The sequence below is a fragment of the Lygodium microphyllum genome, chromosome 2 (genome assembly GCF_053477565.2).
Source record: "Lygodium microphyllum isolate KBCC chromosome 2, Lygodium_microphyllum_v1.1.10, whole genome shotgun sequence".
Classification (NCBI taxonomy): Eukaryota; Viridiplantae; Streptophyta; class Polypodiopsida; order Schizaeales; family Lygodiaceae; genus Lygodium; species Lygodium microphyllum.
In genome coordinates, this window is record NC_141136.1 from 156362794 (window position 1) to 156506972 (window position 144179).

Here is a 144179-nt window from a genome sequence, read left to right on the forward strand (position 1 = left end):
ACAGGCTTCCTTGAGGTTTGATCCAAATTTATTTGAAGAGCACCGGGCTCTCACCTGTGCAAATTGTAAAGATAGATGGGCGGTAGGAAGGAAGCTATGAAGATAGGAGGACAATGGGAAAAAGGGCCTAGGCCGTGGCCACCGATGTAAAAAAGGGAATGACCGCCCAAAAGGGATTTAGGATTTTGTATATAAAGTTGAAAAGTGAATGAGAAGCTCATTCTTGTGTGGGGCCAAAAGTAGCTCTCCTCTTCTTCTTCTTTTGCTTATTCTTGCTTGCTTGAGAGAGGCAGTGTGAGAGTGTGAGGGAGTGAGTGTGTGGGAGTGAGTTTCTCATTACCGTGAGAGTGTGAGGGAGTTTGTTGATCCTGGTTATAAGCCACTATGCGGTGCAAAGCCTTGCATGCTAGCTTTCTCTCATCTTCGAGATCTACTATGACAGCCTCCATAAGTCTGCCATGGTGGTCTAGCTGAGTTTGAGCTTTATATTCGTTGACCATTTGCTGGATCTTCTCTAGGAAACCTCCCAGATGAAGCTCCTCGTTGCATCTGCAATTTGAGCTGGTCTCTGCCATATCCGTGGTCTCGTGCTCCACCAAGTTGTCATGAGATTGATTAGGTTGGGTAGATCCACTCCTCCGATGGAGACTATCCTTGTTGTGCCTAGCTTCTCTATCGCATCATCAGGTTGGTCCTATGCTTGGGGTTTCAATCACCCAACTATATCTCAAGGTCTTCTCCTAATGGTGGGTTTCTTCAAGTTATAACGTCTGAGTGAGTTCCTTGTTAAATTCTCAATTTACAGTCACTTAGTGCATCTGCGTGTGTACTCTTTTCCATGCATTACGCGCAATTAGGCTTTCAGCTTTTATTTAAGTGTACTTCAAGTGTTGAAAAACAGTACAAGTGCGAAGACAAGATGACTATTTAGCTTCCATGCTCCCGCTTGTGTTCATGGCCTAATGGGACTCTAAGCTCGGTTCCAGGCCTTTCTTACTACTTTGCTAGGATTTGCGTTGTGTCATTCAATTTGTTCAGGGTCAAGTTGGGATGTGTTGGTCAGCCTACGACTCTAAGCATGTTGAATTTGCTGATAAGTGCGTTAGCACTATTCTCGACCGTTTGGCTACAATTTCTACGTCTGGAACTACCTTTAAGGTGTTCGGTGAATTCTCTTGGTGCGGCTTGCGCTCTACGTCGTCCAAGATGTGTCAAATTCCCAAATTTGTCTATCAAGGTGTGTCCAATTGTGCAAGGTCCGATTTATTAGTGGTTTGATTTGGTCTAGTTCGATTCAGGTATGTTCGATTGTCACAATCGGATAGGGTGGCTAGTCCGATTTGGATATGTTCAATTTCTGGGATTGGACGGGTTGATGGCCAGGCAGTGGGTTCGATTCTCACTTGGATGAGGTGGTCCGAGTGGTGACGTGGCAAATTTTCGATTCTAGTAGTCCAATTTTCAAAATCGGACAAGGCCTTTGGTTCGCGGAGTGTTTGATTCTGCGAAATTGGACATCCGATTCTAGGAACTGGACACTAGTAAACCTGTCCGATTTTGACAGCCAAAATGCACTTTCCACTACGATTTGATCAAAATCTAGAGGTTCAAGCTATGATAGCTAGCAATGCTTTCCAAAAATCAAATATGGGTGTAGGGCAAGGGTCTCATATATCTGAATCTTGCAAAAAATTCTGGCATGCTCCGATCAATCCGACATAAGCTTGTGGCCTCCAAGCTCTCTCTCTCTCTCTCTCTCTCTCTCTCTCTCTCTCTCTCTCTCTCTCTCTCTCTCTCTCTCTCTCTCTCTCTCTCTCTCTCTCTCTCTCTCAAAGCTAGGATTGCAAACGAGGCTTTCCCTTGCCTCTCGGGGTCTTAATGGCATAACCTTAATCTTTCTGATCACTCCCCTTGAGATTCCAACATACCTAAGCACTCATTTTTTCCATTTTTTTCCTTGTTTATGCCCTATTTGGGCCTGCTTTATAGCAGCAAACCCTAAGCTTTCCACTCTGATTTCTCAATCTTAACCTACTCCAAATGCAACAAAAATCAAAAGCAAAGTACTGAAATGATTTCTCCTACTCAACTAAACTTCAAAAACCAAAAATACTTACTTGAAGCATGGATTAAAAACCCAAAACCTCCTATTTAACTCGAGCTCTGGTTTGAGGATGAAACCCTTACTTTGATGCTTGATTTGAGGCGCGCAAGCGCTCAAGCTTAAATCTGTTGGTCCGAGCAATGGAACCAAAATGTAAAGGGAGCTCTCGCTCAACCGCCAAGATCCACAGACTGCTTATTCCTTCAAGCGTTTCAAGTGAGCACCTATGGCTATCTCTCACCTAGCCGACGCGCGTTTGATCCTATGGGGGTGTACTGAGCTTACCTTGATGTCCAAATGAGTTGCCTCCTCCCTCAAGCACTTCGGTAGCTCCACGATTCGTGATACAAGCTCAATCATCCTCAAGCCTCCTCCTCCAAGCTCCATCCTCCATAGCCATGTGCGAAATTAGAGAAGAGAAGAGAAGAGAAGAGGAAGAGAAGAGGAAGAGAGGAGATGATGGAGAGCTTCACCTCCAAGTTCCCTCGCCCTCACACATTCCTTCAGCGCATATTTGACGATCCATCGCATAATATTGTGCATCCATATTTCACCCATGTCTCCTTCAAGGGCTCCAATTAAGCCTCTATGGATGCTTTCTCCTTTCGAAGCTCCCGTGTGCGTAATGCATTCATGGATGGGCATTCCCACTCACACCCTATGCGGCTCACTCCCTTGATTGTCTTCTTTCATTTATGTGTAGTGGCCACATTGAAAGGGATAGCACATCGAATAAATAAGCGTGTGAGTTCCCTAGTTGCCTCCACAATTGCTTGCCTATGAAGTCCTACATGGACACTTGCACCATGTAAGGAGCCCTTTTGCCCACCACCGCTAGAAGATGGCAATGGGGTCCTTTTTACACTTAGACCAATATGGATATGGATGCAGTTCTTTTTTATGGGCCACGTACCAAAGAATGAGCTCTCCTTCACTTTCTGGAGTTTATATACATGCCCTAAAATCCCTTGGGCACCCATCCCTTTTTTACATGACCAGTCATTGTGGCAAGGTCCTCTTTTCCATTTCCATTCTACTTGCCCTATTCTTTAGCCTATGCCCGCCTATCTTTTACATTTTGCATAGGAGGGAGCTTGGCGCTCTTTTACAATAGTTTTTAGGGCGCCTTGCATTTTAAAAGTGCACTTTTTACCTTTGACTTGATTTTTGGGACCGCCCTTGCGCCTTGCTTGTTCTCCGTCTTGCTTCTTCCATTGTATTTGTACTTTACTTCTTTTTCTTTCATCTCGAGCTAAGGTTAACAATGTTCTTTCATAGATACATCATGTGTATCCATACCTTCATATAGGAAATTCCTCATATAAATGAAATAGTCTTTATACTGTCTAGGGTCACATTGAACAATCTCATGCCTCACAGTCTTACACGTGGCACCACGGGAACACAGTTTATGAGTATGCAACCTCATGTCGTTGACGGCCTATGAGCAGCTTACACAAGGATAAGGCTTTGATACCACACATATAGAGATGCAACGAAGAAGCAAAATGGATCTTGAACGTGACATTCAAAATTGAATGTGCAAAGATGGAGGGCAACAAGTCAAAGAGCCAAAGAGGAGCAAATATAGAGTAAGCTGTATTGCTAGAATACCCGTGTCTTTCTCCTCAATGAGGAAGCACATCTATAGGGTTACAAAGTGAATCACAAGTATGATCTGAGCTGGCTTCCATTTCTTAATGGGAATAAAACTTTTATATAGTGCTAAAGTGCATGCACACCGAATGAAGGTGTTAGTACAAAGTTTGTTGCTATAGTGTATACAGTGCTAAGTGGCTTTAGTACAAAAGTGTCAAGGTGGTTGTCTAGACAATAAGTCTAGAATATGTATTGCGTGTGGTTTGTGGCAACTTTAGTGATCTTGCATGGTGGTCTAGCTCGATACATCCTTCCTTTCTACCTATGGTTGGTTTCTCATCGTTTCATGCACATAGGTTGTCAATGGGCAAGGTGTCACTAGCTTAGTAGCATTGTCATGGTTCACTCTAGCAGGATGCTCATCCACTTAACAATAGATGTCACTACCCCTGCAGTAGTCTCTAGCTAGTTCAAGTTACTTATGCCAATGTATTGTGATGGGAGTTGTGTGGCTATAGAGCTTGCAAAATCAAGTTTTCTATCAAGAAAATCGAGAGACATGCAAGCTTTACATGATACTCCTACTTGTTTAGATGGTGACTGTCTAATTACGACATGCCATTAAAAGATCTATGTACATGTATTTTGCCCACCCCAACTAGGTGCTTTCCAAAGCAAGTACAATGTAAGAGTTAAAGAGTTAACATGCATGTCTTGTCCCAACCATAATTGGGTGTTTTTGACGATACACTCTGTGATTGAGTTATTGAGCCATAGATTTGTTTAGTATGGTTTTCAGGGAAAGCATGTGCCATTATAATTCAAATCATGTAAATCACTTCATAGAACAAAAGGGTTATCGTATTGCCTTTCATGTGATTTAATTGAAATCATTTGCTTGATGAACTTACTATCTTTCAGGCTTGTTGTGCCATGTTTGAATGACTAGAAATGTTGCACTTGGGTGGTGCACATAGATGTCTCCAAAACGTCGTTTGCATTGCCTAAAGATGGTTCGCATGTCCTCCTTACCCAACATATTTCTTGCATTAGAAATGCATTTAGCACCTAGGTGCACATAAGTATCTCCAAAATGTTGTTTGCATTGCCAAAAGATGGTTGGCATGTCCCCGTCACCCAACATATTTCTTACACTAGAAATGCATTGAGGAGGCTTGACCTTGTACCTTACAAATTGATTTAGTGCTACCTATTGGTGGGTGTTATTTTTGTAAGTGTTTTGCACATAGATGTATAGAGGACACATTCAATGCATAAAGGTGTTTAGGCACACACACGTGCGCACATGCACACACATGTTTGCACAAACTCTGTGTGTGTGTGTGTTTTTTTTTCTCTCTCTCTCTCTCTCTCTTAACTCTTTTATTCATTCAAAAGGGCAAAAGGCTAGTGACTATCCTACAACTATAGCAAAGGCAAACAAATAAGCAAATCCACGCACACCCAAAAAGAATAAAAGTGCAATGGTCCACTGTGCACCCTAATGCATACTTGTTTCTTCCCTTATCAAATGTTAAATCCATCTTGATTCGTTAGGTGCACACTCTTTGAAGAATGTGCTCGTCCTCACGGAAATATATATAAGACCTCTCAAACTTTTGACCTGTTTTTAGTAAGTCATATATGAAACTAGATGCCCAACAAAAATCTAGGAAAAAACATATTTGGCAATAATTTTCAATTCCCATGTTGTCGAAGCTGTTTTTTGTACAGGATGAAACTATTCAAACTAGCATGAAACTTTGAAAAAATGAAAAGTTTTATGCAGGTTTGAATACTTTCATCCCTCACACCTTTGATAGGTTGACAACCTTTAGAGTAATATCTTGGTTATTACTACACTAAAAATAGGTCATGCCACATGGAATGGAGAGGGTGAAATCAAAAGGCAATGTTTTTGGAAGTTTATTGCATTAGCTCCGAGCTCATGGGTATCCAAGCTAAGGTGTACAAGTGCTAGTCCCTTGTGCTTGGGCTTGAACCCAATGGCTTCACTCGTACATGTAGTTGTGTTAGTAGTTTGCCCTTCAAACGAGGAAGGCCCAAGAGGTCGTTAAAAGGGCAAATGTGGTAGGGGTTTCTAAAAACAATGCTCTAGAGTTTGTAGCCGTAAATTTAAGGGTGATCCAATGACATAGCCAAGGATCGTAACGAAATGTTATGACACTAACAAAACTAATACAATTTTGAATTTCAAAATTAAACGACAAAATAATTGTAGCAAATAATTTTGATTTTCAGCAAGGACAAAACCGAGTTATGTGAGCACTCATTTGTGTTGAGATGTGCTGGGAATAGGCCAAGGCGAAGCCCTCGGCTGGTGCAATGAGAAAAGGCCACGTGGAAAATTTAGCTGATACAAAACCGAGCAAGGCAGAACTTGACTTTACTCTCTCTCTCTCTCTCTCTCTCTCTCTGTGTCTGTCCGTCCGTCTGCGTCTCACGTACATCCATAAACAGAACAGCAATGGCTACTTACAGTATGTGCGTGCACGCAGATTTTACTTGAGCAGAAACAACCTCCGCAGCTACCTGTCTGGAGATCTTACAGTTTGCGGCCCAAATTTGTGCCTCGCTGGTTCATTGTTCAGTTTGCCGTCTCCGCTCTACTGCGAATTTCGTGTCCATGGCGGTCAGTTTTTCCCTCTGTCTCCATCTGATCATTGCATTGTGCTCATCAATTGCTCAGATGTTGTACTGTTCTTTTTTTTTTTTTCGATAAAATGAACCATCCGACCCGAATTTGTTAGAAATATGCAAGTCAGAGGATTAGAATTTTAGGTGTCTATGCTGTCTCTTATCAGTCAGGCATTCCAATCCTGTGTTACTCGACCAATGTCTGTGCAGTCAGTCTGCTGTCAGCTGTTCAACCTATCTCACCGTTTGAATCGTATCCAAGTGGTGAAGGCCATTTCGATCCCAAAACAACGACACCCCCGCCCCTCTTGCCTGGGCCGCAAAGATATACCTTGCAGGAAAATTGGCTTTATAGGTTGCCTTGTGGTGGGTATCTTGCTTTTCTGAATATTCTGCATGCCATAGCATCTCCACACAGCACACTGCTCTACCAACTAGCATGCTGTAGCAACCCCTAAATGCTGTGTTTGGGCCTACTCCATTCCCACCAGCAATCTCAGAAACTAAACACCAGACAACAGAGTAAAAGCCCTCATGAGTGCCTTTTTGTTCAACTCTGTTGGAGAAGTCATGGCACCTGTTTTAATAAATTGACTGGTTTGTTCCTTTTCTTCATTGTGGAGACCCTCACTTTTTGCACTGTCAGATAAGACAAGTCTGGAGTTGTAAGGTACGGTTCTAAGTGCACAACTCAAGAGAAAGATGAGAGAATGAAGAGATCCTCGTGTTTACAGCAGTTGATATGAGATTGTACAAGGTATGGCTCCAACAGCCCAAGCATGAACCAGCACTTCACCCCGAATCCACGAAATTGTCTCACTGTCCTATCTGGGATAGCTCTTCTTCCCGAGACTCGTCCTTACTGCTCTGCAACTCTGCATGATCTCAGATTGTAGAAGATTTTGCTTGGTGGTCTTGTCCTTCACGATCCCTTGTTGCGATTTCCACACAATCACTTCCACCACCTTGATGCCTTTTGCAGGTTGTTTTGCAATCATTCTTATGTTACTTATTTGATTGTGCAGCTGACATCCTCTGTAATAAAGCAGGCTGTTTTTTTCCAATTGCTGGTTGCACACGTGATCCTGCTGCTTGCCTTGCCATCACCATCCTCGTGGCTCTGTTGCTACATCATCTGGCCTTTTTGATGATCATTCAAACAAGGGCACTGTCTAGGTGCATTATGTTCTAACCCATTAGAACTGCGGCTGCCCCTAGCTGCTAGCCTCTTGGTAGATCCAAAGCATGCCAAATGGAGTCTCATCCCAACTGGAGACTGACCCAACCACATTGCTTCATGCATGGGGTAACCCTCAAACTTGAGCAGGTATTGAACATCCTTCTCTCGCATATCCTTCTTGTACATGTGAAACAACACTTATTTTAGCACCAAGAATTCTTGAAGTTCATAAGGATTCACTTTTTGGTTGTCCCATTTTGAGGTTTGGCATGCTTGGCATCCCCTCACATACTGTGAATGTTGTTGTTTGAAAGCTTCTCAAGAGTGGGACCTGCACGTATTGTTCTATAGTAGGGCAATGTGCATCATGCACCTCTTGTAGAACAATAGCCATGTAAGTTCCTATAGCAACAAGAAATTTTTTTCATGAAAATAAGTCCACCTATTGTTCAACACAAACTCCTAATAAAGGCCTTATTATACTTTTGCGTCTCTCAACCAAAATTCGGATTCTCATAGAGCTCATTTGTACAAGTGAAGAAATATTACTTTATAGAAAGTGACACTATCATTGCATGTGATTGTTAGCTCAATCCATTTGTTACACCATTCTCCTTCCGAGGTACATACTCAATTTTGAAGCTAGATTGAGAAAAAACTTGTCACAGCCACAACTAACGAGGAGTCATATCCTACTGTGATGACTAAGTATGGGAAGGTAGCATAATGCTTGCTAATCAAGCTTGATGCAAAAAACTGCCCCAATCAAACAATATATCCATTTCTTGGAGGCACGAACAATGGTCAATAGTCTTGACCTTCTTAGGATCCATAGAAATCACCCTCGTGGAAATGATGCGGCCTAAATGAGAGACTGAAGTCTGACACCATGTAGAATTCACACTTCTTTTGGTTCAAGAAAAGCTGATTCTCTTGCAACAAGAGCTAGACCTTACAAGACTTACTATGAACTAATATATAATCTAGAATTCAATAATACACATCCTAAGGAGAGGTTATAACACTCGAGACACGTGCCTAGAAAAGTAAGCAAGGGCATTGGTTTTTAGTAGTTGTGTCATTCCATGTCTCTCTTTGTGCCCATCTCTTGGTTATGAGTCTTTGTTTGAGTTAGATGAAGATATTAGCCTTTAGGAGCTTTGGCTTTTTCCGCATCTCCATTGAACTTTTTAGTCTGGATATGTTAGATGTAGTCTTTTCTTTTGGGCACCTAGTTGTTGTTTGATCTATTTGCCTAGTTTTGTCTTGCCATGGGGCATTCCCATCTCCAATTGGCAGCATTTTTCATGCCTAGTAGGTTGGATAGTACTTGCCCTTAGCTATTCAGGCATTTGCTTAGCATTGCGTCTAAACTTTAAAGGGTGGTTGGACAATTTCTATGGTCGAGTCACCTTGATTGGTTATCTTTTTCTATGTAAAGGTGTCCTCCATTTCAATCATTTGCACCACATTCAAATGGTGGTCACTCCACTAGCCGTTGTTGCATTCATCTTCTATCCAGCCATTGTGTCTCCTCTCGTCTCTCTCCTCTCTTCTCACAAACTCATTGTTAGATCTTCCTCTCGTGGCTTGTTTGGTGTCCTCATTGCCTTGCTTTACTTAATCGTCACATTAGTCTTGTATTTTCTGGTTTGTTTTTAGCATTATTCAGGTTTTGTCTTTTGATTTTGTGTTTACATCCTCTCTCTCTCTCTCTCTCTCTCTCTCTCTCACTGTTTCACAGTTGCGTTTTTCATCTTATGTTGCAAACGGAAGGTGTACAATTGAGATTCTTTGATTTTCTCTGCTAGTTCAAGTGCCTCTTATTGTCAAAACTGACCAACAAGTCTCCAAACCAATTTTCCCCTTGATTTGCTTGGGAATTGGTCTTCACCTTGCTCCTTGAAAAACAAATTCAGCTCGAAATTTGATATCGGTTGGCTGGCCTCTTGAATCTTCTTGAAATTCCTCAATTTCATTGGTTGGAATTTAAGTCCTAGGCCCTCAATTTTGAGCATGTATTTCAAGGTGGTTATCAAAATCCTAATTTTTGTTATAAATTAGGGTTTACAGTAGAGATTGATTGAAATCTCTTTCTATGATGTCTCAAAATACTGAAAAATGCCGAGATAACTTGAGTGATGGCTAGGGGATGAGAGTGAATGCTATAGACAAAGAAATTCATTGCAAGAAATATCGAAAAACTTTTGCTACCTTGCTCAAACAGCCGTGAAAGTTGTCATCTATAGCTTAGGACCACTTGAAAGAGCCCCCTCTTGTATGCTATCACTTGTACTAGAAGGATGTTGGGTTGTTGTCATCTTCTCTTGGAGGGCTTCAAATCTCTGGTGGTTGCAAATCACATCAACAACGTTTCGTTGCTCTCTAACAATCTTCTTCTCTCTCCAATGGTTGGAAGTTTCCATCAATCCCTAAAAATGGTTTTTCCACTTGATGGGTAAGTTTTGTGATGTGACAGCCTTCTAATCCATTTTTCAGCATTATTCGGCTTATTAAATTAATTTTCAGAATAATTATTCTAGCGCTAAAAAAGTAATTTCACCAACTAATAATTAAATTGGCTAGGCCAATTTGTCTTCCAAGTATACTTGAGCAGTTATTGACCCTTAGACCGGCATTAATTAATTAATGCCTATTCTCTCATATGACCATCGATATTAGTGGCCGATAAATTGGTCTAGACCAAAATCTGACACCGTGTACCACTTAGGACCTGTTAGGTATAAATTATTATAACTTTTACTTTTAACATCCACTGCATCCTTGGGGTCCTTGACCTGTTACCATGAAATAATTGCCATGTGCATCACGTGTGCTAAACAACCTTGTACATTTGATTGTAGCATTGTGCCAAAGGAAAAACATATTGCATTGAAATTTCCATAAGGCATCAGAGTCACAAGATTGGCCATTGTTGTCTTAACCATGCAACATGCCCAAACTTGCTGAAAATTTTGAGCCAGCATAAAACTAACATAAATTTGAAAAACATCTAGAATTGTTGCTAGAAATCCATTGGATACATCCATAACTCATGTTGAGAAAACTCATGTTTCTCAACTATTTTGACTTCAGAACCAGAGTAAAGCATATTTTTAGCATAAAAGGATAGTTGAAACTCTCAATGGCATTTACTCACATGTTGCTATCCATGGAGCCAGCTGTAAACCATTGAAAACTAAGCATAATCAGATCATAAACTGATCACTTGCTGATTTGAGAATTGATCATAAACTGCTGCAAATGTGATCCCAAATTGATTGCAAAAATTGGTCAACAATTGATGCAAAAAAATCATATAAAATTGATTCCAAAAGTGATTATAAATGGCTCTCAACTTGATAAAAAACTGAGCTGATTCATGTTGAAATGCATGCCCTACTTGCTTTCCAAATCGACATGCTTCACATACTTTATGCATCCCATCAACTTTAAACTTAGGTAGACCATCCACAATCTATTTTGACTACATGTCTTTTAGTTGTTGTACATTCACATGACTAATTCTCTTATGCCAAATTTCAATATCAACCACAACACTTGAACCTTGTGCAAATACAACATTCATTTTAGGAAGACTTACATCAAGAGTAAAAAAAATTGCTAGCATGTTTTTCTTTTGTAGTCAACCTACAATCATTCTTAAGATATTCTACATAACTGATAAAAAATTGATATCAAAAGTGAGGTAAAAGCTCATGTCCAAATGATCGTGAATTGATCCGAAAGTGATGTAAAAGTATAGTTTTAGAGCCACGGTGACAACCATACTTATCTTTATATATCTCATAGTGACTTGTACACTAAGCGCTGATGCCATGGCAGATATATTGTTAGCACAATACCTTGGATGTATGCTAAATACATTCGAGATCCACTACATATGCGAGTTGTTCATAACTGGAGGAGTGGAAGTGCTACCTCCCATTTGAGTATCGGGCAATTCTTCGGACCTGTGCTCTGCTGAACCTAATTGAGTCCAAAGTGAAGTCGACTCTAATTGAAAGGCATCTAGGTAAAGCTGGCAGAACTGAGGATGGTTTGCCAAGTCATCCCCTTTCATCCATTTTGCATCTATTGGTGAAACAATATTGAAGCTTGACCAAGAAGCATATGGAAACCTTACCTCCTTTACTTGCCTTGAAACCTCCACTAGGTTGTAGGCTTTTCTTCCCCTTAAGCATTGGAATGCCCCCTCGCATGTGTTTGACATGCTAGGAGCATCGGATACATAAGGAAACATTCTTGTTTGCATACTTTTGATCATTGCAATGTGACTATGCATGGCAATTTGTATATTACCAACCATACCAAGATACATTTTCCCATACATTGCATGCATTACTAGCTGCATTTTTCCTCATGACCAATGCTATATGGAGCATTTGCATCACCAGCATTAATATCATGAGTCCCAAGCATAGTGGGCTGTATATATGCGTTGCCAAACTTGCCACTTTGTGCCCCAGCATCATGCCAACATTGCTATACATGGGGTTATGTATATTACTATCCATACCTAGATACATTGGGCCTTGCACACCACGCATTGGTTGTTGCATATCATAAGGAGTTGTGCCATACATCTCTGTATGCGGTCCTTGACCCACCATAGAATGCAAATTAGTGTCACCACCAAAGTAACCTGGCTGCCCCATAATTGCATGCATGTCATGTTGTCCAAAAAGCATTGAATTGGCACTTCTAGGTTGGCCTTGCTATGCATCAATTGCCCCATGAGCATCATTTGCTTATTCCCATGTTTGGAATATCATGCTGCTGTATCGGCTTTTCCTTTGGTGCATCTTGCTGTCTCGAACCTCTTGAAGATGATTTTCTCTTCTTGTCTTTGCTACCCTCTTTTAAGGGAATAAAAAATTTGCAAATTACATAAACATTTTAGCTATTTTCATGAGTTGATCTTTAAAATGGTCATCAAATTCCTCTTGCTCTTGCTGGTCATCAGCTTCTGAAGGCCTAGAAGGACCCACATTTTGGTCTCAACCAACAATATCAACTTGCTATCCATGTTACCTGCCTTGTCCAAGATCAAGCATTGCATTTTTGCCAACACTTTGTGAATTTCCAGATCGAAAGGCATCATCACTACTTGATTCCATCTCACTTTCTGAAGACATTCTTGCTGTAATACTCAGCTGAATATAATTTCAGCACTAGAGCAATGCCTCTAACCTTCAATCAAGTGCCTTGGGCCCACCAAGTCAAGGAAATCGATGGTATCTTGACGATAGAACCTTGAATGCTGTCATATTCTCTTGGAGGGCTTCAAATTGCTGTCACTTGTTGTAGGACTGATCCGTGGTGTTTGCAAATCACATAAACAGCGTCTCCTTGCTCTCTAACAACCTCCTTCTCTCTCATAGTGATTGGAATAGACTTTCATCAGCCCCTGAAAAAGTTTTTTCCACTTGCATGGGCAAGTTTTGCCATGTGGCAACCTTTTAGTAATTTTGAAAATTGATTTAATAATTATTTAGTGCTTAGAAAATTAATTTCACAACCAATAATTAAAATTTTTAGGCCAATTTGTCTTCAAAGTATTCCCGAGTAGTTATTGACCCTTGTACTGACATTAATTAATTAATAAATTCCTAATCTCTAATGTCACTACCGATATTAGTGGCCAATAAATTGGTCTAGGCCAAAATCTAACATCGGGTACCACCTAGTACTTGTCAGGCATAACTTTGTACAACTTTGCCTTTGATATCCACTGCATCCTCAAGGTCATTGGGCTATTACCACATGAAGTAACTGCCATGTGTATCACATGTGCTAAACAACCTTGCACATTTGATTAATGCCTTAATCAAATGTTATCGGCAAGATTAGAGCATCTCAAAATGTCACATCTACATGACAATTCCACTTTTTGGGGCATATTGTATTGGTTGATGCTGTTTATATGGACCTTGCAAAGGTTGAGGCAATATAATCATGGCCACCTTTAAAAAATGTGTATGAGATCCGTAGCTTCTTGGGTTTATGTTTTTACTACAGAAAGTTATGTATGAGAGTGCGTGATGGAAGAAGAAACATAAGCGCGTGCGCACACACACATAGAGAGGGGGAAACAAAAGATGAAAAAAAAATGTTGTACTGATTGAAGAAGAATGCTGAATACAAACACCCTCCCGAATCTGGCTGAGTGTTGTAGGAGGTCCTTAATTTGGCCCACTCCAATAAATGCCCAAAAATGATTGCATTTAATGCAATTGGATTGCTGAAGAAAAATGGGGAAAATAATGATAGAAACCATCAGCAGTCATGGAGCAGTCTGACCTTGACATGAGGTGGAAACTTTCTGACAGACTAGAAAAATGCATAAGAAATGTGCCTAAAATGGGAGAAATGCACACTAAACTGTTAGAGCTTCCATGTCTCTGTCAATCTGATAGGAGCTCACAACCAAGGGATGACAGACTGACATGACTAAAGGAAAGGATGGGAGACATAATTCTCCTCCTTGAGGACGCCGTTCAAGAAAGTAGACTTAGCATCCATGTAACGTGTCCCATAGTATCATCCAGGACACGTCTTAGCAGTCCATCGGAAAGGATGTCTAGAAAGCTCCGCCCGGCACTCCCATGGAATGTTACGGGTTTTGCGATCTAGTTCTTCCCGCGTTTGCCACGTAGCGGAAGTATCCTGGCCGTTCCCACTTAGGATCGACCGGAATTAGGGTTTTCCTAATGGGTCATTAGCTAACAGCAACTAGCGTAAGACCCGAGCGAACTACTTTATGCAGAAACGCCAGGTCCGAAGCGGATTCACGCTGTACTTGGTTCAAGGAGAATGGGAAACGAGAGGGATGCAAAGCTCAACCTCTCTGCCATAAGGCATAGTCCCATTCCGTTCCCCTAAAACAGCGTAAATCGGGTAAGACGTAACTCTAGGTCATCGTTCTCGTTATTCTTTTTGATGATGATGATCATTCCGCTGTTCTTCGAGATTTTTGAGAAAAGCTCCCGGCTAACCGGGACCACCCAACCGTAGGACGGACCCATGGCCCATCCTCTGCACTTTCCTCGTTTTGTTTTAGTTATGTAATTATCTAACACATTAATTTGACATATAACAATCAGCTTCTTTAATTAATCTTGTTAAGCACTGGTTCCTTCACGTAATCTTATCACGTGACATAGAAAAACAACATCAAGCAAGTTCTTTTAACATTTCATCATTTTATCTTTGAAATACAAGGAGTTCCGCCCGTAGGCTTGTCCATAATCTGCCCGAAGGCTAACCAGTAATCTCCAGGGATCACTATTCCAAGCTTCCGCCCGTCAACTAGTATGCGGGCCTCGAGATCCAATCCCGAGTCACGTTAGCCTCTTGTGCAGGACTCGGAAGGCGAGGGATTTACGGCCAGAGCCCCCCCTGGCACCCAAGCGTCCTCCTGCTCCAAGTAGAACTCAACGGAGAGACCTCTCGCGGCGGGTTCGGTCCACGTTCCTGGCGCGGTCAAACAACCCCCTTGGTTAGGGTCAGGCAGGCAGTCGGGGGTAACTGAAGTTGCCTCTCCCTTCAGGCCTTCAACCTGACGTATAGGTACTTATTTAATTTGTAATTCATAATTCAAACAGAGCCCTAAAATCTCTAGCAAGCACAGACATTTCCATTAATCAACCCAGTTGTATGGCAAACTGCTAAGGAAGTGTTCTTTCCTTTTTGAGTGTATCAGCACTCGTTCCCAAGGTGTCTTGTAACTTGGCAAGATCTCTTATATTTCGGTGTAGGGCATACCCAACTTGGTTAACCCTAAGGTACCTTAGATATGCTAGTTTCTATTTTACAACTTTCCTTATTTAGAAGGATATCCAAAAATACGTCTTTTTGCAAGATAACTTGCGTAAGGATCTGCCGTCCTTGATGATGGTTTTTTTCCTTTTCTCCTTGTGAATCAATCACAAAATGATTTCATACATGTTGCGCAAGTCCTGCGATGGAATAATCTGTTTAGATTCTTTAAGCTGACGTATGTCAGGCCTAGGGTTTCTTCATTTAAGAAGCTTAGGGACAAATCCTAGTTTCTTATCTTTATGAATTTATTGTCCCTACGGTAAGGAAAGTAATCAAGTGTTTAGGGTATGAATGTTTCTATGTTTAGATTGGTTCGGTTATCTTTTGGAAGGTAATCTTAATCGTCTTGTCACGGTTTTACTATCCTTGTGACAATTAACTTTCCCAATCAATACAGTTTAATTTGGCATATAGCATAATGCCAAGGTGATACAAAGAGCGACAATACTCCTTGGGACAAAAAGGCCTAGCTGAGAAATTGGTGTATACACACTTTATTAGTCCCAAGTCCTCAAATAGCAGGGGAAAAGTGTTAATAGAGTGTCATCCAGCAGTCCCCTTTTACATTTTCTTTCCAAATAAATTCGTATATCTAATTTTTATACTTGTTAATTCCTAACATTTAACTTCCGCCTCCTTTAAAGTTGAACTCATGCCAAATAACAACAATTTCCTTGCTAAGATGTGCAACTAGCAAAGATAACTCCCTAGTAATTTGAGCATTGAAGAAACCTTTCTTGGATTTAGCTATTTACCATGAATCGTTGCGAAAGGGAATAAGACTAATGATGCAAGATATAATTTCTACACTTCAGGAATATATTACTATAGTAAATGGTTAGTCTTGCTTGTAATTTTATAATGCTTGATGCGATTTGAAGAAGACGAAGTTGTATACATTGTCATTCATAAGCTAACTCCTTCGTTTAAAAATAACTCGAACAAATATATCCTATCCTTAACAATTTTTCTTTGCATGATCGACTTAAAACCGAATTAACACCAAGAAGAAAAAAAACCTGGCTTTGAGGTGAGATATCCACATGGATACCGGGAGATGACCCTCCCGCAGCTACACCTTGGACTTTCTTCGGCGGCATCGTAGTTTGAATGTGAGATAGCCTTTTCCTTTTTCTTCTTGGAATTCCACTGTCTTCTCCTTCCTTTTCTTTTACCTTTTTCCCACTCTTCCTCCTTTACTCCCTCTTTTCACTTCCTCTACTTCCCTCCCTGTCTTTTATCTCACGGCTATTTCTTCCTTACGGGATACCATACGAGGCCATGATGATGAATTGGATTTTTAGGACATGGGAGTGTGTGGACACCGGCTTGTTTTATAAAACTAAGAACACAAAGCTCAACTAAGAGAGCACTTGTACAAAAAGATCTAAAAAGTGAGTGAAGGAATTAATGCAAGAGAATGGAAGTCCGCAAGGTAGCCTAAGGACAAAGTAGGCCTATGGGTGTGACTTGAATAGTTTAAAGAGCTAAGAGGGGGGGAAAAAGAACAAGGGCTTAGGGGGGAAATAAAAACCGGGAGGGGAAACAAGGGGGCTTATGGGGATTAAAAACCAGGGAGAAAAGGGGCTTAAGGACCACTTAAAGGTTCTTAAATGGCAAATCGGGGGGGGGGGGGGAAATAGGGGCCTAAAAGCCTTTAGGAGGGAATTAGTGGGGTAGCCTTGAGAAGCTATAGGAAGGGGCCTAAGGGGTCCATGGGGGGTTTTACAAAAAAAACACGGGGATAACAGGGACCTTTAAGGTCAATTTTTTTTTTGGAGGGGGAAAAGGGGGCTTATGAAGCCCCTTAGAAGCTTCTAGAAGCTTCAGTGCTTCTACACGTGGAGGTTGGAGGCCATCGGCAGACAACGGCGGAAATCAGGCTGCTGGGGTGGTAGATGGAAGATAGCGTCCCTTGTAGCGCCTCCTCTGTAATCCTCCTATCCCAATCGTGGCAGCGGCAGCGCGTTGTCAATCTCCCTCTTCCTCAGGATGCTCCAGATTCTCCCCTTATGCATTAATGGCAGCGCCTCTCTCTCTTCACACATGGCTCAGCCTCCCTCTGTACAGTTGCCCCCCCCCTTGGTTAAATAGTGGAAGGGAGGGGGATCTTTCCTCGTGGCGTGTCAACACGCATGGTCCCCCTCCCTCCTAAGGCTCCACCAAGGAGCTTACACAGCTCCTTCTATTCTCCTCCCCCTCCAGCTCGTCAGTCAGCTGGAGGGATAAGGGGGGGAATTAAAAAAATTTCCATAAGTCCCATTTATTTTCTCAATGCGGAATATTACATTCTCTCCCCCTTGGAGGAATCGAGATGTCCTCATCTCGAGATAAACTGGGGATATTGATGGTTGAGAGTGCCTTCATCTATCCAAGTGGCATCCTCTTTGGGATAATCTTTCCACTGGACAAGGCATTCTTTCAAGGTTCTAGATCTTAACTGTCTTTCCCTAACATCTAAGATCCTTTCTGGCCGTAGTTCAAGGACTCCTTGACTAGGCATTAGAATTTGTTGGTCATCAAGTACATGATTAGGATTGGGTACATATTTTTTCAATAGGCTGATATGGAATACATTGTGAACCTTTAGGTTCTTAGGGAGTTGCAATCTATAAGCATTGGGTCCTAGGCATTTGAGGATTTTATACGGCCCACAATACCTTGGACTTAGCTTCTTGCATTCTCCTAGGGATAGAGAACTCTTTTTAGGGCGTACCCGAATCAAGACCATGTCTCCTTCTTTGAAGACTCTTTCTTGACGTTTCAAATCTGCATATGCCTTTTGTCTATCCTTGGCTGCTTGTATGTCTTGTCTTATTGACCTTATTTGATCATCCATGTCCTCCAACATTTGTCTTGAAGCTTCAACTCTTAGGGTTGGATCAGAAAAGTTTAGGGGACTTCGACAATCATGACCATACAATGCCTGGAAAGGGGTCATTTGAATGCTCTGCTGGTAATAAGCATTGTAGGCAAATTCAACTAATGGCAAGTATTGAATCCGCCTCTTTGGCTCTCGACAGCAGTATGCCCTAAGCATATCCTCAATGATTTGATTTACTCGCTCTGTTTGGCCATCTGTTTGGGGATGGTAGGCGGTGCTAAAACAGAGTTGAGTCCCAATAGCTTAAAAAATAGCTCTCCAAAAGTGTGATGTGAAGAGAGAATCTCGATCACTAATGATTCTCTTAGGTAACCCATGTAGCTTGAATATCTCCTTGATAAACAATCTTGCAATGTCGGAGGCTTTATAGTTTGTCTTTACTGGAATCAGGTGTGCAACCTTCGTAAGCATGTCAACCACAACCAAAATGGAATTGTATCCTCCTTGGACTTGGGGTAAGCCCATAACAAAATCCATATTGATGAATTCCCATTTCATTTGGGGAATGTCAAGCGGTTGCAGTTTCCCTGGCATCATGACATGTTCGGCCTTGATACGTTGGCAAGACAAACATTCAGTGATATACTTGAGAACGTCACCTTTAAGCCTCTCCCAATGGTAGCTCTTCCTAACTGCATTAAAAGTTTTTGCATAGCCAGGATGTCCTGCGAAAGGAGAATCATGAGCTTCCCATAATATCTTCTGCTTAAGTGACTGGCTTGCTGGTATACACAGCCTTGTTCTGTAGTAGACAAGTCCATTATCAATGGAAAATTCCTGATACTTAGCTTGCAATTTCTGATTTTGCTCCTTGGTAGATATTTCCTTTATCATTGTGTGGTAGGCCAAATCATGGTATGCTTCCTCTCTAGCTAGTTCAAGTATAGGGTTGTTTGGCATAGATACCTTTGTAGCCAGAGATCTGGCCGTTGATGGATTCTGTAAGATTAGGGAATTTAGGAATGCCTTGCGACTGAGTGGATCGGCAACTACATTCTCTTTCCCTGGTCGGTACTTGATTTCAAAATCATATTCCTCCAATACTTCAATCCACCGACGTTGTCTCATGTTGAGCTCGTTCTGGGTAAAAATCCATTTGAGACTCTTATGATCGGTTACTAGAGTAAACTTGTTACCCAACAGGTAGTGTCTCCAAAGCTTTAGAGCATGGATGACAGCTAGTAATTCCAGATCATGCGTGGTATAATTCTTTTCATGACTCTTCAATTTCTTTGAAGAGTATGCTACTGGATGACCTTCCTGCATAAGTACACACCTCTCTAGCTAGTTCAAGTATAGGGTTGTTTGGCATAGATACCTTTGTAGCCAGAGATCTGGCCGTTGATGGATTCTGTAAGATTAGGGAATTTAGGAATGCCTTGCGACTGAGTGCATCGGCAACTACATTCTCTTTCCCTGGTCGGTACTTGATTTCAAAATCATATTCCTCCAATACTTCAATCCACCGACGTTGTCTCATGTTGAGCTCGTTCTGGGTAAAAATCCATTTGAGACTCTTATGATCGGTTACTAGAGTAAACTTGTTACCCAACAGGTAGTGTCTCCAAAGCTTTAGAGCATGGATGACAGCTAGTAATTCCAGATCATGCGTGGCATAATTCTTTTCATGACTCTTCAATTTCCTTGAAGAGTATGCTACTGGATGACCTTCCTGCATAAGTACACACCCCAAGGCAAGAATGCTGGCATCAGTTACTACCTCGAACTCCTTATTGAGGTCAGGAAGTTTTAGAATAGGTGCTGATACCAAACTTTGCTTCAATTTGTCGAAGCTATTTTGTTCGGAAGTTGACTATGTAATAGAAGTTTGCTTCTTTAGTAAGTCTGTAAGAGGTGCTGCAATCAAAGCATAGTTTTTGATAAAGACCCTATACTATCCTGTCAAGCCAAGAAAGCTACGTATTTCTTTGACGGATACTGTTATTGGCCATTCAAGCACATCTCTGACTTTGGCTGGGTCTACTGATATTCCTTCTGATGACACTATGAATCCCATATATTCAATTTGACGCTTGAAGAATGCACACTTCTTCATTTTTGCATACAGCTTATGGGCCCTCATTGTCTTAAGGACAATCCGAAGTTGAGGTTCATGATCTTCTTCCTGTTTAGAATAGATTAAAGTGTCATCGAAGAAGAGAAGCACGAAATCATCAAGATATGGTCTAAAAATATCCTGCATTAATCTATTGAAGGTGGCAGGTGCATTTGTAAGCCCGAATGACATAACCAAGAACTCAAAGTGCCCATATCTTGTATTGAAGGCCGTCTTAGGAATATCTTCTTCCTTGATTCTTATCTGATAATAATCTGACCTGAGATCAATCTTGGAGAAGATCTTTGCACCTTGAAGACGATCGAGAAGCTCATCAATTCTAGGAATAGGATACTTGTTCTTGACTGTTGATTGATTCAACCCTCGGTAATCAATACATAGTCGAAGTGTCCCATCTTTCTTTTTCTGGAATAGTACTGGAGCTCCCCACGGTGAGTTTCTAGGCCGGATGTAACCCTGATCCAACAGTTGCTTGAGCTGTTCCTTCAACTCAATTGCTTTTGGTATGGACATTCTATAAGGTCTCTTTGCAATTGGTGCAGCTCCAGGTACTAGCCTAATCTCATGATCTACTTCTCTTGGAGGCGGAAGTTCAATCAATTCCTCAGGGAATACGTCAGCGTATTCCTTTAGCCAAGAAGGTCCTTCATGAGACTCTTGCTTTTGATCTAACTTGTTGAGTTTGATCAGGTAAACGGGTAATCCTTTTCTGACTCCTTTTATGATCCGAGATACTTTGGCTAATTGGATTCTTGGCACTCCTGCCTCACCTTGAGTTGTGACAAATTCCCTTTCAGAGTTTCGAAAGGAAACTTGACCCTTTCCACAATGAATGTGGGCGTCATTAGGCTTAAGCCAATCCATCTCGAGTAGACACTCATGGATACCTAAATTCATGACTCTGGATTTGACTAAAGTCTTCTTTCCTCCCAGAAAGAATTCCACCTTAGTAGTTTGCCTAGTACAAGTTACCTCATGACCGTTTGCCAATTCCACAAGCAGGGTACGTGCTTCTACTGTGGCTATTTCTAATCTTTTTGCACATGCTGGTGAGATAAAGGAATGTGTACTGCCACAATCAATCAAGGTTTTGAAACCTTTACCTTGATAGTCCGACGGTGTTTGAATCACCGAGAACTGGCGATTCGGCCTTTTCTTGTGTAAAGCGGCATGGATTGTCGCTCTTTCGAATTCTGCTTCCATATTCGGATCTTCCTCTTTTTCTTCTTCGCATCTTTGCCTATTGGCAATGCAGATAGTTCTTCCTCTTCCACGGGTGGCGGCTCCTTGACCGCGGCCTACACCTTGGAAAGGCGTTTGACGATGTCCCCCGCTGAGTTTGGGACATTGCCTCTTGAAGTGACCGGGTTCGTTGCAGTGGAAACATCGGAGGTTTCGGCCGTTACTTTGAGTAGGAACAAAGTTGTTGACGTTATTTGTCCTTGCTTTCTTTCTTTGTCCCTGATTGTGACCTTGAACTCTCTTCACTTGAGGTCTGAATGCTTCTCTGTTCGGGTCACTATAGGACCAAGTTTTGTTACCCCTTGGTCTAGCTTGCACCTCCTGAATTATAGGCACCGCTCGAATGAGTGCATCCTGAAGATCTGATGGACGCATAGATTCGAGACGGGTATTTACGGGTGGATTTAAGCCCGCGCAAAATTTGGACACCTGCTGCGTCATGTCTATCTGTGGCGCATACTTTAAGAGTGAGACAAATTTAGAGTAGTATGCGTCAAGGGTGAGTCCTAGCTGTTTTAGCTCGTAGAACTCATTCATTTTCTGTGTACGATATGCAGGTGGCAAATATCTCCCCTGCACGGCTTTCTTCAACTTCTCCCAGGTAACGGACCCTTCTGAAGTCCCTTGATCCCTGCACCATTGTTTCCACCAAAGTCTGGCTTCGCCGGTGAGTTTTAACTTGGCGAGCATGGCCTGATTGGTAGGTGCAGTACCAGCTGCTTCAAAGTAATCCTCCATAGATTCAATCCATATTTCAGCATCAGACTGGACGAATCTGCCTCTCCCGTCAAACTCGGGTGGCTTTATCTGCTTGAGGAGGAACTTTTTCTCCTGGGTCATAGCAGTACTTGATGTAGGGGGCGAATTTGGAACCTGTACCTGGGGTTGTGCCTGGATAAAAGTTTTCTTAACGTTATTATATGATAATTGACGTTAGCTTATCTTTAGTTCAGCTATCTCGTAAATCATGAAGCTACTTAACTTTTTAACAACTCTGATGCACAGCCAGATATTGATAAAAGAAGTCTTTATTTATATTTACATGGGTGTAGCCTTATACAACGTCTCGTGTGATGATAATTCAATCATTACATTCAGTTTGGAGAGAACAACGTTGTATTGCATTTGTCTATAGGGACTGTGTAATAGTAGGGTTTTGGGTCATGGATCTTTAGGAATCGATAATTCATTGGAAGTTCGGGATACCCTTTTCGTTGGAATCCATACTTCTCATGGCGGCCCAACACTTTAATCCTGTCGGCCGGGATTATACGGGTTCCTTCCTTATATACATATGAGTTCATTTCAACCCTCCGACCTTGAATATGTAAAGTCGAATTTACGTGAGCTTCCACAAAAATGAACAGCTTCACGACTTTCAAGTCTTCCAACCATTTGATTCTCTTTAGGTTGGTCTGTAGATAAGCGAACCGGTGGGCAGCTATGTAGTAGATTCCTGAAGACCCTGTCCATCTTCGTTCAATGTATAAAGCTGATGGATTATAAATCTGCTCCAGGATGTTCATCATCCCAATTCTTTGTCTATAAAGCGGAGAATGCATTGCAGTCATAAACATGATCCGAAACACCAAAAACTTGTTCCACGCTTCATAGTTCTGCAAGACAGTATTGAAGATGAGGAAATATTTGGATAGCAACAATTTCTTTACTTCATTTTATTGAGATCTCATAAAAACAATTCCGTTGTTGGTTGGCTCTGATACCAACTGTAACTTGTCCCATAGTATCATCGAGGACACGTCTTAGCAGTCCATCGGAAAGGATGTCTAGAAAGCTCCGCCCGGCACTCCCATGGAATGTTACGGGTTTTGCGATCTAGTTCTTCCCGCGTCTGCCACGTAGCGGAAGTATCCTGGCCGTTCCCACTTAGGATCGACCGGAATTAGGGTTTTTCTAATGGGTCATTAGCTAACAGCAACTAGCGTCAGACCCGAGCGAACTACTTTATGCAGAAACGCCAGGTCCGAAGCGGATTCACGCTGCACTTGGTTCAAGGAGAATGGGAAACGAGAGGGATGCAAAGCTCAACCTCTCTGCCATAAGGCATAGTCCCATTCCGTTCCCCTAAAACAGCGTAAGTCGGGTAAGACGTAACTCTAGGTCATCGTTCTCGTTATTCTTTTTTATGATGATGATCATTCCGCTGTTCTTCGAGATTTTTGAGAAAAGTTCCCGGCTAACCGGGACCACCCAACCGTAGGACGGACCCATGGCCCATTCTCTGCACTTTCCTCGTTTTGTTTTAGTTATGTAATTATCTAACACATTAATTTGACATATAACAATCAGCTTCTTTAATTAATCTTGTTAAGCACTGGTTCCTTCACGTAATCTTATTACGTGACATAGAAAAACAACATCAAGCAAGTTCTTTTAACATTTCATCATTTTATCTTTGAAATACAAGGAGTTCCGCTCGTAGGCTTGTCCATAATCTGCTCGAAGGCTAACCAGTAATCTCCAGGGATCACTATTCCAAGCTTCCGCCCGTCAACTAGTATGCGGGCCTCGAGATCCAATCCCGAGTCACGTTAGCCTCTTGTGCAGGACCCGGAAGGCGAGGGATTTACGGCCAGAGCCCCCCCTGGCACCCAAGCGTCCTCCTGCTCCAAGTAGAACTCAACGGAGAGACCTCTCGCGGCGGGTTCGGTCCACGTTCCTGGCGCGGTCAAACAACCCCCTTGGTTAGGGTCAGGCAGGCAGTCGGGGGTAACTGAAGCTGCCTCTCCCTTCAGGCCTTCAACCTGAAGTATAGGTACTTATTTAATTTGTAATTCATAATTCAAACAGAGCCCTAAAATCTCTAGCAAGCACAGACATTTCCATTAATCAACCCAGTTGTATGGCAAACTGCTAAGGAAGTGTTCTTTCCTTTTTGAGTGTATCAGCACTCGTTCCCAGGGTGTCTTGTAACTTGGCAAGATCTCTTATATTCCGGTGTAGGGCATACCCAACTTGGTTAATCCTAAGGTACCTTAGATATGCTAGTTTCTGTTTTACAACTTTCCTTATTTAGAAGAATATCCAAAAATACGTCTTTTTGCAAGATAACTTGCGTAAGGATTTGCCGTCCTTGATGATGGTTTTTTCCCTTTTCTCCTTGTGAATCAATCACAAAATGATTTCATACATGTTGCGCAAGTCTTGCGATGGAATAATCTGTTTAGATTCTTTAAGTTGACGTATGTCAGGCCTAGGGTTTCTTCATTTAAGAAGCTTAGGGACAAACCCTAGTTTCTTATCTTTATGAATTTATTGTCCCTACGGTAAGGAAAGTAATCAAGTGTTTAGGGTATGAATGTTTCTATGTTTAGATTGGTTCGGTTATCTTTTGGAAGGTAATCTTAATCGTCTTGTCACGGTTTTACTATCCTTGTGACAATTAACTTTCCCAATCAATAAAGTTTAATTTGGCATATAGCATAATGCCAAGGTGATACAAAGAGCGACAATACTCCTTGGGACAAAAAGGCCTAGCTGAGAAATTGGTGTATACACACTTTATTAGTCCCAAGTCCTCAAATAGCAGGGGAAAAGTGTTAATAGAGTGTCATCCAGCAGTCCCCTTTTACATTTTCTTTCCAAATGAATTCGTATATCTAATTTTTATACTTGTTAATTCCTAACATTTAACTTCCGCCTCCTTTAAAGTTGAACTCATGCCAAATAACAACAATTTCCTTGCTAAGATGTGCAACTAGCAAAGATAACTCCCTAGTAATTTGAGCATTGAAGAAACCTTTCTTGGATTTAGCTATTTACCATGAATCGTTGCGAAAGGGAATAAGACTAATGATGCAAGATATAATTTCTACACTTCAGGAATATATTACTATAGTAAATGGTTAGTCTTGCTTGTAATTTTATAATGCTTGATGCGATTTGAAGAAAACGAAGTTGTATACATTGTCATTCATAAGCTAACTCCTTCGTCTAAAAATAACTCGAACAAATATATCCTATCCTTAACAATTTTTCTTTGCATGATCGACTTAAAACCGAATTAATACCAAGAAGAAAAAAAACCTGGCTTTGAGGTGAGATATCCACATGGATACTGGGAGATGACCCTCCCGCAGCTACACCTTGGACTTTCTTCGGCGGCATCGTAGTTTGAATGTGAGATAGCCTTTTCCTTTTTCTTCTTGGAATTCCACCGTCTTCTCCTTCCTTTTCTTTTACCTTTTTCCCACTCTTCCTCCTTCACTCCCTCTTTTCACTTCCTCTACTTCCCTCCCTATCTTTTATCTCACGGCTATTTCTTCCTTACGGGATACCATACGAGGCCATGATGATGAATTGGATTTTTAGGACATGGGAGTGTGTGGACACCGGCTTGTTTGATAAAACTAAGAACACAAAGCTCAACTAAGAGAGCACTTGCACAAAAAGATCTAAAAAGTGAGTGAAGGAATTAATGCAAGAGAATGGAAGTCCGCAAGGTAGCCTAAGGACAAAGTAGGCCTATGGGTGTGACTTGAATAGTTTAAAGAGCTAAGAGGGGGGGAAAAAGAACAAGAGCTTAGGGGGGAAATAAAAACCGGGAGGGGAAACAAGGGGGCTTAGGGGGGGGATTTAAACCCGGGGGGGGGGGGGGGGGGGAAATAAGGGGGCTTATGGGGATTAAAAACCAGGGGGGAAAAGGGGCTTAAGGACCACTTAAAGGTCCTTCAATGGCAAATCGGGGGGGGGGGGGGGGGGAAATAGGGGCCTAAAAGCCTTTAGGAGGGAATTAGTGGGGTAGCCTTAAGAAGCTATAGGAAGGGGCCTAAGGGGTCCATGGGGGGTTTTACAAAAAAAACACGGGGATAACAGGGACCTTTAAGGTCAATTTTTCTTTTTGGAGGGGGAAAAGGGGGCTTATGAAGCCCCTTAGAAGCTTCAGTGCTTCTACACGTGGAGGTTGGAGGCTGTCGGCAGACAACGGCGGAAATCAGGCTGTTGGGGCGGTAGATGGAAGATAGCGGCCCTTGTAGCGCCTCCTCTCCAATCCTCCTCTCCCAATCGTGGCAGCGACAGTGCGTCGTCAATCTTCCTCTTTCTCAGGATGCTCCAGATTCTCCGCTTATGCATTAATGGCAGCGCCTCTCTCTCTTCACACACGGCTCAGCCTCCCTCTATACAGCGGCCCCCCCCCCTTGGTTAAATAGTGGAAGGGAGGGGGATCTTTCCTCATGGCGTGTCAACACGCATGGTCCCCCTCCCTCCTAAGGCTCCACCAAGGAGCTTACAACTCCTTCTATTCCCCTCCCCCTCCAGCTCGTCAGTTGGCTCCAGCTCGTCAGTTGGCTGGAGGGATAAGGGGGGGGAATTAAAAAAATTTCCATAAGTCCCATTTATTTTCTCAATGCGGAATATTACAATCCATTTGGTAAATAGGCCAATGATTATGGGCAGCGATAGCCAAGATAGCCCGAATAGTAAACATCCGAGACATAGGGGTGAAAGTCTCAAAATAGTCCAATCCTGCACGATGTGCAAAATCCTTGGCAACAAATCTGACTTTGTGCTTGTCCAAGGAACCATCTGCAAGATATTTGGTTTTAAAGACCCACTTAACACCAATCACCTTACGCTTCCAACGACACAGAATCAACTCCCAAGTCTGATTGTGCTCGATAGAATTGAGCTCAGCCTACATAGCCTACCTCTAAACAGCCTGTGCAAGAGCCTCATTAATTGTAGTAGGCTCTCTATCGTGAAGAATTTGACATAAGAGCATAGTTCACACAGAGTAAACTATCCCACTGGGCTTGTAAGTGAGCTAATCTGTGTGGACTTGAAGGGGTAGCAGGAAAGTGAGAAACACTAGAATCTTGTATAACCTATTGATACCACAAAGGAATGCGGAGAGGCTCATCCTACTGCAAGGGAGACAAGGAAGTCTTCGGTACTCGTAATGCACCTGTCGAAGAAAGGGACTCCCTCTCTTGAGGTGAAGGGACATTCTCTAGATTTGAAGAAGGCTCCCCTCATGACGATGAAGGATCCGTCAGGGGTGGAAGGAAAGCAAGGGTAGATGGAGGATAATTTGTTAGGGGTAGAAGGGAAGCAAGGGTAGATGGAGGAGTAGGAGGAGGGGAAGGAGCCAATGACGAGGGAGGGGTGCTAATAGGGAACCTGGAAGGAAGAAGAGGAATCGAGGGTGGGGAAGGGTCAAGCAAGGACGAGGTATCATTTGCACAAGAACCATCAACCGGATCGTTGGAGATCGCAGCCTCATCAAAAACCACATTCCGACTCACCTCAATCTTTCGTGTGGATGGGTTGTAGAGCTAATAGCCCTTCGTGGTCGTGCTGTATCTCATGAAGAGAAGTTTCCGCGATTTTTAGTCAGGCTTCGTTTTCCTCTTCTCCTTGTTCACATGGACATATGCCTCGTACCCAAAGATGCGAAAATGGGACACAAAAGGCTTCTTTCCAAAGAAAGTCTCATAGGGGGTCATGTTCGCCAGAGTAGAAGTTGGAGAGCAGTTGCGGATGTGAACCATTGTAGCCACAGCTTCACCCTAAAGGAAATGTGGGAGGCCATTATGCTCCAATATGGATTGGGCCATCTCGAGCATGGTCGGATTCGCTTGCTCTACCACACCATTCTTAAATGGTGTATTCGGATCTAAGTACATCACGTGAATCCTGTGATCCCTACAAAACTTTGAAAAGAGGCTAGAAGTAAACTGGCCACTGTGATCCGTTCATATGCCTTGGACCTTGGAAGTTGTTTGTGTCTCCATAAACATCTTCCACTCGCAGAAGTGGGAGAACACTTTGCTCTTGTACTCCAGAAAATAAGGCCACATATAATGATTGAAGTCATCAACAATCAACACCAAATACTTGGCCTTCCTAAGGGAGGCCGTGCCCATAGGGCTGCAAAGGTTGGTGTGAGCCAATTCAAGCGGTGAAGCCCGTCGTGTGGCAACTTGGGGATGTGGTTGTCAATGCTGCTTGCCCGCCGTGTGGCAACTTGGGGATGTGGCTGTCGATGTTACTTACCCCTAAAGCAGTTAGGATAGAGGGTGTGAATATGAGGGAAATGAAGAAGCCCATTGTATTGTGTCCATGTTCAATGACTATAACGAGCATGCCAAAGCAATCCAAGCTCTTGGGAAGACCTCGCGGCTAAGGCTGTGAGCGTGTAAAGCCCACTTCCTGTGTATCGGTTCAAAGAGCTGCTCCTGTAGACTCATCCTTCACAGTCATTGCATCTTTGGTGAAGTCGACGCGGGTACCTGTCAAAAGATGACGTACCAGTGAGATAGTAGGGTTGGTGGGGAGGAACACGGAGTGAACTCGGCAAATATGGAGAAGGGAAGAGGAGAGAAGAAACTGTGATGAATGGAATGATGAAGTTTCGAATCATGGAGTGAATGTGATACAAGGGAACAAGGGTGCTATAGCACAAGGAAGATGATGAAGACGGCCATGAACCACGAACCGCAATGTCCTTCTGAAGGGGTGTGAGGGTAGTGGAGAGGCTGGAGAGAAGAGATGACAGATTGAATGAATCAGCCGTGAGGAATGAATGAGAGAGTGGCCTATAAATAGGCATAGTTAGTCTAGGATGGCGCCCCTTTTTGGGGCTGCAAACCCTAAATGCAAAACGCAGAAACGCAAAAAACGCAAACTGCGGGTAAAGGGTTTCTCAACACCCCCTCTCAGGCCTAAAAAGGGGAACAAGAGAATAGTGAGGTGGAGATGCAATGCTACATGTTAAAGAATGCTCATGCAGCAGGTGCCACTTGGACAGTGTCCCTCGTGGGGAAATTGTTCACTTGCCCAAGCGCCCTAGTACATAGATGATGAAAACATGCAATGCATCGGAGGAATGCCGGACTTTGTGTGGTGCCGAGAACCATAAGGATATACCCGTATTCAATCTCAGGAGGTGGCTCCATGCTGACCAAGTGACCAAGGCAAGAAGAGAAGAGGAGGAAGAAGATGGAGGGGATTCCGAAGATCCAAGATTTCCACCCAAAAGGTAATCTGCAGTAAAGAACAGTGGACAGAGTGAACCAGAGAACCCGAAATCAACCTTCAGAGAGAAGCCCCTAGCTCCGTGCATCCATGCTAGAAGGAATACGAAGGCCTTGTCACCAAGTCACGGCTAAACCTCCGAGGTCCCAATCTAGGTGGTACTTGAAGATCTTGGGTATCAGTAGAAGAGATGACTGGTCGAAGACAGCCACCCCAAGAAAATAGCGGATGGGTGAAGAGCTTCATGTGGAGTAGGTTCCCCCTCTGAGGTGGGAGGTGGAGGGGCCCCCGTTGAAGTCGAAGAAGAAGTAGATGCCCCTTCTAAGGGCAAAGAAATAACATCCGAAAACTCGTGGAGATTATGGATTCCGAAATGTCTGATGACGAAGGAAGTGCCGCCGGTCGTGTTGAAGAAGGTGTGTGGGGTGCCAAAGAGCTTCCAGAGGTGGCCTCTCGAACTTGAGTAGTCGAGGGTGGGGAAGGGTGGGACTCAGAATGAGCAAGAGGTGGGCAACAATTGCTGTCTCTCAGTGGAGCAGACAGGGTAGTTGAAGAAGAGGAAGGAGTCGAGCAACCATTGTCTCTGGAAGGAGCAGACTGACAAGGAGATAATATCAAACAATCACTGTCTCTCGATGGAGCGGATTGCAAATCCGCAGGTTCGTGGAAGCCACTGTACTGAAAATAAGTGGGAGAAGATTGCCGCTAGTATTGTGACGATCTCCAGGAGGTCATAGCGCCAATTGATCCTGCATGTGCTCGAAAGGACTTAGTGCGCATCTGATGCGTCTTATTGCCTTGAGCATAGTACTCTGATAGCCGATGTAGAACGATCTCTATGGCCCAGAAAGGAGAGGTGGCACAAGGAGTGCCTGGTGGAAGACGCGTATACTCCGGGGGAGTGGGGAGCAAAGGTCGAAGTCGGCAAGCATCGGTGGTGTGTCCAGTGATGCCACAGTAGGAGCACCCAGCAGTCTAGATATCTGTTGGTAAAGAAGCCATGGATACCAGTGTGCCTTGTTGAAGAAGGAAGAGGTCAGCCACCATGAACCATGAACCGCAATGTCCGCCTCAACGGGTGTGAGGGCAGTGTGAAGCACAAACTGCAATGTCCGCCTCAAGGGGTGGGATGGGTAGTGGAAGGGCTGGAAGTGAGCTGCCAGTGGGAGGAGGATGCTACTAGCAGTAAGAGATTGCAACCAGCAGAAAAACGTAGGTGAGGAGAGAGAAAGACTAAAAACGCAGGCAAGACAGTCTGCAAGAGAGAAATACTAAAAACGCAGGCGGTAGGTGAGAGAAAGACTAAAAACGCAGGCAGGATAGCTTGCAGGAGAGAGAAATTTAAAAAACGTAGGCAACAGGTGAGAGAAAGACTAAAAATGGCAGGAAGCAGGTGAGAGAAAGACTAAAAACGTAGGCATGATAGCCTATAAGAGAGAGAAAGACTAAAAACGTAGGTAGCAGGACTGTGATGATGTGGCAGGCTGTACGGCAGCAGGTCTGCATAGGAACAATAGTTGCCTGGCTGGAATCAGCTTCAAATTGCGTGAAGAGGGTTGGAAATCAGGCGCCAATTGATGGAGACAACAATGGACAGCTTCGGTTGAGATGTCCTCCACGAACGGGCTGTGGGCAGCAAGTTGAAACACCTGAAATCTACAAAAACGAGATTTTGATGTAGCGGAAGAAGAAGAGAAGTGGATGTCGAACCCGCCACCGGTCTTTGCCTTCACTGGAGTGGAGGATCTTTGTCGTCGTTTGAGCATATCTAGCTTTGATACCATGTCAAAAGATGACGTATGAGCGAGACAGTAGGGTTGGCGGGGAGGAACACGGAGTCTCACCTTGTGGAGTGGCGATCATTCATTGCCCTATTGAATTGTTGAACTTTTGGAGCAAGATTTCTGATTTGAAGACCCATGTAGTTTTGGTTCCAATACCCTGATTCAAACTAGAATTTGCACTGCACAATCTGTTTTAGTTTGAGAAAACAAAACAGTGGAGAGTAGTCAGAGAAGAGAAGGGGGACAAAATCACCAAAGATTAGGGCTGCAAAACTTGTAGTAAGAGAGGAATGATAGGAGTAGAGATAAAAATATAGAGGATCAGAGATGTAAAACTTGCAACTGTAAAAACGCAACAGAGAAAACACTCAGGTTGGAGAGTTATGTGGAAAAGAGAGGGATGGGAAGAGAAACTTGTTTTGAAAAACATCATGATTAGTTGTAAAGACCGACCTCGTGAAAGGGATCTTTTAATGTATCACACTATTCAAATTACCATAACTTGTTACGGAATACGAGTAGATTTAGATCTTATTTTTGTAACTATTCTTTAAATTTTTTAAATATTTCAAGTCACATTCTTTTCAAAAATCACATAATGGCTATACCGTAGTGAAAGAAGAGGTGGAAAAAAAAGGGTGAGTTAAAGAGAGGAAGGAAAGTGAAAAGAAGAGAGAGAGAGAGGGGGGAGAAAAATGGATGGAAAGACGGAGAAAAAGAGAGATAGAGAGAACAATAAATAGAGAGGGAGAGAGAAAAACGGAAACAATGAGGGAATTAGAGAATGGAATGATAGAAAAATAAAGGGAGAGAGAGAAGAGAGACACAAAGAGAGGTGGGGAGAGAGGATATTTCAACGTCCTTATTTTATATATATTTTATTTTCTATCTTTGATTTTGATTGTAATGAGGTTATTTATTGTAATTTTATTCAAAGCATGATAGTCAATTCACATATGCCATGAATCATCATTTTTCTACACCAAAAGCATCGGAGAATAAAAAGGAGATGAGCTGGGCTAAATCAGTCCTTTTTCTAATAGCTCATTCACCTAACGCATAATCTTATTTTGTTGGGCTGCATTAACTCTATAGGGTGGCTTATTAGGTGGACTACTTCTGAGGATAATGTCTATGCTACGATCTCCTAGCCTTTTAGGGGGTAGCTACCCTAGAAGTGATTGAGAAGCAATCAGCATATGTTTTTAGAAATGACATGCGATCCTTTTTTAACTTAGATATGTTCCCAACATTCTCACTATTATCTTTATCCTTAGTAAAAACCAAGTACGTTGAAAGATGAATTTTCATTACTTTAGAAATGATAGTTGCAGATATAACAAGGATAGATTCAACTTTCAACTTTGCATCAAGTGTGAGTGCCTTTCCCTTATTCTAAATAGTGATCATTTTTGTATGAGAGTCAAATCACTGCATGTATATGGTGACACCATGGCATACCAAGCAATACATCACAATCCTCAAGTGGAGCAATGAAGAACTCTTCAATGTCCACATATCCTTGTATATGCAACCAAAGGTTTCCAATGAATGGTGTGACGGGCTCTCCATGGCCTTTACATGCCATTCCAACTTCCCCCATGGGTCCCATCTCATCCTCTTTGATGCTAAGACGGGCTGCCATGTTGACAGAGATGAAGTTGGCTCGTGCACCATTATTAGAGAAAATCAATGCATGCTAATCCCTAATTTTGGCATCATCATTGGGTTGATCATTAACAACATCGAGCACCAATCCCACTGATGTTTTGGGCTTCTTTTTCTTAGAATCTCTTTGATTTTCTGATTTTGCATCTTGCTATCTATTGGGACAGTCCCTTGCAATGTAACCCTCTTGTCCTTGATTTTTTTGCAGCCATCAATTCCCTAAGTTGTGCCAATGCTTTCAAGCCATTTTTTTGCTGTTTTGGCGTCTTTTCAGGCTGATTTTCAGATTTGTCCATTTTTTCAATCTTAAACAACGTTTTATTTGGCTTCTCCTCACTCTCTAGGAAGCTTGAATTCTTCCCACACAACAAAGCATCGGCTGTAGCAGCAGTCTCTATGAGTTGAGAGATGCTAGACACGACGGATTTAATGCAAAAATCCATGATTTCTTTGAGCAGCCCATAAACATATTTTTCCACTTGCTCATGAAGGGGTACGGGGCAATAAGAGGTAATAGGCAGCAATGCATCCCAAAACTTCTTATTATATTGCTTCAAATTTTTATATTTCTTAGCATCCAACTTATTCCAAGCTGTCATGATATCCACCTCAAAGGTACTTGTCAACCAATTTGATGCAAACATTTGCTTAAATTGTTCCCACATTGACGGTGCTATCTTGTATCAAAAGAGTGGACCACCACTGTAATGCATTCCCTTTCAAGAAAGTGGTTGCCTTTCGAATCTTCGAGGACTCCATGAAGTTTCTCCCTGTATAGATTGCATCAAACTATTGAATGAAAGTCAAAGCTTTCAACTTGTCTTGTGCACCACTGAAGGCCTTAAACTTTAGTGCATTTTCACCCTCATCATAGTCTTTTGCTGCCCCTTTGGGTATCAAGTTGTCATACATTGGTTGCTACAAAAAGGGTGCATTTTTTGAATTTACATAAAAAACAATGCCAAACGGAGCATTTGCATGACCAGCATTCCATCCTTGAGCCCCATAAGCATTCGGGGGTGTAGATGCAATACCAAACATGCTACTTTGTGTCCTAGGCATGTTGCCATACATAGGGTTTTGCATATTTCCAGCTATACCCGAAAACATTGGGCCTTGCACACCATGCACTGGTTACTGTATACCATAGGGATTTGTGCCATACATTCGCGTATGTGGTCCTTATCCAACCATAGCATGAAAAATTCGGGGGTGTAGATGCAATACCAAACATGCTACTTTGTGTCCTAGGCATGTTGCCATACATAGGGTTTTGCATATTTCCAGCTATACCCGAAAACATTGGGCCTTGCACACCATGCACTGGTTACTGTATACCATAGGGATTTGTGCCATACATTCGCGTATGTGGTCCTTATCCAACCATAGCATGAAAAATCGTGCTTTCACCAAAATATCTTGGTCGCCCCATCATAGCATACATGCTCGGATGTCCAAAATCCATTGGATTGGTGCTTCTGTGGCCTTGCATTTGCATTCTTGGCCCTGTAGGTAGCAACTGTATTGTTTCATTAGCATCTTTGGGAGCTTCAAATGAAGGCTTTGGCATTACCTTTGGTGCACCTTGCTGTTCTAAAGGTGTAGAAGATGTCTTCTTCTTCTTGCCTTTGCCGTCCTTCTTCGGAGCATTCAAAATTGGGTAAATTGAGGATTCTTTGCCGATTCAGCAAAGAGATTTTCTATTGTCCTCATGTGATTCTTGAACTCGTCATAGAATTCCTTTTCATTTTGTTGGTCATTAGCCTCCTTTTGCCCTGAAGGCCATGCATCTTGCCTAATAGCAATATTTTTAGCTTCTTGTCCATGGTTTGAGCCTTGTCCAAGGTCAAGCATTGCATTTTCTTCATTCCCATGTGAATGTTCATATTGAGAGGCATCATCACTGCTTGAGTCCATCTCATTGTATGAAGACATATTGCTGTAATTTCTTAGCTGAGAGCAAAAATCAGCACTAGCACAAAGCTTTGGCTTTCAATCAGGTGCCTTGGGTCCACCAAATCAAGGGATTGAGTGGAATCCCGGTAAGGGAACGATGAAACCAACCTTCCTTCCATGGAAGGGTGGTAATTCCCTGATTACAACTTAGTTACAGTAGTAACATTTATTACAAAACTGAGAAATGCAAATTAACTTACAATCTTGGACAATAGATACCTTGTTGGCCCCAAAACTGGTGCCCCTTTCGGTGTTTCTTTAACTTAATTGAAGAAGAAGTTGATGTACAGTGGGATTCTCCCAATCCCTTTCGGTATTCCAACTCCCCTTGTTGTCCAAAATGACCTCTTTAATCTGATTTACCTCTTGATTCGAGCAGTCAATTGGCCTTCACCCGCTTTGATGGAGGTGGATCTTTCACATCCCTCCGAACTATAAGCTCTCCTCCATTACCTGGGCCCTTCACTAATCACTATTGTCTCTATCCTTCCCCCAAATTCATTGATTCGTTGGTCCCTCCAGTTGAATTTGACCGAAAACAGTTTCATCCCTATTGAAGAGCAAGGAGATGCTATTGGTCCGATTTGCAGCCATATGAGGGCCTTTTGGGGTAGCAAGGAGTATGAGAAGACCATTTAGGAGTAGGCGACAACAGTTCTAGCCCTCTCAAGTACATGCGACAATAGCCAAGGGTTGGCAATAGGATTTATTATCCTCTTTGCAGCAGGCGACTGCATTAAATGCAGTCTGGTACATGCAACAATCAGATTTGAGCTCTTTTCTGCATGGAAAATCGGGGAATCTCTTTCTCTCTCTCTCTAGTATTTTCCAGCCATTCTTAGCAGATCCTAGACATATTTGGTGGACAACAAAGGGATTTCTAATGTAAACCCTAAATTTCTTTGAAAATTAGGGTTTAATAGCCACCTCAGCCACCTCAAGACCCATGCCATTAGAAGAAGGCATCATACACTTAAATCAATGTTTGAAATTAGTGATATTGATAGGGATTTCAAATGCCAGGACTTCCATTGTAAATTTGGGGCAGCATTTGGCCTGTTGGGATTTGATTAGAGCAAGTCCTGGGTGAAATTCAAGGGCCAAATCGCACCATTTGTTTACTAATTGTTGGACAAGTAAGGGGCTTTTAGATGAGCCAAGGAGATCGGGGAGTGTTGGCTTGTGATCAATCCATTGGCAATTGAAGTTAAAGAAATACCAAAAGCGGTGCTAGTTTTGGGGCCAACAGGGTGTCCATTGTCGAAGATTATTAAGGTAAATTGTGCATTTCGATTTATGTTTATGTGCTGATTGTTGTAATTAAGTGCTTGATCAATGATTAACCACCCTTTTCGAGAAGGAAGGTTGATTTTACCATTTATCCCATTCCTTCCATTCCATCTCTGACCATCGTCTCTGGTGGTTCCTTCCTACCTTGCATCTCTTAAAGAGGGGGATGATATCAATGATGCAGCTAGGGATTTCTTGGTCCTTTGTGTTTCAAAGGGGCTTTCCAAGATTGTGAGGAGTCCCTTTAGGGTTTTCAATCTACTTTGGATCTTTTCTTTATGTGGCAAGCACTTTTCTTCGTTATTGAGCCACTATTCCCTGCCGCTTGGCTGTTGGTCCTTGTTTATATGTAGCTTATGGCACCTTCCATAGTTTTTTACTATTGTTTCCTAGTTGGGTTAGAGGCTTGGCTAATCCATTCTTCATTGGATTTTCCTAGGAGTGATTAGTTCGAGGCCTCTCCGTTTTAGGATTTGAGAGAGGGTGTGAACAGTTATGTGTGTCTTGTGTGGTTATCTCTTGCTTGCGAGCCTTAGTTTGAGTTAGGCGAGGATATTAGGAGCTCTAATATTGTATTTGTCTGTCATTTTATGTGTTTTAGACATTTTCGATAGAGGACACCTTAGTACATTTCTTTTTGGATGCTTTTGGCCATTTTTAGGGTTTTCGCCCTATTAAGGGTTTCATACATTTTGCCTATATATAGGCGGCCTGGCCTCTCACTTTCATTATCTGTCATCAATCTTTCGTGATCAGCGAGCCCTATTCATTCTCTTACCCCCTTGCTATTGTTTGGCACCCACATTGACGCATAGAGCTGCGTGTTGGGGCTGATTGCTGCAGTCGTGTACTTGTAGCCATTGCAGTCACATTGTACCTTCTCTGTCCTGCGTTCTCTCTTTGTCTCCTCTCCGTGCCCATGTTTCTCTTTTTGTTGTGCACTCTCGTAGAAAAAGATGAAAGTAAAAAACATTTTTATCCTAATTTGAATGTGCGCTATTATGGGCCCTCCTATTAGAGTGCAGCGAATGCGGAAGTATATGGACAAGATTGAAAGACAATGAATGTGAGAGAAAGAGAGAGAGAAAAGAGAGAAGAATGCAAAAATCTGTAGTCAATGAATGCTAAAATGAAGAGGGTAGATGTACAAGGGCTGTTAGTGTATCTCCTCGAGCCGGATCTCTCTACTAAGACCTGAAAGCAAAAGTGAGTAAGGCAGGTTGAAGTGGTGTTATAAATAACACAAGAAGAATGCATAAAATAAGTAGGTCGGCTAGCCAAATTTGGCCAACCTTCCAAATTTAGCTGAAACACCACTAAAATGGCTGCTGGAAACATTGCAATAAATGCGATTTGCCTAGCTTGCCCACATGGCATTGAATTGCTTGCCAAACCTACCTAGACACTAGCGACTGTTAAAAAGAATGTGCAAATAATTGATAAGAAATGCATAAGTCCCTTCGAGAGTATTGAGTGTACCAAATGTGTCTTGAGAAATGTTAGTCTAGGGAATGACTAATCTCTAAGACCTCCTCTTAGATCCTGAATGTGGCATAAGGCTCAAGGATCTAGAGTGTTGTTGGAGAACAACCTGACGAACCGCCTTCATAAAGAAATCTTCTAGATTATCCTCTATCTTGTAGTAAACCACATTAATGGTCTCATCCAAGATCTTCTCTCGAATGAAACGGTACCGAATCTCAATGTGCTTCGACCTAGCATGGAATACTGGGTTCTGTGCCAAAGCAATGCAACTCGCATTGTTGCAATGAAGTGTCGTAGGACTTGTCTAAGGATAACCAAGCTCTCCTAGCAATCTCCAAAGCTACATCAACTCACATGTGGTAGAAGATGTCACTCTATACCCTACTTCTGTGTGGAAGAAAGGGTAACAGTGGGTTGCTTCTTGCTACTCCATGAGATAACATCTACATCCAAAGTAAAGCAATATCTTGTTGTTGATCGTTGGTGGTCAACATCTCCTGTCCAATCTAAATCCGTCCAACCAGTAAGAACCAAAGGTGAATCTTTAGTACCTACTAGATAATGAATTTGAACATTGGCCCATATCTGTCATCTTGAATACCCAACTTCCCTTGGAGGAACGAGTCTATCTTCTTGTTCCAAGCATGTGGAGCCTGTTTAGGCCGTGAAGGGCCTTCTTCAATCTGTACACTTGTCCATTTGATGAGGAAAACCTAGGAGGCTTCTCAACATAGATCTCCTCCTTCAAATCACCATTTAGGAAGGTAGACTTCACATCAAGTTGATAAATTGGCCATTTGATATGGTTGGCTAAGGCAAGAATAACCCGAATGGTAGCTATTCGAGCTATAGATGCAAAGGTGTCATGGAAATCCACCCTTGGCCGCTATGCAAAGCCCTTTGCAACAAGCTATGCCTTGTGCTTATCCAGACTATCATCACTGTGATATTTGGTCTTGAAGACCCATTTTACACCAACACCTTCCTAAGAACAAGCCTTGGCACAAGGTCCCAGGTGCCATTCTTCTCGAGCATTCAACTCGTACTTCATAGCCTTATTTCAATGTTGTGACCGCAAATTCTCCTTCATGGAGGCGGGCTTTGTATCTTGTATGGCCCAATTCATCAAACAATAGTTAGTACAAATAAGCTCGGTGATATGTACCTAGTTTCTCCAAGATCAATGTAGACTATTCTATGTTTGGCACTCTTAGGGACTCACGGACTGTGTTTGGAGCCCAATGAAGAGGAGGTCGATACTCCCCTTGTTGCTTTCCATCTGCCAAAGTCTTTGGAATATCCACTAGGGCCAATTCAACGGGCGAATCCGATGGTGAACCAATCTTCTCCTCCATTGAGGGTGGAGCCTCAATAGCCAAAGGCTCCAATGGCACTAGAGCATGCATCCAATTTTCACATGGAACTCGAAGAATGATATGTTCAACACGGCCCTTTACAGCTGAAAATTCCATGAACCAAACATCACAACTCATGTACACTTGTCGGGAAGCAAGATCATGAATTGTGTATCCTTGGGATTGCGAGCTATATCACACGAACACTTGTCTTTTGGAACCCGGTTGAAACTTGTCTCTCTTCTTCCTTGGGATGTGAATATAGGTATAATACTTGAACATCCTAAAATAAGAGACACTCGGATTCTATCCAAAATAAGCCTAAAATAGGGTCATACTTGTGAAGGAAACTGCTAGGATTTGCACTGAGGACACATGGAGTGTACAACCACAAAAGAAACACAAAGAGACAGACAAAGACATAGAGGGCAAAACTCAAACCCTAAACGCAAAACTCAAAACTCAAAACTCAAACACAAACAGAAGAAGGGAGAGAGAGAGCACAACTCTGAAGTGAATGAATGCTGTAAATGAATGTAAGAGTGTATAGTGTGCTCAAAGGCAGAGCAATGTCGGAGTGTGACGTCCACCAAAGACGGATCCCAAGTTTGTGACCACAAGTCGGAGTGTAGGAGTGCTGAATAGCGAATGGCATCAGGCTGGTCACCAAAATGCACTAGTCTGGGGGCTGGAAACTGGTAAATGCAGCAGTGTACCACTAATCGGAGGCTGGAAACTGTGCACAGTTTACTGTAAACAGCAGGCTGAAACAATGTCTGAGAGTGTCAGGGCCTGCAATGCTGAAAACGCAGGTTGGCTGACCTTGGAAATGATGGACAGCAGGCTGACCAGCAGTTTGGGACAGTTTGGAGCAGGCGCCAGCAGCTGAGAGCTGTCGCCTACAGCAATGGACAGGCTGAAGATAATGTTGATAATGTGGCTGTAGTCGATGATGGCTGGACAGCAGATGGAGGCGGGCTGCAGGCTGGAAACTGGGCGCCAACAGCAGCAGAGGGTGTGTGGGCTGGTGTAACCTGCAAAACAAGGATGATAGCTGAATGGGGGCAGCCTATCTATTTATAGATGTGGAAGGGCACCCCAAAAATTAGGATTTCCACTAAACTCTCTCGAACCACTCCCCATTTTAGGGTTTCCACTGAACTCTCTCGAACCGCTCCCCCTTTTAGGGTTTTACTCTAAAAGAGCATTTTTAGTGTGTTTTGGGGCTGTTTAAGAGGCTAATCAGCAAGTGATGCATATTTTAGCTCAACATCCCCTCTCAAGCCCAAAAGTGAGTTGAAAGGTTAGGCCAGTCTTTGTGATGTTTATGTACCCCAAGGCATCCCACCCTAAAGCAGCCAAGGTATCGGACAAAGAGTGCACGTCGGCTACCTAGTGGCCTACCAAGACTACAGAGGCAATGGTTATCTTACCAAGGGAATCCAAGTAGTCACTCTAGAGAGGATAGGGCATCGGACAAAGGGTACACGTCGGCTATCCAGTGGCCTACCAAGCCCTATAAAGGTGGATGGAACTACATGGAATTATTATTATTTTGAATAAGTGAAGTAAATTTGATGGGATGCGACTGATTGAGTAAAAGTGACCCAGAAGACGGGAGTAGGGAGGGTACACCCAATACATCACAAAATAGTACAAGCTAACCCATCCACTCAGGGTGTCGATGATGAGGAAAAATAAGTGATGAGGTATCCATGTGATGAAGAAGGATGGTGGTGTGGTAACAAGGATGGTGGTGTGGTAACAATAGACGCTGGTGGAAACAGCTTAGGATCGCGTAAGTGGGGCTCTGCACAATGAGATGCAAAGTATGCTACATGTTGAAGAATGCTCATGCAGCAGATGCTACTTGGACAATGTCCCTCGTGAGGAAATTGTTCACTTGCCTAAGCGCCCTAGTACAAGGATGATGTAATCATGCAATGCAAAGGGTAAGGTACAACAGGGGTAAGAAGCCGATGTCGAAGACAAAGTGCTGAAGCCTATAGAATACCAAGAAGGATAGGAACCCTCTCTTAACCTGGATGTAGAAGCCGAAGAAGAAAGAAGAGCATGATGTCGGTTTTCATATGGTACCAAGAACCATAAGGAATGAAAGAAGATGAAGTGGATGAAGCACCCCGCTAGAAGAGCAAGGTAGAAGTCATCGCCATAATAGCATCGAGAGAGATGCTGCACGATCCGCCTCAGGAGGACCTAGAGGCATGCGAGTCGAAGAAGGTGGCGACCATCACGTACGTCCAGTAGTAGGGCTCTGCCAAGGGAACGCTTGACGAGGTGGAGAAGAAGGTGAGATGGATGCATGAAGTGCAACGGGATCGGAATTGGTAGACCAATCAGCCAATCCCTTAGGGGTAGTGAAAGAGATGGGCCGCTGAGACTGTACTCGTGCCACATGTTTAACAGCAACAACAATGGGTGTTGAAGGATCAGATGAAGCAGGAGCTGAGGGCGTAGCCTCACTGGACTGTATAGTCGCAGCGGTCTATGGATGCTTTTTAGGTGGAAGACCTTGGGCCTTGGAGTGACACTCCTTGTCCACATGGCCTGCTCTCTGGCAATGTGTGCAAAACCAGTTTACCTTAGGGAGTTGCTGCCAGATAGGTCTAGATTCTTTGGTTCCATCTGAGGAAGAGGAGTCACCCTTTGATTGGCTTGCCTTCGCATCTAGTGAGTTTTGGCCACTAGTGGTTGTCCCTCCCGAAGAAGAGGCAACCAACCCCCTCTGCTCTGAATAAGGCTGTGATGAAGATTTTTTGTGGACTTGATCATACAGCCTCGTGTAACACAAGAACTGGCACTCAAACTCGTAAAAGGTTGGCAACCTAGGTTGGGTGATGATGTGTTCAATGAAATTGAAGCACTTGTCGGGCAACTTATTCAAGAAAAATGCAACTTGATTGTCATTTGACTTTGGAGAGTCAGTAGTGGTGAACTCGGCAAGTAACCGCCTATATTCAGCCAGCTTGACTTTCAGATCATCCCCTTCCTTAATAGAGAACTCTTGAAGCTCAAAGTTGAGATTGATGCGCCGAGTACGATCACGAGCCGTATAGCGGTCGAGAAGGTGACTCCAATGCTTTGGCGCGAGCGGGAAGTGCTGCAATTGAGAGTGAAACTCAGGAAGCCATCCCTGCATCAGCTCAACATTGGTTGTGGCATTGCGGGCTCTCCATTGACGGATGTAATCAAGGTGAGCTAGTCGAGGGTCCGGCATAGGCTCGAGATCAATGACGAGGTCCCAAAGACCGTGAGACTCAAGCACTTGTTGCATGAAATTAGACCAAGTGGTGAAATTTGACCCGTTAAAACGTGTCTCTTGCCTCTACAGTCTCCAATAATCTGATTTTGCAATACTTGTTTCTTTCGTCAAACATCTATGCAAATCTCTAGCCATTGGTTCCTTTCTTGTCTATTGGCAAGAAAGGTTTGGTCACTGCTATCAATCATTTGGTCTCGAGTGGTCAGGCTATCGATGCTTCCAAAAGACTAGGCCTTTGGATATCCTAAGTTTGTGGACCTTGTGCAAGCCAATATGACAGTGCTCTTTCACTTTTCATGCTTTGAGGGTTGCTAGCACATATGGACTATGAGAAATGCATTCATCTTTGATTCTTCTTCAGGAGTGTAGATTTATATGGCCTACCTGAGAGGCCTTGTTCATTGGCAGCTTGACATGATTGAGTTGGCAGATATTCTCCCTTGACGAGATTTGCTTTCTTGGAACACTGTAGTTTCCTCAACACCCTGCAAGCCATCTAGTTCCTTTAAAATTTTTATCATGTTGTATCTTTGTACTCTTGGTCATGCTGTACTTTTTGAGATTATGTTTTGGTAACTAACAAATTACCCTTTACAAAGAAAATAAAATTCTAGTAGAGATATTATCACAATTCACCCTAGTGCAAATTGGCCTTCATTTTGCTTTCGCCATCTACTATAGGCCACAAAAATGTTGTCGCCTATTAATAGACACCACCAAGAAGCTGTCCCCTACCACCTAGAGATGACCTAGTGGTTGGCACCTTATCCTAGTTGCTTCCTCTCTCCTGTGAACTCCCCAAACTGCTGTCATCTAGCTTGAACGGACCTCCTATGGGCCTCAACCAGCCCCAGACTGCCCCAAACTGCCTTGGCAAGTTCCCTCTCCTTCTAACAAGTGGCAGCCTTTCCAATGCAAGACTCAGCCTCTAGACTGAAATTCCAGCAGTTAAAATTTTGTGGAAATTAAAAATCATAATGCCATACCCACAAATTCACAAAATTGGCACCTGCTCATCCACATTTGATCTACTAAGATCTTTGGACTTGAAAGTCTTTCTAACGTTCATTAACCTTAGTCTAAGCATTAAATGTTTAATTTTCTCTAGCCCAAATGACAACACAAGTCGTTTCTAAGGGCCCATTTAATACCTAGAACCAAGATTACCACTAAGAACCCATTGGTACCTATCCAACTTAACTTGTAACAACTTATGCCAATGTCCCTACTGCCCAACTTGGGATCTCGACTGTCATTGTGCCCAAAATAAGTTGCACTTCACAAGTGCACCTCACATGTGCACAACCTAATTAATAATCATGCCAAAGCATTGAGTTAAAAACGTGTGCCCCATGATAGAGACCACCCCCTCCCTGTCTCTTTTAAATCCCTCGAACCATTCTCAATTGCACCATATTGTGACGAAAGCATAAGTACGCAAAACCACATAACAATTTATACAAAACCATAACGGCCATCAAAACCACATGGGAAATATTGTTCTAACCAGTAAGGCATAAATTAAACATAAACCATGCCTATACATAAAGTCGCATCTCATGATACTCATATGCAACATATATCAGCTGAGAAATAGGAATAACCAATGCAAATGTATAGTCTCAAAGCCACAATAAAAACTATACCCTTCTGTATACAAATCACAATGACTAGTGCATTGAATAGTAACCTTATGGCAAATCTATTGTCAGCAAACAATACCTTGGATGCAAACTAATTACATCCAAGATCTACTATACACAAGTTTCCCATCACTAAAGGAGTGGAAGTGCTACCTCCCCCTTAAGCATCAAGCAATACTCTAGACCCCCCGCTTTGATGAACCTGAAGCAGCATTAACTAAAGTCCGCTCTAGCTGAAATGCATGAAGGTAAAGCTGTAGCAATTGAGAATGATCTGCAGAGTCACCCTCTTCCATCCATTTTGCATCTGTTGGGGAATGATTTTGAAATTTCACCAAGTAGTGCTTCGAAACTTTACCTCTTACCTTTCTTTCCCTATGTGCCAAGATCTGCTCACGTATCAATATCTCATCCAACTCCTCAACCTCTAATTGAATTTCAATAAATACACCCTATTACACATCCCCACGAAAAGGCATTAACAAGCTAACATAACAAAGCAATGTGTATCTTCCAACCTAGAGGCATTTTCAGCCTATATACCACATCACTCAACTTTTTCAACACCTGGAAGTTTTGGAGATTAGTCATCCCCTGGACTGGCATTTCTCAAGACACATTTGGTGCATTCAATACTCTCGGAGGGACTTGAGTAATGACTGGTAGCCAAATTTGATTGGCTGACCTGCATTATTTTATGTATTCTTTTTGCACTATTTATAGCACCACTGCAAATTTCTATGTTCTTTTGTCTCTTTCCTCTCTCCCTTTCTCTTGTGTTCATTGTCTTTCAGTCTTGTCCATACGCTTCCCCATTCACTGCACTCTAACGTGGTATCAAGGCAATGTAGAAGGGTTGATCATGGGCAAACTAATTGGGAGGATTCTTCATGACAAAAGTTTGAGTTTTTAGCCTTCGAAGGCTGTGATGAATAGGTTGTGCGCAAAGGAGCAAAGAAGTTGTTTTTTGCAGGTCCTAGCAAGCTGTTGTTTGTGAAGAAGGAAAGGCTGCATTTTCAGCCTTTTGCTTCAGATTTTGAGTTTTCATTGCCTCTGGCAGGTGAAACTCTTTGAGGACAAGCAGAGGAAGCCCTAGCAAGCATTAGCACCATGCACGGAGTCAAAGGGGGCTGCCCTTGTTTTTGTGCAAGTCATTCCATTTACAATGTCAACTGAAATTGATGCGAAGTTTCAGGCTATTATGGACAACATGGTCCCTATGTTGTTGGCTCTTCCTTTAGACCAAAAGCTTGATGGGAACAATTACCGCATTTAGCGCGTAATGATGCTTGCCATCTTGGAGCCTTATGATTTGGCAGAGCTCTTGACCAAGGCTATAAACCATCCTACAACTTGTGATGCCTCCGAGCTTTCTATAGATAAGAAAGTCGAGTTGATGAAAGTACAAGCACATTGGGACAAACAGAATGCTCACATCCTTTCTTTTCTCTTTCTCTCTTACACTCTAGCCGTCATTGCTTGCATCGAGCACTTGACCATGGCTCCAAAGATATGGCTGGAGCTAGATCAACAAGTGACCATGATGAAGCGGGTGTCTCTGGAGGTTCAAATGAGGACTTTTGAGTCCTAACAAGCCTTCTTCTATGTAGAAGCATGTCAATAAGCATCGGGAATCGCTAATGAAGGTCTAGAATGCAAGGAGATTATCTCGAAGGAGATGGCAATAACTCTTCTTTCTTAGATACTTGCCCCATTTCAGTGCATTCTACTTCACCTTGATTGCTTTAAGGCGGACAAATACCCCTAAGTGGAAGGAGTTGGTTCCTATGGTCTTGGACCAAGAGGAACACCTCAAAGGTCAAACACTCCCAAGTCCGTCAAGGCTTTGACCAAATAATCTTTCCAACTAAAGGGGAAGAAAAACAAGAAGAAGAAGGATGAGAAGTCTAAACAAGACAAAGCCAAGGAGTCTACTTGTCACATATGTGGCAAGACAAGTCATTGGAAGAAAGATTGCTCCAACAAGGACAAGAAGGACATCAAGAAAGAGAAAACTACAAAAGACCTAGAAGCAGTGGCTGCTGCTCCATCAGCCACCTTCCTCCATTTGGAGATCGTAGAAGATGTTCCTCCAACGGCAACTAATGCAATGATGATGGCCCCATAGTCTTGTAACTGGATTGTGGGCATTGGCGCTTCCCCCCACAACTCCTTTTCAAAAGGGATTGCCCGTATGTGTTCGATGCATGGGCAAATCCTTGTAGGTGACAATTCTTCAATTCCCATCAAAGCCAAGGGTAATATACAGCTAGTTCTGGGTGACCAAGGTGGTGCCCACACATCAATATGCTCTATGGCCAAGTCTAAGGTATCATCTCCTTTTAGTGCACAAGATCTATACTCTTGGTTTGACAGTCGAGTTTGATAAGGGATCCTTCCGAGTTCTTCATGGTGTTTCTCGATAGCCTCTTTGTGCAGGACATGAGGAGAATGGAGTCTACAAGATGCGATCTTCTTCTACCTTTTCTTCTCTTCTTCTTTCTTCACAAACTCAAATCAAGCTTTGGCATGCTTAGTTTGGCCACCTCAACTATAAGTACCTTCGGAAGGCAACTTGTGGTCAACTAGTCCGTGGATTGCCAGAGATTGGGTGAGCCACCCACCATGTGTATCTTGTACTCGTGGCAAGCTGCATAGGGACACTATTCCGAGCAAGGCTTCACGATGGGCTAAGGAGCCCTTGGTGCTTGTTTCAACAGATTTATGTGGAGCCATGAGGATGGAGTCCCTTAAGGGGAGTTTGTATTTCATGCTAATTGTTGATGATTTTAGCAAGATAACATGGGCGTATTTCTTAGCCTTGGAGTTCAAAGTATTCTCACGTTCCAAGGATTAATTGATCTTTTAAGAGAACAGGTATGGCAAGAAACTCAAGTCCCTACATTCTGACAAGGAAGGGGAGTTTGACTCCCATGAGCTAACTCATTTTTGTGCAAATCGTGGTGTCCACTAAGAGTTTCCCACCACGAATACCCCTCAAGAGAATGACATATTGGAGCAGAAGAACCGCAGTGCGATGGAGATAGGCAAACTATGATGGAGCATCGATAGACACCTCAGTGTCTTTGGGCCGAAGCAATGGCCACCGCTTTCCACATTCTTAATCGATCCCATACTTCGGCCGTGGTTGGTATTGTTGAGCTAAAATATGCATTACTTGCTGATTAGCCTCTTAAACAGCCCAAAAACACACTAAAAATACTATTTTAGAGTAAAACCCTAAAACGGGGAGCGGTTCAAGAGAGTTAAGTGAAAATCCTAAAACGGGGAGCGGTTCGAGAGAGTTTAGTGGAAACCCTAATTTTTGGGGCGCCCTTCCACATCTATAAATAGATAGGCTACCCCCATTGAGCTATCATCCTTGTTTTGCAGGTTACACCAACCCACACACACATTGTTGCTGTTGGCCCCAGTTTCCAGCGTGCAGCCTGCCGCCCTCTGCTGTCCAGCCATCATTGACTGCAGCCACATTATCTTCAGCCTGTCCATTGCTGTAGGCGACAACTCTCAGTTGCTGGCGACTGCTCTAGACTGTCCCAGATTGCTGTTCAGCCTCCTGTCCATCATTTCCAAAGTCAGCCAGCCTGCGTTTTCAGCATTGCAGGCCTTGACACTCTCAGACACTGTTTCAGCCTACTGTTTATAGCAGACTGTGCACAGTTTCCAGCCTCCGATCGGTGGTACACTGCTGCGTTCACCAATTTCCAACCTCCAGACTGCTGCATTTTGGTGACCAGCCTATTGCCATTCACTATTCAGCACTCCTACACTCCAACTGGTGGTCACAGACTTGGGATCTGTCTTCGGTGGATGTCACACTCCGACATTGCTCTGCCCTTGAACCACTGTACACTCTTACATTCATTTACAGCATTCATTCACTTCAGAGTTGTGTTCTCTCTCCCTTCTTCTGTTTGTGTTTGAGTTTTGAGTTTTGCATTTAGGGTTTGAGTTTTACCCTCTGTGTTTGTGTCTATCTCTTTGTGTTTCTGTCGTGGTCGTACACTCTGTGTGTCCTCAGTGCAAACCCTAGCAGTTTCCTTCGCATGGTATCAAAGCCGGTGCTCTTGTAAAGAGTATCCTGCAGATATTGTGGAGAGCTAGTCTTTGTGCGAGGCACACAATACGACTCGTAACCGAATCACAATGTCCCAAACACCTTCTTCTCCAGTTCCTATGATGTCTTATCAGGCTTCTCCATCATTGGAGGCCCTGAGACGGCATTATAGACTCGGCGAGGAGGACAACGCTCCACCTTCACCAGATTTCACTAACATGACAGAGAAGGACTTTGAGGAGTACTATCACAACAAGTATGGTGATGTTTACACCCCTTCTACCAGTTTTGCTACCACATCCGGACCGGTTGGTGAGGTTGGCCACTTCTCCGATCATGAAGGACATACGGCATTCGAAATGTCTGGCGATCCATCTTCATCATCTCAACCAGGTCCAATGTTAGGTTTGTACAATTCTTTTGTGTTGCATAAATCAAAACCCTCGTCTGTTTCTTCTTTTGAGGTACAGGATCCGGATGGCTTTGCGTATGTGAACTTCAATAGAGGGGGCTCACGAAGCAGACGAAATTCAGGTACATCTATAGCTTCTGTTTCATTTGAGCATATCACACACACTTCTCACTTCCCTCTCATCCCACCCTCTTCTATATCACACCTCTCATCATCTTTTCAAAACCTTGGATTGCACTCCACATCTGCATCACACACCCTAGGGGTTGGATCTTCCATCTCCGCTCCTAGCACCTTTTCCTTCTCCACCCCATTCTCTACCTCTTTGCACCATGGTACTTCGTTAGGGAGAATGCCACCCTTTAACACAGTACCTCTCACCTTTCAGCAAATGAGCACACACATAACTCCTAGGACGATTGTGATGGGCATCCCCTCACTATCCCCAGCTTCACATCTCCCATGACCACTCATACGCAAGGATTTCCATCCTCAGCTTATGGTGCATCTTCACACTCTCCTTGGATTACACCTACGTACGAATTCCCACCTTCTGCTCACCGTGTTCCTGTCCCACCTCCTTGGGTTCCTCATGTGGCTACCATGCCCATGCCTAGTCAACCCATCCCTATCTATGGATCCACCTTGCACACTACACGCATGCTTAGTGGACACTCTGGGGCCCATTCCCAAGTGTACTCCACTCCCCCATCCTACCCACACTACACTTTTTCACACTATCCATCTCCGAGCACTACCACTCCTGTTGCAACGGCCAAGAATGCCTTCATGGATAATAGGACCGGGGTTGAAACTAACTCCTTGACCCACATTAATTGTGGAGATGAATAGTGTTCACAGATGCTTCACATACATACATTTAACACACTAAAATGTGTTCATACATGAAGTCAGGTCCTCAATGGAAACCACAGCCGTGCTTACCTCTATTAGAACATGGAAGAATACTGCCTTATCTGGACCTTCATACTCCATTGGTTTCTTTATTGCGCCTTCAAGGCAATGACAGAGTTGCTTGAACTCTTATTATACCTTATTATCTGATCTGCATTCTAAACATTTCTTAACATACCTATGATGAACTTTTCATCCTAGATCATAATCTTATGGCTTTAGATGATCAAGGCTTGGGTAAGATTGAGCATCAACATCATAAAATGTGCAAAAAGTCTTGTACAACTGTTGGTGTCTATCAAACATAATAGTGAGAGGAAACCCCATTACAGTAATTTGCTCTGTTTGTCTTTGTCCAGCTTGCATTATTTTGACCGTCGCAAAGAGTACTTTTGTAATCACACATTGCAATTGAAAGTATTATTGCATCAAAGGGTACTTCAATTCATGACAACACTTGCGTGTCTTTGGAGATGAGATAGTATAAGGATATGCAGTTTGTTGCACCAAATTTACAGCAGTTTGACCATAAAAAGCCATAGCTTGTGTACAACCAGGCCTTGGTTTCCATGTATTGAATTGAATCCTGTTTTTGAGTAGGAAAATTGATCAGTCTATCAACTTGCAAACAATTTGATTCAAGCGTGCAGTGCTCAAACTAGCATTTTGAACTTGAGAGGTTTGCAACCGCTCAAGGGCTATTGCATATTTGCACCAGAGTATTGTTGGACTATTGTTTCGGTCAAAGTCATTTTGTATATTAGAGAATTTGTACCAACTTTCTGGTTTTGTAAACGGTTCTTTTAACTGATGCAATCATCTACTTTTCAATGACATTATTCTCTCTATAGATAAGCAAGATAGATTGCAACAATCAATTCTTGATGGTGTCTGTTGCTAAGTTGCTTTACTATCTGGCTTGCAGTACAGATTTGTGGTGGATAATGAATGGAAGTACGATGAAGGGCAACCTTCTGTAGCTGATCCTGCCAGGAACTTTAACAACTTCTTACTTATTAGGGAACCTGAAGCTGTGGTGGGGTTATTGGGTAACGAGGCATCAGTTCCAGGGGGAAGCATGGATGTTGATCGTGATATGCTTGAAGATAGGGTATGAATTCCTGTGATTATAAAGCACTGAAATCTATATTTTAGAATTTTAGAATTCAGCTGACATTTCCTTTCTCATGTATTTACCTGTTTTTGTTTGTTGTTCTGCTGCCACACGTTTTTTAGATGATAATTTGAGTTAAGTCTTGATTCTGGCTATTTTGTATTACCCTCTCAGATATCTGTTTTTTTCATGTGGATCTTTTGACCTTGCATGCAGATAAGTTGTCATCTTGAAAAGGTTGTTGGATGTTTGTCTGACAAGGTAGGTGGTTGCCAAGAGATTTATTATTAAGCTAGCTAAGCTGATGATCATTTTCCGAAGTCAATGTTAAACTCAACATTTGCTCATAGCTAGCTGGTCAGCCTTTGGTTATGTTCCTGTAAAAGTAATCATACCAGGAGCTCAAAATGGATCATTGTATTTTGTGATGGAATATTTATGGTAAAGAAATAACCATACTAGAAGACCAAGATACGATTACATGATGGGGTGGAGCGAAATGGCTTGGATGTATTGTATTTGGGAGTGCAGCTTTGATACATTCCTCATAATCTTTTAGGTTGTTCTTTATGGCAAGGAGAGGGGTAAGGGCGCCCCAGTGATTGATGGATATATCGAAAATAGTGGCCTACTGCGTGGTCATATCTACTATCTTAAGTTGGTAAGTCAGGTTCATAGTGGTTGAGGGTCGCAGTCTCTCTGCACTGTTTGAAGAGACTGAAGGTCTAGGCTCTGATAGCGTGAATAAACTTGTTTTCATAAGGTGTGCTTTGATACCATGCATAATAGAGGCTCAAAGAGAAATTCCTTAGCCTCCCAGGAAAGAACATGACTTGATGACTTGCGATTTAGAAGTATGTAAATGGGAAATTATATTTGAGGATATGTACAGATGTGAGAGTGTTTGGAACAGGGAAGAGGAAAGGAGTCTTCCCAGCACAGGTTTGTCTCATGTCCATTGGGTAGGAAGATGTGGTCTCGTGTCCGAGATTTGGCATAAAGTGGTGGGACCTCCTTTGATTGGGTGTTTAGCAAGGTGGAATTTTTTACTCCTGCGCAGCAGCACATGAAGATAATGTCCCATTTTCTTAGATTCTGGGGTGGTTGGCATAATTGGGTCGCTGGGAATACCTTTATTTTTGACTCCAGTTCTTTCAAGGTCATATCGCCGGATTGAAAGGTCTTCTTCAGTGGCAGTTGGATCTTGTTCAGTGTGCAAGACTTCAAAGTCATATAGCCAATTACTTTCTAGTGTTCAAGGTCATATCGTCAGATTGAAAGGTCTTCTTCAGTGGCAGCTGGATCTTGTTCAGCATCAGGAATACCTTTACTTTTTTGACTCCGGTTCTAGTGTTCAAAGTCATATCGCCAGATTGAAAGGTCTTCTTCAGTGTCAGCTAGATCTTGTTTAGCATGCAGGCCTTCTTCCTTGGAAGGATTTAGTCCGCATATAGCAGTTTCCTCAGTTGTTTTGCTGTCTCTTCAGTTCGTTGTGGCTTCTATACTCTTATATTTTTCTCTTTCACACACACACACACACACACACACACACACACACACACACACACACACAGAGCTTTCATTTCTTATTGAGGGTGCCCTTGGTTGGCAAGAGGTGTAGTTGAAAAAGGGCAAAAATTCAAATGATATTCAGAACATTGGATCCTTGGAGGATACATAAAATGTCCTACGCATCTGTGTGTCGTAAGGACAAGCCTTTGTCCCAAGGTGCTATTGTTACACCTTTGAGCATTAAGGCAACCTTTAATCCTAAGGCTTGATAGGAGTCATTACGTGCGCCTCCTAAGCATTTGGCTTTTGAGAAGTGCGATAAGGTCATTACTCCATGGAACCGTAGATACCTACACTGCAGCATAGTGCATGTGGATCTGCCCTCGACTTCTAAAGCACATGGGAATGGGACAAATGCCTTCGTTGTGTTGGTGGATTTTTTGGATGAGGTTGTCTTGTTTTGGCAAATAAACTTGCGTCAAGGTAGTTGCAACCCCACCCTTGATCTCCTATCTTATCGTGAAAATAGCTACATGGAATGTTTAGGGTACTTGTTTACGTGGCAAGCAACATGCTATGTGGCAAACCTTGCACTCTAATGCGTGGGATGTTTTGTATGTGACAGAGCATAAGAGCCATGAAGAAGCAGGGAGAATCTTGCACTATCATGGATTCAAGCTTTTCTATGTTGATGTTTCAATAGCAACCCATTGCAGTGTGCTGCTCATTGTTAGAAAGAAATTTCAGTTAGTAGTGATCAGGACAGATGTATTGAGCAGATTCATAGTTGTGGAAATTACGTATGAAAGCAAAGTGCTATGGCTGGTGGGTCTCTATGCTCTTAATGATTTTCTTGGTCATTGCGAGTTATAGTGCTAATTGAGAGCATGTCTCTCGCTTGGAAGGCTTGGATTTATCATGGGAAATTTCAATATATTACATGTGTTGGCCCATCGCATTTGACTTCCAAACATGGAGTCATGGATGACCCGGAATGCCAAGATTGAAATGCCTTTGCTTCAACAATTTTGAAATAGGATTTGTGGTCTTGGTTATCTCCCCTAGACCATGGCTACACTTTCCATTTAGCGCAACACTTGGAAACTTGGATTGCTTGGATCAGTCATACATTATGCATGATGATTTCTTTTTGTTGGAGGTTTTGGAAGTCATGGTTTTGTAGGGCTATGTACTCTCTGATCACTTCCCTGTGGTATTTTAGATGCATATACATCTTGTTGATCGTTTTTGAGCCCTTTTGAGCAAGCTGCCGTTGTGTTTCAACTCCTCTTTCCTCTGGCATGAAATATTTGATGGCTATATGCAACCATTGCTACTTCAATTTTCATTGGGCCTTCCATCCCAAGGGGTAGCTTACCTCGATCAATTAATACGCAACTTGCAAATGATCACTAGACAATATGAAATACATCATGCTACCTTGTGTAGGCAATGGTTACAAGTTGCTAAGCAACTCTTGGCTATCATACACGCTATTTTGATAGATTTGTGACAAGATCCCCTTTTACTCTCCATCTCCTCAAGATTGGCAGAATTTGTTGATACTTTTCAAAAGATATCATACCAGCAAGCCAAACTCGTTGCACTATCAGTGAGAAATTGTGTAAATGTGGAGAACCTATTTCATGGACTTGCTTTGATGGCAATCCTCTATTTTTCATGCAGCTGATGTGGCCTATTGATTGTTTTGTGATCTAGTTAAAAATCAAGTCCCACTAGATGTTGTTGTCAATTTGGATATGGATATTACATAAGATGAGGTCATGGATGGCCTTTTGCATTTGTCTAAAGACAAGAGCTCTAGGTGGGCTGGTATCACTATGAGTTTTTTAAGACCTGTGCCACTCATTTGGCTACACCTTTGACAGCCTTATGGACAACTAGACACATGCCGCCCTCTTGGAAGGAGGGTCTTATTAAATTGATCCCTAAAGTGCTGTTCCCCTTAGGCTTGAAGCATTGGTGACCAATCTCATTGATGAGCTTTATGTATAAGATCTTTAGCTAAGACTTACCAAAGTCCTGGCTAATAGACTACAGAATACCCTCTGGACATTATTCACCCTTCCTAGTATGGATTCATCAAAGGTTGAAATATTCTGCACAACATCTTGAAGGTCTAGATGGGGATAGATTATGCTCGATACAAAGATCAGGAAATGGTGATGGTTCAGTTGGACCTGGAAAAAGCCTTTGATCATTTGGAATGGTTCTTCTTGGGTTAGTTGGTGCAAGGCATGGGATTTGGTTCGAGAATGTCTAGACTTACCAATACTATAAACGTCGATTCCTCTTCAAGAGTTCTACTCAATGGTAGCATCATGATACCCTTTCCCCTTTGTCGATTGACTAGGAAGGGTTTCTTGTTGAGTCCTTTGCTCTTTGCCTTGGCCGCTTATCCCATTCTTAGGATGTTGTCTTGTCTAGTGGCTAACAGTGAGGTAGTCAGGCTCTCTCTCCCTTCACAGGAACAGTTGGTGGGCTAGGTGAAACCAGCCTTTCTTCCATGGATGGGTGGTAAATCCTTGATTACAACTTAATTACAACAGAAACAATTAATGCAAATCTGAAAAATACAAATTTACCTACTGATCTTGAATAATGCACACCCGATTGGCCCCAAAATTAGCGCCCCTTTCAGTATTTCTTTAGCTTTATTAAGGAAGAAGTTGATTTACAATGGGATTCTCTCGATCCCCTTCGTAATCCAAACTTTCCTTGCTGTCCAAAGTGACCAACAAGTCTTCAATCTATTTTGTCCCTTGATTCGGGCACTTAATTGGCCTTCACCCACTTCATAGATGATGGAAATGTCCCAAATTCAATGGCTGGCTTCCTTGAGACCCAAGGTATTAAGTATGGGAACACCAAGATTTTTCCTCATGGTGGTATGTGGTTAATGTTGAACATCTTTTCCATCTTAAAGCTTCTATGCTATTGAATGATTTGGTCCCCTTTGGGATTAGTCCTTGTTAAATCCTCTTGGCACCCACCTATGAATCAAGAGGTGGCAAACTTCTTGTAAGCAGAAGTGCTTACAGTTTCAAACCTTCTCTCTTAGCAAGGCAAAGAGGAACAAAGACCGACATTGAATAGGATGGTGTGCCTGGGACTCGTCATCCTTGTTGATGCTCTTCCAGGTGTCAATGGGGCTGTCATGTCCTTCAGATCAGTTCAACGCTACTTTTCTGCTTCCTGGGGCTATTGCGATTTGTGGAACACCATCTCTACCTCTTTACAGGCCATGCAATCTCTTCCCTCTTTGGATTGGGAGGTCCCTTGGCAGGATTGGATGATTAATGGTTGGCTCCTTTTGGGTTGTGCTTCAGCCAAATAGATATATCATTTGCTTATACATGACAAGGATTGGCTTGTGCAGAAAAGCAATACTACCTAGGGTCTCTAGAAAGGCCAAGTATGGTCGAAATTTGTGGTAATGATAGGCTGGCTTAACAAAACGCCTTTTTGATCCAAGGTCTTCAATTGGTGAATGTTAATTCGTGTGCTTCCTCTTGCCTCTATGCTCTTCAAGCGAAGGATTTCCAATGGTTGCTACTTCCTTTGTCAGATGTTTGTAGACACCCCCCACCATCGGTTCCTTACTTGCTTGGTGGTGTGGAAGGTTTTGTCACTACTATTGGCCGTTTGGTTTTATGTGGTTGGGCTATATATGCTTCCAAAGGACTGGGTCTTTGGACATCCCAAGTTTGTGGACCCCATGCAGGCTGATATGAAAGTTCTCTTTTCTTTCTTAGGCTTTGGGGGTTGTTGGCATTTATGGACCATGAGGAATGTGTTCATCTTTGCTACTTCATCGGGAGTGCAAAGTAATATAGTCCACCTGAAAGGATTTTTTTATTGGCAGCTCGACTTGGTTGAGTTAACCTATGTTCTCCCTAGATAGGATTTGCTTGCTTGGCATGCTGCAATTTCTTTTGCTCCCCTCTAGTCACTTTGCTTCCCTTGTACTTTGACCGTGATGTCTTAGATTTTATGCATGATGGCCTAGAGCCATCTTGTATCTTGTATCTTGTAACCATGTAATCTTGTACTTTTTTTGTAGTTAATACAATTACTTTTTACGATAAAAAAGAGAGAGCATTACGAGAGAGAGAGAGAGAGAGAGAGAGAGAGAGAGAGAGAGAGAGAGAGAGAGAATGGTGAGTAGGTGATGACAACCCTAAGCTGGGCAATGGACCCTATAGCAAACTGTGTGCAGGCACGACCATTTCATGTCTGGTGTGTTGCTGTCCACAGGCAGTGGAAGGCCAATATTGTCTAGGGCTTGCATAAATCTTGGGATTGTTGGAAAATGAGTGTCGTGGAGGGTTGGTTCAATAAGACTTAGTACCAATGTAAAGTCTTGCTTTGGTGTTTCATGGTTGGTGGCTTGCCTCTTGCCATGGCAATTGCAAAATGATACATTTCCAATGGTAACAGATTTTTTTGTCTCACCAGTGCCGAATGTTCTCATCATTATTTTCTTTCGTGCCCTTTGGCTTGGAAAATATGGTCCCTATTGTTTGCTATTTGGAGAGCAGTGGTTGACATGTCACTGTGTCCCTTTGATTGGGTCTTTGCACCGCCCATATCCTTCTTCGGCACCACATATGAAGATTTTGTTTCATTTCCTCCGTTTTTGGGGGTGTTGGCACCTTTGGATAACTCAGAATGCTTTTGTTTTTGATTTTGCATGTGGGGTGTAGAGACACCTTGCTAAGTTGAAAGGTTTCCTACATTGGTAGCTGGACGTTATTCAACACATTGATCTCCTTTCTAGAGAGGACTTGTTCCATTGACATACACTTAAAAAGTGAAATTAATGAACTATAATTGGAAATATTATTAAACTTATAATTTGAAAAGGTTCCCAATTAGAAAATTAGTGAAGAACTTCTGTTAATGCTTATAATTGCTCGAAATTCTTAGAAAAATCTTATTAAGTATCTAAGATAGTTGATTACTGCTACTTCTTTGCCATGACTTTTGTACTCTTTTAGCTATCCAACTTTTTGTACTCGTGTAGTCATTTGGTACTCTTGTAGTCATTTGATATAATATAAATTACTCATTATATGGGGAGAGAGAGAGAGAGAGAGAGAGAGAGAGAGAGAGAGAGAGAGAGAGAGAGAGAGAGAGAGAGAGAGAGAGAGAGAGAGAGAGAGAGAGATTTACGAAAAGAGAGAGAGAGAGAGAGAGAGAGAGAGAGAGAGAGAGAGAGAGGAGAGGTTGGACGTGGCAATGATCTGAGCAAGGGAGGACGGTTCGGCACATTGGTCTCCAGGGTGTGGCGATCAAGAAAGGGCGCATGTGCTGTAGCTGTGACAGGTGGCACTGCTGCTTTGTTAGAAACTGTAATTTCGGCCAGATTCCCAGGTGCAGCAGGTGCTGTAACTAACATATGAAACTTTGGATGTGTCAAAAACTCCAAGTATGTAATATTGCCGCCATAGTGCTTCATATCAAGAAACGAATTCGGGCTTGAGGCGTTTTAAAAAATTACTCGTCGAGCTATCACATAAGTGACTGCATGTAATTTTCTTAATATCGAGTCTTGCATTAAATCAATTTCGCAATTTGACATGAGAAGATGCCTCAATGTTTGGAGCTAATAAAAAGCAGAGATGCCTTGTAAATAATATTACGAAGGCTTGATCATAATGTTTCCCACATTATATTTGATTTAGCATTCCCGATTCCATTTAATGCGTCAAAGATCGCATTGATTTTTGTAACCGCAAGATAAATTGCAAAAGCCTTAATCGGTAGACGAAGAACGTGCAAGAACGAGCATGATATTGAGTAAGTTAAGTATCAAAGAGTATGGCATGACTTTATAAACTAGATAAGTCATAAGGTAACTTGGCCAAAAATCACTAGATGAAGTCGTTTGAAGAAAGAAACGCGTTTCTGAAAAAATAGGCAAACATTCATGACCTTTTTAATGCGTGGAGGGAGAGAAAGCATAAAATAATCATTCCCATGCCACCATCCAACCGGTAGGCAATCAAAATGTATTTTTAATAAAGCTCACTTGGCTCTTGATAAGTAGCAAAAAAATGAGTTGATTGCATGCTTCCCCTCATGCCTATAAATGCACCCTCTCCTTTACAAAGAAAGCAAGAATGAAGACCTCTTGATGATGAAAATTTTTTGCTACTTCTCTTATTCATTGAAGCTTTGAGCTTGAAAGAGGAAAATATTCCCCTTCTATCTCATTTTCATTTTCTCTACCCCCTGTTACGCCTTCATCCCATATGACCATACCGCTAAGTGAAATGTCGGCGAAATTTTTCTGGACGACCACCAACTCTCCTTGAACTACCACGTCAATTTCGTGTGACATCCATGGCTCTGCGAGGTCGCAGAAATTGAAAAAGCCCATTTGAAGCAAGGGAAGCAAAGAATGCAGCCAATGGAGAAAATGACACGGTAGAAATTAGCGAAACCCCCATTACAACAAATCTGAGAGAGGTAACATCTTGTCGGTTTGAAAAAAATAATGTTTTATAAGCTTATCGCTATATTTGATTTTAGATGATTATAAACGCATTCTAATGAAAATGCATATGAACTATCGCTTAGGAAAATAACCTAAGTAATATAATAATTAGCTATTCAGTGATGAAAAGACTCTTTCACTTGGAAAAGGATTATATGCTTGTCATTAAGAAAATATATTAATTTTGGTTTGTTTCGTGATATTTATTGTTATTTCATTAATAGTGCATATGATCATAATAACAAAAAAAAGATAGACGGTGTTAGGGAAGGGAATATTTTATAATTTTCTTTTGAAAGTGACTATCTCTATTTCATTTTGCTAATGATAAACATATCCATATGAGTTTTATAATAATTTATAGAAAATCATTTAGATAATATCATGAAACAATCAATACATTAAATCAACATAAAATTAAGTATAAAAATTTATACTAGATGTGCAAAAATTAGGTACGTAGTAATATAATTTGATGTCTGAAAGATGAAAGAAAAATTGCACTTATGATTTTTGCATTGCCTAGATTAAAGTTTTCAGAAAAACAATCAGCATTGCACTTAGGACATAGCTAAATGAAAATTAATCTTTCTAGATAACGTTGAAAGTTCGACAAATGATCGGACATCATTAATTAAACCATAGAATATGAGTAGGATAAAATAAAAATTATTTTCTTATTGAAAACACTGGTAATGTTAATATTAATGACAATATTAGGGAGAGCGTCAATATCATAAGTTGATCCACGTATGAATTAGCGACATCAAGAATGTTGAAGCAAAAACAACTATGAAATACTCGACAACCGTGAAACTATCAATATCAGAAAATTAAATAAATATTGGAAGCTTGCAGGACTTGTTGGACAGTGATAAGAATTTGTCGATATAAATTCTAAAGTCTAAACAGACTTGGAAAAGCATAACTCTGCTAAGCGTGGGTTAGGCAAGGCAGCAGATGAATTACTTGCCATAGGTATAAATGTCCATGTTATCTTTTAGATATATAATCAGGATAATAAGAGGAAAGATCGTGCTATGCCTCCCCCACAGCTAGACGTAGAACCTTGCTCCAAGGGGGATTGTTTTGTACCGTTGCGAGGAGCTTTGGACTGGCCCCAACAGCGAGAGGTCGCTCGGTGAGGAATCCGTTAGGTAAGAGGAGGTGGTACGCATGTGGATGCTTAGAAAGTCCCCAAAGGGATCGTGGAGTCCCCAGTACTAGTGAAGGGATGGAAATCTTGGAGGGTTTCTTCTTTTCTGCATAGATAGAAGGGATTTTTCGGTAAACGGAGGTTTTTCTTCTGGGTAGCCAAAAAGGGAAAATCATTGGAAATAACTTTGCGAAATAATAAATAAATATGTTTTGCTAAAAGATTGTTTTCTCAATCTTTGTGTTGTGCCGTAAAATTACACGAAGAAACCTGTGATAACGAGTTAATTAACGAAGTTGCTTCTATATGCGATAACTTAATGTAATTAGAAAGCTAAAGAAAACCATTTGTGGGAAGCGGGTGGGTGAGATCCCTGACGGATCCATCCTACGGATGGGTGGTCTGCGGTAAGCTGGGAGCTTTTCTCAAGAGATTGAACGAAACGTTAATTAGGAAAAATTAGGTAGAGCTGAGCGTCGACTTACCGAGGGCCAGGTCTTAAAACCTTGATTAGTAATTATCTTAGGGGAAAGGTGCAGCGGCTGTGCTAGAACTTCGTTAAGGTTCCTTGAATCCTAACCCGTTGTTGAAAAAAAGTGTTGCACTCCATGAACCAAGGGTAACTACGATCGCTCCGGTCGGACAAGAAGCCCTTGTGGGACACTTCCGATGGAGCTAGTTGATGCAGCGAGACCTCAATTATCAAATTAGGACCCTGAGCTTGTAGGTTGATCCTCGTGGGGACGGCCGGTACCTTCCGTTATGGGGTGGACTTTGGTAAATCTAGACGATAGCCCCCGTGCATTCTCGCGAGTGCTGGGCGAAGCCGTCTAGGATAGTTTCCTGATGAACCACTAAAACGTGCTGCCAGGGAATTGTTAGGTAGGTACGTGACAAAGTAACACTTTGCAGTTGTTCGTAGACAATAAGATCTTGTCAAATTAGTTGTAGGCAGGCACACAGACTCGGATTGCTGTGCAGTGATACAGATTGTGACACTGGCAGTTTTATTTTGGGGGAAAATATCAATTGCAAATAGACTTGCATATCAATTGCAAACGGACTTGCATGCAGGCAGGAGCAGACCTGGGCTGCAACATGCGACAATGAAGGCTGCAATGTGCTCAGCCTTGTGGGTAGAGTAAGGTGCAGGTAAGGTCAGACTATGGCTGATCTCAACATATTGTTTATTGACCAAGCAATGGCAGCTATGGGTCCTTATTGGGAGGAGGAAGAAGAAATGGCTCCATGTTCAGACTTACAGCCAGTGGTTAAGCGCAGCAAGTGTGCTGCGGATGATTGTATGCAGGGTGTTGAAGGTTTGCCTTCTTGATCACCTCTGGCGTACTCATGTGCTCAAGCTGGTAGCCAGTTGGAGGACTCTCAGGAGTTGGATTGGCAACATTTATTGGATTTTTCTAATACTTTTTCAGGGAGAATATGTGGAGCATAATGAGCATAATTTACCGGCTCTTGATGAAGGGGATGTGTAGGATACGCATGTGGATGCTAAGAAAGTGTTACACTGTCTTTCTTCCTTTCATGAGCACGGTGTTATTTTGTTCTTTACCTCTGGCATCCCTGTGCTGTCTGTGGGTGCAAACTGTTTTGCAAGAGGATTGTGTGGAAGAAATATTTGTCGGCCCTCAAGGATTTTATGAAATTGTGTTGAAGTCGGCTCATCATCACGAGGTTCTCTTGGGTAAACTGCCTCTGGTTTTTGATCAGCAATTGGTTCATGTGGTCCCTTGGTGGCCTATGGCAGATTTTCAGCGATTGCTCAAGGAGGAATGCCCTATTTGGGTTGAAGTGGAGGGCTGCCCAGCAGTTTAGTGGTCCCTGTTGAATGATGCCATGGCTAACATAGGCAAGGTCTTGGTTCCTCGAAGTCTTTGGGCAGCCAACTGAAACTGCTTGTCTATCCTCCGGGACACAACACAAAAGAGACCTAACTGGTTGCATATTAATTCAAATGGTATGCAGCCTTTGAGAGATTTTGTCTCAAATGGGGAACCTTTGTGGGTCATAGCTATCTTGTGGGCAATTAGGTCACTTTATGGCTGAATGTCCCAATAAACTGGAGGCCCACGCTAATTTAAAAGGATACTAACATGGTTCAAGATGGTTCTGGCATCGATAATCACCTTTTTAAAATTTAAGTTGGATTTGGATAAAGGGAAGCAACCACTGTTACCGTTGCTTGATAATGAGCCTGGTTAGATAAATGTGCACGGCAAGAAAAAGTGAAAAAGCATGATGTTGTGCAATAGGTTGGCACTTTAGTGGGTCCTTAGGATTCCTTTTTCACATATGTATGTCAAAAGGACATGCCCTCTCCAGAACAAACTACAAACGACAAAAGACCTTTGTGATCAAAGCTGTCTTATGGTTTGAAATTTTGGGTGGATCATCCATGTGATCCTTCTTCATGCCTTGCTTTTGACAAACAGGGTAGAGAATTACCCCTTGGGATAAGCGGTATCCCTGCTTCGCCTAAAAGAATGCTGATAAAGCATCCACTTCAAAGTTGGAATCTCACGGGAAAAATGGTTTTGCTGTCTTGGCTGATCTTTTGGATGAGGCAGTACTTGATTGGCATCTAAGGTCAAGGTGAGGCAAGATAAGTCTCAGAATTGGGCTTTTCCTTGTTGCAAATGAAGATTGCCCCATGGAACGTTTGTAGTGTCTGCTTTTGCAATAGACAACATGATACGTGGTGAGTCTTGCATGATAATGTTGAGCACAAAAGTCACAAAGAGGCTGGCAAGATTGTTCAATCTCATGGATTTAAGTTATTTTATGCCGGAATCTCTGGAATGCAGCATTCTGGTGTGTTGATGATTGCTCTTGAGAAGTTTCAGCCTGTCTTAGTAAAAAATAATGTATTTGGCAGATCTTTGGTGGTTGAAATCATGCATGAGGGTGAGATCCAATGACTGGTTTGTGTTTATGTGCTCAATGATGTCTCTTATCGGTGCGATTTATGGAGACAGCTGTGGTTATTGCTGTGAGAGATAGAGAGAGGATTAGCATTGTTTGTGGTTAAATGTTTTTTGTGCTATTTAGTTGCATGTGTACTAGTTCAGACTTCATTTCTACAGTTTTTCTTTGTATCTGTTGATGCTTCTTTCAAAACCTCTCTCTCTTCGCATGCTCTGGACACATTGATTGGCCTTCTAAGTTTCGATCTCAGATTCTCAATTGACTTACCTCAAGTTAGGTACATTCCAATGTTATGTTGCATGGTACCATGGAGTTCTTTGGTTTCCTTTTTTTGATTTTTTGTTTCAATAATCTTTTGCTGTCTGTGATACTATTGCTATACTGGATTCTGCATGTCTAATCATTTTTCATGTTTGTGATACATTTTACTCATGTTTCTGTCACCAGCAAAGTGGTATGCCAACAGAAGGTGTGCAGAATCTTTCATTAGCAGATGCAAACACATCTCGACAACGTTTTGATGAGTTTTTGTCAACTCATAAAGTCTACGAAATATTCCCAGATTCTGGAAAGGTAATTGGGCAATAAGCAGTTCTCCTTCTTTGTGTGATCGTTACTTCCATGTATTGAGAGCTTAAATACAGGCAGTAATAATTGTTTGCTAAGTTTGCTACTTAGTCATCAACTCATAGCCATGCAATAATTCATGGCTTTATATATATTGACAACTCATTTCTCCAGGTTGTGGCGCTTAATATTTGTTTGCCTATAAAACAGGCAGTAGTAATTGTTTGCTAAGTTTGCTACTTAGTCATCAACTCATAACCATGCAATAATTCATTGCTTCATATATATTGACAACTCATTTCTCCAGGTTGTGGCGCTTGATATTTGTTTGCCTATAAAACAGGCATTTCATGTGCTGTATGAGCAGGTGGGACCAACTACTCTTTGCTGCATTACAATTTAGGATTAGCCAATGTTCTCTTGAGAGATGTCTTGCTTTGCTGACAAGTCTTATGCTACAGGGAATTCCAGTGGCTCCTCTATGGGATTCAAATAGGCAGCAGTTTGTTGGTATGCTGACTGCATCTGATTTCATAGCAGTCCTAATGCAGGTATTGCTTAAAATATTGAACGATGTGCTGCCTAAAATTTACAATGTGTACTTTGGATGCTAAAAAACTGGACATCTCAGATTGTCATAAAGCAAGACGTTCATCAGTCTCCACACAATTGAGCCAAATATCAATAAATATAAGGCTTGAATCTGAAACATGATCTAGGAACACAAATTGTTCCCTATCTGAAAGTGACTCCAAGGCCAGCACTAGTTCTGCACTCTGTGGTCAGAGAACCCTTAAAGAAATGCGAAATCTTCTCTTCAAGCTGGCAGGTCACAATAGCATGTGCTGTGCTGAATTAGATATGCAAAGATTGGTACAATTAGTGTGTCGCCAAACAAGATTTCTCTTTAGGCTTGTATTCTTAGGAGGGTTTGTAAATTGTGGAGCCTTCCACCTAGTAAAGCCTCTCTTTAGGCTGGGAGTCCTTCCATATAGGCCAGATGGTCATGCTGTCTTGGAAGTAGGGTTGTCATGTCCGATGGTGTTTGATTAGTACCGTTGGATACTAGTAGGATACTAATCGGACTGATAAATCTTGGACCTATGTCCGATGCTACGTTCGATGAAAAAAAAAATACATGCAATTTAAAGGCACTACTTAACGTTTGGACTTAAAATATGTATTTTTTGACTCTAATCAAAACTAAGTGCAAAAGAGAGCGTGGGAAGCTAAAGAGTCAAGTGAGTAGTACCAGAGAGGATGAATGAGATGAGGGAGAGGGAGAGGTTTTTATAGAGGGAGAGTGTTTTAGGGTTTAGAGAGAGAGAGAGAGAGAGAGATCTATGTGTGTGGATGAGAGAGAGAAGGTGGCTGCATTGTCACATTGTGTGTGTGATGAGAGAGAGAGAGAGAGAGAGAGAGAGAGAGAGAGAGAGAGAGAGAGAGAGAGAGAGAGAGAGAGAGAGAGAGAGAGAGAGAGCCTTAGAGGCCATTCGGCTTGATTTGTATTTGTTCTGTTTTTCTTAGCTGACCTGATGGTCTGATGTAAATATTGCCACTTAATTCAATTATCTTCATGAAAAAAAAAGAGAGAGAAGGGGGGGGGGGGGGGGAGAAAGAGGCTTTGTATAAGAGAGAGAAGAGGAGAGCTGTTGGAGGAGACCAGGGTGGTGGAGAAGAGAGAGCCGTTGGAGAAAACGGGTCGAAAAAGCGCAGAAAATGGTCACCAAAAAGTTATTTTGACCTCAGACGGGATGCAGTTGACCGGTGCAGTGAAGCCATTGGACGCCTTCGAACGGGTCGGACTGGACAGGACAGATCAGACAGGTCAACCGGTCCATCAGACGTGGATAACCCTGCTTGGCAGTGGTGCTCCTATGATGCATTTTCTTTTTTGCATTGGCTGATTGCTTATCATTGCGAAGTTCAAACACCAATCGAAGGAGCATTGACACTGGACTGTTGTTCTCTCACTATGAATGTAACCACTTCTGATTGATAGCCCTTCTCAAGTCCACCACTGCAAAGTCAAAAATGGAGTGGACTTCTCAATGCACTAGTTTGTATGTCTCCATGCAGTAAATCGAGGAATGTCCTATTTAAACTGGCAAATTCTTTGACAAAGGAATGGAAAAGCAGTCTGTATGGGTGGCATATTAAAGTCGCCATAGTGGTTTTTGAATATTATTAGACTGATACTTTAGCATATACAAATGTAATGACTCAACTATGCATAGAAGGGATAAAATGGGGTACAAAAACCTAGATGATTGCAATTCTATGGCCTGTAGTGTTGTGCCATCAAACCAGAAGTGATGGTACTATTAGATGTACAAAATGAATGAAGATCTTGTAAACAGAACTATTTTGAGGTTGGGGTATGATTGTGGCAGCCCAACCTTGAGATTCTTTAGTTGGGACTCTATTTAGCTCTATATTTGTTGAGCTTGCAATGCGATTTGGGCTGGAACCAAATTATTTTAAAATGTAGTGTACATATTGAGGACTTCCACACACGTGGTCTTCAATTGGAGTTTAAATAGAGCCATTAGTGCCTCTCATGGTTGTAAACTATAGGAGCAAACTTGAGACATGATACTATTTAACATTTGTCCGTGGTGAGGGCATCAGCTAAATAATGATGAGATGGGGGAGTGCCTAACATCTCATTAGCATCATAAAGTATAACGGAAAACCTAAAGACATGGCACTTATTAACAAGCCCTCCTTAGAAAGAACACCAAATGATGGGAGAAATGCTTGTAGGTCAACTACTCTGATTAGATTTTATTTAACTGAGCTTTAGCACAGTTTCAATCTAGTGAGAAGTACTTCCAAAACTTCCTTCTCAATAGCAGTCTAGAGGGGAGCCATTACTTTTCGCCAGGAAAAATAAGAGCACATAGAGATATGGGTTAGTTGAGCAAGCCCTCCTTAGTGTGGTCGCCAAAAGAATGATGGGATGGGGGTTGACTGCATAGTTGATCCCTACTCACTCTGATGACACTTCAAATATCTAGTGAGTAGGAACAAGTGCAAGGTAGGAAACGAGTTTCAAACTAGTTTCCTATAGTACTAATTTTTAGGAAAGGTTTGAAAAATGTTTCTTACCTATGTCAAATACAGGTCATAGAATCCTTGTATATGAAATATTCAAAGAAATAATCCTACTTGTCTATATTGTACAGGACCAATGATCAAATTGTACAATGTAAGCATGTTAACAATGTCAAATCTTCAAGAATATAGGCCATTTTTAAACCACTTTACAATATAACTATTAACATCATGATCAATGATGGTCTACACAATATTGAAAAGAAACCTCATAGTGTCAAACATCAATTTGGAGCTAGGACATCTCACACATATTATAAAAGTGACAGACATGAATAAAAGTGACAAAGTTTCAAATCAAGCCTCATGAACCTTGCCAAATGTTCAATGCATAAATGGAAACTACTAAAGTCAATCCGAAATCCTAAGGAATGTATGATGACTTGTGCTCAACATGCTCCTCAATGTCCTCCTGCTCATCCTCATCACTTCCACTGCTGGAGTCCGAGCCCTCAAGTAAATCTGCATCTTTAGCTGCAAGAGTACTTGTGCTAGTTATATTACGAGTACAAGCAACTATCTTGTAGCTGAAACAAACACCATAAGCTCCTCGTACAACATGGAATAAATATCCCTCTCAGAAACATCTTTTGTTTTTGGATCGTTGATTTTGCTATTATTCACTTACGTTGGTTTTATTGGATTCCCCTTTTGTACCATCAACATCAAGTTACAATGGAAAAATATAAGCTTCTCCAACTAGCAATCCCAAGGTTGGACTGTCATTGATTGATGTTGTATGGGGCTGTCATGAATACCAAGGTATGCTTGCAGGAGAGAAACATTGCTTTTAGTTCCTTTTAGGAGAGAAGATGTTGGTTTCATGACAGGTCATATTTGGGGTCAAAAATGTCACTTTTCAAACATTGAATTTTTTCTAATTGAATAAGAAACGCCTTCAAAATGTATGAAATGTTTCTTACCTGTTGCTTCTTGCGCATGAGATGTGGCATGGTTTTAAACATCATAGCCAAAAGTTTCAGGAATGACAAGGTAGGAAATGAGTTTCAAATCAGTCTAAGGTTAAGAATGCTTGTAAAATCTGCAAAACCATAGGACACACATTGGAAGAGACCATAGTCACTTACGCGTGTGTTGAGGCATTTTCTGGCTCTTTCCTAAACCAAGAAATTGTGCATGATAGTGAGCAATCTTGTTAGTGCTAGTATCTTGACCTTGCTTTTTTATAGCTCTATCACTTAAGTTGCAATTATGCGTTTTTATATATTTTGTAGACTTTCAAGAATAAAGCACTTACAATTTCCATATGCGGTATATACTAAGAGCTACGTGCCGTAATTTCTGCTGATTTCCATACTGTGTTCAAATCATTATGCTGGAGCTGAACGTTCCCAGATTTAAAAAGTATGGAAAATATGGGTTTTGAAAGATCATTCCATATATGCAAATTTATTTGAGTGTGAGGCATGACTACCGAACTTTGATTTATTTGAGTGTGAGGCATGACTACCGAACTTTGGAAGTTCTTTGATTAGGGAGGGTGTGGGATTCCAGTATTTTTGTTCTACTAATCTAAATGCCAATGAATAGGATCATATGTTATAGACAGATAAATGCTGAGCACATGTGAAAGTTAACATTTATTATATTGGCAAACAATGATGTGCAGTTTGCTAGATGCTTGTTCATGAATGTACATTTCATTGGTGTTAGGCAATTTATTAGGCTTACTATTGGGCACCTCTATGGGTAGCCAGGTGGCCCATTTAGGGCTGCTCATTTGTCTCGGGTCTCATTTATGACCCTATATATACCTCCTTCCTTGATTCTTTTTGTATCAGATCAGATCCACTATGACAGAGGGAGGCTGGAGGTAGTGCTGTCACCACACGTGCCATTCATTTGTGCAATTTGTACAGTAAATCTTATGTGTTGTGTTATAGATTCCATTGCCAGTTTATATTGTTTAAGTTCTTGTGTTCTCTCTTTCACTGTTTATTCGTGTCAATGTTTAGCAATGAGTGCCTATATATACTCTGTTCCTCCACTCTTATTGTATTGGATCAGATCTACTACAATAGAGGGAGGCTGGAGATAGTGCTGGTCACCACATGTGCCATTCACTTGTGCAATTTGAATGGTAGATCTTATGTGTTGTGTTATGGAATCCATTGCCCCTTTATCCATCTTGTGAAGTTCTTGTGTTCTCTCTTTCACTGTTCATTCTCCTCAATGTTCAGCAGTTGTGATTCTTCTGCTGCTGTTGCACCACCCCCTTCCCCCTTCCTCTCATCATGGAGCCTAAATGTACTCAGTTCCCCCACTCCTACTGTATCGGATCAGATCCACTATGATAGAGGGAAGGCCATCACAAGTGCTAGTCACTTGTGCAATTTGTACAATAGATCTTATGTGTTGTGCTATGGATTACATTGCCCCGTTATCCATTGTTTGAAGTTCTTGCGTTCTCTCTTTAGTCATTCTTCTCAAGGTTTAGTGGTTGCGATTCTTCCACTCACCCAAAAGCATTTTTTTTTCTCCCTCTTAGGTGTACATGTTGAGTTCACTCCCCTCAAATGTATACGTGGACATTTCTTAGGTCTGAGATCTACGAGCGAGGTGTTGTTTGAACCCCAACAACTCTGGGCAATGCCCATTATTACATATGGCACAACAACCCATCTATTTGGTTGTCTAACTAGTAGCTTCAGTAGATGCATAGCCCTAGGGTGTAGGGATCCCCTTCTTAAACTTTGTGTCCTAATCTGTCAGCTGATCAAATATGGGGGATCGTGTGGTACTGATGTTAAAAATGAGACAATTCCAATTGTATGTTGGATTTGTCTGAATGCTTGATGTGTTCCAGTACATTTATATGTGTTTCTACAATTTTTGCAAAACACATTAATCAAAATTAGAAAGTGCTAACAAATCTCAAAACATCTCACTGCTTGTGACTTTGTGAGTTGAGTCATCATTAGTAGATCTTGTATGGTTTGAGCTCAAATAAGTAGAATGCTTGTTCTTGATTCCTTATGAGACGGTTGGTTGAGGAGAACTTACCAGGTGACGACATCATAACAACTGGATATGGTGCTCTTATCATTAGTTTTGTAGGCAAATGTTTCAATTCCCATTCCTGTTTTTCAACCTCTTTCTGTGTTGTGTAGCATTGGTTCCCATTCTTATCTTTGTTGCATTGTGACCTTAGTTTCTATCTAGGTATTTGCTTGAGCAAGCAACCATTGTTGATTTTGAAGTATGCTTGGTCAAAACATTCTTGACTTTTTGATGCTTTTAATAAGTTTTGAGACTTTTCAAAAACATGTTTTTTGTTGTGGGAGGGATGTTTGAGACAGAGATACTTGTCAGTAAGGTCTTTTTTTTGTGGGGTGCATGTCATGTGAGTTTTTGGTATTTTAGGACTGAAAAGATGGAACCCGAGAATTGGGGAATCACTGTGTCAGGTCGCTGTGGTGATGGACAGTAGGTGTGAAAATTTTTGAAAACAGGAAGTTATCTAGGAGCCTCATGAATATGGCAGCAGAGGAAATCTAAGACGTGAATCACCATGAGAGAGAGAGAGAGAGAGAGAGAGAGAGAGAGAGAGAGAGGGTGATGCAAAATAATGTGAGAAAACATAAAATAAGAGAAAATAAGTAGTTGGAGATTCATGAAAGATGGACTTCTAAAACACCGCTAGATGTAACTTTGATCTCACAAGAAAAGTAGTTCTGCTGAGCAAAAGGCTGAAGCAATATGATGCAGTGAGACATGAGGCAGGTTTTTGGCCTTTATTCTCCTGTTTGAGATATACCTGGGACTGTGAATCTATCTCATGCTTTCACTAGACTGGGTAGATTCTAGGTCATATGTGTATTGATAAGTATGCAGTGAAACAGGCTGACAATTGAGGTTCTGGATAAACAGTTTTGTGCTATGGTAGCCTGGCTGTTATAAGATTTTAACTCTAGTGATAAGTATTTCTCAGAGATACCCTTCTCTGCTTTGAGCTGCTTAGAAGCATGTCTTTGGGGTTGATTAGGCTCAAGCCTGCCTGTTTTTCGTGATCAAAGGGCCTGTATTGATCCTTTTCAGATTGGAAGCCAGCGAGCAATTTTATCAGAGGAGGAATTGGAAACCCACACAATAGCTGCTTGGAAAGATGAAAAAAACATAATCACCAGGGCTTCAAATGCCCCTTCAAGTGCCCAAACTCGTTCGCTTTTCCATGTAAGATTATTTAAATTGGCTGTTCTTGTTACTATTGTATTTTGTTGGTATACCGATGTGACTTGAATATTGTTCCATGGTTTTTTGCCTGGCTGTTGGTATTACTGGAGCAAAGAAATTTAGAATGAGCACCATTACCATAACGAATTGTGTATTATGCATGTATTCAACTAGGCCAAGTTATGCTGGTGTTACAGTATAGGAGTTGAAAATATTGCTTCCATACTGAATACCCTATTTCTTCAAGGGTCTGAAGCAGCAACACTCGGACCGGTAGACTTTGTTTGCACCACAAGCTGTTTATTTCTTGAGTACCAAGTAAAATGTTCTAGTAAGCCTTACAGATTTTCATCTCAGTATTGGCTTATTTTATCCTGCTTTGGGCAGAGCTCCTAAATAGACATTCATGTGTGCGCACATATACAACAGCTTTTTTTTGGCCAGCAACAATTTTTATCACTGCAGTTTAATGGAACTTTTGAATAAACAATAGCATAAACAGGGGAATATGAATTTTTATAAGACAGATTTCATATAATTTCGTAGAACTACAGTCCCCTATCAATGCAGGATAGAATAAAGAAGCCCCCTAAATAAAGAAATTAAATGATGGAAGAAAATGGCTGATCTATGTGGTTTTAGGTCACAGGAAATTGCCATTTAATATATCATATTTTTCTGGCCCTATAGCAGTCCCAGAAAGCATTAAATCAATTAATACAAGACTTAAGAATATTCAATAGAACAACAGGCTCAAAAAGCTTTAAAAAAGGGAACTCAGTGCACACTGCCACTTTCATCCTTTCATCTCCAATCATTACCTTCCAGTGTCAGATTTCATCCATCGTTCTCTTTGTCATCATCTTCTCTCTGTGCCCTTCTGTTGACTTATCTTCAGGTGCTCCGAGCCTGCATTCTGCATCTCCAGCTCTTCACCATCATCCTATGGCTGCTGTGTGGCCGCCACTCCAGGAGGCTGCCACCCTCCTGCTTATTTACACCTTGGTGCCATGCCTGCACTCCAGCCCTTCCAGCCTGTACTTTTTTGGATCTCCAGCCTTCTGTCCTGCCTCAGTTATCATCTATCTTTGTTTGGACCTGCTGTGTGCCTACATTGTTGATAGAGTTATTTGCATCAGATTTCTGTGTCAACATTGGTGGTCTGCTACATTAGGGATTGGTTCATGGACAACAACCCTCTCGGACACTTCCCTCGGCCCACTCCCATGAGAGAGAGAGTAGCTGTTGGACAGCCTCTGCTTCTTAAGCCTAGAGTTGTATCTCTTCCCCGCTCATTCATTAATCATTTAGCATTCATCAATCATCATCTTCTTCAGTCACGTTTTGTCATAGTTCAATGTGTTAGGCATGTTCATACACTTGGTGTTTTCCCAGCATATCTTGACATGGTACTAGGGCAGATGCTCTTCTGAAGAGTATTGCACGACTACTGTGAGAACTAGGTTTGCACAAGCAACATGCATCTGCCTCATGATGTCTCAACCACCCTTGGCTTGGAAGCCTAGAGTGTTAAATGGGGCCTCTCCTTCCCTAGACACCTTGAGGCGGCATTGTTCTTTCATGTGGAGGATAAGGCTGCTTCTTCTTCTTCTTCTTCTTCTTCTTCCTCCTCATCTTCTTCTCCAAGCCGACTAGATTTTGAGCATATGATGAACACACAATATATGGAATACATGCAAAAGGTGGCCCAATTACAACCTCACACGGTCAATTTTTTCTCCACGTATGCTAGCGTGTTCTTAAGTGCATGCTACCATCAACTTACCCACAAGCATGCAAGAGGGAGGTGCATATTAATCATGACATTCAGTTGGTGAAATGGGCCTCCTCTTAGTTGGAGAAGGACAAACTAGTGTTGGGATTATTGCCAATTCAATTTCTTCATCTCATCGAAGCTTGATGGTAGGTTTGGATGATTCTTTTGAATTGTATAAGCCAAAACTCCTCTCTCTTTCTTCTTCTGCTATATAGGAACTAGTTATAAGTCACCATGGAGACCCAAGCTTGTACCGATATATAGGAACTAGTTATAAGTCACTATGGAGACCCAAGATGGTATTGGTATGTAAACACAAATAGAGGAGGCTATATATGCAGAAGAATGAAAATTGAACTACTTGCAACTCTGTTGTCTATAACATTTGAGTATGTTTTTGGTGCTACTTGTAGGTTTTCTTTCCCATGCTTTTAGCAAATTATGTTTACATCCTATGCTTGTAGGGTCTTTTCTACATCCTATTTCCTCTCCTTCTGGCAATTTAGGTTAGGATCTTCATTTCATGATTGCTAGGTACAAAAAGTATGGTACAACATGGTACGATAACAAACAATACTAAGTGATACTTAAAGATTTTCTAAGGTACAATATGATAAAAATACGTTACTCTAAAAGCTATGTAAAATCTAAACAAAAAAGGGGGTAGAGAGGTTGTTTCAAACACAAATAACACAATTCCATGAGAGAATTATACCAGTATAAGAAGCCTTTAACTGATTCCCAAGTATGAGTTGGATTGGAAAAAAAGTATTCATTAAGCTGGTACCCTATGATACTAATATGTACCGTATGGTACCTATAGTATGACCCCTTTGGTACGTGGTACTAGTGTAACTATGCTCGATTTTCTCGTGTTGGCTCTTGTTTTTCTCTTGCTAGCTTTGATTTTGATCCTTGCTTTGTAGATGTTACACTTTCTTTAGGTTTGTTTGTTTACTGTTGGGTGAGTGCCACTATGCACCTTGGTGCTATGGGTCTAGGAATGTTATATGTGTGGCATACATTTGCGATCTATCCACAAGTGGGTACGCCTTTCTATTTTAGTGTGGTTTTATTGAGCACCCTAGACTTCTGCCCTTGGTCACTCAAACACATCAATATTTATCTCGTGCCTATGGTGTGTCTATCTCTTGTCCTTCTGACTACTTAGATGATGACCATGCTCATGTCTAGTGCGTCTATTTGCAATGTTGAATCATTATGAATACTTCATGGATGCCAATGGGTGCTAAAGGTCCCCAAGTACATTGCACATCTTTCATGTACCCTCCTCATCCTACTCTCAAGACATTGGAAAGCATAGCAAGGCTATGAGCAATTAACATCCCTATAGCTTAAAATGAGAGGTAAATCATGCATGGCCTAGCATGGTATGGTTAGAAGGTCATATCCTAAATGGAGACAGTTTTGCCACTCTTGTAGGAGTGAGATATGGTAATTGCTTCCAGTAAACATGATATTTTTTCCTTGATTGTTATGTGCTAAGGGACTAAAGTGAACCGTGTGTGGTAGATAATAAAAGGAAGTTGGCTTTTGTGTGTTTAACATAGTGTCATAAACTACTTTGACAACTAAAGAATACTCAGGTGAGCGCATGAAAAAGGGGAGGATCCAATCCTAATGGTTGAATTCGATGGGTGGTTGGACCCACTAAGTTGAATGGCTTTTCTACGCACTCAGATGCCGGTTGTTGGAATCAAGGATGCTTTTAGTGATAAGCTGATTTTAACAGGCTGAACTTCACGGCTTGGTCGACGAATTTCGTGCAACAAGTGCTTGAGTCCTAGGGACTTTGGGATCTAATGGTTGGTCTAGTCACTAATCTTGATGTAGGATTTGAGTCTTATCTACCCTAGAATTGTCCATCATTGGAAGGCCTAGAATGCTATGATCATTGTGTCTAATTGTTGATGTCATGTCATTGACCATTGTCATGTACTCTCTGAGTTCACCACCATTGCCTTAACCACATGATAATCACATCAGCCAAGGTTGTCATGTCCAATAGCATCCTATTAGTACTATTGGATACTAGTATGATGCTGATTGGACTAATAAGTCTTGGACCTATGTTGGATGAAGAAAATAATACATGCAAGGTAAAGTCTATATTGAATGTTTGGACTTAAAACATAAATTTAGAGGTTTTACTTAAAGGTAAGTGCAAAAGAGAGCTGAAATAAGAGTATAGTATGAAACCAACAACTTTATTATAAGCCAATATGACAATCTCATACAAAGAGGCATATAAAAATGGATCATGTGACATATATGATCAATCTCATAGGCCCTAAGTACTCATATCACTCTTGGTAGTGAAGCTAGAACCATCTTGGCTACAAGTTGAGGAGTCATCACACTCCTCAACAAATCATCCTCACTAAGTACATTATCCTCCTCATCTTACTTGAACTCTTGAAGCTACATATGGGAGGTAGTAATAGATGTATCCTCTTGTTCTACACTAGGAGTGCTTTTGGAGCTACTGGCATGCCTCATGTAGTACCTAAAGGCCCCATGATCACTAGGGACTGCCGATGTTGATATTAAAGTAGAAGCTTCACCACTAGTAGTGTGAGGGTGAACAATGACATGCGAGCATGCACGATTGCGAGAGACTCGATGGTCTATCTCCTCCAGCTCTAAATAAAGATCTTTGAAATTTTACTTCTTCTTCAAGTCACTCTCACGACTTACACTTTTAAGTTTGCTGGTGGAGAGCTTAAGCGCATCTACATTGATCTATGCGTTTAAAAGATAAATAACTTAGACTAAATAAATAAAACATTTCTAAGAATATTACATGATGTATAACTGAACTAAGAAGTATATAAATATGGTATATTTATCTTGCCATTGACATCTCATGTATGCTACATAACATGCATAAATTGGAGCGACTATAAATTAGTCCCTCCAACTGTCGCATGCTAAGTTTGTTGCGAATTTTGGTGTGTACGAGGGAATAGACAGACCAATTTCTCTTACATATATCTAATGAGAAACCCAAAAGCATATTGGAAAAGAAATAAGTTTGAACTTTAAGAATTAAAATTGCAATTAAAATAAATTTAAAAGAATTTAGAGATTTAAGATTTTATTTCAGAGCTACGCAAGAATGCATAAAGCCACTTTTTCAAGGTGGGGCACTTGGTAGCCAAATCACTTCCACCAAAAAAGAGGTTTCACTAATGAATCCCTATTTCTAATAAGTCGTAAAAGTAAAAGCGATGCCCCTTTGATCACTATAATTTATAAGCTCTTGGAGGAGAGCACCATGATACTCTCTTGCCAAAGCCTTCGGAAGAAAGGTATCATGATCAGCAAGGACATTGGTATCCATAAAGAGAGAGGGTTTCTTGAAGGCGGAATGTAAGAGTGCCACAGATCCATGGCTAGGTCAATTCATTCATTCCCATCTCTTCTTTGTCAAAATGAGAATATCATTCCTCTTTGGTTTGGTATGCAAGATGTCGGTAGGAAGGTATAAGAAGAGAAAAATTTAGATGGAGATATAGAGGGTGGATCATAGATGAATGATGGAAATAGAGAAAGTGAGACAATGTGAATTGGAAAAAATAAAGAAGCATGAATCATGATAAAAAAGGAGGGGAAAAAAGATTTCCATGAAGAAGAAGCCTTTCCATCCAAGATGGTCAATGTTTGTATCTTTGCTATTGCCTCCCCTATAAAATAATAGAGGAGCCCAATAGTAGATTCCTCCATGTCGATCATATGAAGCACCTTGTATATAGGAGTGACAATAATAATAATGCCCCTCACATCCGTCCAAAAGTCCTCCTTCAAGAAAAGCCATTGAACAACCTTTGCTTATACTTGATTTGATATGAGCTCTCCTTCGATCCACTCCTTGAATTCATTGGATGTGACCTTCTTTTGGAGCTTATTGCGAACGTCAAGTAGACACTTAGGGAGAAGCGATATAGCTGCAAATGATGTCTTCAAAGGCTTCTTTAACTCCAATTTTGAGTATGAGAGATAAATTGCAAGAACTTGAACCTCGGCATTGATGAAACCAATGATTGTGCAATGGTCGTCCACAATTCTCTTCACCTACTCCAACTTGCTCGCATCTTCCATAAGATCTAGGCAATGTATAGCGTATGGTGTCCATACTATGGATGGAAACTCGACCTTGAGTTTCTAATCTATAGAGATACAGTTTAAGGTGTTGTTCATGACAACTTGCACAACATTTTGTGGACTAATCCACAAAATTATACACAATGAAGTTAGACTAAATTTGAAAAGTTGCAAGCAAACAAATCAATGAATTTGGGAATTTGCAAGTAAACAAATGAATTATCTAATTGATGGCTTGCCATATGTGCCAATACATAAAGAAGCCCATGGTTCTCCTTCCCCTTATGCTGGCATCCACTGCTCATAGGAAGTACATACCAAAGGGGTAAGAGATGAGGATGTTGATAATCCCCCTTTTTTTCTACGGTTGCTTCATCCGTTGGATAGCATAGAGCATCCTCCAACCAGCTCACATGGGCTCAAGTGACTTGTCAATCCTCTCTATGTGTGTACGTGTTTTTATCAAGTTTCTTTCTATACGTGTCGTGGTATGTGAGACCGTACCATCTCTTGCATGGACTGACGGCGGCAATTAATTTCACCATCCACTTCTGTTGATCCACTTGGAGGATGTGGAAAGAGAGATTGCACTCAATTATGGTGCGTGCAATCTCTATTTTACCTTGTATTTTTCTCTCTTTGAGAAAGAGAGAGGACCGTATACTTGGCCCCTTGCTTGGGCAAGAGTGGCTTGTCTCTTTAGCATAGGCGCATCATTTGAATGGCTTTTGCTTGATGGGATAGAGAAGGCCTCTCCAATGGAGGAAATGGAGTCGGTTGGAGAGGGATCTTCTTCTTTATCCAAAGCCTCATGATTGGAAAACACTGCCTTCTCGCTTGCCCTTGAAACGCCTTTGCATCACTTCAATGGCAAGTATCTCCAAAATAGACATTGTCCAGAATGTTGGGGCGTGGTGTGGCGTGTTCTTCCAATTTGCATGTGGATGAGGAGGCAAGTGATGGATGAGGTTTGAATCTTGGGGCAATACTTGCATTGCCACGTGCAAGTGTTGGAGTTCTCCTTCACTGAGTTGAAGTATACACAATGTGAGCAAAAAGCCTTGTGAAGAGTGAGTGCTATTGATGATTGGGTGTATGAGAGAGAGAGAGAGAGAGAGAGAGAGAGAGAGAGAGAGGTTGAGGGAGTAGAGAGAGCTTATGAGAGTAGGATAGGTAGAGAGGTTGATAAAGTAGAGATAGCTTGAGGAAGTAGTTCGGTTATTGCCCAAGGTTCCCTCTCCATCCTCCTTGAAACAATGGAGACCCATTTCTGTTATGGGTTCTTTATATAAAATATTTTCTAAAATCATTGCCGAGAGATTGCAAAAAGTATTTCCGCAGCTAATTCATCCACACCAATACGGTTTCATTAAAGGTCGGAATATAATGCACAATATTTTGAGTGTTCAACTGGGGATTGACTATACTGAAGCCTCAACCCAGCAGGTTGTTATGCTTTAGCTTGATATTGAAAAGGCATTTGATCATGTTAGCTGGTCTTTTTTGTGAGAGCTAATGACCACCATGGGATTTGGGCCTCATATGATTTCTTTTGTGGATACCATTAGTTAGGGTGCTGTAGCCCGCATTGCACTCAATGGAGGGATCACATATGAATTGCCTTATCCCAGTCTCTTTGACAAGGCTGCCCTCTCAGCCCTTTGCTGTTTGCTTTAGTCGATCACCTGATGCTTTCATTGTTGGACAAGTTAGCCGATCAAGGTGAGATTGTTGGTCTAACTCTTCCTAGTGGGGCTCAACTTTTGGGGCAATCTTTGGCAGATGATTCATTCATGTTTCCTAAGGTTGATCGCTCGAATGTCAATCGAGCAATGGTTGCATGGAATATTTTTGCTATGACATCAGGACTTCATATTAACACTCAAAAAGCTACATTGCTTTCTTGCACAGAGAATGATTTGTAGGCCTTGGGCTGGCATGGAATTGTGATTTCTAAGGGAAACATAACCAGACACTTGGGCTATCCTATTGGTGTGGATGTAGCTCCCCGTACATTGCTGGATTGGATGTCATCCCATATTCATGATTGGTTCATGTATTGGAAGTCTCAAGGCTAGCCTCTTCATGTGAGACTTAAGGTTGCTCAATGTATCACAATCAGCATAATTTCGTTTTTCTTGCCTCTTCTTCCTTGGACCAAGAAGTCTCTTCTGGAATTGGTTCAACCTATCCGATTCATGTTGTGGAAAAAGAAAGGGAATAGCTTGGGTCAGGTGTGGATTTTGCGGCAAGTTATTACTACTAAAAGGATGGGGGGAGCAGCTTTGTTGGATGTTAACTTACATATGGCAGCCTTGAGGCTAGCAGTTTTGCAGGCATTATGTATAGAGAGTCATGCGTGGTCAGATATTGCTAAATTTTTCATTGAAAAGATTGAAATATCTCATGGCAGCATGGTTATTCATGCTTCTTGGTGGCATGTGCTTAATTTCATAAGACCTGTAAAGGTCTCCCAGTCTTTTCTCCTTTCTCATTTGATCGTGTCTTGGTAGGCGATGTTACGTTTTGCAGTTTGGCGCCCTCTTGATTCTCGTAAGGAGGAGAATTCGATGCAAGGTACTTTCTCCAGGGTAAGTATGGCTAGTATATCCTTAGGATAGTCTAGCTAGTATGGCTAGTATATCGTTAGGCTAGTCTAGCTCAAATCTTCTCATAGTTCTTTAGGCTAATGGAGTTGCGAGCTAGGTTAATTGTGTGTATGCTAAGTACCTTCTTAGGACTTCACCTCTTTTCTTTTATTCTCCATTGCACATGGACTTAGCTTAGCCTTACATTGTTAGCTTGGCACCAAAGCATTAAAATAGGAAGTACTGATATGATGATTGTGATCTCTCTTTTGGTACCTCCATGTCGAGGTTGTATTTTAGTTAAGAACTAATGTTTTAGGTACCTACTAGTCTTGATTGGGTGGCGTTGAGCTACGGAAACATATGTCTTAAATCATGATATTTTTGTGGCTTTTTGAACATTCCCAAATAGGCATTTTGATACAGAAGACTTTTTCAAGGTCCAACACATTCCAGAAAAGGGACTTAGTTTGCACAACACTATTATCCCCTCTTCTCTTATTCTTGCCATGACCTTGATCATCATTACCTACATCATCATTACTCTCATCTTACTCTTTGCACCAAGCCTGTAAGGACTTTCATCCCCTCTCTCCACATTGTTGCCATCACCTTGATCATCATCACCCATAGCATTATTTGTAGCCAGCCTTCCTTCTCAGATAGGGTGGTGAATAACCTGATTAAGCACTATTTACAGCAATTAACAAATTCACAAAACTAAAATGCACAATTTATCATATAATTTGGACATTGGACACTGTGTTGGCGCCAAAACTGGCGCCCCTTTCGGTATTTATTTAACTTAAGTGAAGAAGAAGTTGATGTACAATGGCATTCTCCCAATCCCTTTCAGTATTCCAACTCCCCTTGTTGTCCAAAATGACCAGCAAGTCTTCAATCAGATTTGCCCTTGATTCAGGCAATCAATTGGCCTTCACTTGCTTTGATGGAGATGTAAAATCCCCCAAATTCAATGATTTGCGGTCCCTCCACTTGAATAGGCTAAAAATTGCTTCAGCCATGTTGCATCCAAGTCTTCGAGCTTTCAATTTTTGGCACGGTTGCTAAAGTTGCTGCTAAATCCTAATTTCTGCTATAGATGAGGACTTATAGCAGAGAAATCTGAAATTTCTCAGCATCTAGTGATCTCAATGCTGTAATCTTGGGAGCAAGGTTGTAGAAAGGCTAGGAGATGAGAGAGAATGCTGAGGAGAGAGAGAATTCATACTTTGTTCACGAAGAACTGAAGAAAATCAGTCATTTACTGTTGGTGCCCCGTCTCAACAGCTTGTAGATGCAAAGAACTGAAAAAAATCAGTCATTTTTTGCTGCTACCCTGTCTCCACAGCCTATAGATGCTGTCATTTGCTGTTGATTGGTCTTCTCCTACCCCTGGTTGCCTCAGAAGATCCTCCAATGGCTGCAAATCAGGCCAACAACATCTCCTCCCTCCCTCTTGCAGACTGAATACACTAAAAATGCCTCTTTCTAGTCTCTAAAGACGTTTCTCAATCTTGCATGGGCATTTTTGATAAGTGGCAGCCTTCCCAAATGGTTTTTTCAGCATTATCGATAATTAAATATTAATTTTTAGTCTTTAAATATACTGAAAATTAATCTGATAATTATTTTGGTGTCCTAAAAAATAATTTGCTTGGCCAATAATTAAATTGGCTAGGTAACTTTCATTCTCTAGTGTCTTTGACCATCAGATTTGTGTTAGGTATGATTAAATGTCACTTTCCTAGTGTCGCCAAACTGACACTCATGGCCAAATGAATGACCTAAGCCAACAACTGGCACTAGATACTCAAGTACTTGTGCGGCATAACTTATAGTAACTTTTACCTTTGACATCCCGTGATTTCCTTGGGTCCAGGGCTCATAAATTTACTCTAACCCTAGTTACACATCACATGTGTAACATTTACTTAACCATGTGATTAAAAATTAATCCACATGTTAAGTGAGGTTTGAGAAATACATGTCTTCAGGACATTATTACTCTCATGTTTCTCTTTTGCACCAAATCTATAAGGTTGCCAAGAGCATGATGGCTATTGGGCCATGTCTATATGTTTGGCTTTAATGTTTCACAAGATGATGGAATTTCATTGGGTAATTTGGATGGAAAGAGATCAGCGGGTTCATTTAATAATGGATTAAAAAAAGTATTAATAGAATTCTAAATTATTTTGATTATTATCAATTAAAACATAGTCAGATTGTGAAGAAGATAATTGACTTTACATAAATAAGTTGTAACATGGGGATCAGAAATACATTTACCTAGGTTGAATGCAAAATCAGGTTGACATTGATTTTGTGTTGTCCAAGGATGGAGAACCCTTAGCCACATAAAAATAACCATTAAAATTTAAAGAAATGACATGACTTTTGTAATGTATTGTAAGTGAGATAATCTATGATAAAATGGTGGTATGCAAAGAGTGACATTGACATAGCTGAGAGTCGTAAGATGGAAGTCTAGGGCCCCATGGTAGTGCTGAATTTTCGAGACATAGCTGTGGTGCGAATTGGTCCCATCTATGCATAGCTGTGCTCTCCACATAACAAACTTGATAAGCATCGCAAGTGCATGTTGTTTGGAGTTGGAGTCTCTGCATCACATGAGAAGAAACAAAGTAGACCCATTGTCAAAGAAAATAGTAACTAGTTATAAAGAACTCAAGACCTATAGAAGTAGGACTCAATCACCCTAACTATCATGAGGACATAAAATGTTAATGTATTGCTTCGCATTTGATTAAAAGTTGATTAAATGTGGTATTGTGACTCACACGTGTGAGCTGCAAGTTAATTATTTCACAGTGTATGACCCAAGACCTGGAAATATCCATTGATGCCAAAGACAAAAGTTGTAATAAGTTATGTATGATAGGTACTAGGTGGTACGTGGTGTCAGATTTTGGCCTAGATCAATTTATTGGCCACTAATGTTAGTGGTGACATTAGAGACTAGACATTAAGTAATTAATTAATGCTAGTCTACGAATTAATAGGTGCTTAGGGATGCCCTAGCCAATTTAGTTATTGGTTGGTGGAATTATTTTTTTATGCACTAGAATAATTGTCAAAATTTTTTAAGAATTTAAAAATTAATTTAATAAGCTAGATAATGCTAGTAAATAGAATTAGAAGGCTGCCACTTGTTGGCAAAACTTGTCCATGCAAGTAAAAAAAACGTTTTTGGGGGATGGTGGAAGTCTATTCCAGGTACTATGAGAGAGAAGGAGGTTGTTAAAGAGCAAGGAGATGTTGTTGATGTGATTTGCAGCCACTAGGGACTAGTTCTATAACAGGTGACAGCAATTTGGAGCCTTCCAAGTGTAGGTGACAACAACCCAGGGTCCTTCTAGTGTAGGTGATAGCATACGAGGGGGCATTAGCTTTTCTAGTGGTCCTAAGTTGTAGGTGATAGCTTCCATGGTTGTTTGAGTAAGGCAACAACAGTTTTTCAGCCTCTCTTGCAGTAAAACTCTCAAATGTCTCTCTACAACATTCTCTCTCATCCTCTAGCTATCTCTTAAGTTATCTTAGGAAAATCCAACCATTTGAGTCATGAGACGTGGAGATATTGGAAAATCTCTTTTGTAAATCCTAATTTATAGTAGAAAATAGGTTTTGATAGAGCCTTAGGACGTGTGTTTAGAATTGAGAGCCTAGGACTTGAATCCTAGCAATTGAAATGAAAGAATTTCAAGGAAATTCAAGAGGCTAGCTAGTCCATGTTAGATTTAGGGCTTAATTTGTCATTCAAGGAGCAAAGTAAAGACTATTATCCAAGCAAAGCAAGGGGCAATTGGTTTGAAGGCTTGCAGGTCAGTTTTGATGGCAAGAGACATATAGAGTAGTGGAGGAGATCAAAGAATCCCAGTTGTACTCTATCCATTTGCAATAAAAGTTAAAGAAATACCGCAAGGGGGCCCATTTTTGGGGCCAACAAGTTGTCCAATATCCAAGATTAAGTGGTAACTTTTGCATTTTCAGTTTATGTGAATTTTTCTGTAATTAGTGTCAAATAAGGTTGTCACCACCCTTTCAAAGAAGCAAGATCGGTTTCAAGGTTTCCTTGCTGTGATACCATCAACTCCCTTGAATTGGTGGGCCCAAGGCACTTGATTGAAGGTTAGGAGCATTGCTCTAGTGCTGAAATTGTATCCAGATGAGCAATTACGACAAGGATGTTTGCAGATAGTGAGATGGGGTCAAGTATTGATGATGCATCTCATTTTGAAAATGCACATAATGAAGGGAAACATGCAATGCCTAATCTTGAAATAGACACATAGCATGGGCTATAAGCTGATAATGTTGGTTGAGGCCAGAACGTGGATGCTTTTAGGTCTCTTTAAGATGATGACCAACAAGAGAAAGAGAAAGTTGATGATCAATTTAAAGATTGGTTAAGGATAGTTCTTGAAATGTTTATGCAATTGGGAAATGATCCTCAGTTTATGCGTTTTTTGTACCCCTTAAAAGAGGGCAGCAAAGGCAAGAAGAGGAAATCGTCTTCAAGAGCTTTGGGATAGCGAGATGCACCAAAGGAAGAGCCAATACAATAGCATGAGGCTCCAAATGTGGATAGTGAGCATAAACAAATGATGCTAGTGGGGCAATTGATGTATATGCAAGGCCATCTTGGTAGTGCCAATCCAATGGATTTCGGACAATAGGACATGCATGCAGTTATGGGGCAGCCAATGTACTTTGGTGGTGGCACTAGTTTCTATATTATGTTGGTCAAAGATTGCATACAGGGATGTATGGCAAAACTCATTATGGTATGCATCAACCAATGTGTAGTGTGCAAGGCCCAATGTGTGTGGGTATTGCTAGTAATATGCATAGCCCCATGTATAGCAATGTTGGCATGATCTTAAGGCACAAAGTGGCAAGTTTAGCAATGCATATATGTAGCCTATTGTGATTGGGACTCATGACATTAATGCTGGTCATGCAAATGCTCCATATAGTGCTGTTCATGGGGAAAAATGTGAAGGGATGAGAGCGGAATGGAAGTGAGAGTTTAAAGTGGAGCAACAATGTTGAGTGTGAGAAAGAGTGAATTCCAAGATGAGTGTACCAGATTTGTTTCTTTTCACAAAGAATAAAATGTATTTATATGTTAGGGTACAAATAAGGGTGTGTTCACACACTCGTATAACTTTACATGGAGACGAAGGGACTTTACACCCAACAACCTCCCACTTAAAAGGCCGAAGTGGTACCTTTAAGCTAACCAACTCCACTAATCAGATGCACTGCTCATGTTGAGTCTTTGCAAGACTCTTAGTGAGAACATCTGCAGGGTTATCTTGGGTTTTCATTTGAGTTAGTGTGAGAAGACCATCTTTCAAGATATATCATATAAAGTGAAATTGAACATCTATGTGTTTGGTATGTGCATGGAACATAGCATTCTCAGCCAGACATATGACACTTTGGCTATCACAACCAAGCACTGGAGTACATGAAGAAATACCAAAGTCCTTGACTAGATGGCCAAGCCAAATAGCTTTCTTAGAAACTTCTTTGATTGAAATATATTTAGTCTCTGTGGTACTCAGTGCCACAGTTTTTTGCAACCTTGAACACCAAGAGATAGACCCACTAGCCAAAGTAAAGACATACCCATCGGTAGATTTCGTGGTGTCAAGATTTTTTGCCATGTTCGAATTACAAAATCCTTGAAACTATAGTGTACCCTTTTCATAGCATATACACTTCTCTTGTGTACCTTTCAATTAGTGCTGCCCTCTATGTCTTTTAATGTACATGCCCAAGATGTGTTCAGCTGCCCCTAAATCTTTCATAGAGAAGGCTGAACGTAACTGCCTTTCAAGAGCATTCAAAGTACTCTTATGCTTTCTTGCAATCAGCATGTCATCCACATATAAGACCAACACAATAAGACTTCCATCATCAGCCTTTTTAGTGTATAAGCAGTGATTGGCATGAATGCATTTAACTTCATGGTTGAGCATGAAGGTATCAAACTTTTTGTACCATTGTCTAGGGGCTTGTTTTAGCCCATGTAAGCCATGTTTCGGCTTATAAACTAAATACTCTTTTCTTGGGATGGCAAATCCTTGTGGCTGTTTCATGTACAACTCTTCATCCAGATCACCATGAAGAAAAGTAGTTTTCACATCCATCTGACGCAACTCTAAATCCAAGGATGCGGTGAGAGCAAAACACGGAGCATAGTCATCTGCACCACTAGTGACAAAACCTCATGGAAGTCTCTACCTTCCTTTTGTGTATAGCCCTTAGCAACCAACGGTCCCTTGTACTTGGGCTTCCCATCAATACATTTCAGTTTGTAAACCCATTTATTAGGGATAGCTTTCCTATCCTTGGGCAAAGATACAATCTCCCAAGTGTTATTTGTATACAGAGACTTCATCTCTTCCTTCATAGCAAGCTCTTACTTTGTCTTTTTTTCACATAACTGTGTCTCTCTAAATATCAAAGGCCCATGCTCATCGGCCAACAAAATGCAATTTAAAGATAGTTGAAACCTTTGTGGCTGCCTTCTGACACTTGTAGACCTTCTCATCCAATGATTTGTATTGTTAGGTAATGGGTCTACATCCTCAAGTACGTGAACATCATTACCATGTTGCTGATTTTCAGCATTTTCTTGTTGCTGTAACCTGTTTTCAGCATGTTTTTCTTGCTGTTCTATTCCATCTTGTGCATCTATTTACTTTCCATTATCTTTTGGTTGTAGCACAATGGGTTGCTGCTCATTTTTAGCATCAAAAGGAACAAAATCTTCAGCTAATGGTTGTTGAATGGCTAGCTTTTCATGCTAAAATTTGACATTCTTTTTGCCAAGGTCACCTTGTGTAGCATGTTTCAGCAACTTTGCCTCATGAAATACTACATCTTGGTTGCATCCAATCTTCTTGCCTTGAGAAAGCCAAACTCTATAACCCATCTCTCCCTCATCTCCATATCCCATGAAGATGCCCTTGATGGATTTCATGTCTAGTTTGGTCCTCTATTCTATAGCTACATGCACAAAGGCATCATAACCAAAGACACACAAAGGGTCATATGAAGTAGGTTTGTCAAACCAAGCCTCTTCAAGAATGCCATTTTCCAATGCACGATTTGGAGAGCAATTGCATATATGAACTGTAGTTTTAAGAGCCTCTCCCTAGAACTACTGTGGGGGATTAGTTGTGGACAGCATGCATCTGATTCTCTCATAAAGTGTGCCATTATATCTTTTAGCCATGCCACTTGATGTAGGATTGTAAGGAGCTGTCAACTCCCTTTTAATGCCATGCATATCACAAAACTTTTTGAACTCTTTAGAAGCATACTTACCCCCATTATCCATTCTTATAGCTTCTTACTTAAGTCTTCTTTGTTTGGTAACAAAAGCATGAAGCCTTTTAAAGGTATCCATCACTTCCTTTTTGATCTTTAACACATATACCCATGACTTTCTATTGAAATCATCAATAAAAGTGACAAAGTAACCTGCACCCCCATATAACATAACAGGCATAGTGTACACATAAGATTGTACTAACTCAAGAGCATTGAACTTCTTAACGACATCAGAGTAATAAGGAGACTTCACATGTTTTCCCTATATGTAATCATTAAAAAATTCGAGACTAGAGCTTTTTACATCAAATATTAGGAGAGAATCTGAAGGTCCTTTTGGCTCATATGACCAAGTCTTTTGTACCAAAGCTTCATTTGTAAATGAATTTCAGCCACAGTGAAGAACTTGCCAAGTAATGCTTTACAATGCAAATAGTACAAGGTCTCCTTTTTGTTGGCTCAGTATAGAGCTCTTGTGGATCTTCCAAGTTTCACCACTAAAGGTAGTAAAATACCCTCTTGTATCAAGCTGCCCAATTGAGAGTAGACTTTTCTTTATGCTAGGTACATATGTGATATCTTGTAGAATCAGCTCTTGGCCATTTTCAAGGACCAAGTGAATGGTACCTACATCCTCTATCTCACTTGCATAGTTGTTGCCCAAGCAAACCTTGCTTAGGCAACCTGAAGTGTATTTATAAAATGACTCTAGAGAGGGAGTAACATGAAAAGAGGCACTGCTTTCCACTTTCCATGACTGGGACAGCCTATCATGGGATGAAAGTAAGGCATCAATTATCTCCTTTTTGGTGATGTGCATATCACTTGTTGTTGCCATAGTGTCTATGTTGCATGAGGCTGCTACAAGTATCTTTCCAGTGTCAGAGAGCTCTTCAATGATCACACTAGATGCAACATTTGCCTTTGTAACTTCTTTTGAGGGAGAGCTGTCATAATCTTTCTTGTCATCCTTTTTTTTCTTTCCCTGCTATTTCTTTCTTTCTTGCTCTTTCTTGTAGTAGTGGCACTCATGCTTTTTATGCCCTTTACATCCACATTGATAGCAAGTAACATCTTGTTGTTGCCCTTGCTTTTACTTCTACTTTTGCCTTTATTCGCTGCATTACCCCTCTTCTTTGACCTACCTCTAAGATGATAGGTTGAACCATTGCTTTCTCCATTGGGCTTTCTTCTAATCTCATCATTTAGGATAGAGCCTCTGACACCATCAAAGGTTAAAGTAGTGTTGTTGCTAAGTGAAACAACCAATGCCTCCCAGCTATCAAGTAAAGTCATCAGTAAGAAAATAGCTTTCAATTTATCATTGAAGGGCTACAAACCAGAGTCTTGCAACTGACTCAAAATCCTTGTGAAAGCACTCAAATGCTCAGATGTTGGCTTAGATTCATCCAACTCTACGTTCAAAGTTTACACATGAGATGCACTTGATTTACTGGGGTTGTATTTTCATAAGTATCCATTAACTTTTTCCATACAACATAAGTTGTATCAAGATGCTTAATGTATGTAAGTACATCATCAGATATAGCCGTTTTTAATGTATGCAATGGCCTTCTTGTTGAGTCTAATACAATCCTCATCTGCCATAGCTGCATGCTTAGTCTCCAAGATAGCATCATCACAGTCTTTGATAAACAAAATGCCTTGCATCCTATCCTTCCATAGATCAAAGCCACTGCCATCAAACCTCTTGATTTCAAGGAGGGATTTAGTATGATTGCTGCTAGAAGCATTAGTGGGCATTTGTTAGCAAAGTGCCAAGTACCAATGCTGTAATTTATGACAGCAAATAATAGGCTGAATACTTAGCTGATTTCAGCCCAAAATTTCAAGAAATAAGAGGAAGACTTAGTGTCACTGTATTACAAACAATGTCCAAATACAAGTACAACAGTAGAGGGAATGGGTTTCCGTAATATAACTGAAATTTCAGCATATGTGACATGCATACATCATTGAATAGGTGACTCCCACTTCAGCAATGTCACCAAAAATGCATCTGCAACAATCCCAGATTTGCAAATGACCTCTACGACTGCTGTACCATGATTATTCAGCAATACATCAACTCAATAGGAGCTACTTGATATGTATACTGCATACATATTTGCCCAAATCAACTTTTGATACACAAAAAATACCCAAAAATTCTTTTCAATTTCTCCAAATCTTACAAATGGCATATAAAAGACTCAAATTCTACTGCTTACATCAGCAAGATTGCTTCAACAATGTCCCCAACATGCATTACACACATTAGTTTTGCCAAGATCCACAAATTTTAGCAAAAGCCTTGAAATTTCACTGACCAATCTACCCCAATTTCATTAATATGTGTTCCTTAGAGCATAAAATGAGCAAATTCAACAAAATTTCACAAAATTTCGCAAAAGCCCCAGTTTCTTAGGTTCAAGTGTGCACCAATGTCAAAGAATTTAGCTCAGCTGAGCAAAATTTTACTGATACATGAAAAGCCCACAATTTTCTAGAGCCAATGTGCACTTTTTTTGCAATTTTTGGGTCAAGTGTCACTGTTATGGATGAATAGCATTAAATATCGGAAAAGCCCCAAATTTTAGCCATGAAATTCTAAAAAATTCTTAGCTGCATTTCCACGTGTGAACTGGGACCTGTGTAAGTGTCCCGAGTCACACAAAAAGTCAAACAAGTTGTCGTTCTACTATCGGGCACCATCGCATGGTGCGCCCTGGGTCCTGCTGACTGTTGGGTATCAAATGAATTGCTGCCTGGACCCACTGGTCACGTTTGATTGTTGCTATCTGCCGTGAGTTGTCGTTTGGCCCACACTGACGTGGGAACGATCGCTTGTGACCTAGAAACTGTTGCCTTCAACTTGGGAAATGTCGTGTCAACAGATTTAGGGTTTCTAACCTGTCGTCTATCTATTCAGCATACACACGTGCTTGAAGATAACACTTCTTGGCGTGAACAAGCCAAATCTGACACACGTACTTCGAGAAGCGCACACACTTTAGCTGGAGCTCTGATATCAGTTTTGAGGGATGAATACACAATGGGAGTGTGAGTGAGGAGTGGAGCAGCAGTGTTGAGTGTGAGAAAGAGTGAATCCCAAGATGAGTGTACCAGATTTATTACGGTACACAGAATAAAATGTTATAAATAAGAATGTGTTCACACCCATATAACTTTACAAAGAGACAAAGGGACTTTACACACAACAAAATGCAGCTAGTAATGTTTGCATGAGAAAAAATGTAGCTATTCATGCACGCAATGTATGGAAAAATTTATCGTTGTATGGTTGATAGTATGCAAATTCCCATGCAGAGTCACATTACAATGGTGCAAAGTATGCAAATAAGAATGTTGCCTAATGCATGTAGTGCTCCTAGCATGTTAGGTATGCATGAGGGGCTATTTGATTGAATGTAATGTTGTATATTATTTAAGTTCGAATCATAGCAATGTGAAAGTATAAAGCATCGCAATGGTCACGAGAGAAAAAGGCCTAGAATCTAGGGGAGGTTTTGAGGCAAGTAAAGTTAGTGGTAAATTCCATGTGGTTCTTGGTGAAGTTTCAGTATTGTTTTACCCATGAAATAATTGAACTAGATGGAGGAGGGTGACTTAGCAAATTATCCTATGTAATGCACTTTACCATTATGTGTTTCAATCAGAGCCGATTTTGGATCATGCTCTTTCAAGTTTAGTGGAGCATAGAAGGTCCAGTGTATTGTGTAATGCTCAAGGGGGAGGTTGCATCTTCACTTCTCGTGATGGACAACTCAATTATGTAGTGGATCTCGGATCTACTTAATTTGTATCTAAGGTATTGTGTATGCACATAGATATTTTGCCATTGGGATCACTATTTAGTGTACAACATGACATCAACACCTTGCTGCAAGTTGTCCTTGTGCAACACGACATCAGCACCTTGCTATGATCAATCATCAATAGCAGTAACAACAACAAAAGAAAAAGTGCTGCCATCGATACTATTCAGAAAGGTGCGTGGAAGGTCATGTCCATTGAAGAGTTGAAGCATGCTCAAGGCAACCTGCAACTTCATTAGGAATGGCTCGAGAAGAATGGCAAAAGAGGTATGGGATGGCCTCATAGCAGCTAGAAATGTCAAAAATGTTTAAAAACGAAATGTTAGAAACGTTTTTCGTAAGTTTCTTGCAAGAGGGGGTAAAATAAGAAACGCGGGTTTTTTTATATAGGGAGTTTTAAATAGTTTTAACTAGGAAAAAATGTTTTAAATCTCTATGGAACTCTCTTAAACAAAGAAAGGCCAATCAAGCTTGAGTGATAATACATGAGAGAGTCAATTGAGAATAATATCTTACATATCCATGATCCATTATTGACATATGTCAAAGTTGGCAAGCTATAGTATGGTTTAGGCCTCAAACATTATGATTCATACCTATCACACAAAGAAATTTGAAATAAATATATAAATAGCTCATGTACAATATGGACTAAGTCAAGTTGCAAAATCATGATTCTCATTGCAAAACAAAGTGAGAAAATGTCAAAATCCAAAATGAATCTTAATATATCATAAATAACTTGGAAATGAGACTAAAGTCGTATAATAATCAACTATTAAGACAATAATAGAATCTAGATACTAGATTGGTAGAGTCCAATAACTAAACAAAATCCCATAAAAGTAAATCTGTCATCCAAAATCTTGAGTCCTCACGAGTTATTACTCATTATCATGATCATGCTTAACATTGCCTAATAGTTTTTATCAAAAAATCCATGTTTTTGGGTTCCTCCTCCAACACAACACAACACAACACAACATACGGCCCTCCCCCCCCCCCCCTCAACCACCACTTGAGAAATATTTTATAAGTTTCGAACTCAAAGACATGCGTTTCTTTGCTGCTATGGATGGCCTTCAAACTACATCTGCGGGAGATATGAACAAATTCAGGCTATTTTTGAAGATGCAATTATTCAATATCTCCCATAATTCTTAAGAGACTCTTAGTCCCCCTTTTCAACAAATAACTTCACTAAATAGTTGTTTGGATGATGACGACAAGAAGGATGTTCTTCTCAATAGCTTGTTGAAAGAAGTAAAATTCAGAGGAGCAACGATAGCCCTTGAGTTGGCTCGAGAGATGTATGAGGAGATGGTCGCCATCCTTTTGGGTAACAAACGAATAAGTAAACATGCAGACATAGCACTTATAGCCTTTTACACTAAGAACCAACCACCCAAGCGCCAATGTTGCAAACATATTGGTCACACTGTTGACCAATGTTACAAGAAAAAAGGATAAGTAGCAGGACAAACAATATACACTCTATAGTGGTTTCTTATTCCTCATCTAATAGTGATACAAAATAGCTGCGTACTGTAAAGAAAAATACCCTAACACAGAAATATAAACAGAAACCGTACGACAAAGCACAAACTGGTAAAAAGAACACAGGGTTAGAGTAACCCAAAGACAATGAACACAGTGAATAAATGAAATGATATGACTACTAATAATACGATGCTCATGCATCAAACACACTATGCAGTGAACTCCTGTATCTCTAGGATCAGGGCAGGGGTAATGAGCTGGAGAGTGTGTCGTACTCCGAACGGATCCCGAATCGGAGCAAGGTAGCCTCCGGATGTCAAGCACCAGCATACGCAGCAGTGAGAAGATGGATCTGATGCAGACAGCAGTGAGGAGAGAGAAAGACTAAAAACCGAGCTTGCAGGACTAAAAACGTAGGTAGGACAGCTTGCAGGAGAGAGAAAGACTAAAAACGGAGCCTGTAGGAGAGAGAAAGACCAAAAACACAGGCAAGACAGCTGCAGGAGAGAGAAAGATTGCAGCGACTGCAGATAGGAGAGAGAAAACTGTCAGAGCGGCAGCTGGAGCCTGCAAACGCAGCAGTTTGCTGGCGTGGCAGGTTGTACGACAGCAGTGCAGATGAACAACAGTCAGTCGCCGAGCAAAAACAACAGCAATCAGCGTGTGGAGGGCTGGAAACATGTGCCAAATTGTAGGGAACAGCGATGGACAGCAAGGGCTGAGATGTCCTCCATGACCGGGGTGTGGGCAGCAAGCTGGTAACACCTAAAACCTGCAAAAACGAGATAGTGAAAGAGTGGAGGGCTGGCTGCCAATTTATAGAAAATTAGGGTTCTAGATCCTCTTCCACTTAACTTTCTCGATCCGCTCCCCGTTTTAGGGTTTTGGCTAAAATAAGCATGTTTTGGGGCTGTTTAAGTGGCTAAGTGCATTTCTTAGCACAACACATACTACTGACAAGGCTCTTAATCTTTTTGTTCAAATTATGTTCTTTAGGCAATGACGATCAAAAGCCAATTCGAATATGCCTTTTAAATTAAAACAAAATAAATATATAAATGAACTTTATCGTAAATATAAGAATGTGTTTGGAATTAGACACTGACCGTGGCACTGCTTGTGGTAAGACGTTTCTGATATATCTGTTTCATATGTGGAGCAATTAGCATAGATTTACATTTTTCTTTTTATGATTCTCTTAAGAGTTATGCTTCAACGTGTGTTTTTGGGGGGGGGGGGGGGAAGGCGAGTGAAAGGGTTTTTAACCACCTTATGTGTTGCCTCTAGGTTGAGCTCGAAAGCTATACTTAGGTACTCAGCCTCTTATCGTGTGTCCAGTGCCTCTGAGCCTGAAAGCTATACATTTCTTGATAAGGGTTTCTTCTCAAAGGGTGAAAAAAAAAAAGATGTGTGGTGGTTGAAAATACCAGTTTGTATCACTAGAATGAGAAATGACATTAATGATGCAATTAAACTCCACCAAGATAAGTTTCTCGAAGATTTTTAATGGAAATGAACTCTGATTCTAATACTGGTAGCTCTTGGCATGATGATCGTTACACTAACAGTGAAGTATTTGTTATCGAGTATGGAGTGAACAAGTATACAACTATGTGGTACAAGCACAAGGAAAAAGGAAAGAGATGCAATGTGAACATTTCATTCAATTGAAAGTTTGCACCTTAGAATTAACTTATTTTGAAGGTTTCTCTTGGTTTGTAGCTTTTAAATGCCAAGCAACCCTTTGTCATTTAAACAAGTAGCCCTTTCTGATCAATGTATCTTGTGGCGTTTGTGGGAGATTAATGCATTCAACAAGGCCCTTGCCCTCATTATTTTTGGCTGTTCGGATCAGTTTCTTGTTGTTCTCCCTCTATTTTGGCTATGGAGAATACAAGTACAAGATGTGTAGCTGTCAGAGCAACAACCTCTCTTCTTCTTTCCACTTGAGGAATCAATGAGGCAGTTCCATGACTCCATTATCAGCATGCATCAATGTTTTTTTTCCGATCTTAATATTAGCACGATGGTTTGAGATTCTCTCTTCTTATCTAGGATCTTGAGCGTTGTGCACTTTCTAGACCACAAGGCTACGAGGAAGTGTTCATATGCAGTTTTGAACACTTTGAAGTTGGTTGAAGATCAACATGGAAGGTGACAAGGTCATGAGCACGTGTAGATTAGTTATGTCGCATGAAATCCTTGAAAATACATCATTTATAGCTAATTTGGAGCATATAGGAGTAAGATTGTAGCTCTTCTATCATAGGAAACGCATGGGAAAATATGAAATGTAAGGTAGAACCTAATGCAATGCATATTGCAGGGATTGGAGCAATTGCTGAAAAACTAGTAAGTGTGTCGCATAAGCACTTCTCTATCCTAGGCCATCCTATGCAAGCCCACTTCATTTATACCAATCTCTTCGAACACAACATCCTCTTGCATACAAAGCTCACTTGGTTTGTCCCCAGCCCACATATTGAAGTCGCCTACCAACAATTCATCTCTTGAGCCAACATATCTAATGATGTGTTGAATAGTGCACCAAATGCTGACTCATCTTGTGAAGGATAGCTTGAGTTTGCAAGGGGAAAGTAGCATATCACAAAAAATATGTCACAGGACCTCTCTCTGTGGTTCTTCAAAATATCTTGCATCCAAATGCAGTGTTTCATTGCAGCTCTATACTAACATCCTAAGTGTCTCATAGGCCACGAATCGTCATTGTGAGAACTTCAGTATGGGAATAGGTCCGGTGTTACCTGTTGGGTCTCCCTACTCGCCATGCATCTAGAATGGATACCTTTCTTGCCGTGATTTTCTCACTTAGGGCTATGGCATCCTCTTGTGGGGTACATTTTTTAGCCTATCCCACCACACAAATATGGAGTGCTCAGAATTTTTGTTTTGCTGCTGTGGTAGCGTTCATTGCTTCTATTTTTCTTGCATGTGCTTCTTTGTTCTTTTTGCAACCTCAATCCATTGAGCATTTTCTTTGGTGAGAGTTTCCATTGTTTCCATTTTTCTTATTGCATCTTCGATTTCATCTGTCCATGTATGCATGTCGTTCTTAAGGCATCCCATTTCTGTTTCCAATTCTGGTGCAGTTGGTGGTGGCTCTTGTGTATTAAATTTTCCCTTGTATATTGTAGCATCTAGTGGAGATTGTAGCTCCGCAATCTCTGTCTCTGTTGGGTGTCACTTATACCTACACTCATAGAGGAGTGTTAGTGATTTGCAGTAGGACTTTGGGGCACTTTTTACTCTTTGTACAAGAGGCTTTTCCTCCTAGTCTCATTATTCTCTATTTTATGTGTTTACGTCACATAGTTCGGTCACTAATCGTACTTTACACCTTTCAGGTGTGAACGTACCTTAAGGCACTTACTCAACCCTAAGGTCTAAGAATTGTAAAAATGTCACGCCTTTTGAGGCTTGGAACAACGGTAAACTTTCAGTTGGCCACTTTTATACTTTTGGGTATCTTGCATATGCTGATATTCCCAAAGTATTGAGAAAGAAGTTGGACAACAAGGCAACCAAGTGCATATTTGTGGGGTACAGGAGTGAGAGCAAAGGATAACGATTGTATGATCCTGTTTCAAAGAAAGTCTTTGTTAGTAGGGATGTCATTTTTGAAGAAAAAGTAGAATTATCTCTTGCTGGTTTTGACACATATCACGCTGCAAATGATGTGTTTGAAGGGTTGCTGCCTATTTCTTTTGGTGAAACAACTGGAGCTTCATCAAATGAACAAAATGTTTAGCCAGTTGCTCCATTAAGAATCGAGAAATTCAGCCTATGGCTGATCTCAATATTCAACAAGATGCTGAATTTGGGGTTCATCAAGAAATTGTACATAATTAGGAAGCTAGGTAAATACCTAGATGGTACTTGCTGACTTTAAAAGATGGTCATTTGGATAATCCTCTTGCTGGTCATACGTGAAGACAAGCACGTCTACATGATCATGCTAATACAATGGAGTTTGTTATGGCAGCACACACTTGATGATGAGGATCTTGGTTGCTTTGAGGATGCATAACAGAGTGTGCATTGGATGGCAGCAATGCAAGTTGAATTTGATTCTATCATGAAGAATTAGGCACGGGATATAGTGATATTGCCTATTGGAAAGAAAGCCATTGGTACTACGTGGGTCTACAAGCTGAAAAGAGAAGTGGATCAATCCATTGAAAAGTACAAAGCCAAGCGTGTAGGAAAAGGCCATGCGCAAAAGAAGGGCATTGATTATGAGGAGACATTTGCTCCTACATTGTGTATGACTACCATTAGGTGTATGGTTGCTTTGGCTGCCCATTATGGTTGCACCGGCTTGATATTAAAACTACATTTTTACACGGGGAACTTCAAGAAGAATTGTATGTACAACTACCCATTGGTTTTGCAGTTTAAGGATTCGAACACTTGGTATGCAAGTTGAAAAAGACTTTGTATGCATAGTTACCTGGATGGGGAGCGAGAACCGAATCCCTTGAAATGGGGGAAAACGTCCAAGGTCAGGGAACGAGAGTGGGGGGAATGACACGTCTTAAGTGCCCCAAATATGCCCTGCATGACCCAAATTGCCCCAATAGCCCCCGAATGCTACAAAACACCCAAATTGCCTCAAATTACTCTTAGCGCCCCAAAAATGCCACAAAGTTCCAAATGCCCCGAATGTCCTTTCAATTGCCCAAATACCCCTCAATGCCCTAAATTGACCCAAATGTCCCAAAATTGACTTGATTATCCCCATAGCTCCAAATTGCTTGGAGTTGCCCCAAATGCCCCAATTATTTCAATTTTCCTTTGAAATTAGACAATATAAATGGGTGATTACCTTGGAAATGAGGATAGGGCTGAAATTTGATTGTAATTTGCAAGAGTTGATAATGCATTAAATTTGAACTTTGCATGGACTTGTGATTGGATTGTGGCTTGTCTTGACACTTTGAATCTTCAAGTAGAGAGAGAGAGAGAGAGAGAGAGAGAGAGAGAGAGAGAGAGAGAGTCACAAGCAAGAATAAAAAGAATAGAGAAAACGTCAATTTTTGGTTAGTAGGTTTGGAGTGGCCATTCCAAATAGGCAACAATAGGGGGAACGATAGGAAACGAGAGGGAATGTTCCCTGGCTGCTTCACCTCCTTGGAGGGTTTGGGACTCGTTAGGCCGTTCCTACAGGCGGGAACGGCTGTTTTCTGTTTCTATGTTAGTATGGTTTGAAGCAAGCTCTAGAAGCTTGGTATGCAAGTAAATATACCTTTAAAGGGTTCATTAACAGGCCATCAAAGTCTATACTTTACATGCAAAGAGGGGGGATCCTTGCTAGTCATTTGTCTTTATGTAGATGATCTTTTGCTCATAGGGACACATGTTGATCAGATTTCAGCATTCAAGACAAATTTGTAGCAAACTTTGAAATGTCAGATTTGGGGCCTTTGCAAACTATTTGGGCATTTTGTTTATTCATGATGCTAGAGACGTTGGCTGTCACAGTCTAGATATATCGGTAAACTTCTTGAGAGGTTTGGCTTCTAGGATTGCAAGCTAGTTAGCACACCGATGGAGAGTGGACTCGAGTTTTCTTTGCATGATGATAGTGATTTGGTTGACATTTACACATATGCTCTAGCAGTTGAATGTCTCATTTATTTATGCAACACCAGACCAAATATTCAATTTGTAGTTTCAGCCCTAAGGAGATATATGCACAACCCATGCATATCACATTGGTGAGCTGTGAAGCGTGTTTTTCATTCCTTGTAGGGTACTAGGACTTTGGGATTGCGGGGGGACTGTCGCAATTACATGCTTACAATGATTCAGATTGGGCTAGTGATTTTGATTTATGTCACTCTACAAGTGGAAACTGTTTCTTTCTTGGCTCATCTTGCATTTCTTGGCTTAGTAAGAAACAATCCACTGTTGCTAGATCATCTTGTAAAGCTGAATACAAGGGAGTTGTCACTACTAAAGTTGAATGTGTATGGTTGAGATATTTGTTGGCTGATCTTGATGTATTTGTCACGGAGCCTACTCCTTTGTTTACTGACAATCAAAGTGCCATTGTAGTGACACGAAACACATAGAGATCCACTATCACTTTGTCAGAGAGAGGCTACATGCAAGGGATTCAGCCTTGTCTATTGTCCTACCAACAACAATGTGGCAGACATCTTCACCAAAGTTGTTCCTTGCTACAAATTTGAAGCATTTCACAATATTGTAAATTTGATCTCCTTTGGTGGATGATCCTTGTATGCTGATCACTTTTCACTCCAAGGGGACTTGTTGGGTTTCACTCACACTTATGCTCACAGAGGAGTGTCGGTGATCCACAGTAGGACACTCCGGCACTTTTTACTCTCCGTACGAGAGGTTTTTTCCCTCAGTCACATTATTCTCTGTTTTGTGTGTTTATATTACATAGTTCGGTCACTTACCATTCTTTACACCTTTCGGGTGTGAATACACCTTAAGGCACTTACTCAACCTTAAAGGTCTAAGGGTTGTACTTTGTAGTTTCACTTACACACTGGGGAATTGCATCATGTGTTGTGCTGTGTCTTCACTCACTCTCTCTCTACTGTCTACCGTGTTTCCAGCTGAGAGCTGCCATCTCCACTCTCATAGTCTTTAGTTGCTATACATGTAATCTGATACTTATATTCTTTAACTTGTATCCAATTTCACCATGTTTTTTGTCATTTCAGCATATAATTCAGTCTTTATTTCACATTATTTTCTATTTTCCCACTCATTATTGCATGCTTTCATGTGTGTTTTCATGTCCAACATGAATTTGTCGTGCATTTATGCATATATTTCTTTAACCTTGGCTCTTTTGAGGGGCTTCATGCCATCCAGACCCCCCTTGCGTATTGTCTTCAATATTTTTGCCATCTTGGGTTATCTTTTGATGCTCGTGGGGTGGGTGCATTACATCCACATTTCTGGTAGAGCTCTGTTGGGGTTTGGAAGGATTGCTCTTCCACTGAAATATCACATTGTGTCCTTGGTGATATGGTGGTGGCCTGGATCCATTCATCTTTGCACTTGTGTGATTCTCTTTTATCAATGCATTCACATGTACTGATCACAGTAATACTATATAGTCCTAATTGCTGTGCTTCAACAATCCAGTTTAAGCCAAGGTTAAATCTGCAATAGTTTTTAGTATATGTTCTGAATGATCGTACTGTTCACTGCTATATATTTCAATAATACAATTTAAAACTGTAAAGTGTATTACACTTTGAGTTGCTCTGAATGTACTGAAGTTTCCTGCAGCATCTCCTTTTCTGCAGCCTCTTGGTTTCTGCAGTATCTTACCAGACCGTCAAGGACAGATATAGAGAATTCAATCTATAGTGTTGGCAGAAGCAATCTAGACTGATTGTTGCAAGACTGCAGACTATTACCACAGCGAATGATCTCTCAATCACACATTTGATCACTGGTGTATCATGACAGTCACTGTTGCATCACTGCACAATATCACCATAGCATATGATCTTTTAATCACACATACGATCACTATTGCATCAGACCAGCAGATCACCTCAGTTGTCATAAGGACATGTATTTTTGAAACCTCACTTAACATGTGGATTAATTTTTAATCACATGGTTAAGTAAATGTTGCAATGTGAGGTGTAATTGGGGTTAGAGTAAATTTACGAGCCCAGGACCCGAGGAAATCACGCGATGCCAAAGGCAAAAGTTGCTATGAGTTATGACACACAGGTATTTGGTGGTATCTGGTGCCAGTTGTTGGCCTAGGTCATTCATTTGGCCATAAGTGCCAGTTGATGACACCAGAGAAGTGGCGTTTAATGCTACCTAACGCCAATGTGATGGTCAAAGATGATGCAAAGACACTTGGGAATGAAAGTTGCCTAGCCAATTTAATTATTGGCCAGCCAGATTATTTTTCAGAGCACCGAAGTAATTATTAGATTAATTTTCAGTATCTAAAGACTAAAAATTAATATTTAATTATGGATAGTGTTGGAAAAACCATTTGGGAAGGCTGCCACTTGTCAAAAATGTCCATGCAAGCCTGAAAAACGTCTTTAGAGGTTGAAGAGAGACATTTTTAGTGTATTCAGCTTGCAAGAGAGAGGGAGGAGATGTTGCTGGTTTAATTTGCAGCGATTGGAGGACCTTTTGAGGCAGCCAGGGGGCAAGAGAAGTCCAATCAACAACAGGTGAGAGCATCTACAGGTTGTTGAGACAAGGCAGCAGCAATTAATGACTGATTTTCTTCAGTTCTTTGCATCTACATGCTGTTGTGGCAGGATAGCAGTTGTATTTGATTTATTTTCAGTCATTCTTCAAGATAAAGCTCTGAATTTTCTCTGTCTACAGCTTTTTCTCTCATCTCCCAGCCATTTCATAGCCTTGCCTTGAAGATCTCAGCATTTGGATCCTTGGAGATTGAGAAATTGCAAATTTCTTTGCTGTAAACCATTACAGCAAAAATTAGGGTTTAGTAACAGCCATGGGAAACGTGCCAAAAATTGGAAAACCCAAGACTTGGATTTTCAGAAATGAACGTGAATTTCAGCTAAATTCAAGTGGAGGACTAGCTAGCCATTGAATTTGGGGCATTTCCATCGTCTATGAAGTGGGTGAAGGCCAATTAAGTGCCTGAATCAAGGGGCAAAATAGATTGAAGACTTATTGGTCACTTTGGATATCAAGGGGAGTTTGGATTGCAATGGGGATTGGGAGGATCCCATTATAAGTCAACTTCTTCTTCAATAAAGCTAAAGAAATACCGAAAGGGGCACCAATTTTGGAGCCAATCGGGCGTGCATTGTCTAAGATTAGTAAGTAAATTTGTATTTTCAGATTTGCAGTAATTGTTTGTTGTTGTAATTAAGTTGTAATCAGGGATTTAACACCTATCCACAAAGACTCTCAGTGACACTGTTACACAATAACAGTCATTGTTGCATGAGTGCAGACAAATCAGTCACTATTCCAGGGTGAGAGTTACTCCACCACTGTTACATGACAACAGTCTCTCTAGTGTTACTATTGTATCACAAGTAGTCTTTCCACCATCAATGTTATATCATGATAGTCATTGTTGCATCATTACCAGAGCCCAGTGTCACTGCTGCATCATGATTAGAGCCCAACATTATACTCTGAGAGAGAGAGAGAGAGAGAGCGAGAGAGCGAGAGAGCGGGTGAGGGAGCTCATTGTGAGTTTATCTTTGATTCGACCGCGGGCATCTATGGTCATATAGATCGTTTGCGAGGATTGCTTTAATGGCAGATTGCTTCTATGGTTTTGGTTGGCTTTATACTCGGAGAGGTGGTTGTTCTTTGTATGGATATTGTTGGCTCCACCGTTGTTATATCTAGTTCACGATCCCCTTTTTTTTTGTAGCATTGCTTTTTCATAGGCTTTTGGCTTCATGAGTGTTTGCTACCTGCCTTTGATCGTGCTTGGCTGGCCAAAAAGCCTGTTGCAAATACTTTATTCACTTGGGGTTGAGAGAGAGAGAGAGAGAGAGAGAGAGAGAGAGAGAGAGAGTTTTTTGAGCCCAGTGTCACTGTTGCATCATATGACAAAGCACATACTGATAAACATAGGACATAGTTAGGGTTAGGGTTAGGATAACACAGAGATAGTGAACACAATGAATAATAAAGTGAATGAATAATGAAATGTACAATGCTTATGCAGCAAACACACTATATAGTGAATACTAAACCTTGAACTCTCATATCTCTTAGATCAAGGTAGAGGTTATGAGTTGTAGAGTGTGTCATACTTCGAACGGATCCCGAATCGAAGCAAAGGCAGCCTCTGAGTGTTGAACGCCAGCAAACGAAGCCAAGGAAGAGATAGTGAACACAATGAATAATAAAGTGAATGAATAATGAAATATACAATGCTTATGTAGCAAACACACTATATAGTGAATACTGAACCTTAAACTCTCATATCTCTTAGATCAAGGCAGAGGCTATGAGTTATAGAGTGTGTCGTACTCCGAACGGATCCCGAATCGAAGCAAAGGCAGCCTCTGAGTGTTGAACGCTAGCAAACGAAGCCAAGGAAGTTTGAATCTCATATAGACGGCAGCGTAGGAGAGAGAGACTAAAAACGTAGATACCTGAGGAGAGAAAATTTGCACGATAGTTGTCAAGTGTAAATGCAGTAGATAGGTGAGAGAATGTTAGGGTGGCAGCTAAAAAGTGTAAATGAAGCATTTAGAGGAGAGAGAAGATCATGATACCAACATCCAATTGTAGACGACAACTCCTTGACCTAGCGAGACAGGTGCAAACGTGCATGGAAGATTGGAATCAGGCGCCAGATGGTTGCTGGTGGCCGATGGAAGCTTTGACCACGATGTCCTCCCTGAACGGGATGTGGACAGCAGAGTTACGGCTCCTGAAACCTACAAAAATGAGATTGAGGGAGAGTGGTGGGCTTTATGCATATTTATAGAAAGTTTGGGGCACCCAAATTAGGATTTTGTCTGTGGACACAGTAACTCTTAAGGATGACGTTTCTTTTTAAAATAAGAGATTTTCTACATTAATTAAGTGTGTTTTGGGGCTGTTTATGTCAACCTAATGCATTTTTAGCTCAACACTGCCTCTTAGGCCCAAACTGAGCTATGAGAAATAAGCCCTTAATATATATATTCTTTTACCTCAAGGCATCCCATCCCAAATCAACTAGGGCATCGAGCAAAGGGTGCACGTTGGCTGGCCACTAATCTTCCAAGTCTATAGAGGCGATGATTATCTCACCAAGGGAGTCCAAGTGATTACTTTAGAGAGGCTAGGGCTTTGGACCAAGGGTGCGTGTGGGCTGCCCATGGGTCTACTAAGTCCTACAAAGGCGAATGGAATCAACAATGGACTTCTTTGTTTTTTAAAGAATTTTTAAAGAAAAAAGGATTGGTGTGATTTGTTGAAAAAGATTTAGCTTCAAGTGATTGTTTTGAATCAAATTTTGTCCCATTGAGTCATCGTGTCTCGAAGTATTGGAAAATAAGGATGGATAGCCCCCTGACCTTTGTACCACAAGCAACACAATCCCACAGGCCACTAGTATAAGTGCCTAGGGATTCCTAAGTGTATATGTGTGTGCCAATCATATAGAGAATATATGGAGAGAGGAAAAACAGGGAAGCAAGCAAGATAAGTAAAGCTAGCATGGAAGTATAAGAAAAGTAGCGCCTTCGGAGATTGCTATGTGCAATGCCACGATTATGGTGCATCCAGAGTCGACCACACCAAGGGTGATCGTAAAGGGATAAATGCGCAAAGATGCATGTTTACATGAACAAAACGACAATGCAATTTTTTTTTGGCAAATAAAATGTGGCTAATTATATTACTTTAGAAAAATCTTGAATACAAGAAAGTGCTCATGCTCAAACAGAATAGCTGGAGCTGATGCAGAGTCACAAATCTATCAGATGTACAAGCCTCTCAGGGTGGTCTAGGGGGGATGGGGGCAAAAAATCGTGGTGGGGGAGGGGGTATATTGCCATCTGGGGCTACTTGCTTGCATCATGAAAAACAGGTCTTGGTCGCCCCAAGTGTGCAAGAAATGACAACGGAGCTTTTATCGAGCCCTGGATTTGCTCTGCACCTGGTCCCATCGGCCGCAGAGGAAGTGGATGATGGAGGTCGAGAGCTCTACTAAGTCGCCTATGCTGAAAGTCTCTCTCCGCTAAAAGCCTCCTGACACCGCGCCTTCCAGATATGCCATCCAGTAAGACTCCCTATGATCTCCCATACCTCAAAGTGGTCTGCTGTGGGCTCCAGTACCTAGCGGATGGTTAGAGCCTTCAAGCCGACCACTGCGCATGACCCTGTCACAATAATGAATATCGTGTCCTGCATCTCCGCCTCATACAACAAGTGACAGCCCTGGCTAACTGTCTACTAGCACAAAGCTCCCCATGAGATACATCGAAGGTTGGGTGCTATATGACGAAGGATGCGGCACGCTTCTCTCCACTCTAGTTGGGCTGTCTCCCACAACGAAAGGCGGTGCTTTGGGGTTTCCATAGGTTGTTGTGTGCAACGTTTACAACCTCCCTATTGCATTTGGGCTAGCCAACTTCCCACTGCCAAGCCTCCGTGTGCCACCAGCCATAAAAAATACGATACCCTTCTCGGCCTCGAACTATCCCATAGACGGTGCCAGAACTTTTGTCGGAAAGGCTACGTGATGCTGTGCTTCGCCCAGTGCCTGTTACGTGACGGTGCCCAATCCATGTCGTGCATCAATACGTGTCTACCAATCCTGGGAGTGTACTCTAGGAACCTCAATGGCTTCTTGGCGACCGCAGTGACCGGTCATAGCCACTCTTCTGGGTCCCACTCCAGCTTATTAAGTGGCCTGCCCTCCCAAATCCAAAGGCTATACTCCCTAAGTTCCTCCCAAAAGACGTAAGGGTCCAGCTACCATGTCTTCCCCTGAAGGCCAATCACTCGCAGACTTCTCCATGAAAGGATAGCTATCCCCTGATCCTATTGCCCTCTCTCAAGGGCCAAACGCTCCCCCCTCCTGCATAGTGAAGAAGGTCCCAGGGTGGGGCACCCCCACTCTACCTGCCACCTCTAGGGGGATACTTGTTGGTGAAAACCTAGTGGCCCATACCTCCCCAGGCTCTATCGGCTCTCGAATTGGGGGAGCAAGCCACTCTTGAGGTATTGCTGCGTCTATCTCCCTTCTCCTCAGTTCCACTCCTCTCTGGCAGCCTGATACTCGCTGCAGTATCTCCTCATCCACCATCGTGTACACCTCCCGCCATGTCCTGATGTTACGAGCCGGGCCGGCCTTCTGCCCACTAGATATGGAGGTGCTTTTCAATCTGTGCCCCTTCCCGATTTTTGACTTGGGGATTCCAAATCGACTGACGGTCTATCTTCTCCTGGCAGCTTGGGGGGCTCGGGATTAGGGCCTTACGGAAGCCATGCCACACACGGAGCAAGCTGTGTAGGAAGGGGGATTTGGGAGGGTGATTTGGGCTGTCCTGAAGATCCATCTCAAGGACGGCCTCCACTCACTGCCAAGGTTTGTTCTACAATCCTGAAGACCCTTTTGCAATAGGACCTTCCAGGTCTGCCCTCCTGGAGTGAGGCTACGGACTACTAGCTTGCCCAAGAGGGCCATACTCTGATACTCTGGATCTATGATCCCAAGCCCTTCCTCTGACCGATGTTGGATGATGGTCACCCACGCCACCTTGGCACGGGAATCCTTGGAACCGTCTAACCTGGACCAAAAGGAGTTCCGTACTAGGTGGCAAAGCTGCACTACACAAGGAGGAGAACCACCAACACGAGGCGATGTTCCAGGTCGTCGGTAGGAGGACTTGGTTTACCACTAGGGCTCGGCCTGCTAGGGATAGACGAGTAGTATCCCAGTAGGTCAGCTTCCACTGAATAGAGTCGAGGATTGGAAGAAATTGCTGGGTAAGAGTGATGTCAAGTTCCATCTGGAATCCTAGGTAACGCACAGTTTGCCCTCTGCTCACCTATCTAAATCCCAAGTGGATGCTCCACTCCATACTAGAGTCCGGGTTTGTAAGGAAACCAAGCGACTTTCGCCAGTTGATTTTCGCTTCCGCTGATATACAGAACACCTCAAGAGCCAGTCTCTCTCTCTCTCTCCAGCATCAACTCATCGCCTTCTATGTAGAGTGCTCTGTCATTTGCATACTTTGAGTCTAACAGCTCTGTCTCCTCTGTCACTGGAAGTTGGAGGCCGCGTAAACCGCTCACGTGTGACCTGAGGAAGTGAGACATCGCCCTTGTAAAGAGCTATGTATGTACTTGTAAGTTGTAGCGCATGTTGCACATGCGGCATATGCCATAGAGGTTTTGGCGTGTTACCTTTAAGTATTCATCTTATATACTCCAAGACCATGAGAAATAAAATCATTTGAAGGAAAAGGAATGGTAGGAATACTTACATGTTCTTCTTGTAGCTTCTTACCTAGTTTTGAGTTTATGAAGAAGTACATGTCTTCCTCATTACTCACAAACCAAAGCTCGTCTTGAAGAGTCCCTTCTTGATAAGCATCTTCCAATCCAACAGAAAATACAGAATCAATTGGCATAGAATCTGAAATAGTAGGTTTCGTACTTGGTATTGGAGAAAAGAAGTACTATGGAAGTGAAGTGTTTCTGATCAAAGGCCAAGGTTTCCCTAAGAGTACCTAGCTTGCATGCCATGTGAAGAAATTCTCTAAATGCAAAAAGCATAAAACTAATTGAATGACAAAGCACAGACTGATAAGCGCAGAACATAGTTAGGGTTAGGGTTAGGATATTATAGAGATAGTGAACACATTACATAATTAAGTGAATGAATAATGAAATATATAGTGCTCATGCAACAAAGATACTATACAGTGAATACTAAACCTTGAAGTCTCATATTTGTGGGATCAAGGCAAAGGTTATGAGCTGTAGAGTGTGGCATACTCAGAACGGATCTCGAATTGCAGCAAAGGCAGCCTCTAAGTGTCGAACACCAGCAAACACAGCCAAGGAAGGTTGGATTTGATGTAGATGATAGTGCAAGAGAGAGAAAGACTAAAAACGTAGGTACGTGAGGAGAGAGAAAATCTGCACGATAGTTGTTAGCTAAAAATGCAGGAGAGGTGACTGAATGTTAGGGTGGCAGCCAGAAACTGCAAACGAAACATTCAGAGGAGAGAGAAGATCATTACAAAAGCTGCCAGCTGTTGGTGACAGCAACAATTTGTAGGTGACAACACCCAAGTGTAGGCGACAGCTCTTGGGACCTGGGGACAGCTGGAAACAACCATGGAAAACTGTTGATCAGGCCCCAAATGGTAGCACGTGGCTGGTGGAAGTTCTAACTGTGATGTCTTCCACGAACAAGGTGTGGGCAGCAGAGTTACGGCTCCTGAAACCTGAAAAAACAAGATTGAGGGAGAGCGGTCAGCTGCGTGCATATTTATGGATAGTTTGGGGCACCCAAATTAGGGTCTTGTATGTGAGACACAATAACTCTCTAAGATTGCGTTTCTTTTGAAGTAAGAGGCTTTCTACATTAGTTAACTGTGTTTTGGGGCTGCTTAAGTCAAGCTAATGCATTTTTAGCTTGACAATATGTCTGTATCACACACACACACACACACACACACACACACAGAGAGAGAGAGAGAGAGAGAGAGAGAGAGAGAGTTAGCTTTCTCATTACAAAAAGAAAGAGGGAATCAGTTTTGTGGCCTTTTTATGATGATAGGTGGGGCCTGATGATACATTGAAAGAAGTTTCCAGAAGGCTGCTATATCATCAGGTGACTACTGTACCTGTGCTGCATTTTCCAGCACAAGAGCAATCATTACCGCAGCTGTTACATTTGGCTTCACTGTCTGGTGTCTTGAAATGTAAGTTCATGAATTTACTGCAGCATGTTTTTGGCTACATTGTTAGTATATTCTTTTTCTTCTCTTAATGGAGAATAAATTACTGTGGGAATAGGTGGCTGTCATCAAGTGAAATTAGCATGTTTGAGTACTGTGCAGAGTTGTTTGACATGGGTTTATTCAACTGTCTTTGCAGGCCTGTACAGGAACTTCCAGCATGCAGCTGGATCATTACCTCTCCTAAGCCAACCGATAGGTTCTCTACCTTTGGGTACATGGGCACTTGAAAGGAGAGATCGCCTTAGTCGTCCTCTTGCAATACTGAAGGGCAGTGCACCTCTGAGTGCTGCCTTAAGGATGCTAATGCAAGGTATAATAAAGACATTTATTTTGTATACCATTTTATTTTGAGGCAGGATTTAGGCATACACTTCATATGATTTGGTTGATGGGTACATTTTTGATTGAGAATATCAAGTGAGCTCACGGCAATGAAGTTTATAGCAGACATGCCTAATTGTAATTTCAGGCTATTTGATTTGTATGCTTGTAGATTGAACATGTTGAAAACTTTGATGGGATTTTTTTTTTTTTAGTGTTGAAAAAGAAAATGTTGGAAGTGCCTTCCATGTTTTGTGTGCATTCAGCCTGGTATGTGTTTTGAAAGCTTTAAAAGAAGGAACTTTTCTTTGGTTCATTTTTTGGTGTCTTTTCCCTTATTGCTTAATACTAATATGTCCTCAGAAATGTGTGTGAATTTGCCATCATAGAGGGCACATTACGTGACTTGATGCTTGAATAGAAATATATTCTGTCCGTATAGGCTAAGTGAAGCTGTGATACCTTGATAGGACCCTAGAATAGTTCATAAGCAGCTTGTAGTGATGTTCTGAACTTTAGGTATTTAATGCAAAGTGATTGTAACTGAAAAGTAATGTTTTGGTATGCAGGATAACCTATTACTCAAAATTGTGGGGATTTCTTAACTGTAGTTGGTTCTGATAGCCTGCACTTTATGTTACAGAAGGCGTGAGTGCAATACCAATAATAGATGACAATGGTTCTTTATTGGATATATATGCTAGAAGGTTTGCTTCTTATTCCCAAAGTTACTTAGCCTAACTTGTGCAATAATGCTTGCGGAGGAAAAGAACCACTGCATTCATATCCCCACAGCTCTTGGTGCTGAATTCAATTTGCCTCTTTCCTTTCTATGTTTAAATACTTATGCATATATGGTCTTTTATTTCTATGAGGTGCTAATGATAGCATTCTGTGAGGCTTATGAAGTTCCAAGGAACTGCAAGTTGTTGTAAGTGATCGTTGGTGCAATTGATGGTGTGCTCTCTTCATGATTTATTGAGTCTTCTGTAGATAAGCAGCAACTTATCTAGGTTTGCATACTTGAATGTTTTTCCAAGAGTACCATGTGACTTGATCTTAAGAGTAATTTGACTGGGACACTCATTGGTGTGAAATAGTGTCCTTTGTGTGTTGCTTGTTTGTCTTGGCTGCTGGCTGTTTCCTTTATCTGATCTGATGTTTTTTGGGCAGTGACATAACAGCATTGGCAAGGGACAATACATATGCTCATGTGCAGCTTGATCAACTTACTGTTGAGCAGGTATTGGGATCATAAAATGATAAATTCCACACCTACGCTTGATTTCGCCTGATTAAATGTGGCGAAGCTGTGGTGTAATAGAGCAATCATGATTGTGCAAACCTATTATACTCCTTGAAAGTATGAGTTTAGTTGCTAGCTTCAACTTTCCACAGCAGGTCAATTTACTAACAAAAGTTCGATATTTGTGTGCACGCCTGCGTGTGCATTTGTGTCCTTGTGTGTGTGCTTGTGTTTATTTTAGCTAATTATGGCACTGTTTGTCTGATGATCATGAGCCATTGTGGCTGGTTCTTTTTTCCAAGAGAAGACCTCTTGTATTAAATAAATAACAGCTTGTCTTTTACGTGAACTTTTTCAGCGAAAGGTTGTCCAAACCATCTAGTGCACTCTCTCCACTCAATACTGAGAAGGTGAGAAAACACTTTACAAAGTTCACAAACTCATTGTACCAGAGTTACATTGCCATCACCTCTTTCGTTGTAGTCTAGGCGGCGAAGGGAAGTGCTGATGGTCTCATGATCCCTGTAGTGCTCTCCACTAATGCTTTTGCTCAACCGCCTCTTTGATCTATGTGGCACATACCCACAAGCAAGAGAAGAAGACAAGGAAAGAACACACAAGAGGGAAGAGGAGAAGCCTTTGTTTAGCAGGGTATTTTGGCAGTATGACAAGTATGGGGAAGTCTCTTTTATTTGATGTGGACATCCATCATTATCAACAATCTTCCTCCCCACCATCTGCCCCTCATCCTGTTAGCTGCCATTGATACCCTTGAGCTGCTCCCCTGCCCTTAGCTGCATCCTCAGTGACATTTGCCTTAAATAGTTGGGATCCTTGGGGAGGGATGGATGGGTTTTCTACTGAGGTGGAAAACAGCCTATGAGATAGAACCTTGTACAATGGGTAGTAAGCACTGGATATCAAAGTGTACTGTGCAAAGTGTGATATGTGATATATAGTGCAAAGTGATGTGCAATACAATTTCAATGTATGGATAGAAGGGGTTCATGGATTTCTAGAGCACTAAATGACTAGCTATGTGGCTGGGTGATTAGCTACCATATGTGTTAAAGATATAACCAGATGGGACAATCCTATCTAACTTCATCAATGATCCATCTGGTTGATCTTTTGTTTTATGCACTGAGCATAGTCTTTGAACTCAACATTCTCCCTTGTGAGTTTGCTGTCCTTCTGGGTTTTAGAGTTTTCTCACCTTTACAAAAAACCATTAACAATTATAGGACGCTATCGTGCAAGTTTGGCAGTCAGATAGTAATGCATAATTTATAGCTACCTGGGTTGTTATGAGATATAAAGAGCTCAAAATGCAATGAGTGTGTTCCATCTTTAAAGTGTTTTCCAAGCACCACTAAAGTTCAGCATCGTTTCTGATTTTCAGTGTGTTCTTGGCATTACCTGTGTGCCAACATTAATTTGTTTAATAAGTGGCTTCATATCTACAGGACCCTAGAGCCAATAACACTTTAATTAAGCTGAGTCATGGAACAGATTTTCCAAAGGGAGAGCCAACAAAAAGTGGTGATTGGTTGAACCAGGAAGTAGAATTATCCCTAACTGTCAGACGGCTATCATGAGTGATAATGTCTCCGCCAGGAAAAAGACCCACTCAAGGCAGTGTTGCTGTGATGTAGGCATGTCTATCCGCCCCTCATGTTGTGAATAGATTTTTGTCATTACCTGCCCTCATCTAAGACATGATATCTTCATGGTGCTGAAGGTTTGGAGAGAGGTCTTTGAATGTGAATCACTTTCAACGGCGGTAGGAATCTCAAACAGAAGTATTTAATGAGGGACTAGATCCAAATTCTCTTCCATTGCAGTGGAAATGGAGTATGTTAAAAGTCAGAGGCTTACCCTTCTCTTCAAGACCCTCCAGGCCTTGACAATGAAGCTATTTTAAGGGTGTATGATATGCTCACTTTAGGTTGATGGCACTATCCACAGGCCTATGATAGAATCACTATATGATAAATGGTAAATCAACCAGATTCTCTTCCTATATGTTTTTTTTTTTTTTTGGAAAGGTTGGCCTTCTAATTTGGACTTTCAGAGGGGTCATTCTTGGACATGTATATTCTTGGGTGTTGTTCCTCCTGATTCCACAATTGTTTGAAGAAAGATTGCGCCTGTTACTTGTCACCAAATATGACTGTCCCATGTTTGCTTGCATGATCAGCATGCGCAAGTGCTGGTCTTTTTCCATGTCTTGGTTTACAGACACTGATGTCTGTCTTTTGGCTTTTCCAACAGCCTATGCACAGTTCGTGTCTTAGATGTGCTTCTGGATCCTTTGGACTATTTGGACCCTTGGATAATGTGCAAAGGGAATCATGCATTTCTTGGATAGAAGCCCAGTCTTTTGTGCCTACATTATCTTTATCCCCTTGTTGCAACAATCACTTTTATGATGACTGCCATATTGGTAATTCACATGTGTATCTCTTGAAACGTTCTACCGGTGGCATTTTTGAATAATCTTTGCTTTGAGCAAGGCAGAGAGAAAGGAATTCCTTGGAGGGCAGTCTTCTGATGCCTACAGTTTATTTAGAACCTCATTGCAGATATCCTTATGCGATTAGATTCTATGTTGATGAGATGCATATTTCTCATATGGAAAGTTTTACATTGTTACTGACAGTTTTTCGATTACGTTTGCTTTGAGGAATATGGAGAGAGAGGAAGTTGTCTCATTGAAGCTTTATGCTTTATTAGCTACACCTTCTCTAGATGCTCATTACAACAATCTCTGATAGTTGCTATGGCATGGGCTATGCATATATCACACATGGATGTTTTTTACCACAGTTTTTGACACATCCGAGGATAATCCTTGCTTTGAGGAAGATTCCCTACTGACGAGTTATAGAATGGCGGTTTCACAAAAGTGTCAGAGATGGAGTCTAAGTTCAGTCACTCCAAAACACATTGTAGATGTTTTCCTGGACTTTGGATGGAGGCTTGATCTATCTCTTAGGTGCCCAGGATGGAAATTCATTGTTTTGGTGGAGTAGTGCACATGTATATGATGTTGATGGTTTGGCATTGAAAATAAGAGTTCTAAGACAACTTCATATGTTTGTTCCATTGTATCGGTATGTTGATAGAATGTTTTCAAAATTTAAAGAATGAAGCACTTTCATGTCAATGCTGTGCACTGAAAACCATAGTTGCACTAGTAGCACGTACGGAAGGGTTCATACAATGCCGTACTTTAGATACCGTATCTTATGTATTAGTACCATAAGGTACCAACTTAATCGATACTTCTTTTTCCCTTTGAACCGCACCTTGGGATGAGCTAAATGCTCCTTATACTAATATGTTTCTCCCATGAGTTTAGGTTATTTGAGATTCAAACAATTTCTCTACCGTATCTTGCCAAAAAGAACTAGGTTTTAAGTTGCTTTTAGGATAGAGTAACATATTTTTACAACCATGCTGAAAACTAACGCCAACTGATTGATAAATTTTTCTGTTCGATAATGCTGTGCAATACTTGTTAATATAACCTGATGATGCTTATGTTTTGTTTTGTCTTTTTGAGTCCAACTTGTAAAGGTTTTCTCGTTTATGTGATGATGCATGGTGAACATAAATATTGTGAGCCACTTTGAACAAATTGTTACTGGTTGTCTTCAGGCCTTGCAATTAGTACATGATGGAAGTGCCTCAGCAGGCACTGCTCCTGTTCTCAGATGCCAAATGTGCCTCCGTACAGAAACTTTTCTAGGCATCTTAGAGCGTCTCTCTGTACCTGGTAAGGTCTATATGTTTAAGAATTAGTCCTGAAAGTATCATTGAGCCATTCTTTCATGGGCATGTTATGGTCATATGGTTGTGTATGCAGGTGTCAGAAGGATTATATGTGTAGAAGCTGGCAGCCGACGTGTTGAGGGCATTGTCACATTAACTGATGTCTTCAGGTTCTTACTTTCATAGCACTGGTACTTCACGAGTCCTGTAAATTTAAGATTTGTTAGTCATTGATATGATTAGGATCTCATTTGGGTTGCTGAAGCAAATCCAGTTAGGTGATTGGGGAAGAGATAATAGTAGATGTTTGCCCATCATTGTCTAGCCATTTTGCTGGCATTCTTGAGATTGAGATACAGACAGGTCGACAGTTTTGTCAAAGCCATATTTTGAGCTTGCAATAATGTGCGGTCCTGCACTCATGCTATTCATGATGAGACCTTTTACATCTTTCGGAAGTGTGGTTGGAGAAAATTGGCTTGGTCTGAGGAATCTTGCTAAACGCATGCTTTGCATGTTCTGCTGCAGTATTCCCTGTTGCTAGAAAGCTGAAGTTTTGTACGTTTGGAACATCATGTATTATATTGGCTGGCAACGTTAAATTCAGTTGGAATCCATGCTTCATAGGATGTTCGTGCACGCTTAAAAGGAAACCTGATTATGATGTGAAATCTGTGCTCCCACGCTTACGCCATACTGAGCAGCACGAGTAGAAGTTATCTTACAAGCGGTGCATTGAATATGGCAGTGCGAGTCGAGGATTGAATATGGCAGTGTACGTGGAGGGGCGAAGCTGGCTGGCATATTGTTTTAATGATCTGGTCCGCATGCAAAAATTGAAATCCACGGTCACTACTAGAAAAACAAAACCCAAAAAAGCCCCAAGTCTAGTAGCGGGAATCCCCTCCCTTTTCTTTTTCCTGTAATGAGTAATTATATTAGTCACATGAGAAATACAAGAGTCATGGCAAAGAAGAAGAAATTGCTATATGCGAAGCAACTAAGTCCTCCCTAGGTAGACTACCCTTGAGCTTTTTGCAATAATCTCTCTCTCTCTCTCTCTCTCTCTCTCTCTCTCTCTCTCACATATCGAAGTATTTACATTATGCCTCTTGGTAAGCAAAGCATGATCAAAGACGAGTAGCAAACACTCATGAAGCCAAGTGGCTTTATGTGTGTGTGCGCATGCGTGTGTGTCTTATAAATTATGGCAAGGAAGATAAAATGGGGGTTGCTCAACCTAGTATTAGCATTTCACATGAACGTATTATGGTGAAGGGTGCTTGTCATCTCGAAGTCCAGTGCCTTAGAATTGAAAAGGAATTCAATGAAGAGATGCAAAAGATGGCTTAGGATGGTCCTTTGCCAAGGCAGCATACATTGCAAGTATTGAATGCAGTCGGCTAGTTGAGTTGTGCCATAGTCCTAAGTATCGTAGGATGAATAGAGTAGCTTTAATTGTGATGGATGTTGAGTGGTAGAGGTGTGTTTGAAGACCCATCTGTTTGGGATAATGGTCTCAATAGCTACTTTTTAGATAGTTGTAACCAATGATGTTTGAAAGTACTTTCTAGGTAGTCCACTAAATATTGCAATGTGAAGGGTGAAGCTAGCATAGAATATTTATGATTTTGCAAACATTCAAAATCCATATTCACTACTAGAAAAACAAAGCCCTAAGAAAATCAAAGTCTCTTAGCACGAATCTCAATCTCTCTCTCTCTCTCTCTCTCTCTCTCTCTCTCTCTCTCTCTCTCTCATTTGCACTTTGCATAAATGTGTTAAGATGATGGGTCCTCCTCATCATAAAGTCCAAGGATTGAGTTGAAAATGAATTCTAAAAGAGTTGCAATAGAAGGTTTAGGATGCTCCTTGGCTAAAATACTAGCAATAACATGTGAACACTTGCCAAGGCATAGGCATGTTGAATGTCTCTCACACTCCATTGTTGGGTTGTAAAATCCTTAGAATTGTAGCATGTAAAAGAGAAACTTAAAGTGTTATTCTTGCCCCTAGACAATTGGAACCAATTATGATATATATTATATTTGGCTTTGCATCAAATCTTCTACTATGAATGGATGCTCATGCAAATGAAGTTTGTTTCGTCCATTATACTTTCTGGATAAAGTGGACTTTCAATCAAATAACCATCAACCATAGTTCTCCATTTATAAATCTTAGGATTGAATGGTAATAGGAAAGATTAGTTGCAAAACATTGTTGGCTTCCACACTGAGATTGGACGCCCCCCCCCCCCCAATGAATATGATGCTCTTAAATATTAATGGTTATTCGTGTTCTAATATTAATGGTTTGATAAAAAATTGACATTGGATTGGCTCGAGCTTGTTTTTTGAGCAAACTTCAATAGTGGTTATAAATCTGGTTGTGATAAAATGCAAATTCCGATTCCATTTCAAAAGATAAGCTAAGGATGGCTAAATCACTGCATGTGGAACTTGGGAGTTTGCAAATGTGTCGGTGGGAAAAACATTGCAGAGCGGTGCATATATACATTGGATTGAAGATATATTTCTACATCATTGGATTGAAGATGTCAATTCAGATCATGAATTAAGAAATGGAATATCATGAATGGATGTTTCGATTGTTGCATAATAGAACATACGCTTTTTGTGCAAACTTTAAGAGAGTGACAATGCCTTTTGGCACCTTATATAGTTAGGTTAAGCTAGTGAAGAGACATGCATGCACACGAAGGGGGACTACCTCAAGTAGGCAAGATCAATGCTAGTGTTGCTCTTATGTGGAGATAGCATAGCTTGAAAGCTTAAGGAGCAATTGAAGTTAGTTACATTGGGACTCTTGATGATCCACCAAGGAAGAGGACAATTGAGTATTCTTGCTGACAATAGCCTAGAGATTTTGAACCCACAAACTTCGAATTTGGATTACAACCAACCAAAGATTGAATGGATGTTAAAGTGGAAAAATTAGATTGTAAGAGGAGAGGTACCTGTGTTTGGAGTGTGTTTCTATGGAGGGTTGTAGATTTGTGATTTGGCTTGGTTTGGTTGTAGAAGCTTTAAAATGAATAATTCTAGACAATGAGGTGATGCGTGCCGGGTTGGAGGACATTGAAGCACTTTTTGAAGGTGGGCATCTATAGGACCTAGAAAGGGATGTAAAGCAAAATTTGTTTGGTTTCACCTCACATTTACCTTTACAAAACTAGGACCACTTCACAACTAAAATGTCTCTATTCCACTAAGCTTCTAAAACCTTAAGGTCTACCCATTAGCTCTAAATCTCAAGTCCTATAACATAGAACTTGTCAAGGCCCATTCAATGTTGTCCTTCCTCTCCTTGAACACCTTCATTGTTACTTGTCTAGTTAAGTTGGCTCCATTCAAGACATCTTCCAACTTATCCATTACCTCACCACCTATGCATTGTTCAAATGAGCACATAGATCCATGGCCCACAAAATATTAGCAATTCCACATCCTTTGCAATGCCTAATAGAACCATTATGATTGGATTGAGCTAAAGCTCTAGAAGAAACCAAATTGACCTTCATAAAATATATTTGTCAACTTGTGAAGGCACTCAGTTAATAAATCTTTGTAGATAACATTTAGAAAATTTTGGAAAACGTTTCTCAAAGTACCATCTACCTATTGTGTGCTTTTGCAACCACCTATAGCCACATAGTGGAAGCACTGAAAGTAGGCTATACATGGTCCTCATCATGGATGCGTCCTTCCTACTTTCTTTCATTGTAGTCCTTATTAATCAATGATAATAATATTGCCTCATCATTTTTTAATAAACAAGGGTTCAATGCATGGTTTTAATTTATTATTGTGTCAAATTAGGTTGCAAGTCCTAATGTGGAAGAGAAGCTCTAAATTTGAGACTGATATTCTAATGCCAAATGCTTACATTTTAAATCCAATTGTAGGATTGTAACTTTTATTCATGCATATATGCAATTACTATGTCCCTCTTGTGTCATTGCTTGTGGAAAAGCTCTATGGTCCAATTCTATGTTCACTCAATCTATTTGCATCCTAATTTAGCAATTGGAAATGTGGATACCTTTAGATGTGATATAAATATGAGAAAATTGTGCATGGATTTGATTCTACCATGCTATGTCATGTTGGATGTCACGAACTCATTCAACCTATCCAAGATATGGGGAAAATAGGAGAATTAATTAAATGGGTACATTAATAAACTTTGATGGTCCCTCTGCATGCACATAACCCATATGATAATCACTTGTCATTTAAAAATCGCCAATGAATCAATAACATCTCCCCATAGCCTTTCTTTTGAAGGCTCTTGTCTCCAAACACATGATATTCTCAATGAGAACCTTAATTATAACCCTATGTGGTTGGTTGAATCTCATGTCACAATGCTAAGAATGGTTTCTTGAAGCTTTGGTGGAGCTTACTGCTTGCTCATAGATGCATGTCATGCTACTCTAAGCCATTTTCTTAACATGGAGAAGGAAAGAATATAAGTTACTCAAATCATTTCTTCAAGTAAAGAAAAATCAAGTGTACCAAATTGTAACCTCAGTGAGGACGTTCGTTTGCTCACTCAAAGCTATCATCTTAGTAAGACCTTTTGCGAATTAGGACTACCTCTTGGGATGGACACATGCATTTTGGTACCTCTCCTTGGGTTTATCTATGATACAACACAAGTCTTTGAAAGATTCACAATCTCTTCATAATCCCATCCTCCCTTCATCAAATATAAGTGGTCTTCCCTTGCCATTAGTGTTTGTTGTAGAAGATGTTGACCACCAAGCATAGAACAAACCAAATCGTTGAAGCTCTTCAAAGGACTAAACTCACTATATAAAATTCATGAATGGAGAATGAGATATACATCAATCAAATCTCTAGCATAGTGCAATTCTTCTTGTTTATTAGGATCGCTAGTATATTAAATATAGTTTTCAAGGTTAGAAGCGTAGCCCAAAATGTATGCTCTAAGTTTCTTTATAATCCCACAATGTGTGTAATGATATTTTAAGCCCCAGGATATACAACTCTTCACCCCCATAAACTTCCTCATTTACTTCATAGAATTAGAGGGTCAATAGCTTCAAATCCCTAGATGAATACAAAATTGACACATACTTGTATGGGTTAGGTTTACTACTTTGTATGATCATTACTCATTGATATTAGCGTTAAAACCTTTTGTAGTTCATACTACAAACAGTACTTGTGACTATATTTCCTGAAGACATCAATTTCTTCAAAAGTCACTAAAAAGTATTATGCTGTTAAAGAAGGATATGTAGAAAATTTACATATAGTTTCTTTGTTATTCATAGCACAAACTAGTTGCATAGAAGGGCTATCCTTCATTACTTTTACCAAAGTACAAAACTATAAGTATGTAGAGTAGACTCTATGAATTGGCTATAGATATGAGCAAAAAATGAAGGTAGTAGGCAACACAAGTGTGTCATTTCCTTGATCTTTGAGGGGAAGCAACATTTAACTACAAATGTCTGTATACAAGTAGCAAAATGTCTCGATAGTAGCATGCGATTAGAACTGTATGAAAGCTAAAAACATAGTAGTGGAAGAAACTCCTTAAGAGGTTTGCACTTGGAACGTACCAACCAATAGTGGTGGTTATGCATGTTGAACCAAAAGCACACAAGCATCCTCTTTCTCCTCATGATGCATATGAAACTCGTCCCCTCCCACTCCTCGATGTTTTCATCCTCTCCTTGCTGTGTGTGTGTGTGTGCGCATGCGTGCGTGCGTGCATGTATGTGTGTTGCCCTTTGGAATTGCAAGTTTAGATAGCATCAATGATGCATTGTTTCCCCTCTTCTTGCCTACAATCCCCTTCCTAGTGTTAGATTGCCGCTTGTAGAGTATAGTCGTCTAGGTAACTATTACACGGTGCACATACTATCAATGTAACTAATACACGGGTGGCTAGGCACATGCATCTTTACCCTCGACAAAAATTAGTTCTAAGTGCATCTATTAATCATACAAACTAGGTATCGCCCACCACAGTGGTACCAAAAGAGAAAGAAAAACTCAAAGTTTGTGTCAACTATAAAAATGTCAATATACTAATGAGAAAACAATTGCCTTTTGCCATACATTGAGCTGGTTGGATAGATTCTCTGAAGACAACCAAGTCCAAGTCCACCCAAACAATAGGCACAAAATGACTGTCGCTACAAAATGGGGTGTGTTCGCGTACATAGTTATGTATTTTGGCTTCACTAGCATGCCTCACTCATTCTAGTGCCTAATATGTACCATCTTTAAGGACATTTTATGAAAATTCTTAGAAGTCTTTATTGATGATCCATGCATTAGCTCTAGTTGGGAAGAGCGTCTTGAGAATTTGAGAAGAGTATTGGATCGGGTCTAGGGAGTACTAACTATCACTAAATTCCATGCTGAACATAAATTGATGTATAGAGAAAGATTATGAGCATATGCCATCATGAAGTTTTGGCACTACTTTGAGTTCACATTCACCATTATTATTAATCATTAGGCACTATTATAATTGCAAGACTTATGTGATAGGGTGATAGCATATTAACTTCCATTATTACTCAAGTTTGACTCTATGCTATTAGTGTGAAAGGGAAAGTAATTGTACATGGTAGACCAAGTCCTAAGTAACGAATGAAAAACCTACATTGGGTATCCACAACCATTCAAAACATCCACTTCATCACAACTAAATAGAGGCTACGTAGCTTAAGGTGGAAGTCGCACCTTGCTAGATGATAATATTTTCCAAATTTTAGAGAAAAAGGACTACAAAACGTGCTTACAAAGAATTTGGAATTGTATATATTATTGATAAAACTCTAACTCGATCAATTTTTAAGGAGGTTAATTTACAAATTGGGTCAAGTTGAATTACTTTAGAGATGTATGTGTGAGCATGAAATTGAAAAAGTCTTGCTAAGATATCTTCATTGTATAGTCTTGAGCCTATAGAATACATTTGTGAGTAGTGTGTATTGGGAAAATGCAACATGCTTCCTTTCACAAAGATGGTTCACTGAGAACTATTCACAAATTACAACTTTTACATAGTGATTTTTGTGGTCCAATGCAAAGATAGACTTCTAGCAACTACATGTACTTCTTGAGTTTCATTTATTATTACTCCAAATTGCACAGGTATGTGGTTTGAAAGCTAAGTCTGAATTGTTTTTGTGATTCAACAAGATTTCAAGTATGGCAAAAAAATTGTTGAAATGTAAATTGTGCACTCTCCATTCTAATCAAGCAGAAGTGTATGTTTAAGGAGTTTAATGCATATTTGGCTAAATATGGGATCAAGCATCAACATAGGGTGTCATATACACCACAAGAAAATGGTGTAGCTTAGAGAAAGGACAGAACTTCCATGGGAATAACATGATCTATGGTTGAAAGCAAGCTTTGCAACATAGTTTCTTCTTAGCTTGAGGGTGTTTTGTGTGCAGCTTATGTATTTAATAGTTGTTCCACTAAGGCATTGTAGTATATCACTTTGTATAAGGTTTGGCACAACAAAAACCATTTTTATTGATCACTTGCATGGTTTTGGTTGCCTTGCTTGTAATTTAGTACCAGTGCAACAACATAAGAAATTGGATAATGAGGCTATGGAATGCATTTTTGTTGGTTACAGTGCTAAAAGCAAAGGTTATAAGTTATACCATCCATAAATTGAGGTCATAATGACATTGTCTTTATGGAAGATATTGTTCAATCATTTTTATGTACTAAAGAGATAGAGGTACACACATTTGATATTTATGAAACTTTTTTGTCTCTTTTCAGTGGCGTGCCATCACATGTAGCACCAAATAAGGTGTTTTTTTAGCCTATGCAGGTCTCTTTGGTCGCATAGACCAATCCATATGTAACCTAAACATAATCTAAGCATAATTTTACATAGCATTGCATAGGCCAGTCTAAACTAGTATAACTTAGCCTAGTATAACATAGGCTAGCCTTGTAAGTTGATATCCTAGCATAGCCTAGCCCTAAATATAAGGCTAAGACTAAGCCAATGCCTAAGCCATGTTGCCTAGCATAGCGTAGTCATGTTAGACTAAGTATACACCTAGCCTAGCATAGCTTAGCCTCAGCTACACCTAAGCATACACTTACATAGTCTTATTAGTCCCAAAATTACATTCTATCCTAAATCCAAATGCCTTGAAGTAGTATATACAAATCAATGAACTATAAGGGGAACTACAATTTACTATCATAACATATATCATGGCTCCCTTATGGTTCTAGGCTTGGCCCATTCCCTCGTTGCATTAGTCTATGCATAGTGAAATCACAAAACTCCTCTCAATCTATCAAAGCCCATAAATTAAAACCCCTTGTCCATTCTATATCTTTGTAAACCTCATCCTCTTAATCATAATAAAGACAACTACAATGCAATGGCATTGGAGATTGTGGTTAAGTAAATCATAAATTTGCACAATGAGTAGGTTTCAAAATCAATGTAGATTTGACTACACATATTTAACACAAAAAAAGTAGTACAGATGTTTGCATATGAAAAAGCATAATTCTCGATATATGCAATTTGTATCCTAAACTTGTAGACAATGCTTTTGTACTAGTTTTTTTTTTTTTTGGCAACTTTGCATTTATGAACTTGTTTAATTTCATGGACATTTGCAAAATAAACACATGTATTGTCATGACTATACATCAAAATATAGACTAAAAATGGAAAATATATGACCCACCAAAGCAAACTTATCTAGCACACTAGAAAAAACTGCATGTATTATTTCATTTTTAAAAGTAAACACAAGAAGAGGGGAAGCCCAATAGGAGAGGTCCACTATCACTAATATAAATGAAGGAGAATCTGAATTCAAGTGTGGCAAAGGGAAAAAGGGGAGAAGGAAGTACACCTTGCTAGTTGGTCAACGAAGAAGGGCTCTCCGTGATCGAACAATGGCCTCCCACACTCCTCTTTTGCTTGCGAGTGCTCCTTGCTTGTGGATTGCTGAATGTAAGATTTTGTCTCTCCTCAACTCTGTGCATTGTTGCTTACTTCCTGTTGCTACAAACTAAAAAATTACCCCCAAAACTTACTTACATTTGTGACTAAAATCTCACTTTAAATGTTATGCATCTACAACCTCTTTTGTGACACGGAACTAATTAGAAATAAGCACAAATGTTAGTCTAGTCATAGATACATATATGAATGCGTTATAGATAGATAGGTAAGGAGAGCAAAGGTGGATTCTCTTTCTTGAAAACCTGGAATATTAGTTTTGCAAGCAAGATGTCATCATCCTCTGGAATCAAGGCCCTGGTATGGCATTCCAACCTCCTCGTTTAGTGATGAGGAAAAAGCTTGTATCTTCATCATCAATAATTGTGACAGGAGGAAAAAGTAAACATATCTACTATGGTCATTGTCAAGATTGCATGTTTGAGCATGCAAAATAATGCTGACTCATATCACTAGGTACAAAATACGAGTTCCTAAAATATCCAAGCTTAACAAAAAAACCATAAAGGAAATTATTAAAGCACACTTCTAATAGGGTTATAAGAGAGTCTTACATCAAATTTTTTAATGCAAGATACCATGCCACACGCACACAAGATATCATACCCCCATCACAAAGTGATCAAAATGAGGAGAAGAGATCGATGCATCCAATTCTATTGAGGTTGATGACTTTGAAGATAATGACCCTCCACCATTGCTACATGAGGTCATAGAGGAGGATGTATTGGACAACATGGTCAATAACCTACTTTTCCATGAGGTCATAGAGGAGGATGTATTGGACAACATGGTCAACAACTTATTTTTCCATGAGAAAAATAACAGGGATCATGGCATGGAGCATGATGATATTTCTAGTTCAACATTAAATCCAATATATAAGGAGTGCACGTACTCGTTATTATGCTTCACTTGAGTTGCTAAATCTATAGACGATCTATAGATGATCTATATATGAAGCAATTCAAGTTTGAATATATTACTTAACTTCTCATGTTTGTGTAGTAGAATGGAAAAATTGTATACTATTGGATTCCTTTGTGTGCTCATGTATGAAATTTGTGTGTAGGATTTTTTAAAGATGTTACCAAGAAATATAGATTGTCAATGTCAGGGGACCAAGCAAGGCACACTGTGTCTTCTCTTAGAGTCTTAGATGAGACTCACATCCACATGTGGATCAATGATTGCATTATCTTTCATGGATTGCGTTAGATGCTTGAGAATTCCTTGTGATTGGAGAGATAATATGTAGAGAAAATGCCAAACTTGTAGACATGCCTCACAAGGTTTTGTGATATTTTCTTATCATTGCTTGCATCTAGCACATGTTCAAGTGTAGATTCATTGGAGAAATCATGACACGGTCTACCTCTCATTGATCTACTTCTGGGAATTGGAGAATTTCTAAACGACACACCAAGATGGAAGCATATTCGAAAGACTTGACTAATCTTCATGAAAGAATCAATAAATTTGAGCCTTAGATTGGATATGGATGTTGTAACTCTATTTGGTATAAACATAAGTTGCATGTGATGTTTAAAAAAGAACTTACAAAGATAAAAAAAGGAGGTGTGGAGCAGTTATTAGGTTCTTAAGTCCCATGATTGGCATATTATGATCCAAGAAATTCATAATTACAATTAGTGTTAGATTTACAATTGTTAACCTCAGCACAAGGAAAAGTGAAAAAAGTGGAAAAGCACAAGTTAGGATCTAAAAGGGCAGAAGGAAATCAGAGCTGGAAGAGCCCAAAAGTGTAAGCATGGCCACAATAAATCCAAGGCACTGTCATTGGAGCCCAAAAAGTGCTAAAAATGAGAAGGTGCACCTTTGAATGTAAAGGTGCAACCAAAATCCTTGTAAATGAGTTTCACGCTCCCTCCTGTGCAAATTGTAAGGGTAGAGGGCAGTAGAAAGGAAGCTACGAAGATAGAAGGACAATAGGAAAGAGGGCCAAGGCGTAGCCCCACTGGAGCCCAAAAAGTGCTAAAAATGAGAAGGTGCACCTTTGAATGTAAAGGCACAACCAAAATCCTTGTAAATGAGTGCCACGCTCCTTCCTGTGCAAATTGTAAGGGTAGAGGGCAGTAGAAAGGAAGCTACAAAGATAGAAGGACAATAGGAAAGATGGCCTAGCCATGTAAAAAAGGGGATGACCGCCAAAAAGGGATAAGGGATTTGTATATAAACTCAAAAAGTGAATGAGCAGCTCATTCTTTGGTGTGTGGCAAAAGTGGTCTTTTCTTCTTCTCTTCTTCTCTTCTTCTCTCCTTCTTGCTTGTTTGTGTATGCTTGAGAAAGGGAGTGTGAGAGTGTGAGGGAGTGAGTGTGTGAGGGTGAGGGATCAAGGAGAAGAAGCTCTCCATCATTTCCTCTCTTCTTCTTCTCTTCTCTTCTCTTCTCGTGTCTTGCACATCGGTATGGAGGATGGAGCTTGAAGGTGGAGGCTTGAGGCTGCTTGAGCTCGCATTTCGAATTGTGGAGCTACCGAGTTGCTTGAGGGAGGAGGCTACTCGTTTGGGCATCAAGATAAGCTCACTACATCCTCGTAGGATCGAAGGCACGTCGGCTAGGGTGAGAGATAGCCATTTGTGCTTGCTTGAAACACTTGAAGCAATAAGCGGTCTATGCGTCTTGGTGGGGGTTGAGCATGAGCTCCCAGAAAATTTTGGTCCCGTTGCGGGGACAACGGATTCAAGATTAAGTACTTGCATGCCTCAAATCAAGCAATGAAATAAGGGTTTCATCCCTGAATCGGAGCTTGAGATAGATAGGAGATTTTGGGGTTTTAATCTTCACAACAAGTGAGCATTTTAGTTTTTTGATGATTAGGCAAGTAGGAGGAATCATTTCAGTATTTGGGTTTTGATTTTTGTTGCATTTAGAGTAGGATAGGATCAAGAAATTGAAGCGAAAAGCTTTAGGGTGGTTGCTGTAAAACAGACCCAAACAAGGAAGAAATGGGGGGGAAAAGAGAGCTTAGATGTGTTAATGTCACAAGGGTGTATATATATATATATATAGAGAGAGAGAGAGAGAGAGAGAGAGACAGAGAGAGAGAGAGCTTGGATAGACCAAACCCTTGCACCAGATCGATTGATTTGTTCTGGAGATTTTTGAGCACGCAAGGTATCCACAAACCTTGATCTTTGTCCATTGACATGTTCTGGAAGTGCCTGTGACCTAGAATGCTAGGAATCAATTGATTCAAACCAACATTGTCGCCCTTGCCAACACGTGTCATCGCACTCGGCTTAGTCCGAGTCCCAGATTCAGACAGCCACTCTTGGCCCTCGGTCATTCGCCCCAATCACATTCAAACGCTTCACTCAGCCATTTGGCCTAACTACCATTCAGTCCACTCGGCCCTGCCCACTTGGACCACAATATTCAGCCCGTTTGAATTGAACGATGCATGGCATCGTGATCGAACCTACTGCAATTGGTACAAGGTCGGGACCTAAGGTCTTGAAACTCGGATGGCACATGGTTTCTGCCACAATACACACATTGGACGTGTGGGTGTGTAGGTCTCCTCATCATCTCTTGTAGTCTTGCTGCCTCCATCTTCATTTCTGCTAGTTCTTGGCTTTGGTCTATGCTCTTCCCCTTGTCTTGGGGCTAGGGGCTCATCGCTCACTACTAGATGTAGGAGCTCTCTCCGAGCATCTAGAACTAGTGTTATCTCGAGTTAAGCTCCTGGAGCTCCTCTCCTTGAGCCGGTCATCCACTCAAATGGCTTCATTGAAAACCCTAGCTAGGACATCTCTCTATAGGTTGGAGTTGCTTGCTAAGGCCTTGTAAAGCTCTTTCCTACAGGTCCCATTGATGAACACCATGGAGACCACTCGTTCGTTGGGTCATTCGTTAGATGGGATTCTATTAAAGAGACTCTGCACGTGGGTAACGTAGTCCCTTATGTCCTTTTTGTCCTTTTGACTAACATTCAGCAGTCAGTTAATGAGGTTGTCTGTGTACCCTGCCTCGGAGAATATCTTGATAAAGAGGTCTTTGAGGTTGTTGAAATTGTTTTGCTCTGTGGCGTCTAAGCTTGTGTACCAGATTCTACCCTTATCGCCTAAGCAAAACCCAAATTCTTGAGAGCTTTGGGCAAGGTCCGTGAGACCGTTGGCCTCGCAAACCTCTTCGAACTACTCTATAAAACAATATGGGTCATTGCTAGGTTGATGCTTGTCCTACTTAGCAACACAATAGGGATTTTTGACTTGCTCTTAGAGCCTTGGTTGACTCCTAGACCTATGAGAAATGAGGTCGCAAGTGATGTTCTACTCTGCTCTGTAGATGTGTTGTCTAATAGTTGCTTCATAAGAAAGCTCGCTTAGCGCAAGGTCTCCGTCTAACTCTCTCTCTCTCTCTCTCTCTCTCTCTCTCTCTCTCTCTCTCTCTCTCTTTGCATTAGGTCCTAATCGATTTCTATTTACCAAGGCTAACACTCGCTAGATCTCTCGCATTTCCAGATTCTGTCATAAGCTTCTAGCTTGTTGTTCCTGGTTGTATGCCACTATGCCTTGCAAAGCTTCCCGCACTAGTTTCTTCTCCTCTTCGAGGTCCGCTAATGATATCCTCAGATGGCCTATCGTGGTGGACCATCCGGGTTTGCATCGTACTTGCTCACCATTTGTTGAATTTCATCCAGAAAATCCCTTAGATTGAACTCTTCATTGCGTCTATGGTTCGTGCTAGTCTCTGCCATATCTGCGGTCTCTTGTTCCACTAGGGTGTTGATGAGGTTGATTAAATTGGGTAGATTCACTCCTGCAATGATATTGGACCTTCGATTCGTCTGTCTCATGTTTCCAGTCTTCCTCTTGTTCCTACCACTTGGGATTCTCGGTTACCCATCTAAGTTGTAGGGTCTTCTCCTCTACTAGTGGGTTCATTCTGTTTCTTAAGTCTGAGTGAGTTCCTTGTTATTTGTAGACAATCCTCAATTTACCATCACTCTATGTGTGTGTACTCTTTTCCATGCATTGTGCGAAATCACGCTTTCAACTTTTCTTCAAGTGCAGTTCAAGTGTCGAAAAACAATGTGGGGTATAATGCAGAATGGTAAATGCAGCTTCAGCACTCCCGTCTACGTTCTCTATCTGATAGGGCTTAAAGCTTGGTTCGCTGGCCGCTCTCGTTGGTCTCTAGGGTCAGTGTTGTGTCCATCTGCTCAATCAAGGTCTAATTGAGGGTTTATGGCTCAGTTTGGCACTCTTAGCGGGGTGGACAGCTAGCAAGTTGGGCAGCGTTGTTGCTAGATTTGCAATTTACTAGTTCTCTCGTTTCTTGTGCCAAAAAGGTGTTCTATTCATCTATATCACTCTCGAGGGTTTTTCCTATGGTCCAGGTCAATTAGGGTGGTCTACAGATGTCAAATCGGAGAAATTTTAGATTTGACCCAGTTGGTCCAAATTGTAGGAGAACATCTTCAAAATAGAGAGAGGATTCATCCATATGGATTGTGATCGCACATGGTTGGAGCACATAGGTGCATTAACTATGAGCAAAGCAGATCTAGCCCAACCAAATGCCATCTCATTATTCAAGAGACATAGTTACCATCTGAGCTACGACCACCAGGAGAGACTCCCTCTTCTGGCAAAGATGAAGAGTTTGATCTTGAGTTGGAAGTCAGCTCAGAAAATGATCCTGATAGAGCTCAACCGCCTAAGATTAGGCATACCAAGGGGGACCTACCAATCCACCTAAGGCGCCGAAGGCTGAAGGAGGAACGAAGGGGACAACCAAAAGGACCGCAAAGCTGAGGAGTAAAGAATGCGCACGACCTACCGAAATGATTCACGAAGTTTAAGAAAGGTGATAGGGTAGTGATCTTGCTAGGAGCCAAATGACAAGGGAAAGTGAGTGAACCAATAGAAGGGCCACCCAAAGTCGAGGAGGTTAATCTAGCTGAGGAAGGGGAGATGTCTCAACCTATCTTTATAGCCGATGACTTGATCAAGGAGGAGGAAGCCAATCTCATTGCTCTCTTATGGGAGTATATAGACGTCTTTGCTTGGTTCCTCAAGAGATAAAAGGGGTAGATCCAAGTGTAGTGACTCACAATATACCCATGATGCTTGATGCAATGCCGGTCAAGCAGCAACTATATTCTATGAATCCCAAGCATGCTCGCACTGTCAAAGAAGAAATTGATCAACTGTTGAGAGCATGATTTATTTATGAGATTGAGCACAAGGACTGTGTCTCACCCATACTGATCGTGCTGAAGAAAAACAGAAAGATCAAAGCGTGTGTCAACTACAAGAAAGTCAATGCTGCTATCAAGAGAGACAATTACCCATTGTTGTACACGGAGTACATGCTCGAGAGAGTCTCTGGTAAGGAGGCCTATAGTTTTTTGGACAACTTCTCAGGGTACAATTAGGTGCAAGTGCATCCTTACGATAGGCACAAGACTACATTTGTTACCACTGAGTGGGGGGTTTTTGCCTACATAGTCATGCCCTTTGGGTTGACAAATGCACCAACCACATTCCAAAGGCTCATGTGTGCCATATTCAAAGACATGCTTAGAAAAGAGTTAGAAGTATTCATTGATGATATGTGTGTTCACTCTAATAGGATGGAATACCTAGACAAACTCCGAGAGCAATCTTTGAACGATGTTGATTGTATTGTCTCGTTGAACCCCTTGAAGTGGCAATTTGGGTAAAACATGGATGTATCCTAGGGCACGTGGTGTCAAAGAAGGGCATTGCTTTTCATAGACTTTTCGAAAGTCAAGATTATTGTCAATCTACCACCACTATCTAATTACAAGGGAGTTCAGTGCTTCCTAGGGCAGCATACATGGTATTATTAGAGATTCGTACTGAACTATGCATTGATTACTAGACCTCTATACAAGTTGCTGATAATATTTGAATGAACTGAGGAATGCCAATGAGTATATGAGGAATTGAAGAAGGCTCTAACCACAGCACCAATCCTACGAGCCCCTGACTGGACCATAACCTTCCACGTTCACATTGATGTGTCGAAATTTGCCGTGGGAGCTGTGTTGTGCTAGCCTCGTGAACAATATCTAGACTATCCAATGAGCTTTGCTAGCAGACAACTCACGGATATAGAAATGAACTCCTCAACAAGAGAGAGGGAGGGTTTAGCCATGGTGTTTGCTGTGAAGAAATTTCAACATTAACTTTTGGCTATACCCTTTATCTTCTTTGTTGACCAACCATCAAAGCTTGCTTTATCTTGTTAAGAAACCTTACGTTACAGGACACATCACTCGATGGTTGCTTTTGCTTCTAGAGTTCGACTTCTCTGTGGTTGTATGCAAAGGGGGAAGCAACACTACATGGTCAACCATATGTCTCGCATACCCACTGATCATCCATAAAAAATCCTCATCGTACTACCCTTAAGAAAATGGCCAGGCTGAGTCCACAAATAAGATTCTAGTAAACATCCTGACCAAAGTAGTCTATGCTTCATGTAGTGTCTAGGATAACAAACTAATGGTAGCCTTGTGGGCCTATCAGATAGCCTATAAAACAAATGTAGGAAAGACTACCTTCAAGTTGACTTATGGAACTGAAGCAATTCTACCTGTAGAGTTCTTTGTTCCGAGCTTGAGAATAGCTCTTCAATAGAGATGGGATGGAAGGGAGGTATGGACAGAGTGCCTAAACGAGCTAGAACACTTATCAAAGACTCAACTTCTTGCCATACGTGCTGATTTGCAAGAAGGCATGATGCAAGAGTTGGTTTGACAAGCACACCAAGCAACGAGATTTCAAATAGGGCGACTTAGTACTATTGTACTCAATCAAAGGCCATAAGAAGAAAATGAAGTTTTGGGGGCTAGGACCTTTCAGAGTTTGCATCATTAGCCAAACCGGTAATGTAGAACTCAAAACCCTAGAGGGTGAGGACATAAGCTTTTTCAATGGCAGTTACATAAAGAAGTACTACCTGCCCACTCACCCACTACATGAGCCTCCAATGCTAGAGTCCCCTGTCAATGTACGAGTGGCCACTATCATGGAAATTAAAGATGAAGATGAGGAAGCTATAGCTCCGCGACTTATCTGCACATGATTGTCAATGCTAAGCAAACATATACATTGGATTGAACGATGAGGGTGCCAATTTTCATATCTTAACTCACGATCATTGGATTCAAATTGGCAGATCACAATTGCAGCCCACTAACACCAAACTCAGCCCATTTGGGGGTCAATCATATGCACTTTTGGGAAAGTGCAAGGTTGTAGTCTCTATCAAGTCTGAAAGCATACCAATGATGTTTTATGTGTTGCCGAATAAAAATGATGCAGGTACGAAATTGTTGTTGGGATGCATATTTAAAAAGGAAACACTTCATAACGTCAAGTACCGGTCACAATGCATTCATCTAGCCATCAACAACGTACGTATAGTCACGGCTTTCAGCAAGGGAAACACGGCTCCATCAAAGCCTACAAAGCCAATGGTAGAGCAACCCACTTCCCAGCCTAAGGAGGGGTGTCATAACTCATCAACCGGCCAAACCTCAAAGCTGGAAAACCACTGAAATCAAAGCTAAGACCCATGCACCATAGCTCAAATGGATGCTAAACATCAAGGACTGCTACCTAGAAGCACACAATCACAGCCTTGCAAGGCCAAGAACTCATATTCAAAATCTAGGAGGCATAGAATAAACTGTAGGCAAAGACAAACAGTCAAGCCACGATGGGTACCCAAAACCTTATTGCAAGCACAAGGCTACTACGAGGGTAACACCTAGATTTGGGTACCTAAAACCAAGACAGCCAAGGACCCTACTCAAATGCCACCCTTAAACTTGGCCACACCAAGCCATGTGGCAGAAAAAGCACCAATGCCACAAACAACTCAAGTTGCAAAACACATCGAGCCTTAAACACATAAGCCAGCAGAGCCTAAACAAATCAATTGACTGAAACCACAGCCTATCACAAACAAAATGCCTCAACCTAGTCCTACTAGTGCCCCTAGGACTTCACAAGCCTCTAGTAGTGTGGCGCAACTCCAACCAAACACATTGCACAAAAAGCCCAACCACACCCTCAGGAGCAACTCAAGCTGCATCCATCAGTTGTTGCTGAATTATCTAGCTCAGTCAAACCCCAACCACATGTAGGTCTTAGACCCTCTTACGAATGAAGATCAATTCTCACTTTGACAGTGGACTTCGGTGAAAATATGGGGGATGACTTGGCCGCCTGCCTTCAATGGTTGAACGCCACATTTACCTCACTTGCTAAAAGCTATGATCGACTAAACCTAGGTCTTTTGGACGAGCATTTAGCAACGGAGGTACATACGTTGCCTTGTTTATGGGAGGAATCCGAATTTGTATTTGTTAAGGCTCCCTAGGCAGCGGAGGAATTAATTGCCACCGTGATATCTTGAGAACACGCATCACAACAATGCCTTATTACATCTTATGAAAATAGCACTTTCCTTGGCACCAACCAGGAAATGGAGGAGTTGAAATAACTTGTTGATAATGACTCCATTCTCCAAGAAGGATCCGTGCAACACCATCTTTAATTTCAAAGGAGAGATCCACCCATCTTCAGCATTAGGGATGGACCCGCCCCAACACCATCTTCAATTTCAAAGGGCAGATCCATCCAACACCATCCTTAGTAAGGGCTACACCCACCCCACTTTCGAGCTACTATCCATCAGTGCCATGGGACTGGCACTCGGCTAGGAGGGGGGGTAATATTAACCTCAGCATAAGGAAAAGCGAAAAAAGGTGGAAAAGCACAAGTTGGGATATGAAAGAGGCGACCTAGAAGGAAATCGGACCTGGAAGAGCGCAAAAGCGCAAGCATGGCCACAAGAAGTCCAACACATTGCCATCAGAGCCCAAAAAGTGCTAAAAAAGAGAAGGCCTACCTTTGAATGTAAAGGCGCACCATAAATCCTTGTAAAAGAGTGCCAGGCTCCCTCCTGTGAAATTGTAAGGGTAGACCCGCCGGTAGAAAGGAAGCTAGGAAGATAGAAGGACAATAAGAAAGAGGGCCTAGGCCACGACCGGACATGTAAAAGAGGGGATGACTACCCAAAGGGGATAAGGGTTTTGTATATAAACTCAAAAAGTGAATGAGAATCTCATTCTTTGGTGTGTGGCAAAAGTGGTATCTTCTTCTTCTCTTCTTCTTGCTTGCTTGTGTGTGCTCTAGAGAGGGAGTGTGAGGGAGTGAGTGTCTGAGGGATCAAGGAGAAGAAGCTCTCCAACATCTCCTCTCTTATTCTTCTCTTCTCTTCTCTTCTCTTGGCTTGCACGCGGCTATGGAGGATGGAGCTTGAAGGTGGAGGCTTGAGGTTGCTTGAGCTTGCATCTCGAATCGTGGAGCTACTTGGTTGCTTGAGGGAGGAGGCTACTCATTCTGGCATCAAGGTAAGCTTACCACATCCCTGTAGGATCGAAGACGCATCGGCTAGGTGAGAGATAGCCATTTGTGCTTGCTTGAAGTGCTTGAAGCAATAAGCAATCAGTGGGTCTTGGCAATTGAGCGTGAGCTCCCACAATAAGGATTGTAAGAACACACAAGCATATGATTTGAAGAAGAAGAAGCTAGAGAGAGCACAACACATAATGCATTGTTGAGGAGTCCCAATAGAGAAGATTTACATGAGATGAAACTTCTCTATAAATAAAAAATCACATTTATTACACTAGTAAAGTACAAAGAAATAACAAAGAATCCATAGCCATGCCTTTCATTATGGTTACATGGAGCCAAGAATCCATGGTTGAAATCAAGAAGCTAGTAACACAAGAAACAAGGTGTTTGATGAGGGCCAAGACTCATACATGATTACACACCATCATGCTAGTGGGAATGAACATGAAAGGCTTATTGGGGTGGGTGGGTGGGGGGGGGGGGGGGGGGGGGGGGGGGAGAGGGGATGGGAGCTTGAGCTCTTGTAAGACGCATGATACATTGAGAATGCACACAAGACAAGAAAATGAAAACTCCAGTCTTTTTCTTCTTCTTCTTCTTTACTATAATAGTCTACCAAAAATAAAGAGAGAGTACAACATACATAATATGTAAGCGGTATGTAGTGTGAACATGCTAACTAGAAAGATGACTAGATAGATATCCCATGACTCGAGTAGGTGGACTAATGGATGTCAGTAGTAAAGCATCATTAGAATTATATGTCGATGTGAGTACCAAGCATGTCAATGATATGAATGAAGAAACAATTGTCCGGATACGTGAATGTCATCTCGTGTTGAGATTGACATCTCAACACTCCCCCTCAAGTTCAACTCCATGACATGTACTCCAAGTAAGCTTCAAAATTATCGAAGCTTTTTTTCTCGTAGGGCCTTAGTGAAAATATTTGTGATTTACTCCTTTATACTCACATGTATGAAATTAATGTCACTTGCCAAGACCCGCTCTCGAGAATGAAAGAATAATAAACCTCAATGTGTTTTGTGTGTGCATGAAACACTAGGTTCATTACCAAATGTATGTTGCTCATGTTGTCACAATAAATGACCAACTATCATGTCTATCTGTACCCCTAAATCATTAAGTAACTTTCACATCCAAACTAGCTCACATGTTGCCATAGAAACACCCCTATACTCTACCTTTGTACTTGGTAGTGCAAAAATGGGCTATTTTTTACTACTTCAAGTCACATCCTTGCTCCCAAATGAAAATACATAGCCACTCATGGACTTCTTGTGAGACACATTGCTTGCCTAATTTTCATTAGTATAACCAAATAACTGCACCACCAAGTAGCCTCATAAAAGATACCACAATCTAGTGTAGCCTTAAGGTACATATCACACTATCCAAGGCTAATGACGCACCTGCATAGACTAACTCTCCAAGCCAAATGTGTAGTTACAATTTGGCCTAGTGATAGGGGTGATGATCAAACTTTCCACCATCTTCTTGTATATCGTAGGATCCTCTAGTATCTCACCCACATTAGCATGTAGCTTAACATTTTGATCCAATGGAGCTAAGATTGTCTTACAATTAACCATATCATACTTTATCGACATATCCAAGGTATACTGCCTTTGTGAGAGCCATATCCCCTTAGATGTTTTTATCACCTCAATGCCAAAGTACTACAACTCTCCCAAATATTTGATGTCAAGCTTTTTCTTGAGAAAACCCTTCACATGATCCATCTCTCTCTTGCACATTATCCTCCCCAATAATCAAAACACTCATAAAGTGAGTGATTTGCCCAACCTTTTGTAGCCACTGCAATGAAAACTCTTACATTTGTCATCTTTGCCATAAATGTCTCCTCATAATCAATCCCATAATTTTGTGCACAACCTTTAGCAACTAGTCTTGTGTTATACCTACTCGCACTTCCATTTGCATCATGCTTTACTTTGTTAACCCACTTGTAGCTTGTAACTTTCTTTCCCTTAGGTAATGGCACCAAATCCCAAGTTTGATTTACATGCAATGCAACAATTTCTTCACTCATGGCTTTCTCCCAAACCTCATGACTAATAGCTTTCTCAAAACAAGTGGACTCAATTAATTTTGTAACCTTCATCATATATGTATAATGGCAAGCAATGTAACCATCATATGTCAATGTGTGCATAAGATACCTCACTCTCGTTGACCTACACACTTGCGAAGCACTTTGTGATCCCTTTACATCATCCCTGGTTTTCCTTATACCAAGTGTATGCATAGTTGGAATACCAAACTTGTCGTCCATACTTTGATCTAAGCCATCAAACTCACTATCTACATGTGAATAGCCTATAGAAATATTTGGCTTAACAAGTGGCTCAACCACTTTTTCTTTTTCCTTATGTGATACATTTTTTACACTTATAGGAGATCTATTTACATGCACCCTACCGCTCCATGGTCCCTCAGTAGACCTACTTGTAGACGGACTCTTTTGGCCTCTGCTCAATGTTGTGGACTATGGACCCATATTTTCCTTGACCAACTTTTCTTTTACATTATCTACAACAATCTATTTTTTAGTAGTATTCCAACTACTTATTATCAAATATCACATCTTTGCCGGCTTGTATCTTGCTTATAATTGGATTGTAATACCTATAACCCTTTTGCTTAAGGAATAGCCAATAAATACACACTTTCAATTTTTGGACCCAACTTCTTTCTTAGCTTATCAAGAACATGTACATATGCAATGTACTCAAATACTTTAACATGTGACAAATCTGGTTTCTTACTAGTAAAATTCTCCTCTAGTGTCACATCATGCATTGTAGTAGTGGGAGTCCTACTAATAATATACAGAGATGTAAAGATAGATTCAGTGCAATAATAATAAGGCATGTTCTTTTGAGCCATCAAGGCTCAAGCAATTTTTGCAACGTGTATGTTTTTTCTTTCAACAACACCTTTTTGTAGCAAAGTGTGCTTGCATCATGTAAATTGCATCTGGATTCCGTGATACTTCAAAAAATTATTGAATTTATTAGAGAGGTAATCTCCTCCTCCATTTGACCTTGGGAACTTAGTTTACACACTTACATGTTTCTCAACCAGATCTTTAAAATCCTAAAAGTTGGAGAGCACCTCACTTTTTCTCTTTGATAAAATACAACTATATCTTCTTTGTACGATCATTAAAAAAGATTATATAATACTTATGACCCTCTATTGATGCAATATTCATAAGAGCACATAAGTTTATACCAAATATCAGCCACTTTGAACTTAGGCAAGCATGTCACAATTTCATGTGGCTACATAATCTTCAATTAGTGCACATTTACATGTTCAATAAGCTTATACCAAATATCAATATCAATCACAACTCTTGCACCTTGTGCAAACATAGGAACCTTTAGCTCGAGTATATTTACATCCAAGGTAAACATCCAGCCCATATGCTTATCTTTTGCGACCAATTTACATTCATTCCTGAAATCTTCTTGAAATCATCCATTTTGATTGAGCTTTACTTGCAATCCTTGCTCAACCTTTTGCCCAATAGAAACCATGCTCCTTTTATGATGTTAGGTATATACAACACATCAACCAGACACAACTTTTCCCTCTTGCATAGACAATGAGATACTCCTAACCTAAGGAATAAGATTCACTATATTGTCATCTATAATTACAAAATTAGGCATTTTATGATTTTTAATTTCTCTAAACTATGCTCCTTTAGATGTCATATGGTTAGAGGCGCATGAGTCCACATACCGTACATAATTATTTATTAGTGATGATGCATATCAATTCACTACATTCGTCATGTGTTGTATAAGAAACAACTTTTTATTGTCAACCTGATTACTAGTAGATGCATAATTGTTATGTTGCCTTCTTCTAGTTCTATTATTTCCACCTCTTCTCAAAAAGTGAATGAGAATCTTATTCTTTGGTGTGTGGCAAAAGTGGTCTCTTTTGTAAAAATTACACGGCGTAGCGAACAAAATCTGAGAAAGAGATAGAGAGTATACAACAGATAAGAGGAGAATAACAAAATTTCTTTATCTCCAAACAACTGTTACAAAGATGGCTTTGTCCACTCGTGTGCTTCCACTGTGAAGCTTAGATGGAGATCTAGACAAAAGATAGGTGAAGAGCAACTCTGAAGGGGTTTAGCCTTTATAGCTTATGAAGGGGGTCATGATGGATGACCTTCCATATGTACCTGTGTCTGTTGACCTTCCATGTGCACATGTGTCTGTTGACCTTCCATGTGCCCATGTGTCTATTGACCTTCCATGTGCACATGTGTTTGTTGACCTTCCATGTGCACCTCCAGTAGTTGGCCATAGAATATTCTAGGGAATCCCTTCACCATTGGCTAGCGCCCCTGATAACTCTCTTACCCTACAACTCGATGCAATGTGCCTCGAGTTGCTACCAACTAAACTATTCTGTCTAACCCAAAGATTAGACCCACAACGGTCACCTTTTTGCCATTCAGTCACATAGACCTCATCTGACAAAGTCAGGACTCAACCAATGTCCGGGCTCACATATGGCTTCTCCTCATAATGGGGCCCTTATAACTTTGAGCACCATGGATCATTGGTTGCACCTTATGAGGGTGGGGCATTGAGCATATCTAACACCCCCCCTCAATGTCCACCCAAAGGTGAACTATATCCTCGGCCCAATGCCAAGTCTCTGAAGATGAACTTGAAGCAGATCCTTCGTAAGTGCTTTGGTAAAGATATCTGCTCCATTCTCCTCTGTTGGACAGTAGACCAATTTCACTATCCCATCCTCGATCAAATCACGCATATAGTGATACTGGATCTCTATATGTTTGGTGTGTGCATGAAACATTGGATTTTTGGCAATGGAAATGCAACTCTGATTGTCACATCTCAACACAGTTGGTTCTTCATCCTACACTCCCATATGCCATAGGATCCTTAACCATACTGCTTCACATGCAACAAAACAAGCTGCCTTGTACTCTACTTCGGTAGAAGACAATGCCACTGTTAGCTGCTTCATACTAATCCAAGAGAAAATTCCTGAACCTAAAGAGAAACAATAACCAGAAACAGACTTCCTGGAATCACTGTCTCCTACCCAATCTGAGTCACAATTTCCCACAAGAGAAGTTTCGAAACTGTATGTGATACCATAGTCAAGAGTTTCCTTCAAGTATTAGCACTCGCATCCCAGCTTTCCAATGACTCTCATGAGGTTTGTTTGAGAACCTGCTCAAAACACCAACAGCAAAACTGATATCTAGTTTGGTGTTACACAAGTAGATCAAACTGTCGAACAACCTCCTATACCTCCCAATGTCTACTAGTGTTGATGTATCCTCAATGGATAACTTTGCATTCACCTCCATAGGTGTAGCTATCTCCTTACACTCGGTCATGCCAAACACCTTCAATATCTCCCATGCATACTTCTTCTGAGAGATGAAGATCCTTCCTGGCTTCAATCCCCAAATAATAGTGCAGCAAGCCTAAGTCTGTCATTTCAAACTCAAAACTCAAAGCCTTTCGAGTTTGGTTGATCATATCTTCATAGTCACCTGTAATAAGAAGGTCATCCACATATATAGGACAATCACTACAGACTTTTTACCATCTCTGTAAACATACAAGTTAGCATCTGAGGCACATCTTTTGAAGTTTAAGCTTAAAAAGAACTTATCTATCCGATGGTACCATGCTCTGGGGGCTTGTTTTAGCCCATACAATGCCTTCTTCAACTTATACACTTTGTTCTCAGAATGGGGGGCCTCAAACCTTGGTGGCTGAGTCACATACACCTCCTCCTTGAGGTCACCATTTAAGAACGCTGATTTAACATCCATTTGGTAAAGTAGCCACTGCTTGTGGGTGGCCACTACAAGTACTGTGCGAATAGTGGTCATTCTGGCAGTTGGGGCAAATGACTCTTGAAAATCAAACCCTTCAACTTGTGTAAATCCCTAGGCAACCAGTCTGGCTTTGTACTTTTCTAAGGTACCATCAGCCTTGTACTTTAACTTCCAGATCCACTTGGTGCCAATAACCTTCCGCTTTGCTAGCCAATCCATTAGCTCCCAAGAGTCATTCTTCATTATATTATCATACTCGACTTGCATAGCTGCCTTCCATGCTAGATCTACAAGTGCTTCTTCCAAGTTAGTTGGCTCCTTTACTTCTCTCATAATCTCAGTCATCAAGGCCATATTGACTATGTGAGCAGAAGCACTCCTTTGCTCCTCTATTCTCTGAGACCTCCTTGGTTCGTCTGCCTTCTCCTCAACAGATGCAGGTATAGGATTATTGTGGTCATAGAGCTGCTTCACCCAACGCGGCAATGGATTTTTCGGTGGGGTGATGTCAAGTTGGTGAACTTTTTCTTCATCATCTGAAGATGATGCTTCCTCCTCCTTAAGGATAGGACAACTCTCGGGACAGGTTCATAGTGGACTACTTCTTCGCTTGATGATAAAGTGGAAGAACTTGCCTTCTCCTCCTCCACTATATGCGGCTCTTCCTTGAACACCACATCACGACTCGCAATGATCTTCTTTGCCTCTTGGTTATATAATTTGTAAGCCTTCTGCTCATCACTATAACCCAAGAAGATACATTTTCTGCTTTTTGGTTTTAACTTGTTTCTCTTCTCATCTGGAACATGTGCATAACATTCACATCCAAAAATTCTGAAATGTGAGACATATGGTTTCTTACCAGTGTAAGCCTCATGAGGTGTTTTTTCCTTGAGAGCCTTTGTGTAGCTCCGATTTAGAATGTAGATTGCAGTATTAACAGTTTCAACCCAAAAATTATTAGGCAATCCCTTGCCCTTTAGCATGCATCTTGCCATCTCCACAATGGTGCGATTCCTGCGTTCCACAACACCGTTCTGCTGAGGTGTGTGAGGCATCGTCAATTGACGCTTGATCCCTTTGCTCTTGCAAAAAGCTTCAAACTCCTTTGAGTTGAACTCACCACCACCATCTATTCTAAATTTCTTCACACTTTTTCCTTTTTTATTTTCAACAAGTTTTGGCCATTCTTTAAACTTACCAAAAGCTTGAGCCTTATCACAAAGGAAGTACACCCACATCTTCCTACTGTAGTCGTCGACAATCAACATAAAATAAGAAGATCCCCCCAAGGCCTGTGTAGGCATCTTACCGCACAAGTCAGCATGCACCAACTCTAGAGAAGCTTGCGCTCTATTCTTGCTTTCCTGTGGAAATGCCTTTCTCTGTTGCTTGCCCATCATACAAGCTTCACATGGTTCCTTCAATTCAGCTGTAGGTAGGTGAGCAACCATACCTTGCTTTTGCATCTCCTTCAACACTGCAAATCCGATGTGTCCAAACCTTTCATGCCAAAGCTTACTTGTGCCCACCAGCGGTGGCTGTAAGAGCACTTAGCTCATACAAGTTGTTCTTTTTTTTCTCCTTTGCCAATAATTTTGCCAGCACTGTTAAGAATTTTTGCACCTGTCTTCTTGAACCTCACTTCATGACTAAGATCAGCTATAGCAGCAACTGATAATAGATTTCTCCTAATTTCAGAAACATACAGCACATCTGAAAGCTTTTTGACTTCACGATTTGCAGCAAGAAAAGAAATAGTACCTGTGCCCGCAGCAGTGCATTTTTCATCATTTCCAACCGTCATAGTGATGGATTCTTGTAGAGGCTGCATAGAAATATATAGACCTTTCTTGTTGGTCATGTGATGGGAGGCCCCACTATCCAACACCCATGAGTCAGTGGTAGATTCTTCTTGCGTCGAGGAGCATACTTCCTCAATGGTTACCATGAATAACTCCAACTCTACTTCAACCGTATTGGCTAGCTCTTTCCCTTTACTTTTAAGGGTACCATTCTTTTCATCTGCCTTCTTGATACAACAATCCACGATTGCATGTCCTTTCTTCTTGCAGTAGAAGCACTCTCCTTGAAACTTCTTCTTACCGCCCTTCTTCTTTTTGTCCCCATCATTTTTGGTGGAGGAACCACCCTTGCCTTTTGCATTGGCAGAGAATGTAGCATCTCCATTGTTGCTTCCTTCTCGGGCTTTCAGCCTCAACTCCTCCTCCATCAATAATATACAAAACTCCTCAAAAGTCAAAGCTTGAGGTCTCATCTGAGTATTAAGGGCAGTTACTAGTCCATCAAACTTTTATGGACAAATTCGAAGACACCTCCGAGCTAGCTCTTTGCTAGTCTTTTGTATCCCAGCACTAGCCATTTGGTCACGCAGATTCTTAATCTAAGTGATGAATGCTTCACCGTCTCTCCTTCAACAAACTTCTCCGCTACCAGTTGATTCTCTAAGTTTTGAATCCTTGTTTAGTTTCATGTTTCACATTGACTCCTCAATACATTCCAAGCCTCTCATGCTTTAGTTGTATGCTGAATCCAAGTAAGAACAGCTTGTAACTAAGACACACAATGCATCTGCATTCCTTCGTTTCCAAGCTCGTAGAAGATCTGCATTCGGAGGAGTCATCACACCAGAATTTGATGGGTCGGGGGTAGGCTGTGGTTTTGTGTCGGTCCCCAGCACAGTCTCCAAAAGCTCATAAGAATGAAGGATAGTTGTAATTTTGAACTTCCACAAGGTGTAGTTTGTACCAACTAACTTGCCTTTCTTGAAGGTTGGTGGACGAATCCTCAGTGTTTGAATAGCTGGTACAGTAGCACCACCTCTTGCACCATTTCCTGATGCACCAAAACCGCTTTCGGACAACATCATTCCTCTTTGCTGTTGAAGCCTTTGCCTCTTGCGCACTCTTCGATCCCTAGAGCCCTGTCTGCTTTGATACCATGTAAAAAATTACATGGCGCAACTAACAGAATCTAAGAAAGAGATAGAGAGTACACAACAGATAAGAGGAGAATAACAAATTTCTTTATCTCCAAACAACTGATACAAAGATGGCTATGTCCACCCGTGTGCTTTCATTGTGAAGCTTAGATGGCAATCTAGACAGAAGATAGGTGAAGAGCAACTCTGACTGGGTAAAAGATGGATAATTGATGGCTATGAAGGGGTTTAGCTTTTACAGCTTGTGAAGGGGGTCATGATGGATGACCTTCCATATGCACATGTGTCTGTTGACCTTCCATATGCACATGTGTTTGTTGGCCTTCCATGTGCCCATGTGTCTATTGACCTTCCATATGCACATGTGTCTGTTGACCTTCCGTGTGTACCTCCACTAGTTGGCCAGGGAATATTCTAGGGAATATTTCCTTTACCATTGGCTAGCGCCCCTGATAACTCTCTTACCCCACAACTCGATGCAATGTGCCTCGAGTTGCTACCAGCTTAACGACGTTGTCTAACCCAAAGATTAGACCCACAACGATCACCTTTTTGCCATTTGGTCACATAGACCTCATCTGACATACAAGTCAAGACTCAACCAATGTCCGGGCTCACATATGGCTTCTCCTCATAATGGGGGCCTTACAACTTTGAGCACCATGGATCATTGGTGGCACCTTATGAGGGTGAGGCATTGAGCATATCTAACATCTTATTCTTCTCTTCTTCTATCCTTCTTTCTTGCTTGTGTGTGCTTGAGAGAGGGAGTGTGAGAGTGTGAAGGAGTGAGTGTGTGAGGGTGAGGGATCAAGGAGAAGAAGCTCTCCATCATCTCCTCTCTTCTTTTTCTTTTCTTCTCTTCTCTTCTCTTGTCTTGCATGCAGCTATGGAGGATGGAGCTTGAAAGTGGAGGCTTGAGGTTGCTTGAGCTTGCATCTCAAATCATGGAGCTACTGGGTTGCTCGAGAGGGAGGAGACTACTCATTCGGGCCTCAAGGTAAGCTCACTACACCCTTGTAGGATCGAAGGCACATCGGCTAGGTGAGAGATATCCATTTGTGCTCACTTGAAACGCTTGAAGCAATAAGCTGGGGTCTTGGTGGTTGAATGTGAGCTCCCACAACATTTTGGTTCCGTTGTCAAGGCAATGGATTCAAGCATAAGCACTTGCATGCCTCAAATTGAGCAACAAAGTGAGGGTTTCATCCCTGAACAAAAATTTGAGATAGGTAGGAGATTTTGGGGTTTTAATCTTCACAACAAGTAAGTATTTCAAATTTTTTATGATTAGGCAAGAAGTGGAAATCATTTTAGTATTTGGATTTTGATTTTTGTTGCATTTAGAGTAGGATAGGATCAATAAATTGAAGGGAAAAGCTTTAGGGTTGCTGCTATGCTTTAGGGCACAAGCAAGGAAGAAATGGGAGAAAAGAGCGCTTAGATGTGTCAATGTTGCAAGCGGAGTGATCGGGAAGGTCAAGTCATAGTTGGGAAAGGGTTTAAAACCCAAGAGGACAAGGGAGAGCTCATTTGCAACAGTAGCATTGTGTGTGTGTGTGTGTGTGTGTGTGTGTGTGTGTGTGTGTGTGTGTGTGTGTGTGTGTGTGTGTGTGTGTGTGTGTGTGTGTGTGAGAGCAACCCTTGCAACAGATCGATCGATTTGTTTTGGAGATTTTAAAGCACCCCAAGTATATGAAAACCTTGATCTTTGTCCATTCACATGTTCTGGAAGTTTATGTGACCTAGAATGCTAAGAATTGATTGATTCGAACCAAAATCATTGCCCTTGCCAACACGCACCGGCCACTCTGGGTCAAGCCCCAAAATTGGCCCTTGGCCATTTGGCCTAATCACATTCGAACGCTTCACTTGGCCATTCAGTCCAACCAATTTGATTAAACTACCATTCAACCCACTCGACCATGCCCACTCGAACCACAATATTTGGGCCATCCAAATTGGATGATCGGTCATTTGGCCCACCCTACCACGTGGCATTCAGATGGCCGCCTTGATATAATTTGGCCCTAGGCCACTTGGATGACTAAATTTGACACTCGAACCCTGCAATTTGGACCAGTTGGACTGAATCTAGAATTTTTTTGATTTGACATTTGTAGATGCTAATTGACCTAGACCGTAGCCAGAGGCCCATAGCCAGATGAACCTCGGAGAGTGATATAGATGAATAGAATAGCTTTTTGGTGCAAGAAATGAGAGAACTAGTGAATTTTAGATCTAGCAATGATGCTAGTGAACTTGCTAGTTATCCACCCCATTGAGAGCACCTATTAGACAACACATCCGCAATGTAGAGTGCAACAGCACTTGCGACCTCATTGCTCATAGGGCAAGGAGTCAACCAGAGCTCCAAGAGCTAGTTAAAAATCCCTATTGTCACTAAGCAGTTGGAAAAGTACCAACCTAGCAACAACCTGTATAGTTTTGTAGAGCAATTCAATCAGGTTTGCGAGGCCAACGGTCTCACAGATCTTGCTTAATGCTCCCAAGCATTCGGGATTTGCTTAGGCGACAAGGGTAGAATTTGGTACACGAGCTTAGATGCCGCAAAGTGGAACAATTTTAACAGCCTCAAGGATCTCTTTATCAAGAGATTCTCTAAGGCAAGGTATTCAGATAACCTCATAGCCCGATTGATGAATGTCAATCAAAAGGACAAAGAGGACATAAGGGACTATGTTATCCACGTGTGGAGTCTCTTTAAGAGAATCCCATCTAATGAACGAGTGGTCTCCATGGTGTTCATCAGTGGGATCCATAGCAAAAGAGCTTTACAAGGCCTTAGCAAGCAACTCCATCCTATAGAGACATGCCCTAGCTAGGATTTCGATGAAGCCATTCGAGTTGATAACAATCTCAAGGAGAGGAGCTCTAGGAGCTTAACTTAAGATAACGCTAGTTCTAGATACGAGGAGAGCTGCTACATCTAGTGAGTGATCAGCCCTCAACACTCAAGACAAGGGGAAGAGCATGGACCAAAGCCAATAGCCAGCAAAAATGAAGATGGAGGTAGCGAGACTACAAGAGATGATGAGGAGACCTACATGTCCACTCATCTAGTGTGTGTATTGTGGCACAAACCACCTACTAGCTAAGTGTCAGGACCCTAAGTTCCAACCTTGCATCAATTGTGGTATGTTCTGTCATGATGCCATGCATTGCAGACTATCGAGATGGCTCTCGTACTCACAATCCTACAACCAGCCTTACCTAGGAAATAGGCCACCGGATTTCTTTGGGAGGGGAGCCC

At 41.2% G+C, this 144179-nt stretch overlaps 1 protein-coding gene across 1 annotated transcript; it reads left to right on the forward strand.

The window, feature by feature from the left end:
* The first annotated feature begins 6112 nt into the window (after window positions 1-6112).
* SNF4 (sucrose nonfermenting-like protein) lies at window positions 6113-113037 on the forward strand. The gene is made up of 12 exons (XM_087700169.1): window positions 6113-6356; window positions 50382-50567; window positions 63152-63277; window positions 63579-63638; window positions 63733-63822; window positions 70448-70582; window positions 107060-107204; window positions 107380-107553; window positions 108208-108271; window positions 108738-108807; window positions 112474-112591; window positions 112682-113037. Exons 1-12 carry the CDS (start codon window positions 6351-6353, stop codon window positions 112771-112773), a joined length of 1266 nt encoding a protein of 421 aa, XP_087556295.1. The 5' UTR covers window positions 6113-6350; the 3' UTR covers window positions 112774-113037.
* The last annotated feature ends 31142 nt before the right edge of the window (window positions 113038-144179 follow it).

Bases quoted from the DNA above. Each gene is read 5' to 3' on its own strand.
- SNF4 (XM_087700169.1), top strand. The intron at 50,568-63,151 runs GTATGAATTCCT...TTCTGTCACCAG, and splicing joins GTGATATGCTTGAAGATAGG to CAAAGTGGTATGCCAACAGA. The intron at 63,823-70,447 runs GTATTGCTTAAA...GATCCTTTTCAG, and splicing joins TCATAGCAGTCCTAATGCAG to ATTGGAAGCCAGCGAGCAAT.